Source organism: Microchirus variegatus, assembly GCF_963457635.1.
Source record: "Microchirus variegatus genome assembly, chromosome: 9".
NCBI classification, from domain to species: Eukaryota; Metazoa; Chordata; class Actinopteri; order Pleuronectiformes; family Soleidae; genus Microchirus; species Microchirus variegatus.
The window spans coordinates 14,564,707-14,700,651 of NC_139810.1; the positions used below are offsets into that span (position 1 = coordinate 14,564,707).

General features: G+C 40.8%; 2 protein-coding genes across 2 annotated transcripts in view; both read left to right on the forward strand.

Moving 5' to 3' along the window:
• Nucleotides 1-6,701, forward strand: part of gabrd (gamma-aminobutyric acid type A receptor subunit delta) — a 20,253-nt gene extending 13,552 nt beyond the window's left edge. Inside the window, exons 3-9 of the mRNA XM_083895099.1 lie at nucleotides 286-353; nucleotides 1,714-1,934; nucleotides 3,190-3,272; nucleotides 3,519-3,656; nucleotides 4,572-4,727; nucleotides 4,831-5,042; nucleotides 5,748-6,701. Coding sequence (XP_083751225.1) covers nucleotides 286-353; nucleotides 1,714-1,934; nucleotides 3,190-3,272; nucleotides 3,519-3,656; nucleotides 4,572-4,727; nucleotides 4,831-5,042; nucleotides 5,748-6,071 — 1,202 coding nt within the window. The 3' untranslated portion in view covers nucleotides 6,072-6,701. The remainder of the gene's footprint in view (nucleotides 1-285; nucleotides 354-1,713; nucleotides 1,935-3,189; nucleotides 3,273-3,518; nucleotides 3,657-4,571; nucleotides 4,728-4,830; nucleotides 5,043-5,747) is intronic.
• A 3,909-nt stretch (nucleotides 6,702-10,610) lies between these two features.
• On the forward strand, nucleotides 10,611-107,014 carry LOC310932131 (transmembrane protein 26; the record flags this gene model as incomplete). The annotated part of the gene is made up of 7 exons (XM_083895424.1): nucleotides 10,611-10,804; nucleotides 13,527-13,671; nucleotides 14,215-14,838; nucleotides 88,002-88,142; nucleotides 88,836-88,901; nucleotides 89,028-89,183; nucleotides 106,985-107,014. The coding sequence occupies 7 exons, from the start codon at nucleotides 10,611-10,613 to the stop codon at nucleotides 107,012-107,014; spliced, it is 1,356 nt and encodes a 451-aa protein (XP_083751550.1).
• Between the last annotated feature and the right edge of the window lie 28,931 nt (nucleotides 107,015-135,945).

Below are 135,945 nucleotides of genomic sequence, written 5' to 3' on the forward strand. Positions count from 1 at the left end.
AGCTCACTCTGTGCGAGTCCATGAAAGCCCAGTTCTGTTTGTGAAAGCCCTCAGTGTGATGCGCCACTTAGCATGGTTAAACTGGATAATGCTTAATCTCTATGAACTGTAGGAGTGTTTGAGAAGTGTGAGAGTGCTGGGTGGGAGGGAAACAGATGGGTGACGGAGTGAAGTGAGGATGGGAGGGACTGATGGATTCAGATCGAGTGTGTGTGTGTGTGTGAGAGAGAGAGAGAGACGGGGAAGGGGCTGTTTTGCCTTCGATTCTCACTTGTCGCCCTGCAGGTCCCCCAGTGAATGTGGCCATGGCGATCGAAGTGGCCAGCATTGACCACATCTCTGAAGCCAACATGGTAAAGTACCCGATCAAAGATTCCGACCCGAGGGTTTGAAAGTGCTCAGTGTGAACATGTGCGACACACTGGAGTTGTTAGATAATTTCATACGGTCATGGATTTTTATGCAGTAAGAACTGAATCCAGTGGGACATTTTATGATGTGGCTTTGATTCTATTTCACATACATTTAAAGGTGCCATATGTAAGAATGTGGCCAAAAACGGTTACTACATTCCAAATTCAAAATACGGTGGTCTTTTAGGTTTCGTTTTTTGACGTAACTGGCAACCCGTGGTTGCTCGGTAGCTGAGACTCTACTGGGGAGAGCAATGACTGGTAGATGGCGGTAGGTGGCGCCACATGCCAAAACATAATTTCAAAACATAAACATGATTTGGAGTCTGCAAAAGATTTTTTTTAATGCAAATATTTTGGCTGTACTGTTGTTGTTGTTGGTGGGTTCAGTTTGTTATATGAAAATTATTCCTGAGTCTCTGTGACATATTAGTAGGATTTTATGGCCAGTTGCTTTAGAATTATTACATAATGCACCTTTAAACAAATTCCAAAGATGAAAGCTCAACATCAGTCAATTCAATCAGCAATATGCTTAACAAAAATGCACAGAGGAAAATTAATGAAGTTTATTTTAGTATATTGAACTAAATAAATCAGGTGTACAAAACACATCAATGTCAGGAAGAGAAAATCTGCTTTGTATCAGCGCTAGCTCCTTGCTAATTTCCATCCTTCATTCTTTAGTTCCAGTTTACTGGAGAAACAATTATACTTATAGAGATACAAAATTTCATGAAAGAAATTGGTTTCCACCAAATCACAGCGCTTGTGTGTCTCGATAGTGACTTTAACAGACTTTATGACAAATAAACTACAACACCCCCCTGAAAATAAATAGTCATAAGAAGAAGAAAGAAAAAAAAAACTTCATTAGGGATGGGATGATACCACAGATATCACAAACTTGAGCATCTACCGATACCGATATTAGTCTGATCCGGTCATTTTAGACCATTTGTGAACGTATGAAGTATGAACGCATTTGTGCTGAGTCATCGCAAAGACGCAATTATCCAACTGTGTAAACAAATATTGTTCTCCCCAAAAGAAGACATAAACAGCCAAAGCATGACTCAGCAAAAATGCTTTTTCTGACTGATTTTTTATTTACATTTCAGCAGTCTATGCATAGTGAAGCAAGAATTTTGTCTGTAAAAATGTAATACAAGTTGTATCTGTATTAAAACACATTTTGAGTTGTTTTCTATAATTATACATGAGTGTTGATATAAAGTGTTTTCCCTGGTGTCCATGACTCAGCCTTTGTGTGTGTGTGTGTGTGTGTTGTTCCTGGCAGGAATACACCATGACTGTGTTCCTGCGGCAGAGCTGGCACGATGACCGGCTGTCCTACAATCACACCAACAAGACGCTGGGGTTGGACAGTCGCTTCGTGGACAAGCTGTGGCTTCCCGACACCTTCATCGTCAACGCCAAATCCGCTTGGTTCCACGACGTGACTGTGGAGAACAAGCTGATCCGTCTGCAGCCCAACGGAGTCATTCTATACAGCAGCCGGTAACAGAAGACAGATTACTGTGACAGCACCAGTCAGCGTTAATCTATCACATTCTGAGCGTGAACTGATTTCTCTCTAGTTCAAGTGAATCAGTGATTTTTTTTATTTTTTTTTTTAAAGGAAGGTAATTTGGTCATTTGGAAGTTACTAATGAAACAGTCACAATGTACCCTACTATTTGAAGAAAGTCCAGAATAGAATACCACCTCTGTGGTTTGTGGTTAATCTTTGGTATTTGGTCATGAAACATTTATGTTTTATTTCATTCCAACTGCTCTCATAAATGTTGTTTTTTTCCACGCATAGGACAAATAAGCTGCCTACAGCACCAAATACTGTGTACTACAATGATATTCCCACATTCCCATATTTTTTTTTTGACAAATTAAATGTTTTGAGTGTTTTATTTGATGATTTTTCTCTCCTTTCTTTTCCTTTGTCTTCTTCCAAACCTGTTAGATTGACTAGAATAAAGCCCCTTTTCTGATTTATCTGGGATTTTGAAAAACTTTTCCACCAAAATTACCTGGGGAAAAAAACTCTCCCTTGTCCCCAAAACTTTCACCAAAAGAAGTACCTCCTCGCAACAATTGGGACTTGTCTGAGTACCTGGGACTCTAGAGGGGTGTGGCTGTGCGACTGAAACCACTCCCCCATACGTCAGTAGCCCGATTTGAAAACATTTTCCAGAACTATAAGGTGGGGTGGAAATGCAAACCACACAGATTGCTGGGAATTATTTCCCCCAGGTAAATAAATCGTGGTTATAAAGGTTCCTGTTTGGAAATGGGAATGGAAAAGGGGCCTATAATATAAAAACAATGAGGGAGTGAGGGCGATAAATGGGGTCAGGTTCAAGCATAAGCTGCAGCCTGTTCTTAGGTTTTAGCACAAACCTGGTTCATTTTGGGAAAATATTATTTTCTTTATTAAAAACATAGAATGTCAATGTGAGATTAAAGTCGGCGTGTCGAGATTAAACTCGAAATGTCGAGAATAAAGTTGAAATATCATGTCGACTTTAATCTGGACCTTAATTTCAACTTTTTGAAATTAAAGTCGACACGATATTTCAACTTTATTCTCGTCATTTTGAGTTTAATGTCGACATGTTGAGATTAAAGTCGACATAATCTGGTCACCGCAAAATATTTTTTTTTTCTTCATGTGTGGCCCCAATACTCCGTCAAATGCAATAGGATGTTTTTGAAAATAATAATAATAGATTCTAATGATGGTTCTGTTTGTTTACAGAATCACTTCCACAGTGGCGTGTGACATGGACCTGACCAAGTATCCCATGGATGAACAGGAGTGTATGCTGGACCTGGAAAGTTGTAAGTCTGAGATTTGCCCCTAAATCTGACTCACACACACACCCTTTATGCAATTTTCTTGATTTACTGCAGAAATGTCTCAGTACAGTGATGTCCATATAAAAGTAACAGTTCTAAAAACAACCTCCCTCGACTCCTCAGCGCACAGATAAAAATGATATGTGCTCAGTGACCCTGACACCTCACAATGTATCTTTGTAGGTTGGATTGATGAAAAGTCTGTTGTCATGTGTTATTTCACTGCAGACGGCTACTCCTCAGAGGACATTGTGTATCACTGGTCGGAGAGTCAGAGACACATCCATGGCCTGGACAAACTGGAGCTCTCCCAGTTCACCATCACAGACTACCGCTTTGTCACCGAGATGATGAACTTCAAATCTGGTCAGCATTTATCTTGTTTTTTTTTTTCTCCCCTGTTTTTTTGAAAGCCTCCTCACATGTGGTCCGGCCTGATTCCAGAGCAGATGTCTGATATTAGTGCAGGACATCCAAAAAAAGAATCGACATCCATTGCCACATTTATACACATACACAGCTGCCTTTACGTCACAACATTTCTTGTTAACATAAGAATTGTGTGTGTGACACAAGTAATCGTAATAAAATGAACAGATGAAGAGTTTATGTTGGAACAAACTGGGGAAAAGTTGTGAACAGGGCGACATCGGCTGGATTCTTCTTCAGGTCGTTTGGTGGTTGAATACTTTGTAACGAGGCACTAAGAGCAGCTCCACTGACCAACATAATGCAATTTCAATAAACATTTCACTGAGTGCATACCATTATGCAATGCACTCTCCTAACAGAACATGATTAAATAACAACACGTTTATCATTCACATTTCAAGGCTGCAGTGAAAGCTTCTGCACCCTCATAGAAACGAGCCTGCATTGTTTCTTCAGTGTTTTATACAATATGCACTACGTTTGAGGGTTTGGACTCGGCCTGGCTGTTGTATTAAAAACATTGAGGATTCCTTTTGAGGTGTTTGTTTTTCTATTCTTTTTTTTTTTTTTTTTTTTTTTTTAAGTTCAGGCACTTCTGTGGGTTTATGTGAGGCATAGAGGGAATTTATCCACGAAGCTCGCTGCTGAGCCATGCAGGAGGTTTATGAGATGCTGGAGCGATTGTCAGTCTGCAATACTGCTTTAATCTCTTATGTCATGAGGTTTTGACCACTAGGGGCACAAGTGAGCAGAGAGACACTCTGCCAGAGTCTGGGAAGACCAGTTTAGGATTTTTCCACACTCTTTGCTTCAGTAATTAAATTCGGGTTATGTTTTTCCTTCTTCCAGCGGGACGATTTCCAAGACTCAGTCTTCGCTTCGAGCTGAGACGTAATCGAGGCGTCTACATCATTCAGTCATATATGCCTTCGATATTACTGGTTGCCATGTCTTGGGTGTCCTTTTGGATCAGCCAATCCGCAGTACCTGCTCGTGTATCCTTAGGTGGGTATTTGTCTGATGGCAACTACTTTGCCACAGGTGAAGTTTTGTAACTGGGTAACTCTCACTTTAATCAATATTTTGTCACTTTGACTTTTCCCCACAGGGATCACCACTGTCCTCACCATGACCACGCTGATGGTGAGCGCCCGCTCATCCCTGCCGCGAGCGTCAGCCATCAAGGCCTTAGACGTCTACTTCTGGATCTGCTACGTGTTTGTGTTTGCGGCTCTCATCGAGTATGCCTTCGCACACTACAATGCCGACTACAGACTCAAAGAGAAGGCCAAGGTGAAAGCCAACAAGTTCAGCTCAGAGGTGAGGAAATCACTCCCATCACGCACCTCCATCAGCGGATAACAAGGCTTGGCTGCAGGGGTTGGGGGTGAGCGTGTGAGTGATGAGCATGGCTTTCAAACAGTGACCTGATCTACACTTAAAGCCCAGGCTTTGACGAGCATCCATCCCACTGACCTTGAACAGGACAAGGAATTTCTATAGAAAATAATGGGAAAATAGATTTTCTTACTGCGAATTATTGTGATTGTCATTTGTCTGTTTCCTTGATGACAAAGCAAGAATCAGGATGATTGAAAGCAGTCTTGTATAAAGTACTTGGAAGCGATACTTGAGCAAAAATACCTTTTTAAGTAATAAGTATCTTGGCAGAAAATGACTTTGGTAGAAGTTAAAGTCACCTTTTAGAATGGAAAAGTACCTGATATTTACTGTACTTAAGTATCAAAAGTAATTTTCTGATATAAAATGTACTAACACAGGCATTGCATCACCAACTCAGCTTTTATTTTGTAGTAACGAAGATGGTTAAGGGAAATGTAGAGTAAAAGTTGTCAGAAATATGAATAACAAAGTAAAGTACAGATAATTCTACTTAAGTACAGTAACGAAGCATTTGTACTTCATTACATTACAACACTGATTGAAAGTGAATATAACTGTATAAGTACATTAAATGCAGATGACTTCTCTACACTAACACGGCCTCCTGTCTCTTCCTTACAGTCCATCGTAAAGAACGGCAAACAGGCTATGGTCCTCTTCTCTCTGTCGGTCACTGGCATGAACCAAGGCGTGGTGATTGCCAGCCGCCAGGGACGCACTCAGCGCTCCAGCAGTGAAATCCCCGGGGAGGGCGGCACAGAGGAGGTGGAGCCGAGGAGGAGAAGGTCCAAACAGCCGGAGGAGAGGGAGGAGGGGAAAAAGTGCTGTTCCAAGTGTGTCTGCAAGCCCATCGACGCCGACACCATCGACATCTATGCCAGGGCCGTGTTCCCTTTCACTTTCGCCGTGGTGAACGTGATCTACTGGGTGGCATACACTATGTGAGGAGCAGGCAGCAGATCCATGCCAGTGGCTGCCGTCCAGGACTGTATATAAGAGACTGCTGGATGCTGGAGCTGTTCGATGCTGGCAGACTGGTGCAGCTGAAATTTACTGCAGGGCTTGGTGAAAAAAAAAAAAAAAAAAAGATCCAGAGGAAATAAAGTGTTGCGATCTGTGAATGTGGAAGTATGATAATTAATGGAAAGAGTTATGAGTTTAACGGGATTTTAAATCTTTTAAACACAGTTAGAGAAAAGTGATTCACAAGCGCAAAGGACCGCGGTTGAAGTTTCATGTCCGCTCGCTACATGAACCCAGTCAACTCGCAGGACACAATGACAGATCATCTCGCTTCATCAGCTGCAGTACTGACCAACAACAAGCTCACATCTTTAAAAACACAAACATAAGTTAACTTAGATAAGTCAAAGTCACAAGCTGGAGTGAACCGCCTGTTATCTCCGAAGGCGAAAGCGCCGCCCAAACAAGAGGATAACATGGTGAGGTGCACTACTATTCTGCATGGCTGATAACTCACTCACTCACTCACTCACCCTCTCTCCCTCATTCATCACCACCCTCCCCTTTGCCTTGTTCTCCTCTCGTCCTCCACCCATTTAGTTTTTTTTTAAAGTCATCTTTTGTTTAAGACACCGTCTGGAGCGTCTTATCTCCTTCTGCCAGTTCTGCCTGTTTCCTCACCATTAAAGGACTTCCTCCACTACCTGTGTGTGTGCGTGTGTCTCTGCAAGTTTAAAATGTTCACTGACAGTTTTGGGATGCAAATCTGCATAATCAGTAAAACAAAAAATATTACCCACAGTGAAAAATGATTTCAATAGGAAAGGCTCAAGGAAGGATCCAATTTTGGGGATTATGATTAACTGACTTGCAGGCTCAGCGAACAGGGGCCAAGGAGTGTGGCCTATTAATAATTTCAGACTCTTGTCTGTCATGTGAACTGGGAAATTGAATTTGGGTGATTAAAGGAGGAGAAAGCACTATGGCCTCATAGTAAAACAACATCATTTTTCTCTTCATTGAGTGCTTAGGGTCTCTTTCTCACAACATTATAAATTAATCTTATAAATGCAACCAAAATATTAGAAGAGCAGTGTGATGTCCTGAGCTGGTAGAACTAAACACAAGGGATTAATCCTCTGAGGACCATGGAGGTAAATTTCATAGCAACCTGTCACCAATATCATGATGAATCAGTGATATACACAATACCTCTATCCATTACTATGTTTTCACTGTATTTCTAACAGAACATCACATGCAGCAGTCCTAGAAAATGCAAAGCTTCCAACATGTTCTCTCTCATAAAGCAGCGCCGTCTCCGCTGGCTCGGATGGATGAAGGAAGAATTCTGAAGGATGTAATCTATATTCAGAGCTGGCATTTGGCAAAAAACCTGCTGGATCTGTAAGATCTCAAGTCCTTCAACATCAACTCTACCACCCGTGAAGATGCCACCCAGCACTGAACCTAGCAGCAACAAGCGCTCCACGGTGGACTGATCTAACATCAAGCCTTGCTAGCCCAACACCACGAAAGCAAGAGTTCTGCTCTTGTGAAAACTGTTAAATGCTGTGCTAAATTCTAATTTGAGTTTATTTCTCAAAAATCTATCATTGGTGTAGTGGTCAGCGCTCTCACTTTTGCAGTAAGAAGACCCAGGTTCCCGGGTTCCAGCCCCGGTTAGAACAAGGGCCTTTCTGCAAGGAGTTTGCATTTTCTCCCCGTGTGTGCGTGAGTTTTCTCCGGGTTCTCCGGCTTCCTCCCACAGTCCAAAAAACATTCAATATGGGGATTAGGTGAATTGGTCATTCTCATTTGACCGTAGGCGCAAGTGTGAGTGAATGGTTGTTTGTCTCTATATGTGGCCTCGCGATGGACTGACGAACTGTCCAGGGTGTAACCCGCCTATCGCCCTATGTCATCTGAGATTGGCACAACACCCCCCACGATCCTCCGGTGGCGGATAAAGCGGTAGATAATGGTTGGGTTGGTCTATCATTCATTGGGCTGTTATCATAACTGACAATGTTTTGACTGGGCATTTATGCAAATACGTAAATTAAGTTGAACTGAGACCTAATATTATTATTATTTTTGTACAATAACAATTAATTAAGTGATAGGCACATGGATCAATAAAGACTTTTTCACAATGTGTTACATCACTACTGTACAAGTTTCATGCAGCTTTATAGAATCAGCTCATTGGTCGTAGTTTTCTGGGCCACAACTTTAATGTCTTTGTCCTCCTCAACCTCGTCTCAGGCTGTTTCAGACAGATGAAAGGCACAAATATTGGAATGTTCTTGTAAAAGTTAAGGCCTCATTGAGGATATAGGAGTAACACGACCTTGACTAACTTCCTGACCAGTGTTTAGGATTTGCATGCAAACTTCATCATAAAAAAAAAACCTCTTATCAGTCATCTCCCGTTGATTCACTCTGGCACTTTAGTGGACTGACAGGCTCAGCATTCCTGAAGAGTATTTACCCACATGGCTGCTCATTCAGATGCAGCAGCAGCAGTAACACTCAAACACACTGTAGTGATCGCTCAGGGGGCATCGGCATCTCCTTTTCTCCTCCTGTGTTTTTATGTGTGAGGATGCCAGGGAGCAGCAGCAGCGGCGTTATCAGAGCCCAGCCGTGCAGAGACAGAGCAGACATGGGTGGGAGCAGGGCAGGGCTGGGCGCTCTTTGAACAGGGAGCACAGCAGGCCGACTTCTCCCAGGGAGATAACTTTGTTCTGGGGCCAGGAGAGGTGACATCATGACGGATGGCGACGGAGATGTGTGCGCGCACGGGGCAGGAAACGTTATCTCCAGCCATGGCACCAAATGGGACGGAGACACACTGCCGTTTACTGATACACAAACTCCAGTGGACTTGAACAACACTCACTCACCCACTGAATACGCACACACTCGTATATGTCTGACATGCCTGGCTTATCCACTGGAGTCTAGGAGGTGGCTTTCATTTAAAAAGGCAGAAAGAGAGTGACACAGAGGCAGGTCACATCGTGTGAGACTGCTGTAGTCAGCGCGAGAACTTGTTGGAAACACACTGAAGGGACTGATCTCAACCAAGGAGCCCGGGCTTATGCTGTAGGTCTGTACTGCATGCAACCATACATATTGCATGAATTCTGTTCAAGGCAAATTGGTATTCATGATAGCAGCAGCCAACAAGCTACCTGTTTTTGCCACACAGGCGATAACAGTTACAGAGAGAGCTGAGGTGAATTGGTGTCATGGAGAAGTTAAAGGTGTCAGGAGAATAAAGACAGAGGCATGGAATGTACATATTACTCTTGTAAATAAGTGCTTCAGTATTACGGTAATACAATTGTTTATTAATGATTTGAAGGCTTTAAATATAACATTTCTGGGATTAGGTTGTAAACAACGAAATGGGAATTTGAAAGAACGTACTAATATTTAGTTGTAGGATGTTGATTAAGAGAAATCACATGTGTTAGATCACTAACTTCACATAAAGTCACAATGCACATTATGTTGAGTGTATAAAGAGAAGACACAAGGTGAAAGGGTGTGTGTCTGTGTGTGGGTGGGGGGGGGGGGGGGATTTGTGACAAAACTGATGGAAAACTAGGTTTTATATATAATGCATCTTCATTTTTAGAACACTTTAAGCACTGCTATGAAAAAAGAATCCACAGAGATCTCACAATCTCTCAAATTTAAGCAAATACTATGTAAAGCCTCCTGGAGTCTCGTCTATTAGTCTAACTCTCGCAAACAAATCACTGTTTGCCTTGAATTCCCCAAAGCTGAGAGGCTTTTATCTCAAACATTTGACAGTGAGGACTGTTTTCACACTGGCACCGCGCTGTAGTTATTGATATAATAAGAGCTGAGCTGGGGTTTTTAATATGTAATGATGCAGGCGGTTTACATACAGTAAGTGTTTGCTAATCTGTCACGGTTGGTTTGGTTTTTGGCAGCTTCACCCCAAGTTTATTCCTTTGATCGAGTGCAAAACGCAATCAAATTGAAGAGTCTTCTGGTATTCGCACTGTTGGACACTAAGTTTATTACCATAATACAAGAGAACAACTGTAACGAGTTCAAAACATCATAAACTATTTTACCGTTTGTGGCCTTTGAGACTTTGTTAACAAAGTTGGAAAAGAAGTGCTCGCTTGTGTTCTTTCGCTCTCTCTTGCCAAAACAATTTTTATAATCAGTTTCATCTTTAAGAGCTTTGAGCTCTTCTTCACCTATTACTTTATATACTGTACAAGCTTTGGGAAATGCTAAATCCCCCTCAACTTTCACAAACAACGATTTGATTTTAAGAATAAATGTCAGCTCAATAGGATTTTTCTTTGTTTTTCTTCTATTATTCTTCTATTAAGTGGAAATCACTATCAAACAAGACCAAACAATCTATGTTGACAGTAACATAAAGAAATGAGACTTATTAAGTGTGCTTATTAAAAAGTGTAAAACAATTCAAGCTATATCTGCTGTGCAGGTTTTCTTTGACACACAATGTGTCGCCTATTGAACATCCTGTTGGCCTTGCTGAGTCGCTTCCTGTTTGCTGTCCACGGCGTGGTGACAGTGTGGCGTGTGGTGGCTGTTAAAGGGGAGCCTCTCTATTGGCTGCTGCTGATGGGCGTGGCTTTGCTGGGAGTGGAAATGGCTGTCACGCTGAAGTGCACCCGAAACGCAGAGTGGAAATGGTAACACACACACACGCTCCGTACATGTTTGCATTATGAGGGCTGAACGATTTTGAATAAATATATACTTGCGATTATTTTGACAGGACTTGCAATTGCGATATGATTCATTTTCATAAAAAAAAAATAAAAAAAACAGATTTTAAAACAAGGCAATCGGAGATAGCAGACTTCACCCCAATGCAACAAGCATGTTTCCTTCAGACTGTAGAATAAAATGTGTATAGGTCAAGACAATAATTCATCGAAAATTATATTTTGACACACTTTTTGGCTTTAATAACAAATATTGTGCCTCCTGTGATTTGAAAATTGCAGTGGGCTGTATTGCAATTTTGATAAAAAACATTTTTCGATTCATTGTTCAGCCTTATCCATTATTCAACACAGTACACAGTGTTAACACAGGGATTAGGCTGACAGTGGACTTTTGGTGCTAATCCCATTATTACAACAGCACACAAGGGGGTATCTTTAGAATTAAGTTGGTCTAATTATCACTTTATACAACATATTAGATAATATTTAGTGCAATAATACTAATTGTGTCGAGGAGGATTTCTTTGAGTTTTCCCGTCATCCTCGTTTATTAACTGATTTTTATTTCCCAACAGTACATCCCGAATAACACTGACATGTTGACTGATGACATGATTAAAATGTTTCTTTTCATGCAAGATTTTATTTTTTCAGTCATCATATACCACTTATCCATTCAGGAGGTATACAATGTGTGATCTTATTTAGAAATAATACTGTTGTGGGTAACACTTTAGATTAGGGAACACATATTCACCATTAAAGGTGCCATATGTAAGAATGTGGCCAATAACAGTTACTACATTCAAATTCAAAATACCAAGGGCTTTTAGGTTTCGTTTTCTGACGTAACTGGCAACCCATGATTGCTCCGCAGTTGAGAATCTACTGACTGCAATGATTGGTAGATGGCGGTAGTTGGCGCCACATGCCAAAACATGAATTCAAAACATAAACATGATTTGCAGTCTGCAAAATATTTTTTTTAATGCAAACACTCTGGCTGTACTGTTGTTGTTGGTGAGTTCAGTTTGTTATATGAACATTATTCCTGAGTCTCTGTGACATATTAGGAGGATTTTATGACCAGTTGCTTTAGATTTATTACATAATGCACCTTTAACTAGGTGCTTACTAGCATGCAAAAAAGTAGCATACTAGCCCTTTATTAGTAAATAATAAGCACATTAATACCTTATGTAGGAAAATGAATTCATGTTGTAATAGAGGTAGAATAAGTTTATGTAGAATAAGGTGTTAATATGTGCTTAATATTTACTTATAGAGGGCTAGTATGCTACTTAAAGATATTAATATTAATATCTTTAATATTAATATTAATCTAAACAAGTTTGATATTCTAGTTTTAATTGAACTGAAGGTCTACAGCCATTCTCAGTGTGTGTGAGAAAACAATTCAGAAATTAATATTCCCGCTCAAAATAAAATATTGTTCACCAGTTTGATGGTATAAAAGCATCTTGTCCTTGTCTGTCCCTGCACTGCTGCTGTATACATGTAAATGCTCCCTCTCAGTCAGGTCTGGTAGTATTGTTTGACGGAGGGTGTTTTTAGATGAAGGACGCACAATACAAATAATGTCACATCATTTCTGTTCATGAAAAATCAGGCAACACAACAACAGCGAAAGTAAAGTGCTGTAGGATTAAAATGTTATAAATAAAATAAAATAAAATAATGCAATCTCCATGGAAAACAACACAGAAAATCGAATTATTTGTTTTTCCACAGTTGAGACATTTTACTCTTTCAGACACAAGTGTGATTATCAACAAATCTGTGTGCTTTACCAACTGACACCGTGAGTGACGTGTGACAGTGCCTCCACTCTGTCTCACCAAAGACACTGATAAAACACAGCATTTTAACATGTGAAAGGGTGGTCTCCCTCTGCTGCTTTAGCAATAGGGTTAAAATGAGCTCAATTAGCATGTACAGTAAGCCAGATGTATGAAGCCTTTTTTGCACTTGCAGAAACTCATGCATGCACCATTGGCAGCGAGAGGCGGCTCACATTAGGCCTGTGATATTTACAGCCTCTAAACTCTCTGTCATCCTCTGCAGCTCTTCTCGCTTTCGCTGTCAATCAAAAATAAATCTACCCCTCTGCTGTGTTATTGCTCCGTCTTTCACTGAGCGGATGCTCTGAGCCTGCGATCACAGCCTCTCTTATCCAATCACGTCGCTGGGAAAATGTCTCCTGCTGGCTCGAGTCAGCTTTCCAAAAAAACGTCCGACTGCAGACTAAACATAAACTGACGTCAACCTTTATAATGTGAGCCTCAAAAAGGACAGAAGCATTTAGTGTCACACCTCGTTCAACACCGAGCGGCATCTCATTCAAAAGCTACAGCTCTCCAGTGCATACTCACTGTGAACATCCATAGATACCAGCTTTCTTCAGGCCTCTCTCTCTCTTCCTACTTTGAAGTTTCCTCCTCATGAAGGCTTTGCACTGTCAAGTGGGATTTGCATATATGATGAGAATAATTGTCCGTCTGAAAGTCAATGTTTCTTTTGTGGGAATAAAGCAGAGCTACCTTTATTTTTGAAAATAAACTCTGCAAAACAACTAAATAAAAAAACATACATAGACAAAAAACTGAAACTAAAAATAATCTAACCCCATCTTCATCCCTCTCCTTTCGTGATCCTCTTTCAGGTTCTCCCCCATGGTGTTCCTCTACCTCAGCACTGTCATTCCCTCCATTTGGTTTCTGGAGCTGAGCCTGCTGCAGTCCAAGCTTCCCGTCAACAGCTCCTCAGGCCCCGAGCTTCATTTGCTGGCTCAGATCCCGATCACAGCGGTAGGCACAAAAAAAAAAAAAGGCTCTGCCCCGCCTCACCTTCCACACAGCCACGTTAGGGAAAACCTGATATCTGATCAGATTCAAATCTGGTGAGCGGGAGGATAAACTATTACTTGCAGGAAATTCATAATGGACACATTGAGATGACGTCCAGATACCGACTCCTGCCTGAAAAACTCTCAGATCTCTCCTCCTCTGGGATGGTTTTAGTGCAGTTTCTTTCATGTAGGATTTTGGGAGCTTTTGCCCCTTGGCTGTGCTTGAGGCTGGGTGGCAGCGTTTGAAGATGCAGTGTTTTTCGGGAACGTTGTGAAATGTTAAGGGGTGCTGTCAAGATAAACCCAATGAACCCTGGTGCCATGAAAAACAGGCTCACAAGCCATTAGAATCAGACGATAACTGGTGTATTTCACCTCGAGTGTCCTGAAAAGCGATGTTTTATTATTATTAAAAATATATTCACTGTACAAATTATTGATCAAATCATCTCATCTCAAACTTGTTTTTTAGTAACCAGCTGTTACTATTTCCTTGAATCAGGCCATTGTGGAGCTGGAGCCCGAGAACTGGGTGGTTGGCCTGGAGCAAACCATGCTCATAGTGTTGGTCCTTGGTCGCTGGCTGATGCCCAAGGGGGACATGTCCCGTGACCAGCTGTCCCAGCTCCTCATGGTCTATGTTGGACTGGGTGCAGACATCCTGGACATCTTTGATACCTTTAAGGAACCTGAAGTCAAAACCAACCGGGCGGTTGTTATTACTGGCTTGGCCCTTTTCTCGTGGGCGCTCATGCAGTTTCCTCTAGTGCTCACTCAGAAACGATACCCAAAGGGTGAGTCTCCTCACGGGAGCTTGACAGGTCTTTTCTGCTGCCTTGGAACTCCACCCTCGTCTGCCTCCTGCTGCTCCAGCGAAGCGTGGAGCCTGCTGCTCACAGTGGGGCTGCAAGACGGCCCGTTCCTGGTTTACCGACTCTACCTCATGGTCCAAGAGAAAGTGCTCAACCAGCTCATGATCTTCTTCACCTGCAAGAATATCCTCATTGTCCTGCTGGAGCTTTACCGAATCTTTGTGGTTCAATGTGAACAGCACATAGCAGGGAAATTGGATTTGGAGAAGTGTGATGCCCTGGTGCTCCGCTGTCAAACTCAGACGGGTGGGGAGGTGAGTGAGGAGGAGGAGGAAGAGGGAGACACAGGGAGAGAGGAGAGGTGTATGGATGAGAGCTGTCACACACACACAGAGGGGGGGACTAAGAGGGAGGAAGATCAGAAAGTTGCGCAGGTATAGAAATGCTCAAAATGCCGTAAGGCATGGCTTTAGCCCTCAGTGGGATTGCGGTGGTGGTAGCAGAGGGATTGTAGCTTTTACACAGCAAGAAAAAAGTCAAACCCATCTGGCATCTTTTGCATCTAAGCCTCAGACAGCCTCAGCTCTCTGGAGGGGCAGTGACTAGAAACAGACTCCAGGAGAAGAGAATAAGTTCCCACTGAAATGATCAGAGATTCATTTATGCAATTCCCCTTTGATCAAACCTGCAGCGAGGAGGTTCACTTCAACACGTTTCACATTACTTGTCAGTCCATTTCAGTCCTTTTTGGCAGCTAAAACCAAAACACCAGATTTTTACTGTAGTTTTTTTTTTTTTTTAATTCATGAACATCGTGGTTTATTGTGATTCCAATTTGAGCATTTATGTATTTCTCATAAAATGGTGGTGGTGATGATGACAGCTTTCACAGTTACAGTTCTATTATATGAATAATATGACAGTTTCAAATGATAATAATGTCTTAGTAAACTTTTTTTTTTTTTTTTTAATAAATATACTTCAGAAAATCATTATATTCAAATTGTTTTTTTCCCCTCTTAGATCACCATGAGATGGCAGTGTTGCCAAGTCAACCAAAACACTGCGCACACAAACATTCAGTGTTGACTTGACTGGAACATGCATGTCAGTTACACAGACTGCAACACAGTGGCAGAGTGGAAGATCATTTTTCTTGCTGCTTTTTTGGTATGAACATCTACTCTTGGGGCCTTTTCTGTTAGACATGATGATGCAATGAGGATATAGGAAGTCATGTGATACATTAATTTAAAAGATTCAGTCACTTTCGGGCTGGCGCTGAATAATTAAATCTGGTGATGATCTAACAAGTTGGAGGAGGGTGAAAAGAATGGCTGCATTTATCAAGGTTCATTTTCCTCTTGAGCACAATCAGCCTATGGAAGCATGTTTGAGAGCTCAGTGCATTTTTATTACGTCTGAAAAAGCACACTCGTGATTATGTGGGAGTTTTTCAAGTTCGACATGATTTGCTCTCACATTCTCTCCTGTGAGGGATGGAAGGTGCTTTTGAGATATTCCTCCACATCTCATAAACACAAGAGGCTCTTAGCGAGCCTATAAAGACAGAGAAATGTTTGAGCAGGAGCTCAGGGTCTCAAGGTTTCGAGCCACTTCACAGTGTGCACAAACATTCGCTGGTCAGTCCCTTCCGCGCCTTGCTCTACACAATACCTCTCCTGTTGAACAGGGGCCAGGAAGAAGCCCTCCTGCATTTATGGATGACCCTCTCATTCCGCGTCTCTAACACTCTGCTGGGCAGGCTGTGAATGAAGAGCGGCAACAGCAGAGAGTGGCTATTCAATCAAAATCTTTTAAAGCACCGCCTTGTATCTGTGTGCACTTCACCTGCGTGGCCTGCAAGATGGTGGGGATGGGACCTGAGGCCCAGAACAATTTAGGAGCCTTATGTTTTCAAAAGAAAGAGATAGAGACATAATGTGAGACAGAAGAGGGTAAAAAAAAAGACCCTCATCCTTTTTTCTTTTCTTTTGTTGCATGTGCTTGAATATGCATTGCATAGAACATGAGCAGGATTTCCTGAACTGATGAATGTAGGCTATACTTTCCGAGCATTTGTTTGAGAGTTTTATTGTATTCCCTGTGCTTCATCTTTGTGGGAGAACTTTAGTCTGAATTATGTACGTATAGTGAAACTTTTTAGTAGACAGAAGGAACAAATGTATAACAAAGAGCCCATACTGAGATTAAATTAATTGTTACAGCAACGGTTATGCTCGTTCATGCCCAGTTGTCACTCCCAGGGAAATGACATCACACAGAGCCAGCGTGAGAGCGCAGCTTCGTCTTCATACCTGACTTCTTGGAGAATCCGATATTCCAGTGACAATGTGATGTGGGCAACACAATGGGGTGATGAAAGCGCCGCTTGCTTGCGAAGAGAGTCCTTTTCCTCTTCAGATTAACTGCATGCTTTAACAAGATTGTGTGGGCATGTGGGAGGATGGGGATGTCAGCTGATCCATGGGCTGCCCTACATAGATAGAGAGGGGGAGAGAAAGCGAGTGTGGAGACTCAAAGCCTGCAGTTCCACTGCACATGGATATACAGTATTTATATTCTGAATATTCTGTACAGTATATACAGGATGAATATGCATTATATAAAAATGTATAGGAACCCTCATGAGCCTTCATCTTTAAAATATCCATTTGCACAGAAAAATAGTGTCGCTGCCTTTCGGTGCTCTTTGAAACTCCTACATGAACATCTCAGATTTGGTTGATGTATCACAGAGGAAAAGCCATTGCATGTGAAATCATTTCCCACTAAATCTTTTAAACAGGCCCATGTTTCCGAGGACAAAGCGGAAGTGACTGATCACTGACATTTAATTTGGTAGGAGTGATGAGAGTGTTCGTCATACTGAGGGTCGTCATCCAGCAGCTCCTACATTTGTCAGGTACAGTCAGGGCCTTGGCCACATAAAGGTTAGATTTGTGTGTGTCTCACCATGTCACACATGTGGAATCAAAGATGCATCATGTTGCACAGTGAAAAAAACGTTATTTATAATTGCAATTTAATTGGTTAAACCACTGTGTAAAAAAATCAAACGTGTGCAGACATTTTATATTTAGTTACTCCACCCACCCACCCATCCAGTCATCATCCACCCATCAATCATGCTTAAGACCTTTTTCGCACTAAAATTAGCAAGTATAGCTATGAAGTCTAAACTTGAGGATGTGAAACAAAGTGATTAACACTCTCTTCATTGTCAGTTCCACTCTGTTCTTTCACCCCTACATGAACTGTGATGTCACAGGTATGTCAGAGACGAAAAGAGAGAGGTAAAATGACGTGTTTCCACTACCCAGTTCCAGCACAGCGTGACTCAACATGTTTTTTTTTGCTTTTCCATCAGTGATAGCACCTGGTGTTTTTTTTTTAGAGTCATGAGTCATGGATTCATGAGCGCGACGTCCAACACAAGAATCAAAACACACAATGCTGAGCTGTAGATCAATTAAAAAAATAAAATAAAAAATTGTGAAGACACATTGTAATCTTCAACATTTACCAAGGAAATGAAATGTCAAATAAAATGTCAATATTTAAAGGTGAAGTAAGTAGTTTATAGTGACATCTAGAGGAGAGGCTGAAATTTACAACAAAGAACTGCTCCTCTGCTCACCCCCTCCCTTCCCTGAGCGATACGGTATCCCCAGCCGGTCAAATGTCGTCCTCGTTGTCTTTCTCCGTGTCAGCAGATGAGGTTCGTGAGGCGAGGGAGAGGGCGAGCTACCGCGGCCGTAGCAGACGAAGCGGAGAGAGTGGAGGCGGGACTACAAGTGAAGCGACGCTTGATTTGTTCTCGCGCGTTTGTCCTTACAGGCTCCGGTAGAAACATGGCGTCTCGCTGCCAACAGTGGCAATGCAACCGCGACCATGTTATTTTACATGACTTTTTGAAACACTACGAAAATGAAACAAAAACTATTATACAGCGACTAGACAATGCAGGAGCACATAATATGTATAAAAAAGTGGATTTTGGGTCATATAAACCCATAAATACTACACAGTGTCCCTTTAACAGATGCTGGTGTATGTAGCGACAGTACTGACAAAAGTGAGCCGCATCACAAACCCTTCTGCCGTATTTCAGTTCAGTGACAGTCAAACGGAGTCTGTCCTCTGGTCATGCAGGAAGTACTGAACAATTCTGTGGACGAATGTTTTTAATTACCTGATTCTAATGATTCAGTTACAGCGAAAACAACTGCTTTTCAAGTCACAAGTTTGTGCGTTTGTGTCGCGTATAAAACACAGTTTCATGCATCCGTGCTATAATGACTCCGCCCATGGTGAGGAGGTACTATAGTAATGGAAAACTATATCAAACTGAGTAGAGGCAAGCTGTGCTGTGCCAAGGCGAGGCTTGCTGGGGCTGTATAATGGAGAAGCGCCAACAGTGTCCTTTCTTTGGTCTCTTAATTATTTAGTGCTGTTTTGAGTTTTAAACACAGCCAAATTTATAAAAACCTGTGTGCAGTGCAGTCATCTGTCACGAGAGTGAATGCTGTTTAAACACAGGATTAAATGTTTTTTTCTGACCAGTGGAAATGTGGTCTTTAAAGGTCACAGAGGGAGCTGGAGCTGATCCCTGTTGACCTAAGGTGACAGGCTGGACACGCCTAACCTATCAAATGGTGGAGATGAATATTCACACTTAATGGCAGTTTGCATGTGTTTGGACTGTGGGAAAAAAACACTTGCGTTTCCAAAGAAAAACCCATTCAAATATGGGCAGAACGTACAAAAGAGTGGGTGTTAAAGACACCTGGTCAAACAAGGATTTCCTTCGCTGGGAAGCAACACTGTTTGCCATTTGCAATGAGGCAAATTGCCTGGGCATGAATTTCGTCAGTGCACTGTAAAAAGACAAATCCACAACTGAGAACCACATTTTAAAATTTAGTTTTGATTCACATTTCATAATAAAATTCAAAGTTGGCACCTGTAAATCTAACAGCTGAATATTTTTGGCTAAAATCTCTCGAAAAACACTCACAACCATTTCAAAAGTCAAAAAATAAATGTTCATTCTGAATGAAACTAATTATTAATATGCCAAAACGAATAGTCACACACTGGGCTTCGTTACTTTGGGGTCCTCGCCAGTCTGATTTCTTTCTTATGACATCAATGTAACTATTTTTTTGCACTTCTCCCTTGCACAAGATAAAGTAATCAAACTTCTAACTAAATTCTGAGAAACGCTCCGACATGTTCTGTGAACAACTTTATCATGGTTTGTTCCAAGTGTGTAAAAAATAGTATTGATTTTCTTTTTCAACAGAACTCAAAGGCAGCATAAGCCGACTGAAACAAGAGAGCGATAGAGAGGGAGAGAGAGAGAGAGAGAGAGAGAGAGAGAAAGAAATTCATTCAACTTGAGCTGGTGCATTTCCCATGACAGTGTGAAGCATTTTCACCACATGCCACAATTTCCCTATTTTGTGTCAACTAATCAGGAAGTCCAAACACACCAAGGTGCGCCTCATCAGCCTCCAGACTCGCAGATAAACCCGTCAACACGCCGCTGAAATGTTACAGCAAGAGAGTAAGAGTGAACACACCGGCAAACTTCAAATGAACTCCACAACTTTCTGACAGGCAGTTGAGGATCTAGCTCACACCACCTCATGTAAGAACATGGACGGCAAAAATAATGAGCTCCACTTCGCGGGGTTTGGGAATCGGGGATGCTACAGTAAATAGTGGTCTTGTTTCACATACACTAGGATTTTGAGTGTGGTGCGGAGGTGACACTGAGGCATGATTTAATGCAAATCACATGAATATAATTTCAAATTGCTTGATTTTTACCATATATTTCCTCAGAGCAGTGGAGATCATTAAACTCCCAGGTCTGCTGCGTGGTCCTTTGTCTCACATGGGACATGTCCAAGAATCACCCTTGTCAGAATTGAACCCATGTTAGCTTGGTTCTCATAATGAGCAGCAGGAGTGCCTCGAAGGATTCTGCAGAGTCCTTTAGAGGGGAAGTTGGAGAATTGAACTGACGCATATAAGGTGGAAGGGAGCTATTTTGCAAATATGTGGCCATAACCGTCACCATCATTGACATCACTATGACTTCATCAAAAGTAGATCTTTGAGATTAACGGTAAACTTGGCATGTTAACAGCCTCATGGTGGCACTATACAGAACATAAGGCAATCATAAAAATCCTCAGAATTAATTTCAGAATACCATGCAGATCTGTGCCAGATTCCGCAGCAATGCATCAGCCATATTGGGTTGCCTGGGAACAGGTCAGGAAATCACTACAGTGAGTGAGACTCAGCCTCTGGGGACCAAGAATGTTTCAACATGGCCTGACGTTTCTAGGGTATCTCAGAGGGGACAAAACAGGTTTCGCGATCACCAGAAAGACCAACGACGCCATATTCTCAAAGCCAGCATGACTAAAATCCTGCAAGATGCTCATAATGTAACCACCGTAATATATTTTACTTATTAACACAAAAGAGTCTGCTTTGCAATATTTGTTAGATATTACAAAGATTAATTGTGGATTTTCAGTAAATCCCAGTTTTCCTCAGACAGTTGTGTTTGCTGAGTATTTTAAGCTTAGTTTGGGAGTCTGACAACTTTTCTTGTAAAATGACACTGACCTTGTGCTGATTTCAGTTTCTCTAAAGCCTGAGTATTAACTAAAATTCAGGGCATCACCTTTGTGCTCTGAATTTGTTTACACTTTTGCTAATTCCCGACCCAAAGACAAACCAAAGTTGTTAAAAAACCCTTCAGCTCCTCTCTCAGCCTTATTTATATTCTTTTCACTTTTCTCCGGCGTTAATTGCTTTAGAAACACATTTTGTGCAGAATGGAAGCGTGAGCAGTGAATGTGAAATCCCTTTCTAAACAGAGCATTCATAATTCCTGCCCACATGGCCGTTTTGGAGATGAATGCCATGGCAGCGAGCAGTTTTGTCAGTCAATCTCGGGTCGTAGAGGATGTATTGTTGAAATATTAATTGGCCGTCTCCTTTGCCATCCCCTGGTTCCTTCAACCCGGGAGAGCTGCCATTTTCCTTTTTCCAATCTACAACATGGCCTCTAGTCATAGAGGCTAAGCAGATCAGGACACCAGATCTGCTGAAGTAAAACACTTGTTTGTCTGACTTAATTAGGGCAGTTGAGAGCACCCAGTGAACAAACACAGTGTTGAATTTAGCTCAAATGTTGTTTGAGCCGTATTGCCTTGTGATATCCCCACATTGTGATGCTGATGTCCCAAATCTGTCCCAAATCTCTCTTGACCCATTTGCACTACACACACACCCACATATAATACATAAAATGTAGACTTTGTAGTTCTATTTGGCTGAAAGACTGGTAGCTTAATGGAAAATGTATGAAGGCATATTCATTGTGCAAGCCAAATGAAAAGTGCTCAGTATAAAATAATGGTTTTAAGAGGGACTAACTTTTACAGACATGGCCATGGAGCAAAAAAAGAATGAACTAGATCACCGTCACTACTATTCTTCATCTTCATTCAAACATAAGGTTTATCCAGCATTTTTTTTTTTTTCCATGTGGGACAAACTTTCAGACTCACAGACTGAAAAACATGGAGATTATACTGTTTAATGGTGTCTGATATGAAGCGTGCTGCAAATCTAAAATGTGCATGAAAGTTCAGCTGCATATCTGACTGTGGCAGGTTTAGAACCGTTTAGAACTGTTAACCAAACAACCACGCAAATACAGTATATTAAAGCTCACATAGAGTGGTCCTGTTGCACATATATGTGAGTTATGGAGGTCTACTAACATACATTAACTTGTTTTTATGGTCAAAAACCTCCTAGTTGCTGAAAACGAGCCGATAGAGATCTCTCTTTTCTGACGCTGTTCCCCAGCCGCAATATTTCAGACTGAACTCTCACACCCAGAAGACAGAGTGTGTTGTGATTGGCCAGCCAGCGTAGAGCCTTCCCAACTGTCTTGTGATTGGCCAATACCCGGAAGTGACATAATCAGCACACCAGCTCTCAGAAGCACAGCTCCCCCCTCTGGAACGGTGGATGCACTGCTACTCACTATCAAAACATTGTTTTAACAATGTTTAAAAATAGCTTCTTCACGACTTGGTCCCGCCGCAGTCCCTTTTATGACTTTGACCCGGAGTCAGACCCAGAGTCAGAAGACACTGTCGCTCGTGAAACACCTCCACAACGGACGTTATTCTTCTTCTGCGGTTCAATGTACGCAACCGGATGTGCCCGGAGCAGGAGGATCTGCTGTTCAGGAGAACTGCTATTTACGTAACCAGAAGGGTTTTTTTCAGAGATCTCGCTGAGCCCGAGATTACAATACATCAAAGCGTTCTCAGCAGTGGCTGAACTGTTTGTTTTGAACCTTCGGGGCTTCATAAACGAGGTAATGATGCAGATACACACCAAAAAAAAAGTGTGAATTGGAACTTCAGGTCTAGTTCTGCTTTAAATAACAGTGCAAACAGCAGGTCATCAAGATAATCTGCATATTTACTGCTTTAATGCTTACATCTTTACGGCATCCTTAATAGCAACGATTCTCAAATCTGGTCAGAATGTGGGTTGGTTCAGTGAGAGGCACCAAGGTTCTATGAAGTGTGAACGGTTATTTGTTGGAAAAGGAAGAAAGTATGAGTTCAGGCAAAATGATGCTGCGTGCTCAGTAATTGAGGTATGCAGCTCCAAAGTAATTAATGTTAGTGACCGTGGTGAAAAGGTTGTTCCACCAAAACAGGTGCAGCAAAGCTGACACGAGAGTCTGGGAAATGTCAACCAAATGGCCTTTACACAGACAACAGACCTGTGGGTGTCTTTCATCGCTTATTATGTATAATTCTTTAATTACTGTCACGAGAAACGCGTGAAATGGATCCTCTTGATTGGTTTTGCACTGAGACTATGGACTGAATCTTGACACTGAAACGTAGAATCACATCATGGAATTCTGACAGCATCACTCTACAGTAACCTGCTGATCAGATGGAATTGCTATTTTGTTCCCTGCTGGTGCTGGCTGATTCTTGTGGAATGTCCTTTCTAGTCAGGAGTGAGTATCTGTCCAGCCAATGTCATTTTCTGCAGAGACCAATGCTAAGATTGATTTAGGAGTTGTTATTTCTGTAAATCGACTTACAACATCCTGTACAATTGCTTTGGGCCCATCCTCACATAGAGTTGTCACTATGTTTTAGGTTTGTTTGGCTGGGTGGTTTTCTAGCTGAGAAGAGCCAACAGTTCCTTTGTGAAAACGCAGTAGGCAGGATTTCTTTGGCTCTATTGATCAACAATTCCATAATCTGTCCGCATAATAGAAATAAAGTTTATCTGAGAGAGGACAACGACGCTGCACATCCTCTGGACTCTGCAGGACAATCACAGGACACTTCAGTAAAGAGAGGATGCAGCAATTGGCTGTTGTAATAGATCTATGCTACATTAAGGCATCTTCAGAGGAACGACATGCCTACTGTATATTACAAAAAGGAGAAAAAAATAGGACAGACCCCTCAATATCACTTCAATACCAGTTTCAGAAATATAGAAAAAAAGAAATGTAATAAACCATTGCAATAAAGTTTTATTTGGCAGCCAACAGGCAGGAATTTGACTCAATGATGTCTGGGATGGTAACAGCATGGCTACAAAAAAAATATTGTAGATAAGCTAACTTCTTTTGCTGTCATTAACCTAATAGCTAAAGTTGGCTACGCTAACAGTCAACCAGAGTCGAGTGGTTTAGTTTTCTGCACAGTTTGCTGCTTTGTGCAGAAACAATAAGAACGAAAAAAAAGGTACTGTTGTTGAGTCATGGCCATGCTTTAAATTTGCAAGAGCCTAATGCTGACCAAACAACATTTCTGAAATCGTCTAACAGTTGTTTGGGAGCAGATGAACAATTCTCCATTCCCCTTGTACACTGTTAGCAATGCCAGAAAAAGTTGAACTGTGAGGGCGAGGGTGTGTTCACACCAGCCTTGTTTAACTCAGTTGAACCAAACACTGGAGCAATTTAGCCTCTTGTGCAGTTGTTTCTTTTGTCATGAACTCAGTCTGAGACCTCAGAAATGAACCAACCAAACAATTCATCACTGGGATAACTTTATACACACCTTTCACAGCCCCAGTGTCCCATCCACATCATACATTTTAGAGGGATACGTCCACCTTCTGTGTCTGGGATGTTCCAACGTATCCTCCCCCACAGGTAAACTAGCACAATTAAATTTTTTTTAAATTTAACCTTTATTTAACCAGATAAAAGACCTGTTGAGATCAAGATCTCTTTCGCAAGGGTGACCTGGCCAAGAAAGGCAGCAGCACACATCAAAAGTTAATTGAGAAGCAGGAAATGCAACATTTACAAAACAAACATTGAAATATTAAAGAGCAACTAGATAAACATAAAGTGCAGGAGTTGCGATCGCAATAACAATTTAAGAACATAGACACTGTTCAATGGATTTCTGTTGTCTGTCTATTAAGATGGAGCTGAAAGCTCCCAGTGAAATAAAAGCTGGCATTTTAAGTTCAGTTTGGAGGGTATTCCAAGCAGCGGGGGCAGAGAAACTGAAAGCTTTTTTTCCCATTTCGGTCCGAAAACGTGGAGCAGACAAGTGCAATAAGCCTGGCATCGTCAACCCAGAGTGGTCAGAAGCCTGGTGCAGAAGAACACATGGCCTGGTAGATGAGGGCAACAGTCACCTACTCAGACCATCTTGCCCATGGTCAAGAAATAGTGGCAAGGTGGGGTGATGGTTCACTTACTTACTTCTAGCTATTGTTTGTACCCAGATGTTGAAATGCACTTATTGTAAGTCACTTTGGATAAACACATCTGTGAAATGACATGTAATGCTGCGAGCTGAGCTAAATGTGCTAGTTTACCTGGGGATGAGGAACAGTTGGGACCTTTCAGACCCAGAGGACGGACACCGATCTTGGTATAAGTCCTCAGTCGGATCAGTGCTTCTCCACCACATTCTCCCAGCTTCTCACTGGTGAAGGTGGATGAGAACAACAAGGCTGTAGCTACTCTGCTATACCTGCCCGCTGGTCATCTGCTGGCAGGTATAGCAGATGAACATCAAACTGCCAAAGCTCCATTATGTAGGAATTGTGAGTGATTTGTCTCTTTGTTCTTGGTGCTATGAGGTATGAACACACCATAAAACGAGTTGGGCCGACTCAAAACCTGACAAAACGGGGTGAAATCATCAGTGTCTGCCCAGCTTTATTCACTCAAAGCATCAACGTCATTTGTACCAAAGAGGAGCAAATCTCTTATTGAAGTGAGGCTGATCTGTTGTAACGCTTTCGAAAAGAGGGCTCAATACTGAGAAAATGACTTCTTCACTTTGTGTGCATCTACATCGACCTGACAGGCTTGAGCAGAGGAAAATGCCTCTGGCTTTAGTGGCCACAGCCTATTGTTGCAATTCTCAATGTGCTTGAGTGTGTGTGTTTGTGTAACCTATGACATTTCTTAAAAGACAATAAGGCAAATCTGTGCTGCATGCACTTGCAGATTGAACCACTCTGTAATGGCAGAAAATATTCCCCAAGTGAGTCAATATAACCAATGGAGGCATCACAGATGTGAAGAGAATGAGGAAAGACTGTTTCTTCTAATGGGGGAACCAATGAGCTGTGATACAGACATGCTGCAATATAGATGCCACATGCAAAGCTTTCCTCCCACCCTTAAACACTATTATGTCTTTGCCTCTCAGACATATAAAGACAATTTTTTTTTCTTCCCTCTTTTGTCATCTCTCCTCATTTAGATCTTCCCTCTCTTCTATCAAACATATGCAGTGTGTGACAACTGTCAGGCTTGTCCTGCGACATACAGAACATCAGCGTGATACACGTGCAGCCTTGGAGTGTGTGTATGAGTGAAGAGTGTTATGGCACCAGTCCATTGCCTGCCCACACAATGATAAACAAGGCTTTCAAGGCGCATTTCATCAAACCCGAAGCACCAAAGGTTTTTTTTTTTTTTTTTTTTAAACAGACAGCAGTTGTCAGTTTGATCACAAGAAAGAAATCTCCAGTCAGAAGTCACTGAAGAGGAGTTCTTACATGGCTACTTCATAAAAACACATTTTAAACAATTATGACACTGACTCAGATACATGTGTATCCCGAGGATAAGAACTGAGAAGAGCACCATCACATTCATCAATAACTGCAGTGCACTTGAATACATTTGTGCACATTTATAGCCCTCTCAGTGATTATCTGCTATTGATTGTGGGGATCACTGCGTGGTGCGCGGGTTTCTTTCTTTTGGTTTGGTTTACATAATTACATTATGTAGGACACGGGCAGCCAGAAGCTCTTTTTCTCTTTGAGAGAGTGAATGGAGCAGATTTATTTCAGGATGTGGGTTAGTGGTGAGGGGAAGAGGCTTGAATAAGAGAATAAACACATATTCTACACATTAGGATATTTGTTATTGCACCATACATGCAGCCCCTGGTGTCCCCAGACTCTGTAGATAGTGAGATAATGTATATCAGGCACATCTCACTGTGGATAAGAGCATTACAGTATGAACTGTGTGTTTACTGTTGTAATGTATATGTCGTACATTGTACGCAGACTTGTGGATGGTAGTTTAGCAGCATGCAAGGATGCAATTGTCTGGTAAACAACTAGTTTCCATGAATAGTAACTACATATTAATGTGGTAATGAGTCACACTAAGGCAGCTTAGCTTAAAACAACAATATGTAGGACTTGACGCTCAAATAATGTCTCCAAGATCATTTTGATGTCACGTCAACAAACAACCGGCTGAATCTGCGTCGCCTGGATTGGCACTATAGAACTTTGAATTTCGAGTTGGCACCGTCTATCTATAAAGCAAGTTGCGTCTGTGTGTCTGTCTGTCTGTGACGGGCATATCTCACTGACCATTGGTCAGATTGCCCTAAGACTTTGGATATGGGTTGAGCATGGCCCAATAATGTGCATCCTTGACCTTCACATTCTTTTGAGTCATTTTAATTTTTGTTGATTTATCATGCTACACTTTCGCTGATTTATCACATTACACCAGACAGGCAGCGGCTCATCAGCAGCAGCTGTGCTGTCTGGAGCGAGGAGGTGGAAGTGAAGAGGCTGTCCTCATGGAGGGTGATACATTTTTACATGGCTCACCGCAGAACATTTACACTGAAAAGTCGGTGTCCATTCACCAATATGCGAGCTCATATTTATTGCATTAGCATTCTACTACTTTGCACTACTTTGCAGCTGACTTGGCAAACCTGTTTCCAACGGTAAGCTAGCAAGGCTATGATTAGCATTAGCGTAGGGCTAACATAATACAAACACTGTGCAACCTCATTAGGCACAACGCACATTTTTTAATTTCCCATTAGCATTAGCATAGCTAGCTGTTGTGACCAGGCAGGCAACTGCTCATCAGCAGTTACAGGTGGGAGTGAAGAGGCTGGGTTAACTTGGTGAACCTGTTTCCAAAGGTAAGCTAGAGAGAATATGATTAGCATTAGCGTAGGGCTAACATAATACAAACTCTGTGTAACCTCATTAGGCACAACACAAAATTTTCATTCATTACCATAACTGAAAAATCTTCTTCAGCTCCCACTATAGGAATACATACTTCCTACAGGCACTGCACTAGTGACACAAAAAACGCCTCAAGATTCTGACCTCAAATATATGATACATATTATGAAACAAACTCGCAAAATGTACACATGCACAAAACCAGAATTAACTATATGTAAAACTTCTGGGGCAGTCTAACATATTGCAAATGAAGTCCCTTTGAGGAAAAAAAACGAATAATCTGGATGCAGTAATTCAGCCATAGCATTCTTAATGTGCCACTGTAGTATTATTGGACTTGTCCTTGAAACCCAGTTCCCGTGAATTGATAAAGTGCATTCTTTTTTATGCTTCACTCAAACTGCCTCCCAAGACCTGATTTCCATTTCCATCACATGATAACAGTGCCGCTTCACTCTTAGCGAGCGACACAATGATAAAAGTGAAATCAAAGCCTGTCAAAAACAATTTGACAAGCTGACACAGTTGAAGCGCCTGTGTCCCACACCCAGGTGCTTTATTACATGACACCATGCGCAGTTGTACACAGACACCACCATTAACCATTAAGGTGATGGTGGTGTAGTGCTCCGTACTAGTTAAAGCTTATTAAAACGTGTTGCTTAAATTAGAACTGATAGACTCACTTTGATGTACCACTGTGCAGGTAAAGGGGAAAAAAAACCCCTTTGAAGGCAGATTTTCCAACATTTCCCCAGTGTGCTTGCCAGCAACGGAGGACCGGCACACAGAGAAAAGGAGCGGTTATAGCTCCAGTACAGACGCAATATTGTGGCTCACCTACCAGCTATCCCTGCTATAGCTCCTCATGAAAAAACACCCAAGCCTCATATGTCACTGTCAATAGTGGCAAGAATCCAATAAGTACAGCAATGAGAGACTTTGTTCAAACAGATTATTTGGCACAGGATAACAAGAAAAGAGGCTCAGAGTGCGCATGTGTGTGTGTGTGTGTGTGTGTGTGTGTGACACAGCTCCTCCACACAGGGAATAAACCCACATTCAGAATAATGTGCAACCTGCATGAGCTGGAGGCCGGGAAATGGCATTCAAGCTTTACTTACAAATGAATTGACAGATAAATTGTTTCCTCACAGGACATGCTGTTGTGTATTATGCCCCGCAGCGAAGTAAAAGACAGAGCAGAATTGTTTTGGCTGATCATTTGCTTGTGAACAAATAATTGCACTCGCCTCCCTAATGCCTATATACGCGGAAGCGATGGAGAGAAATGAAGGTGGAGAAGAACGAGAACCACATCTATATAAGTGGAGCTATAAGAGGATAAAACTAAATGGTCAGCATTGCCAGCTATGTGTCAATCAGACTTTCATTCAGCTGCAGCAATGTACTGACAGACAGACAAAAGCAAAGAACAGGGATTAGCATTAACATTTTCATTAATTGAATCTTGCTGTAACATAATCAGGAACCCCAACTGAACTGCAAGAAATATGAAATTCAACTCTCGAGCCAAATCCAATATCTATAGTGCAGTCTGGGAGTATATGCACAGCGATACAGTAAGCTTTTCACTACTGTGGTTGAGGAGATTGTATTTTAAATTATGCAATGTCTATGAAGTTAAAGGACTGCCCTTCAACTTTGAGTGAGCTACACGAAGACTTTAGGATAAAAATGGCTTCTTCACACCACACAGAAAAAAAACACTGAGGCCTGTGAAAATGCAAATTATTGAGCATTTAAGTGCAGACGTTTTTTTTGGATGTGTTATATTTTGTTTATCGGATTTCACAGCCTGAAACCTTCAATCTTTGCTCATTTCTGCTCAAGTATATAGACACATTTCTTTAATTAGACAAGTGTATAGACTATATTTCAGATATTTATGACAAGTTGAAGTCATGAGTCTTGCGGCCACTCTTTGTGCTGTCACAGCTGGAAATCTGAGGTCATACATAATATGTATGATATATATTATACGACGTGTGGACGTGTTTGACCAGCTGAAGGAAACCGTAGCATGCGACTGTCTTTTACTTTGACCTGGTGCTCTTCACACATCACAGTGAGCAGAGAGTGTGGTGCACTAAATGCTTCGAAGACATTTTCTTTGGCTCCTGACGGTTTCTCGCTTGCTCTTGATTGAAACCTGTGCACCTGCTGCTAATTGCATGACGACGTGCAACAGCTCCCTGTTGTTTTTGTCTTCATTGTTTGCCAACTGCTGTTAGATTAAAACAGGAAAAGGAGCAATAAACAGTTTCTCTATTGTTCCTTTTTTAAAAGGGTTGTAAGGAATAATTACTTTCAATTCTAAATGATTTGTCAATTATTTTCTTGATGAGTTAATCTATTAGACCTTGTTTAGACTGCAGCGCAAATTGGATTTTTAACGCATATCCGGATTGGATCTAGCTTGATTTTCTGGACAGCTTAAAAGACAACACGAGATCCAATTTTTCCCAAAGCTGATTCAAACCGCATACGGGGGTGGTTTAGAATGCAATTCTGATTTTTACAGATCTGTTTCAGTCTGGACAGACAGGATTTCAAAGTGTCTTCTGCATCACTTGCAGCGCAACTTGAACAACAATTAATTGGAGGTGCATTTCACGATCGACACGGTGGAAGACAGTTGTTTAAAAATGGAATATAAGAATGGAAGACAACAGCAGGCATCGCTGCACCACGCGTTTCCGCTCCACTGCAATTCCAGCAGTGATGGCAGCACTAAAGGCTGCACAACTCAGCACTCTCATCCGTTTCTGTTGCTTCCTTATAATCAGATGAGAGTCTGTGCCGCGGCTCCACATAACTACTATATTTGGGGCAGAAAAAGGCAGATTTCTGTCATCCTCTTTGTTTAGACTATTTCTTTTTCCGGGGCTTGGCCTGTAACTATAGATATCCATGTGAAATACTATATACTCAATACGTCAATATGGATACAAGCAGATCCGATCTGATCACTTGCAATGTATAATGTGAACAGTTGGTCAGTTGATGCTTACAAATCTGACTTGGGCTGCAGTATAAACAAGGCCTTGGTTAAAAGCCAGAAAATAGTGAAAATGTTGATCATCATTTAATCATTTATTTAATCAGGAAGTCCCTTGACATAAAAATGTCCTTTACAAGATAGGCCAAGATAGCTCACCATTTTCAATATGGATAACTTATACACAACATATAGGAAAGGATAATTATTGTCCTATAACTGAAATTGCGAGCTCAGTTGGAAGGCCGATCAGAGCCGCTGTGGTTAACATTCATACGTGTTTTGATGGTGGGAGGAAACTGGAAAGCTGGCGGAAACCCACTCAGACAGAGAGAGAACATACAAACTCCACACAGAAAGTTCTCAGACTTAGAATGAAACCCAGCAGCTTCTTGCTGTGAGGCAACAGTTTTGACCATGACACCACTGTGCCGCATAACGTATAAACAATACAGTACAAAACACAGAGTATACAATATTAGCCAAACAAAAGATATGATATAAACATAAAAACAACTCAAACATCAATTGATAGCATGGGCAAGGTCTTCCACTTTTGTCTTGAAAATCTGTCTATCGTCTTTCCCTTTGGCTGCATCCAATAAGGATCATCATAGAATATCAATTCATGCATTAATTTGGTATATTTTTGGTTTATTTTATTTGTTTCCTCTGGCAGAGGCCCTTTCTTACACAACCTGGGTTTAGAGGAGCCAGGAAAGAAGATATCTATCCCAGGAATAACAGCCAACCTGTTCTGCCATCTGAGCCACAGCCCCCAGTTACTGTTTCATCAAAATCGGCTGCTGAATTTTACTGCTACATTGCCTGACTCCAAACAGATTATATTCTAAGTCAACCATAATGAACACAAGTAAATAGACGCAACAATTCAGGCGAGAGAAAAATAAAATAAAAAGCTTGTACAGCATAATCAGTCAGTCCAGGTGACCCGAGCCTCCCCGCCTCACTGCTCAGGCAGCGGGCTGATAGAGGCCAAAGAGTCACTGTCATGCTTTCAAGACTTAAAAGCAACAATGTAAGCAGTCCATTAGTCTGTGAGATGAGATGATGATTAACAGCCCGCAAGAAGTGAACGCTGTATAAACTGTTTGGATTTAGTGCAGCCATAGAAGAAAGGGGCCTGACCTCAGAGTTCCATCAAGCTTCTTCTTCTTTTATGGCTGATGAATTAGCTCTGTTTAATTGGTTGTGTATTTGGCCTCGATATTGTTGAGGATACAGTTTTTGATGAGTTATGTGAGGATTGCTGGAAACCGCATGCATATGAAATGTAGTCGAGCTATTTTATGGGACAGTCAAATGTGTACTGGTTGCCCCTTTAAAATTAAAAAAAATATATTATAATATAAGTATAAATAAGTTTAATTTTAGGACACGATCAACCCCAAATATCTCCTCGGCAGCGTGACACTTTAGAGGCAGTAAGGATTTTCAGTGGCAGGTCAGATGACAGGGAGTACATCAAAGTGTGAGACACACTTCGACTCGCTCCCGGTCTCGTGTTGCTCCAATGAACATGGTGGAGCTCCCTTAGTGGATGATCTAGTGTAACACTTAAAAGTTAGCCAACTGGTTTTATAACCACATTAATCATTGTTTCGTTCATACACTCTGCATGCAGCCTCTGCCCCTTTGTGGAAGGAAGAGCTCAGTCGGGCTTTTCATGAATTAAGACTCAAGCAGATGAGAAGCCAGTCAATGGTACGTCCCACTATCTCACATGATCTGCCACAGTCTCTTGCTATTTGTTTTTTTTCTTTTGTTCTTTGTGATTTATGCAATACTAATAAATGAAGACACTGCCTCTTTAGTGTAGGACTTTCTTTATGGTTGTCTATTTATGTTTGTCATGTCATTCTGAGGACAAGGGCCTTTCTGCATGGAGTTTGCATGTTCTCCCAGTGTATGCATGGGTTTTTTTCTGGGTTCTCCGGCTTCCTCCCACATTCCAAACACATGCAATATGGGGATTAGGTAAATTGGACACTGCATAGGTGTTAAGATTGACCATAGGTGTGATTGTGAGAGTGAATGGTTGATTGTCTCTATATGTTGCCCTGCTATGGACTAGCGAATTGTCCAGGGTGTGGTAAAGTGGTAGAAAATGAAAAATGAATGGATGTCATTCTGAGGAGGTCATGGCATAAGACTGAAGTGTTAGCACTGGAAATGTAAGGTGTATTGGCAATAGGTGTGGGTATCACGACATGTGATACATGGTCAACAATACCAATAATATCCCGATACAATGATTAGCTGTTAATTAATCTACTGAAAGACAAGCACAAGTGCCTAAAGTCTATGTATTGAGGAGACATCAAGAAGTGACACGTGTAAACGAGAAACTGGCAAGGACGGTTTATTTGTTAGTTAAAATATTAATATTTGACCTGAAATATCAAATTATCGTACTGCACGAGGAAGGACAAACACATACCTCACTGAAATGATTAATTAAAGGTCACATAGAGTGGTCCTGTTGCACATAAATGTTAGTTATGGAGGTCTACTTACATATATTAACTTGTTTTTATGGTCAAAAACCTCCTAGTTTCTGTAAACTAGCCGATAGAAATCCTCTTTTCTGACAGTGTTTTTCAGCCGCGATGTTTCAGAGTGAACTTTCACCCCCAGAAGACAGAGTCTTGTGATTGGCCAGTACTATCCAGCACATCCGTTCTCAGAAGAGAGCTCCCCCCTCTGGAACGGTGGATGCACTGCTCCTCATTATCAAAACATTGTTTTAACAGTGTTTAAAAATAGCTTCGTCACGACTCCCCGCCGCAGTCCCTTTTATGACTTTAAGGGTCAGACCCAGAGTCAGAAGACACTGTTGCTTGTGAAACACCTCCACAACGGACGTTATTCTTCTTCTGCGGTTCAATGTATGTAACCGGATGTGCCCGGACTACCGCCCGGAGGAGGACGATCGGTTGTTCAGGAGAACCGCTGCTTACGTAACTATTACGGGATTTTCAGTGATCTCGTTGAGCCCCGAGATTACAATAAAACACAACGTTCTCAGCAATGGCTGAACTGTTTGTTTCGAACTGTCAGGCTTCATAAACAAGGTAATGACGCAGATACACACCAAAAAAAACAGTGATAATAGGAACTTCCGGTCTAGTTCCGCTTTAAGTAGTTAATTATTAACTAATTGGCAATCATTTTGGTGATACCATTAGCAAGGTGATTAAAAAGCAGTCAAAGTCTTAAATACAAAACAAACCCACTACCAACTAATAAAAACGGTATCACGCCACAAAATATTGCAATATTATAGAACTGATAATTATGTTCCTTCACCCCTAATAGGTATAGCATAGCCCCATAGCCTAGAGCGTAGCACACCTTGCTAGAAATGTACAACTACATATTGTGGCAATACAGACAGCAAGGATTGTGACTGGTCAGCTTGAGAACTAATCTCATCCATGTGGCCTGAACAAGCACATAATTCACCTTCCTTCTGCCTCAGTCAGTTTATGGTCATATACATCATCTCCTCTGTGTCTTTGAGGTATTTGACACACACACACACACACACACACACACACACACACACACACACACACACACACACACACACACACACACACACACACACACACACACACACACACACACACACACACACACACAACAAAAACACTCCGCATTTTTGCACTGCTCTGAGAAACACGATCACAAGTATAACATACAGTGCACATACTCATACTCTATTTCTATGTGTTTTCCTCTTGTTTTCCATTGTTTGATGTTTGAGTGGTCGCTTCATTTGGTTGCACCCTTCACTGTTGCAGTGGATTAATGACACCAAACTGAAGGGTTAAGTGCATGAAACATTTACTGCAAAAAATAAAATGCACCACACTCATTGTTCCCTCTGAAAAGCAGCAGTTTGATCACATTCACTCTGCAGGACAACATGTCCCAGCTACTGTCCTTTGAATATTTTTTTGTTGGTATTAATTTGGTTGCAAAGTGATGCTTATTAAAATGACATAAAGCCATGTGACATAACTGGTACATGTTGTGCTGTCGACCACTCATCATCCACACCGTGCCCGACTACACTGATTGGGTTTGATATTTCACGTATTGAATGAAACCATTTTACAACAGTATACACTTGTAAGCCCGGAGTGGCACTGCATCCTTTGTGTTTTACACAAGGTATAGTAGTTATAGATATGGCTTGCCTTTTAAAACAATTAATTTTCCCCACTTCCTTTTTTATCTATACCACTCAGTTTTGCAAGCCTCTCGCCCTTAAAGTAACCAGGAGACAACTGAAAACCCTGCCTGTAACAACCGTGAGTGCTTTGATTTGTTCTTCTCACTCTGAGTTCATTGCAAAGTGAATCCCCCTGCCTGCTTCCAACAAGATTTCATCTTAAGCAGAAAGCAGGTATTTCTTGTGCTGTGCTATGTGGAGTCAAAACCTCAAGTGCATGATTGGCACCTCATTTATTCAGCCTAAAGGAGGGAGGAGGGCCGCTGTGTGAAGGAAGCCATGCAGTCATAGACTGAGTGACAAGCCTGTTATATTGTTCGAGAGTGTCCCCTGACCTTGACTCTGTTATACAGCAAACACCTGCTTGAATGAGGAGTTTAAAAATGTATCAGAACTCAGGAGGTGGCTGGAGCAACTTTGTGAGGAGTCGTGTTGGCCTTACTTTGTTGTCTGTGCTAAGCTCTTTGAAAGTGGGTTAAAGAGTAGGTTAAATGAAAGGAATCTTCTGGGAGTTGTTAAAGATGTGAACTAAAATATTCAAAAGTATGTAGCATCCAAGCCTCATAATCATATGTGGCTTCAGCATGAGTCAGCTGCATGTGACTAACCACAATTGCAAGATTTTTGTCGCACCATAATTGCAGCAGTAACATTTACATTGTAACTATAAGTGACAACTTTAATTTCCCAAAGCATTGGCAAACCACTTGAAAGATAATTCCAGTTTATTGTCTTATTTTAGTGGCAATAACACTGTACTCGCCACGTCTATTGCTGACACCTGGGGACTTGGTGACATCACTAAAAAGGTGTTGTGTTGGTGAAATTCAACTGCAAGTTTTTAACCCGCTGGTGTGAAGAGTGATCCCACTCTATTAAAGGAGAAGTAAGTAGTTTATAGTGCCATCTAGAGGAGAGGCTGAAATTTACAACAAAGAGCTGCTCCTCTGCTCACCCCCTCCCTTCCCTGAGCGTTACGGTATCCGCAGCAGGTCAAATGTCGTCCTCGTCGTCTTTCTCCGTGTCAGCAGATGAGGTTCGTGAGGCGAGGGAGAGGGCGGAGCTACCGCTGCCGTAGCAGACGAAGCGGAGAGAGTGGAGGCGGGTAGTAAATCGACGCTTGATTTGTTCTCTCGCGTTTGTCCTTACAGGCTCCGGTAGAAACATGGCGTCTCGCTGCTAACAGTGGCAATGCAACCGCGGCCCGCGACCATGTTATTTTACATGACTTTTTGAAACACTACGAAATTGAAACAAAAACTATTATACAGCGACTAGACAATGCAGGAGCACATAATATGTATAAAAAAGTGGATTTTGGGTTATATAAACCCATAAATACTACAGTGTCCCTTTAAGGGGACTTGTGGTTTTCGTTATTTACTCTCAGGATGTCCATATACAATGTTTTGAATCACATTTGACCCATAAAACTTTTAAAGTTTACATTTTTTGGGTACATTTTTAATAGACCTACAGCTCAATGCTTATACTATACTATATGACATATACTTTAACCATCTGACTATTAATTAAGATAAAAAGAATCCATGCATAATGCATGCCACACAATAAGCAGGTCATTGGCAACATATTTAGAGAAGCTCCGCAGTAATCTCTATTGCCATGTACATTTATACTGTCCAGTCGCGTATATTCTGCATTGAAATTCAGATTTGACATTGTACAGTGGATTTCAGAGGTTGCCAGTTATATCAGTCATATTTGTTCAGAACATCCACACTGAGCCGAGGTTCAGGTTGCTGTTTTACAAGTTATGGATACAGTGTCAAAGGCTTCTGGATGTTCAGATGGCAGTGGTCTTTAAAGAGACCTCTTGACGTCGCTTGAGCAAAAATTGCCTGCTTCAGCCAACAGCTTAACATAAGGTGCAAAACAAGCAGTTCAAGATAAGACTTCTTCTTTAACTGTGAACAAAGCAAAGCTATTCTAGTGGGGCCTCAGAATAAAAATTAACATAATATTGTGTTTCCTTTAATGTATTATCTTAATTCAACTTTATTTAATTCAAGAGCAAGTCAGATTTAAAACCATGGCAGCTGGAAACATCCCAGTAGCATTAGGTCAAACGTTGCAGTGAATGTTCCACACTGCAATCATAAATCAGAAGAGGAAAGTGATCACCAAACAAATGAAAAAAACATGTTGACAACTATGAATTTATTTGTTCAATAAAGCTAAATTTAAATTGCATAGACCATTGGAATCTAATTATAACCAAATATGAGACCAAGAGGTCAGGTTATTATGTTTGTGGTAATTATCAACATTGTTTGAATGTGATCCGGTGTTGAACAGTATACGGGGAAATAATGCTAATTCTACAGGACACAGAGGCCAAGTATCTGCTCAGTAAAAGCTCCTCTCATCATCTTAGTAAAACTATAGTTGTCTCACACTCTATCTGCACGTGAAGACACAACAGTGAAATCACCATGAGTTAAGAATTTATCAGTTTTCAGATACTACATAATCATGTATTATCATGCATAACAATGTTTGCCTGATTTAGCTTCCCCACAAAAAAGCTAAGTCACATAAAAAAAATAAAAAATACAAATCCACAAACCATGAGTCAGTGGCAACCATCGAGACTCTTCATTTACCATCATTTAACACAGTGTTTCATAAACAGAACCCATGCACTTTTTAAAGATGACAAGCCACCTGACCCATTTAAAAAATATAAACAGCAGCACATTTCGGACTATTTTTAGTGCCATTTTTGCAAGTTACACACTGTATAGAACACATGGAGACAAACTAACTGTCCGAGTGATGTCTTATGCTTTTATTCTGATGCAATTTTGAATATACTTATGAACATGTAATGATAATAATAATAATTTGGATCACCTTGCATTGTTTACGTATGGAAACTCAAAGGGAAAGTTTGTTCTTCCTTTGTTCCCGTTTCTCAAAGAAAAAAAAAAATCACTTGAAAGTCTGTTTTTCCAGAGGAAACCTTTGACCTGTAGACAGAGAGAACAGACTTTCCTCTGCAACAAAGCTGAACTGTGACCAATTAGAGAGAGAAAGTTGCCATAAAGCAGTAAACACAGAGCTGCTGTTGAGCTAAATGACTGTTACAAAACGCATCAATGCCCACACACTGACAGACGTGGCCGCACATTTAGACACACATACACAAAGCTGTCTAACAGCAGCTCTCGTTTGCTCTGATCTCCGTCAGTCTTGGCATTTGTGAGCAGAAGTATTATTGACTTCAACGTCTTTAAGGTGGGTAAAGATGCTTAGCCTCTTAAATTAAAACTGCAGTTGTGTCTTAATACAGGGAAACTGAACAGTGATAGATTCAAATGCCAGACACTACTGATATTCAAAGCTGTACTGTGTAACGTTTAAATATAAATTAATATCCATTACCATCAAACTATTATTAAATAAATTCATTGATTAAGCCTCTCAGTGCCGCACAATCCTCTCTGTATTTCTCAGTATAATGTATACAGGTCAGTGTTTGAGCCAATTCCAATTCCTATCTTAACCCTCAAGCTCAACCCTTAATCTTAACTGGCCCTCAAAACCAAGTGTTGAGGGTTATTTTGTCACTTAGAAATGGGACACCCCTTAAATGCAGATATGTCTTCAGACTGTGGGGGGCAGAATAACGCGAAAGTCTGTCAACTCCAAAAAAGAAGAAGAAGAACACATTTACGTCACGTTATTTATTATGATCCGTTTGTCAGTCAAGTTATTAGGTTGTGGGGTTAGTGGGGAAAATACTTAATTTGTAGCGTACAGCTCACAGCAGTGAAAACTGTGACACTATTATGAGTCGTCCCATAGAGATCAGTTGAAGCTGAGCTTCAGGTGGTTTTAATGCGGAGGCTACTACGGGAATACGAGAAGACGATCCGTCATCTGTGATAAACAGCTTATTCTGAAGAAACTAGTGACACGTTTTAATCACGTTCGAGCACACGTTTAGTATTGAAATGTAAAGACAACACAGTACTTACCACATTTTAGAAGAAGAGGAGCCGCACTATCCAATTACTAATCCGATTACAGAAAATACATTTTAATGCCATGTGTAAAGGCAGCTTCAAGAAAAATATAAAATAGATTTGTCCACCTTGCCTTTATATAAAGTCAAACTTTTTGGTGCAAAATATATTTATTATTTAGAGCCAAAGATAATAAAGTACATTGAAATGCTGCTTTAGAAGCATATAATCACCGAGTACTGTTAATATTTGTGTTAACATGCTATCAAATAAAAATGCATCAAGTTGTCAAAGCAAATCAACAAATTCAAGAGTTTGTGTTGTTGGATCTGTCAATTCACAAATGCTCTGCCTGAACAGGCTGCACCATTGAAGAGTGGGAAAAGCTTTTCTGACAGTTCATGCTTTATGTTAAAATTACCTCTCGCTTTTATCCTCTTGTATAATTTCAGAGCTATGGCTTTCTTGCCACATACACACACACACGCACGCACGCACGCACGCACGCACGCACGCACGCACACACACACACACACACACAGAGAGAGAGAGAGACACACAATTTATGTATTTATTCATTTCCTCAGCAGCTTGTTCAAAGCCATGTACACATCACCCTCTCTTGGCGTGTGAAGCTTTGGGTTTTTAATTATTCATTCAGCTATAGCTAAAGCAGATATATTCCTGCAATTTTCTGCTGACAATCTGAGCTTAAAACAGAGTGAAATGGAAGACAATTTGAGTAAGCAAACAACATCTGCAGAGTCGTGGTATCATTTCAGCAGCCTGCTCTCTTTACTCATCTTGATTTTCAACTCTCTTTAACATGACGGAATGAATCACTTTGTCCCAAAGATAAACTCACTTTGACTTCCCAAAAAAAACCCCTAAATGCAGGAATATTTTAAGATGGGGGAGCTTTTAAAAGCAGCTCGTCTGACACAAGACATGGAGAATATATGCCTCCACAGTCTTCTGTGCATTTTGATACCCATTTAAATTGTTTAAAGTGACAGGATGTGTGGCATAACGCAGATTGACTGAAAGAAGTGAGAGTTGCCCCAGGATGAGTTACATACAGGCTCCTGTGTGGTTCCACTTTAATGCCTCTTTAGTCACAGAGCCATATAGTTCACAGCAATAGCTTCATTTTCACCTCCAGTTCTTGGGCACATACTGAAAATATGAGACACACTTTTAGCCATAACAATGCTCCAAGCTAAAGAAGAGGAAGTGACGCTTCGGCAAATGTGAGCGACACACAGGCAGGCGGTGTATAATTACTTTATCAGAGTAACTTTAATTTGAAAAGAGGTTGTGCTTCAACAGTGAAATTTCCTTTTGCAGTGCTAAACCAAAAAAATGCACAAAAGAAAGGAGGTAGCACATGCCGAATAAAAAGTGTGGCGAAGGACAAAATACTCACATTTCCGGGGTTTATTTTGGCTCGCATCACAAACAAGCCTTCACCAGAGCGTTTGTAATGCAAGGACACAGAAAGTCCACAGATAGAAAGGGACCAATCACCCAGCAACCCCTTTGAGAGCATGGCTGGCCTTTCCCGACAGCAGCAGAACTTAAGGGCCAGGATCAGAGCATCTTCAAGGGGAGTCTGGGTACCACAGTTTAGGAAGTCGACTTTTGGTCAATCAGCCTTGTCGAAAAAAAAAGGGGTGGTGGGGAAGTGGAATTCCCAACCACCAGTCAGAAAGCTTCTGTGTGTTTATAAAAACATCCAGAATCCACACAAACTCATAAATTGTTGACACACTTTTGCTACGATGTAGGTTAGCCGGCTATTTATATCCACTTTTTTTTTAACATGTCAGGTTATTTATAACGCGACAGGCCATCTTATGTATTGTGATGTAATTGTTCTTTGTCTACATGTCGACTACTTTTATGTAATCTTATATATACAGTTTATATCATATTTTGTTCTAATTGTTGTTTGTGATTTGCCTGTCCAGGGACTCTCCGCACAACTTTTTAATCATTTAAATACTTATATTTGGGACTCTGGAGGTCCTATCATTTGGCAAAGTGTGAATAAAGATGACTCACTCATGTTTTTGTGGTCCTCCTCAGTCTGAGTACAGGAGATGAAACACACAATGTAAACTTCCGCACTCATTGGGACGTCACAATGCACTACATTCCTGGAATTGTTGTCTCACGGAGCTCTTTGTCCGTAAAACATGGAAGAGTGCTAGCAAGGGCAACAGTTTCCGAAAACCGGAAGTCCACAAAGTCCGCAAAAAGTTCTATTCTTTTCTATTCTCGCCTGCTAGAGCCTGCAAATGATCACTTTTCCAAATGCTAACTACTGCTCTCAGTAGCCTCTGTGGCTGATGTCATTTCCCACTAAACTGTACTACTAAACAGAGCGTTCTAAACAGGGCTGTTTTGGCAGGGTGATTGAACTGCTGTGGTGCTTCATCCTTATGGTATTTTGACCAAAGCATGTCACAGACATGTCCATTAGGACACCAGGGAACTAGGTTAACTTGGAGAAATAAGGTATAATTCAGCCCCTTTAAAATATCTCCTCTTTTGGGCACCACCATCTTTCACAATCCCACAGAATTTCAGTGAATTTTCAGTGCTTCGGATAGTTCTCGCACTTGCATAATCCATGTTATCTGTACAGTTTGCGGTTTTGAGATTCGTTGTTTAAGAGGCCGTTTGGTCCGACCGACATATACTAGTTCACATTTATTTAATAAATCCCTGAATATGAATTGTTTTTCCAGTGTGGGGATGGTTAAATCATTTTTGCATTCATTTAATTATTGCAGCACAATTACCTCACCTGTTCATGCTGGTTGTTGTTAGCCATGTGTCCTTGTTATAAGTCATATTTTATCTATATACATAATAGTGTGAGTGATTGCATTTTTAATCAGAACGTACTGTTCAATTCAATTAAATTGTATTTGTATAGCACCAAATCATAACACACATTATCTGAAGGCAGTGTACATAGACCACAGAGAAAACCAACAATTGACAATGAGCAAACAGAAAAAACTCAACTCAAAGATGTGCGGCCATCTGCCTTGACCGGTTGGGGTGAAAGGAACAATGGGGGACAGAGGAGAGGTGAGGGACAGAAAGGACAAGAGGGAGATGAGGTAGAGACAGAAGAAGGAGACGAGAGACTGTTGCTGTATAGTGTATAGTACAGGGCTATTCAACTAAAATTTCCGGAGGGCCAGCTTTTCAGAAGGCTGTCCAGCCAGTGGGCCGGTCAACCTCTGTACTACTATTTTGTGTTACATGTACAGTAAGCGCATACAAAATGTTTATAAATTCAGCACTTTTTTATTAAAATGGCTGCTAGTTTTGAGCAAAAAAGGTAAGTAACAAAACCACCAACATTCAGGTACAATACAATTTGCGTATAGTGCAAAAAGGTTACAGTTACAGTACCACCAACATTTGGGTATAACAGTCACAATTGGCTCTTACAAAATTAGAGGTAACAGTATAAACAACATTAATGTTCAATGGCCACAAAAGGCTATTTTTGCAGAAATATAAGTAACAGTACCAATAACATTCAGGTACAATTGCTACAGTTGGCTCTTCGTGCAAAAAATAAAAGTTACAGTACTAACAAGACACAGGTGCCGCTACAGTTGGCTCATAGTGCAAAATATTCTGGTACATACATAGACTGCCTACAATTACAGCAGTACTGGTATTTGCCAAAAAGTGCCGCAACGTGTCACAAAGTTTCGCAAAGTGCCAGAAATAGGCGTAGCTATGGTTTTATTGGCTTCTTATTAATACTTTCATTATTTATGGGTTAATGGGCCGCAGGCCGGTACAAATAGCAAATTGAAGTGCCGGTTCTGGCCCCCAGGCCTTAAGTTGAGTCTTGGTAAAGTATAACAAATCCTAATGCAATTTAGCACAAACTGTAGCCTTCATTAGTGTTTGTTTGTGATGTGAGCCAAAACGAACCAGAGAAATGCAAGTATTTTGCCCTTCTTTGCGCGTACTTTATCAGAGTATTTGCTGAAATCATTTGCATGCTGCTGCAGTTAAAAAAAAACAAACAGTAAAAAAAAAGTGATGTCCAGGAAGTTTTATTTCTGCTGTGTGCTGCTTGTTTTCTTTGGGGATAAACATTGTTGAATTATACTAGTTATCAATATGGTGATAGTTAAGAGTAATGTAAGATAGGTACGGGGGCAATTATAGGCTTAGTCTCCCAGGATTCTATTCACTGCCCTGTTTTTTTTTGTTTTTTTTTTACATCAATGCAGCTTTGTGTACGATGATATCTGCCTGGGAACAGTTTGTTAGACAGTCCAAAGAACAGAGCCACAAAAGACCAAGAGATTGCAAGGCCATTTTCTTTCTTTATCTCCACAGTGCTGCCATACAAAATGTTGGTGCTGTAACACAGTTTGTTTATAGTGCAGTAAGACTAGTGTTGTTGATGATGATGGTGATGATAATGATGACAGTAACTCCTCTTTTCCGAGTGATGATTGTGGTGATTATAAAATGCACTTACTCCAGTCTGGTCAGTGTTTTAAAGTTCAGGATGCTAAAAGTAAACGAGACGAACACTTACATTATGTGATCTTAATGGAGATTTACTTTCCTTTTGCAGATTAAATACACGATAGACTCGGAGGCTGAACGACTGCAGCAAAAAAATGTGAGGGGTGACAATAGAGGGTAAGGAGCACCTCGTGTGCACACAGTTTGCTCCTGGCTGTGCAGCAGCTTGCATGTCCCTGCTTTGGGCACCTTGAAATCTTTAGAAGTGTGCCTTGAGCATCCTGAGCTGAAACCAATTGCTGTTTTTTTTTTTTCTTTTTGTTTTTCTCTTCTCTGTTCACCAGTTGTATTAATGCGGAGATAGGCCTTCTGGGGGGATAATACAGCAGTTTACAAGAAAATAAGAGCTGTTTTTGTAACCACTCTGCTGTTTTATATAATACTTGTAGTGCCACATCACAACAACCCTGTGCAATAAACAACAGCTGGCCATGTGACTGACAGCAGACTGTTAGGTGTTTCCGTTGGCAACGGTGGCACAAAAAACACAGCACAGCCTGGGTTTGATATGAATCGGCTCCTTACATGGATCAAAAAAAAAGGAATCTGTTCTTTTTAATGTACTTTTAACAAAAAAAGTCAACTGCTCAGGTTGATTCTGGGTCTCTAAGCAACCACTGTGAGAGACGGCGCCCTATTTACACCCAAATGCCACAGATACATCACAGACAATTAATTACAATGGAATTCATTCGACCCTCAGAGATTACTTTTAATGCTAATGAGGTTTAACCACTCTTATACCACCTTCATTAAATTAGGATGAGACTCATTATTAGCTAAACATGAATACATTATATTTTAATATTTCGTCTCATCTGCTGTGCTGTGCTCCATTGTTAATTGTTAAATTCATTAATGCGTTTTTAAGACGGCTTCAGGGCCATATCCTTTTGTCTGGTGATTGCATTCATTGTGTAATTTGAGTGGTCAATTCACTGTTATTCATAATCTTAACAGTAGATTATATGAAGGGTACATTTACTATACAAACTAATACTGCACTGGTAACCAGGTGTCTGAGTGCTGTACTAGAGACACCGTTTTCAGTGGATTATCGTTGGCTTGTGCATGAGACTGATTTGATTTGAACATCACTGTGATGGAGAGTAATTATTTTCCCTTCAAAGCACTAACGCAGATAATTGTCCCCACTTCTTCATCGCTTCTTCTTCATTGCAATAGTTTGAATTTTGTGTCAAAATTGAGTAAATCTAAAACCAGTGTGACAATGAAGCTCATTAGCTTATCAAGTGTGCTTTTTGAAATCACTGAAGTTGTTATGGGTATTGCCATTTGAGCCTTGTGTATGAATCACATATTGATTTGCAGTTTGCCAGTGATTTGATCTTGAAAACTGATTGATAGATAGATCTCTGTAGTATATTTTTTCTAGGTTTGAAGAGTATGAGATGACTGAGAAATGCTAAAGTAAAGTACAAGTTCCCAAAAACTTCTGTTATGTTAATCCCATCCGTGATGGTGCATTAAACTGTTCTTTTGTGTAATCAGTTATTTAGGGATTTCTATAATAGCGTTGTATTGTCCACATGAAACATATAGGACCACATTTGAGATTTGGCTGATCACGTCTAACACCTTCGTATTACTTGATCAGGTCTTACAGAATTGTCAATTTTAAGACTGGCGGGGACTATACAGTACATTCAACAGCTTAAGAGCCAAATATTTATCTGGAATTGGAGGAGATCAATCTGACTTTTAATCACGTAACTGTGCAACGACAGGCTTCAAACTTGGGAGGTGACTTTCTATGGGCATGAGCGAAATTATATTGGTAGAAATTGCAGCTTTCGCCTTGTGTCACACACACATGCACCAATGCATAACTGTTGAATGGTTCACTTAACTGGCTTCAAACTCGGCAGGTGAGTTACCATGTTCCAGTGTGTGCAAGAGGGACACAGTGAAAGGGTTCTGTAAATCAATTATATTCTGTTTCTGCAGGGTGGTAAGGTAGTAGAGATCAGTCCCATAATGGGATACATTGTGCCAAAAGACATTTTGAAAAATGTATCGATGCCCCGCTGCGTTTAAAATGTGTCCATTATTTGAGAGCAAATACATTTATTATTGTTGAAACCTGTGTAAGTTGGGCAATTTGACTCCATTCTCGCCCCATGACCGTTTGTTCTTACATTCCTGTGTCACGATGACCCTCTTAGAGTTTCCATCTTTTTCAAAACGCCTCACAGTAATCCCCCCTGTCGAGCGCTTTCATATAGTTCAGCAGCTTAAGGAACAGATGTGGAGAAATTACGGAACTGCTGTGATTGCTCTGAGGATGAACAAAACAAAATGGTGCAGGGAAGAAGTCAGCAGTTCTCTGGCATATTGTGCCCCAGAGCAAGAGAAACCGAGCGCCGCGCAAGACATTGTATCAATTATTTTTTATGACGCAAACACATTTAGAAGTACAGTATGTACTGAGTCATTCAACGCTGAAGAGTATTATGTCGTCCCTTGCTGGCTTGTAACTGTGAGCCCTGCAGCAGTTCAGGATGCTTTAACATCAGGCTTCTCAAAACGTAAGATCTGCTGGACGACGGGTGTCACACAGTGTACACACATCAGAGCGGGCATCGTGGCGCTCCTTCAAGCACGCACATTGGGTATGTCATACCAGCCACGCACTTAACTGTGTGACCCCCAGCTTTGTCCAGTGTCTGAAGTTAGAAAAGAACATCATTAATTGGTCATTTGCTCAAATATCTGCAACAACCACTGTGTGCATGTCCTCTTGTGACAGTGGGAATAACACGACTGTCCATTAAAGACAAGGACATCGACAGTAATCTACACTGCTACTTGATCTCACGTTCCATTCCAGCTGTGGTGATTCTCACCATGAAATCAACCTCATTTATATTCCATTGCGTTCTTTGAGAACTGAATCGTACATGTTGGGTACTGGTTTCCATGGTTATCATCTTCTTCACTCTGTCTTTTGACCAAAACAAGAGTGCACCACCAAATGGACTGGAAAGTGATGTAACTACAGGGAGCATGAAGGCCACATGCAGAAATGGGTCTTTTGTGGGTCACGGCGAAGCTGGAACCAATCTCAGCTGACAACAACAACAACAACATACAGAGAAACAATTCATACTCACTCTGGATTTACACTCTCTCTCATTTACCTACTGTACCACATGCTCTAATCTGCATGTTTTTGGACTATGAAAGGAAGCTGAAGAACATGCAAACTCCACCAGGTCAAATCAGGATTCTTCAGAGATGTATAAAGTACTAGAGACCAAGACTTGAGTAAAAGTACCAAAGTTAAGTTAAGACTTAAGTAGAAGATGAAGTGTTCTCTAAGCACCACATTTAAATGGAAGTACTAAAGTATTCTACACTTTTTCTACTCAAGTATTGCAAGTAGTTTATTTTAAAATGTATTACCCAAGTACTGAAAGTAAAAGTAGAAGTATTGTTTTATGCAGTTATTAAAGGCAGAGTAGGCATTTCATTCAATATGAATGGTCTTTTACGGCCACAAATGAAAGCATAGACTAAGTGGTGGTCTCCTTCCTCAACACCACAATCACTAGAAGACATTGAAGGCATTGAAGGTTGCATTTCTGGTTCTTCCATCTTAAAACAAACTAACAGGCAACTGTGTAGGTGTGAAAGTGTTCTCCATGCAGGCAGGCAGCAGAGTGAAAGGCGCTGTCTTCTTATATAGACAGCTTGATCACTTGATTCGCTCAATGATGAGCCAGCTTCATCAAACCTGGTGACAGAGCCATCTACAGCTCCGGCAGTGAGAATGTGGGTTTGGAATGATCCATAACAATTTTATAAAATTGTAATGAGTAACAATGCAGGAAATTAAAAACGTATTGGAGTAAAAGTATCAAACTAGTAGTAGAAGTAGGAGAAAAAATACTCCCGTAAAGTACAGATACAGCATTTTAGTACTTAAGTACAGTAGTGAAGTAGTTCTACTTCGTTACTATACATATCTGGGATTCTTACAGAGAACCTTCCTGTTGTGATGAATCTGTGCTTTGCACAACACAGAGCAACAGGTCGTAATATTTAAATGTCTCTTACAATAAAACAAGTGGTTTGACTGGACCACTTGCTGAATCAGCACTTACTGCGAGTCTTTGCGAATATAGCATACCTCCCCAACTTTTGTGTCCAGGACTGTACATTGTTTAATTCAGTCGAGGTTTACTGAAGAGGGACACAAGCTATATCTGCAATTACGAATTTACTAAATGTTTAATAATTGTCATTAAGGGAGTTTGACAGTTTGACAGTCGATAAGACAATCAGTTCAACCTGATATATTTATCCAACATCTTTGTTTTTCATTTTCCTGTTTGTTACAGTTTCATAACCGTTTCCTGTGTCTACACATAATTTTTTTGTGGAACAGTTTAGGGCAAGGGAGGCTGAATAAAACTGTCTGCAATGCAGTTAATAGGCTCCAACGGCATCTCTCATTTTGGTCTCTCTGGCTTGCTGTTCCTACAAAGGTTGACACTGTCAGGATAGCTTGCAATCAGTGCAATGAGGCAAATGACATTTCCATTGGAATCAATTCATTTTGGCAAAGAATTTGCCTTTTTAGATAATTGCATGAGCAAGACTTTCTGCAGTTATTGTACAAATACATTCAACTTTGAATGGACATGTTTTTCTGTCTCTCAACACTCAATGTAGGTTTCTTTTGACCATGCAGACAAACATTAATTATAAATGTGACACATTTTGGGAGTCACGGTTCCATTAGTCCTGAATAGGTTTATTGGAGGAGATTTAACTGAACACTCCTACACTGTTACAAAAGGTAACTTTGTGCTACGCTGATCATACGTAAGAAAGATAAAGATTTAACCCTTTAACACTGAGTGTATCACAGAAGACGCGTTTGCTCACATGCACATTGTTTTACCGAACACAAGGGTTTGTGCAATAGGAAAAATTATTTTCTTGAAAGCTGAGAAGTTGCACGTCACAATGTAAACAAGTGGTTATTACGGTAATTCTTGAGAGGAGAGAGTTGGAAAACGCCTCTACAGGCAATTTTTTTGGGCCTGTTTTTGCACATCAAACAAATGTTATTATAAACATGTTTTATACTGTTCAAATTTCAAACTTTCAAATTGTTAATACATTATTTTAACATTCAGTAAATTGTTAATAACTCCCAGATGAAGTTAATATTCTGGGAAAAATGGGCAAAATCACTTCCTCACAGGACAAGCAAAACGGTTCAGATTAACATTTTGTGGCTCAGGTGTTAAAGGGTTAATTACTGTTCATATTTATAGATTTGGTTAAAGTTAAGAAAAATTATTGATTTAGTCTTTTTCAAACATGGCTTTTACCTACATTAATATTGATCAATATTCATAGAATAATAATTATACGCACACGACATTCAAGCCCTGCTTGTGAGTTGGCAATGTGAATAAGAACTTGATACAAGACACAATTATAGGCAAGGTTTGTTTGACTAAAAGAATAAACGTGTTGTATTACCATGTTCTCAAACATAAAAAACAACAGCTCAATTGCTGCCAGGATGGAGAGCAGCATGAGTCGCTTTTACAGGCCGTCATGAGTCAACTTTATTTCTCTCTGTGACAGAAATTTCAAAACTAATAGTCTCCGATTGCAGGTGACGTCTGTGAAAGTCTGGTTGCAGGATTCAAAATGGGAGTTTGTTGGAAGAAAATGAGTTGGACTCAAAAATGAAGGAAAAAAAATACAGGTGTCAATATGAGTAGAGCATTTCAGATCATCTTTTGTGTGTGAAGTGTGAAGTGTCTGCTTGTTCTCGGGATGGAGAGCTTCCATTTACCAGCCCAGGGGTGAGACTCAACTATTTTATTGAGATGCTTTAAAAGGAAATCATTTGCAGATAAATTTAAAAAGTCATTAAAAAAAAAAAGAATAAAAATAAATAAATAAATAAAAAATCCCACTTGTGGCTCCTTCCTTTTCTTACTTAGGGTCATACTTTGCCAAATGCTCGACTAAATGCAGAGGCTTAATTTTCCAGTATGAGCAGAGTTTGGTAATGTGCCTAATGTGGTTTATGCATGCAGTAAGTAATTGTCTACCAGGGGACTAATATCTGCACGCAAGTAAAAATTCTGCAAAGTAACAGTATTATAAGTGGAGGAGGACCTCTTAGTCATTGTTGTATTTTTTTCTTTTTTCTTTTTTTAACAAGGTTGCGTTTAATGAGCCACACACACTGGCTGACTTTCATCAGCCGCTCCAAGTGTCTTTAGCCCAATCAATCTTGATCAATTGAGGACTGTAACGGACAAATTCATCTCAGGTAATGAAGACACTTAATGTTTTTGTGACGTCGCAGCCTCTCCACCCCCCCAGAAGCCCTGGGAAAAATACTGCTTGTCTGGTAACTTATCTAATTGCCACAGGGCATCACCTCTGCGTTAGATTTCCTTTATTAGTTTTCCAAGCCCAAACGAGGCTCATTAGCCAGCTCGCTCTAATTAGAGGACATATATCAGAACACTCTAGGGTTTTCGTTCACTGCATGCTGGGAAAAATGAAATGCCATTAATCAATCTGGCGTCCTGTTTAATGTTCTGGACAGTGGAAACAAATGAAATGCTGATTGAGTCAGTGATGCAGAAATGGAGTTTGTGCAATGCAGGGAAAAAGAAAAGAAGTTTGGAAAAGCATTCGTCCACTGCAGACATGCATTTGTGGAAAAGTTCTCTGTGGTGAAATGAGGCATATTTTTAATTTGTTGCATCAACACTGGTATAAATAAAAGGATTTTTTTATATACTCAAGATAATTGGCAAAAATAGAGTCTAAATGTTTCTATATTAGCTTCAGACAATTAAAGGGCTGTCTTTTATGCCGCACTGTGTTTTAATTGCTTGACAAGAGTCGGGGAAAAGTGTCAGCTCATCATAAAGGAGGAGAAGGAGTAATGCAGATGGCTTAGGGAGATTTCCCTTTAATGAAGAGAAGAGAAAGACCTCAGCAGTCTGAGACCATTGTGTGCTTTCAAGTTTATTATGACACGTTTACGTCTGGCACAGCGCCGTTCACTGAGCTTCACGTGCCATTTCTTTTGCCTTGGTCTATAGTTTCACCGAACGTTTGAGACATAATTGAATTGTAATAGCTTTCAATGTCCAGAGGGCCATTTTGTGATTTGTGGTCATGAAATTAAACTTATTTTCGATCCAGCTAAATATAACAGATCCTCCTATTTTAATTAAAAGCCCATTTTCTTTGTCGATTTGTCGAGAAACATTTCTCACATTTAAATTATTCCTTCAGATTTTTTACATCATGTTTGTTCCATTTTACCACAAGGGAACTAATGTCTGGCATTCATGGTCAGATAGATGGCATTTTTCAAAGGGAAATTACTTTTTCATCAACAAGAAATTTCAACTTGTGAAAAAAAGTACGAGTTCTATCAGGATGTACTGAGAAACAATAATAAATCAGGAGAAGAAAAGTTAAATCAAAGCTTTAGCTGAATTCAATTTCCCAATTATCTTTATTAACAGAATTGTTCAGAGCTGATTCCTGAAGTGCAGTATGAAATTTACATATTCAAGAAATGGCATGTGTAACCAACATTGGACTATAACGTCTGTTACTGTGTTATCATGTCGAGTCTAAAATTGTGCTTTTCCACTGGACTGTGGATTAAGAATGATTAAATCAGGATTCATTATTCAATTTAGATTAGAAAAATCAAGGATTAAAGACGAGGAAACCTTTGTGTGGGTGTGTGTGTGTGTTATTGTAACGTTGTGTTGCTGGTTTTAATGTTAACATGACTTTTATGTCATTTAAAAGGGACACTGTGTAGTATTTATGGGTTTATATAACCCAAAATCCACTTTTTTATACATATTATGTGCTCCTGCATTGTCTAGTCGCTGTATAATATTCTTTGTTTCATTTACGTACTGTTTCAAAAAGTCATGTAAAATAACATGGTCGCGGGCCGCTACTGCATTTCCACGACGTCATGTTTCTACGGGAGCCTGTATAGACAAACACGAGAGAACAAAACAAGTGTCTCTTTACTTGTAGCAGAAGTCCCGCCTCCTCTCACTCCGCTTCGTCTGCTACGGCCGCAGTAGCTCGCCCTCTCCCTCACCTCACGAACCTCATCTGCTGACACGGAGAAAGACGACGAGGACGACATTTGACCGGCTGCGGATACCGTAGCGCTCAGGGAAGGGAGGGGGTGAGCAGAGGAGCAGTTCTTTGTTGTAAATTTCAGCCTCTCCTCTAGATGGCACTATAAACTACTTACTTCACCTTTAAATGATTGCATCAGTGTTGGGTGAACACTATTCCCTTGATTATATTGGTTACAGAATATCTCACAGTTCCTTTGTGCTAAAAATCTAATTGGATTTCTTGCTGTGAACCTTGTCCAGGTTTCAGAGAGTGTGACAACCAGGCTTATAAGAAACCAATACATGTGGTGGTGTTCTTCCATCACTATTACATGGTGTGATCAGTTTTAACATCATCAAGCCAAGTTGTCCAGCTACGCCCTGGTTGACACTATTAAAAAAAAAAAATGATACAGTGTTTTTAATGATATATTAGCCTAAATATAGACATCATATACCTATACACATGTAGACTGCTATATGTGCAATCTGTTTGTGGATCAGGTGGTATTGATTCCACACACAGCAGTACAGTCTGTTAACATTTCTAATTAATCAATCCTAATTAATCAGCAGGCTTAAACTTAAAGTGACCCGGGGGCCACTTTAAGGTCTGTTTTGTATTTCTCTGTGCAAAGATTTACTAACATGTTTGAAACATCAAGATGTCTTTTTTTGTGCCAAATGTGTAATTCACAGGAGAGAAACTGTGTTGAAAGTTTAAAGATATTAATTTAAATATACTTTTTGTGTCGATCTATACATTCATTCCATGATTTTATATTAATAAATATCTGTTATGAGGTTTATTTTTGCGTTTAATCACGATTAATTACAGAACATTGCGCAATTAATTAGCTATTTTTTTTCCAAGTCGATTAACAGACTTACTTCTTTATACAGTACATAAAGCATCTTTACGTCTTATGTCCTCAGTTCACATATCACCCTCAAACAGTGCTCGGCGTCAGCAGGCTGTGGAATGGACGTGAGGGGGCAAAGGTCGTCTCTGAGGTCGTCATGTGTTAAAGGACTGAAGTGCAGTCGAGGTTAAAAGTAACTATAGTATTGAGCTTGAGTTTGAACGGAACAAAGATTTCCTCAGAAATTATGCATGTTATGTTTTTACCACAAAGCCTTTTTGATCCTTGAATCATTATTGCACATTTCCTACAATGAATAATGATAGACTAACACAAAGTAAACAATGGCTTCAGTTCCAGCACCTAAAATGGAAAAATAACATACAAACTGAGGGGGTGTTTTTAGCTTTGAGTTAGAACTAAAAACACAACAAAATGAACAACAATTTTGGTTAAAGATCGCAGATGGAAAAATATCAAGAGAAATAGTGGCATTTTATTCTCACAGTTAACATAATAATAATAGACAGTGATGACTAGAATACATAACTCGCTTCTAAATATACTTCTCTATTTGATACAATAGGGGTGTCAAAATCAAATGACCTGGGGGCCAGCGAGCGTCTAGACAGGTTAAGAAGGGGCCGGTCTAAAGAAGAAAAAAAAAACTGGGAAGAAACAACATGAGTTTAAAATTATAGCAATATTCCATCATGCTATCACAAGTAACATATTCAGAGTAAAAGTGCTTCTTTTAATTTGGAATGATACAGGGTTGGTGTGAAGTATACATTGCCTTTGCAGAAAGAAGACCCAGGTTCCTGGGTTCAAGCCCCAGTTGGAACAAGGGCCTTTCTGCAAGGAGTTTGCATGTTCTCCCCGTGTGTGCGTGGGTTTTCTTCGGGTTCTCCGGCTTCCTCCCACAGTCCAAAAACATGCAATATGGGGATTAGGTGAATTGGTCACTGTTAATTGACTGTAGGTGTGAGAGTGTGAGTGAATGGTTGTTTGTCTGACTGGCAAACTGTCCAGGGTGTGACCCCGCATATCGCCCTATGTCATCTGAGACCGACAGAGGATAAAGCGGTACATGATGGATGGATGGATGGTATACTTCACAATAAAATCATATTCATGATGGGAACTGAATCGACCAATCGCAAAAACAGAGAAATAAGTCTAAAATTAAGAAAAATGTGGACAATTGTATTCAAAAACATCAAACAAGCCGCTTTCTTCCTCAATTTAATTTAATGTTGAACACATTTAATTTAATAATGCAATAATTATAAACAGAATGTCTTATTACTATTATAAAAACATTGCTCCCAAATATATTTAGTCTTGTTTGAATACATATCACCTCACTGGCAGCTGTGCCTCAGTCACATGCACTGTGTTTCAAGAGGAGGTTGTTGGCCATGTTTGATTATTACATGACATTAAGTGGTGGGCCGTGTGTAATCGATTGGGGGCCGCATGTGGCCCGCGGGCCGCCTGTTTGACACCTCTGCCCAGAAAAGCCTTCCTGGAGAACACAAATCGGCTTTATATTATATTATTTCACAAGTGGGAGTCTTTGATTCACTGTTTGGATAATGCAAGTCCTATATATGACATAAACACTGTCTGCCAACCGTACACCTCTTCAGTTTATATAAAAACAGGAGCTCTCCTCGCAGCGTTTCCTTTCACACTGCGATGGGAGTTAGTAGAGGGGGAGAAAGCCCTCTAAGCCTTCTTGCAACCTTAAAGCACTACAGCTATTGAAGAGACGAGAGGGGCTGTATTGACTTTGATCTGAATTGAACGACTTTCATGGTCAATTTTACACGGGCCACGAGCTCTGCACATCAATTCACCCCCCGAGCACACGGGCCAAAAGGAAATGAGAGTCTTTCTTCACTTGATCTACTCCAATGTACAGAAATGATCCACGAGCTCTCACTCTCACGTCATGATATTGTCTGCGCAAGACACAAACGCAGGTTTGCACAGCTATTATTAGGACATGGCATTGACTTGCATTCGTTTGGACAGCACAAACAAAGCAAGTTTAACCATTAATAGTTGTCTAACCCTACACTAAACCAAACTACAATTCCAATCGTAGCCGTAAACTTCCTTACGACCAAGTTCTGGTCCACATGAGAACTACTGGTCATTGACCATTGACTCAACCTGCTTTCCAACCCTAATTCTACCATGATGTCTTGCAACATTTTATGGAATACCTTGTCCTCAAAATTAGTGGGTAAATATGGAATTTTTCCAATATGCCCAAATCCTCAAAAAAGGGTGATTGTTTAGGTCTTTCCTCAGGTTGTTCATACTTAATACACCAACATGGTGGAAGGAAAAAAAAAAAAAAGGAGAATGGAGAACATAAGAGATCTGTTGCAGGGTTTACACTTTAATAGCTTTCACTTCACTCCCTCTTTTAAACCCAAACCACAAATTTGGCATCGTTTCATCATGATTCTGTGCTGGAAAAGGTGAAGAGTCAAAATAAATTAGTAGAAGAATTTAGAATGTTATCCGGTTGTTGTGTTTCCATCAGAGCGATCTGAACCACAGATGGAAAAAAAGCAGATATTGTCCCCCATCATTCTGGGAAACACACAGTTGTAAATAATCAAATGTATGACAGCATGAGTCCCATTCAGCTTTCTCAATTTCAGGGTTTGTCCTGACTTATGTGAATTAAAAAGTGCCATTCTCAATGTCTTCAGTAGCACCTGTGCTTCTCCTGCTAAAACAGGACAATATTGTGGAAAAGGTCTTTTGTAGACAAGAGTAAACCGAGACGGTGAAGTGAACAGCAGCTTACCTGTGGTGCAGCTGGTTGACAGGTGGGAGACAAACGGGCAAACCAAAGTCCAAACTGAAAAAAATCCCTAAGAACAAGAACAAAAAGGAGCAAAATGGATCTAAGTGAATGGAGTGAGCAGAAAACAGCATCAGGAAAGACAAACCATTCGAACAGGAAGCACAGAGACTAATACACAAGGGAGGTGGAGATAATTGAACACAGGTGGAACACATCAGGGCGGAGCAGGCAATCACAGAGGAGGGAAACCCAACAAGAAGAGAGGGGAAAAAAACAAGACAAGTTCAACTGGGCAAATAACTGCGCCATTTACAACCAATTTTGAGCAGATTTTTAATTTGTGTGACTATTTTTGTGATGCGGCAATGAGCACCGATTTACAACCAGCTCCCGTTCAGCATCGGACCGAACTGGTGCCGACATAAATCACGAGCTTTGGCTATTCTTCGCATACGATTTAGTCCCAAAAATTTCCCCTAAACCCTTAAACCCTGAACCTTCACGGACTTTGATGATGTCACCTGCTGCGTGTCTGAGTGAGAGAGGATGCAAAAGCTCGAAAGGAATGGGACAACACTTAAAACTCTATTGTATGTTAAGTGTAGTGGGTGGATGAGGAATTATTTAAAATTAAGTTAAGTTAAATAATGTCAATTTTATGTAAAAGTTATTTAACAAACGATTACCTTCATCTGATTACATGACGTTTTTAAAGTGTTGTCATCAACATGGTTGGTCCCTCCTGCTATGTCTGTTTCTAATTATTTCCATCCATTTTCAACCGCTCTATCGTCCACTTGAGGGTCATGGGGGTAAACTGGTGCCAATTCCGACTGACACAGTGTGAAAGGTGGTGTGCAATGTACACCCTGGACAGCCAGTCCATCACAGGCCAACATACAGAGCCATACAAACATGTATTCTCACAGTCACACCTACACTCAAGTTAGAGTGTTTGTTTAATTACTTAATTTATTTATATTTTATGTTGCTGTCAGGTTGTCAAGTGGTTTGTTTGGATTAAGTGTTGTCAGACGCTGGACAGGATTCTCCTACATTCACAGGTATGAAAGTCTCCAAACAACATACCAAAACTCTAAGATAATATTATAGTGATATAAAGGTATAAAATATGTTTATCTCAGTGTAACGATAAAAGACCAAGCAGGACAACATTAAAGTATATTATACCTTATTTCTCCAAGTTAACCTAGTTACCTGGTGTCCTAATGAACATGTCTGTGACATGCTTTGGTCAAAATACCATAAGGATGAAGCACCACAGCAGTTCAATCACCCTTACCAAGACAGGAAATGACATCAGCCAGAGAGGCTACTAGGAGCTAACAGCCTTTAGCATTTGGAAGTGATCATTTGCAGGCTCTAGCAGGCACATTGCTATCATATATAACATGTATCCACTGGACAGACAAATCCTCTGAGGCTGGAAGTTTGTGTAGAACTCTGTGCTGCACTGTGGAACCAAGAATAGAACTATTTGCGGACTTCCTGTTTTCAGATACCGTTACCCTCGCCAGCACTCTCGCATGTTTTATGGACAAAGCGGAGCTCCACGAGACAACAATTCCAGGAATTTAGCGCATTGTGATGTCCCAATGAGTGCGGAAGTTAACATTGCATGTTTTATCTCCTGTACTTAGACTGAGGAGGACCACAAAAACATGAGTCAGTCATCTTTTTTCACATTTTGCCACCTGATAGGGCCTCCAGGGTCACACATATCAGGATTTAAATGATTAAAAAGCTGATTTTGCATAATATGTCCCTTTTAACACAGCCAAAGTGACCACAGGCTGGGGAAAGGATGCATTGTAAAACACATACATCAGTGAAAACTCAGCAAAAACTTTGACTATATTCGATGTAAACATGTGGTTCTACCCAGGTACATATTTTATCATTCCAGCAGAACAGCATTGACATGCTTTTCAAGATGAGACTCCCACTTCTGGACAAACAATAACCTCTTGATTTATTTCCCCTCAAGGTTGTAGGTGAACACAGTGCTGTCAAATTACAGCATGTGTAGCATGTGATGTCCTGACATTTTCACATGGGACAAACTGGAAGTTAGGATATTTGAAAATGCCCACTTTGATTTGGAAAATGATCCAGAAAGTCTTTGCTGAAACACCAGGAGACAAAAATAGACCATGTGAAGAAGAAAAGAGAGACGAGAATTGCTCTGTGCAAAAACAGCTTCATTCTCTGACTGGGAAATAAATAGCTTCAGTTTTTTTTGGTGGTAGTGCATTGGAAAACTGACAGCAGTAATATCAAATTCACATTTTCTACCTAACTGACTAAAACACAATGACCACCCAAGGAAACTTCCACCTCAATAATATGGTTTGATGGACATGTTTTTGATTGAAGAAACTTTGATGACAGTATTTTACATCCCTTGAAATTGTGAGTATATAGTAGCATCATAACACAACCTTTGAAAAGGGGGTGTTACTCATTTTGACACAAAAGTGCTAGAACACCCACCCACACACAAACACACCCACGGGCAAACACTGCGCCCCACACATCACTGACTATGGTTCCACTCAAAAGGGGCTTTGTCATTTGCAGCTTTTTCAGGAGCCTCACGATACAGAGCGTCTCTCCTGGCAATTCTCCTGCTAAAGAGCACTGGCAACTGGGAGATGCAGTGGGGGAGAAGTGTAAGGATTACATTAATTAAAAATGCAGGAGAACATCAGCAGACTCATTTCTCAAAGCGGGCACCCTCACGCTCTCTTCTGGTATATGTGTCATGTAAAGTGCATTTTCAGATACATCGACACTGTTCTCTTCTGCTGTTCCAAGCGGAGCACATGCACCTCCAGCCGTTCTGTCTGAAGGTGAAACGAGGAGATGAAGAAGAGGAGCATCTCTGTGTAGATTCTCATTCAGGTCAGGTCACAGTTATCCAAAGTGGAGAGGAGCTCCCTCAAATTTGATTACAATTTAGCTTCTTTTTACACGAGTGTGAGCTCTTATCTATTTTCTTCTTAAACCTTGTAAATTAACCTTCAGAGAAATATATACATCTCTTGACTTTCCTGACTCATGATCCAAACATTTTTATAAATACATTTTTTTTTTGGTCACTTCAAGGAATATCAGCGACATCCAAAAATAAATTAATTCACTAACAAAATAATCTGCACAGTACCTGAACACTGAATCAGTAATTGAATATATAATACAAACAGGTTTGTATCTCCACAGAATTGACTATATTATCTGAATGTACATGAGACATGTATCAAAAATCAAGTGAGGCCATGGGTGAGAAATAAATTATCATGGATGCTGAGAAGAAAATTGTTCTCAGGCTTATTGGAGCCACGGATTAATAGAGAGAGAAGGAAATTGATTTTATTTTCATTAATGCACATTGAGATTTTTTTTTTCCTCGTGATGCAGATCAAGACTGTTTTCTTCATGCACACTGAGCAGCGCCTCAGTACGCAAATTGCCATGGATAGATAGATATCTTTAGCAACAAAGATAAAGTAGTTGTCAGCATTGGGACATTGAAGACACGGGGGCCAAAAACAAGGTCTATTCAGAGGGGAAACACAAACAAGCGTGGCTTGCTTGGGTCAAGTGGACCTATTGTACATCTGAGATACATGGTCAAGGTAGCGCACGCTATAAAACATGTGCTCTCATACGACTTTGTAAAAACACATTTAGTTAATTAAAATAAATAAATAAATAATGAATGAACAGACACTTATAGTCAGAATATTCTGTTTGCTCCTGCACCGTGCTTGTTGGCTGTTCAGTAATAACACTGAAGCTAAAATCTTGCAACTGCTAATGTATAGTTTTCATGGCTATGCATGTTTTCATCATTTTGCATATTTATATACACAACAAGAATCCATAAGCTGCTTTGGAGTGAATTCAACGTTTGAGCTTCATTCTCTTGCTGCTGCTTTGAACAAGATTATGAGGGCAGTGAGTCCGAACCACAACAAACTGGCGAACCAAGACAATCAGTGAGACGCAGCAGCATTGGCCGATTATTTGCCTGCGGGTGACCCCCAGTCACACTGCACACACATCTGAGTCATAGTGGCACTAAACGTATTAGCAGCATCGCTCAACTCTTCAAATTGACTTGCTGAAGACAAAATAGCCCAGTCCATATAATGCTCTTTTATGTTTTACTGGTATTGATGTTTGCATAAAGCTGAAACCACTAGCACTGTTGCCTTACAGCAAAAACGCCCAGGTTCGTGACCTGACCGTGGATCTTTCAGTGTGGACTTTGCATGTTCTCCCTGTGTGTGCGATGGTTTTCTCCGGGTACTTTGGTTTCCTTCCACAATCCAAAAACATGAGGAGGTTAATTGGACACCCTAAAATTGACCGGAGGTTTGCCTCGGCACGGTTAAGTTGTGTTTCCACTAGCATAGTACCTGGTACTAATTAATTGATTTGAATGATTCAGTTGAATCATTACTGAGAACAACTGCTTTAAAAGTCACCAGTCATTTGTTTGTCATTCATTTGCGTGTAAAACAAAGTTAATGCAGTTTTCATGCAGCCGTGACTCTTCCCAAGTTGGTACTATTTTGTAGTGGAAAACCAACCTAAACCGTGCCGTGGCGAGTTGAGTAAAGGCGAGCTGGGACCATATAGTAGAAAAGGGCCATAAGATTGGATGAATGAATTAATGAATGAATGAATGAAGATGAGAATTGAAAGAACTGGAAACCAGGAAAGATATGATATCCAGTTGTAGTTAGTTTCAGGCTTTAAAAATGTTGTTTAGATTGGCAGACAAATGCAAAGACGGATAGGTTGATACATTTGAATGACCACTGCTGTTGTTTTCTGACGAGGAGTGCTTTGCAGAGTCTAATGGTGATATTTCTTTTTGAAGTGCAGTCTCAGCACATTTGCAGCGGCACTTAAATCAACCATCTAATCTAAATGAATCACACAAAGCCCTTATATTGTCACCAACGAGCACTGTGAAAACTTTAACATCCTTTAGGGTGGTTTGGGAAATTAAATTGTGCTATTGAAATAATAGAGCAGTACCTTCATTTTCTTCTTACTGAACCTTTAAATTAAATCAATTCGATTAACAACAGACCCCGTGTTGCCCTCGGAGATAAAGATTTCTTTAATATTTCAACAACTCTGTTAAAAGACAAGCTCAGAGCAGTATCACCCATGCAGCTGGATCAATGGATGCTGTTGCCTTCACTGAGGATTATTCTTCTCGTGCATTCACGGGGTAATATTCACTGTGCTGTTTTTGTTGTCAATATCCAAAGACCTGAGGCCTGACGTTGTCCACATAAGCATGCAAAAACAAAGTAAGAGTCTGGCTGTTACAGTCCTCTAAATCTAATCCCTTTTTCATTTTCTTGGGTATGTAAGCCTCACAGACCATAAAAATCAGAGACTTCATTGCTAGGCAACTAGTCTCCACACAGAGAGAGAGAGGGAGGGTGTTCTGTGTTTACTGTCAGATCTGCTGCTGGTGGGAGTGCAGACTCTCCAAAAGAGAATTGATAAAAAATAGATTAAACAGATACCAATCGTTAGCACAGACTTAAAAGGAGTCCAAGTAATTGCAGAACCCCAAAGTATGACTTGTTCATATTAAAAGGTCTGTCCGGGTTTGTATCATTCAGCGCCCCATTCCTAACATGGCATATTAAAGTCTCAGGACTGGAGGCACTCTCTGGATTACCGTGCTGTAAATTTACTGAGCAGAGAAGGAGCGGGGGCTCTCTGGAGAATGGGAATGATGAGGTAATCATTCACCCTGATCTGAATTAATAAGGCCTCATTAGGCAGCCAGAGACACACTGCAGTGCTGAAAAGAACCACAGTGTGGATCATCTCCTCCAGTCGAGTTTGGCTGCTGCGGCACACACTGTGTTTGTTAGTGAACTCCGCGTCTCGTGACTCGTGCACCACTCTGATGTGAGATGCATGGGACTCGTATAAGTACATCGACTGTGAGGAAGACCGTGTGCCACACACTCACTCTTTGTCACAACATGACATTTGAGAGAACGTGTCGGCTTTATACGGAGGTGAGGATGTGAGATCGTTAGACAGAATTTACAACTGTTCTTTTTGTTTGTTTTTATTGACAATTTCGTCACTGACAGTTGACAAAGAGCGTGCAAAAATGATAGCCCCGATATAATCAAAACCAATCAGTAAATAAAGTATTAAAGAAAATAGGGCAAATAACCATAAAGTAAGGAAAGGGGTACAAAACTCGAAATAAAATCACATAGGAAAGAGAGAGTAATAAATGTTTACAGTTTAACAGAATAGAAATAAATCACGGGAGTGATTTGGAACATTTTTGCTGGTGATTAAGAATTTGCCATAAAGGATAATTAACAGTTGCATTAGTCAGGTATTAAAAGTTATTATGTAATGGGTTCACATGATAAAAATAACATATCTGAGGTAAAACCTGTAGAATTTGAAGATATAAAAAAAGTGAGTATCCAAATCCAAATCCAAGTTTTTGCTATTGCACATTAAAAAAACATGGTTTCTTCTGTGAAATCAATTAGGATGTAAGAAAATATTGAATAGCCTCCAGGGAGCGATTCCTGAGTGGAATGGAAGACTATATGGGAAAATGAGCCAAGCTCTCGTTTGAGTTGTTTGTCAGTAAATATTTTCCTGAGGAGTTAATGGTCTCAATCTCTAGTTTTGGGCGTTCTTCAAGAGCACATTTTGTCAATTTTGTAAATTATTTTCCCATTTACAGGACAATAGAAGACACATGAATTTACCCCAGTGTGATTGACAGAAAGGAGCCTGTTGTAGGTGACTTCTCTGAATGGGTGATGTTACAAAATGACAGGAGACAACATTATTGGTGAACTAACATCTAACTAACAACAACATTGTTAATGCATTATTCTCTGTGTTTCAACGCACTACCTCGTGAATAACTCTCCATGTTAAGTCTGCAAATTCATTGATGAGTTTTGGGTCAGGGTGAGCAGGCCTAAAGCCTCCAAATCCCCCTTACACTGTGACTACACTCATTCAACTCAACTGTCAGCCTTTCTGAGATTGAACCACGGTGAAGTGGGCCTTAATGTGTAGACAGAGCCATAGAAAATCCGTCTGGGGTTTGATTAAATGGCCAAAGACCTCACCACAATCTAGATTTCATTACTTTGAATAACACGTTGCATCAGCTTTTGTCTCGGTGCCACTCTGTTTTGAAATCCAATAGATTCTAGTGGCAGATCTCCGAGGAGAGGCAGAAAAAAATTGTTTCATGAAGTGGAAGCCTGTGGTTTTGGTTCTATTCCCAGGGAGCATTTGCCTGAGTAGAGTGAAGGGCACTCTGGTTCAGAAAGCACCCAACCTCTGCCTCAGTCTAAGTGGATGTGACAGGTAGCTATGAGAAAAAAAAGCAACAAAGACATAACAGCAAAATTAGTGACATGAAAACCTCTGCTTGTTCTAGCGTCTCCTCCCTCTGCAGCTGTACATGCACTGAATTTGGAGTGCGACTAAAGGGAAACTCTGTCTCAACCTTTACAATGATACTGAAGTTAGGTTACAACAATTCATGGAGAGTTGAAATCAATTATACAATAAAATTAACCTGTGTTACATCAAAGTACCATTTGATTTTTTTCAAAAGGTGTTTTGAGCAAGCATCTTCTGTTAAGATATAATTAAATTCAGCTGAGTATAAAGCAGGACACTCTTGCATTTGCTGCAAGAAGACCCAAGTTTGTGACCCGGTCTTAAGGGTCTTTCTTACATGATCTCCCCATGTGTGCGTGGGTTTTCTTCAGGTTCTCCGGTTTCCTCCCACAGTCCAAAAACATGCAGATTTGGGGATTAGGTGTATTGGACGCTCTAAATTGATCATGAGAGTGGATGGTTGTTAGTCTCTGTGTGTCCCTGTGATGGACTGTGGCAACCCCCAATCCATCCATGGATGGATGGATGGATAGCAGAGGCAGACACTTGGAAACGTGACTCAACCAAAACACATTGTGTCCATATTCAAATGTTTCTAGCTCTGTTACATAACGACAGGTGGAGAAAAACAGTGGGAGTGAATATCGTCAGTACCTGGTCTGGTTATGATCTGAGTTGCTGATACATTGCCACATCACAGGCTGCTTTTTACAGCATAAATCATGCGTCTGGATCTGTAGGTCCATACTGGGCCAGATGTACTGCAGTGAAAAGAAGACAGATTTCCCAGAGGACAGGTCATTTATAGGACAGAGCCACACTGTCTGTCAGAGCAAGGTTTGCATTGCCCCACAGAGACCGAGCCACGATAAGGGCAAAAGCGAATCCCTTTAAGACAGACCGATGACTAATGACAAAACACAGATTAAAGTGTCAGAGGACAGCCTGCAGAAGGAGAGAAGGACTAAGCGGGTGACCACTTTGAATCGGTACAAGATGAATTAATAATTTTTCCGGTGCAAGTAATCACATGTTGACCCACATATGGTAGAAACATGTTTTTAGCTCTCTCATTTGGCGCCAAATTGATTGAGTGGTATTTAATTGTGTTATCGAGCCTTCAGGTCAGGAGCAGTTCACATGCATGCATGCACACATGCATGTATTTATAAAAGACTGAAGGGAACTGAGAGTAATTTACCAAGGTTTATGCTCTTAAGTGTGTCCATTTAATACATACATACAACATATGTGCATTATTTTTTAATAAAATCTGCCTCGCAGCTAAGTAATAAACACAAATTTATACCCTGAAAATAATACCCTGTTGTGTGCAATTTGGACAACAATCAAGTCAACAAAAAGTCACTGTGACCAGTTACGATGCAAATCATTAAAGGCAAATAGATGTTTTTTTTGGGTGGAACAGGTCCTCCTGGGTGAGATCCCCTGCTCCTCTAATCTAATCTACATGCCGATGTGTCCCTGGGCAAGAAGACACTTAATCCCAAAGTGCTCCTGGTGGCTGTGCCAGCAGCGTGTGAATGATGTGATAGAGAAACACTGCATGTAGATGATGCATTGGGTGAATGGAAAAACTAGTTTTGACTATTAAAGTGCTATACAGACAATTTACCATTTCAGGTTTTTCTGTTTGTCATTCTACTTGTGTGTGATCTGTGTTGGTCCAGTTTAATGTGGACAGTTATGGTTGATCTCCTGTCATCATGGCAGAATATTGTCTCAATTAACTGATACAATCTCTCATATTTTGCTTTAATTTCCTCCCTTGTCATGTTTTTTTTGTGTGGTGAGTGTTGCACAGTTGAAGAAAGCAGGGCAGAGTGTAACTCTGGTCCGGCGGAGGTTTGTAAAGGAGAGGCTGGTCACGGTCAGTTTAGAGAGTGTGATGAAACAGTTACAGTCTGCATCGGTGTGTCAGTCTGGAGCCGAGGAACAGGAACAAACTGTAAAATGAGCAGTATCTGTTTATGGTGAAGATTTCTCTCAAACCCACTGCATTGCTCCTTAAGTATCCATAGTTAAGTATGCATGAGGTTCCAGCTGCCATAGATTTTAGCATTAATGAGCGAAGGTCACGGAGAGACAAGGCATGTGGATGTGCATTGATACAGAGCCATTAGTCAGACCTCTCTGGAGAATGCTTACCTAAATATAAAGCTGCCATATGTGACAAGCGACCTCAACGGCATCAGCACCCTCTTCAAAGCTGATGTGTCTTTTTTTTTTTGATGCGCAACGCCCACAGCTTCTCAGCAGAACATGGGGAGGCAGCAAGCCCTATTGGCTCCTGCAATTTGCCCTAATGGTTTTACATACAGCATTCAGTGAAACAGTCACTTTGATTTACCTGAGCAGAGCAGGCAGCTCGGAGGACATTGAGATTCCAGCTGATGGGTGCCATGTACAACAGCGATAAATAATCCAGAGGGTATGTTTAACAGATAAATGGCTTTTTGCTTGAGTGCCGTCCCCCTCCTGCGTAGACTGCGTGGGACTGGAGAGGCTGCCGTGTTATACCTCCTACTCCCAACGCTGTTTGTTGTCACTATCTGCAGCTCCAATGCTCAGCTGCTTTGCCTTCTTATTTCACTCCAGAGACCATTCAAGTACATACTTAGAAAAGTGTGACCTATCAACAGTCAATAAAAGTTTCTTGCTGAAACGCTTGGTGTCTAATAGCTTTTTTCACAGTGTTTTGACAAAAATTGTTTTGCCTAAAAATGTTTCCCCCTTAGGTGGTCTTTTCAGCTTCCCACCAGGCAAGAGATTGCATCAATTAATGTTTTTTTCCCCTTATTTGCTTATTGATGGCTTCTGAAACTGCATTTCATTAATACAAAAAATAGCAAGTTACCTCATGGTGATTAGAAATTCTTTTTGGAGGTGACTGTATGTATTATTACCCTGCATGCTGGATGCAGGGTATTGTTTTCATTCCATTTGAATGTGTGTGTGTGTCTAACTCCAACAGGGCTGGTGTTAAGCTGAGGTGTTCTTGCCTGCTGAGAACTGTACACTTGTCGCGTTAATGAGCACACTGAAAGCAGTAGCCACCAAATTCTACCATTACATTTACATCACATGAAACGGTGTTATTATTATGATAAAAAAAAACAAAAAAAAACTTTCTTTCCACAAGTAAGAATCTGATTTTGTGGCCGATAGAGACAAGGGTGATGTTATTTGTGATACATTCCAAAGTTGCAGCCCCCAGCTATTACGCATGCACTGTAAAAGTCACATAACACTGGAATAGAGCTAACGGCAGCACACAAACGTGCTCTTATAATCAATACTTGGATCATCACAGATCATACATGGATAAAGTACTGATGATGTTTGCCTGTATTCACCAGTACGGCATACACATTTGATTTTTGTTCACGTCATACCTCTGCTTTCCTTTGTACAGCCAATGATTAAAGAGTGTTATAGAATGAACATATTTATTTTAAGTAGAGCTTTGATCCACAGATTTATTTTTTAAGTGTAGAGAGAAGGTGATGGGTGTACGTGCAGTATGATTTTCAGTTCTACTGCACTGCTGCTGAAGATAAGATGAAATAATAAAAGATAATCCTTTATTAGTCCCACAATGGAGAAAAGGTAAGTGTTAATCAGTTAGTAGTAGCCTTGTTTGCATGCATATTTTTTAGTTGTGGAACACTTTTAATTAGACTACTACCCTTGTCCCAGTTTAAGAACTAGTGGGAAATGGTTTCATTGATTGAAGTGTGTCTACCTCTGCTACACGAAGTGGCAATACACCACCCATTCAGCTTGTTGGTATTCTGTGATTTCTAGCTTAACATGTGGCTATTTGCTAGCATGTTGACCATCCATCCATTTTTCTACCGCTAATCTGACTGGGTAACGGGGGCAGCAGCGTGAGCAGAGAAGCCCAGACTTCCCTCTCCCTGGCCACTTTCGCCCATATCCCAGATTTCCCAGTCCAGGCAGGAGACAATGTCTCTCCAGGGGGGGTATGACGTGGGGCATGACTGGAACACCTCACCAGAGAGGCTTCCAGGAGCCACATCAACTGGTTCCCCTCGAAGCAGTGGAGCAGCTGCTCTACTCTGAGCCCCTCCCGGATGATCGAACTTCTAACTCTGTCTCTATATCTACGGGAGAGCCCTGACACCCTGCGGAGAAAACTCATTTCAGCCGCTAGTACCAGTGATCACATTCTGTCTGTCACTACCCACAGCTTGTGAACATAGCTGAGGGTAGGAACGTAGCACGACCGGTCAATCTTCTTCACCATGACAGACCGATGCAGAGCCCACATTACTGTGGATACCACACTGATCCGCTGATCATTCTCCCCCCAAGACACTTGGATCTCACCCCCTTGGAGGTGTAGATTTTCATCCCAGCTGCTTCACACCCAGCTGAAAAGCTCTCCAGTGAGAGTTCAAGATCACGGCCCTATGATGCAAACAGGACCACATCATCTGCAAAGAGCAGAGACCCAATCCTGAGTCCACCAAACCGGACCCCCTCAACGACCCGGCTGTGCCTAGAAACTCTGTCCATAAAAGTTATGAACCATCCATGAACTCTAAATTTTTTTTTAATTCTTTATGCTGACAAGGTGACAGAGCTAAAATCCTCATCTCCTTGTCAGTCCAGCAAATGTACCAGCCTGAATTTTTCCATGTTTGTGCCGCCGTTTGTTCTATTATTCATTGTAGCAGCTTCTTCTATTTCTGTCGAAAAGCTGTGCATGCATGGGAATTGTGTTGCATGTGCAGAGCACCCGGGTCAGCTTGAGTTCAACTCTGGTCTGACTGAAGCAATACATGTAGTAGTTGTTTGACTCCCACTCCCACACACAATGATTTTTACTAGTAAGCGTTCCCCCAACAGTTTCATGGTGACTAAGGCTACTTTCACACTAAAACTGTGTCGTACACCAAAGGTGTCATGTCCATCCATACCAACAAACCTGGAATTATTATTATCATATGACGATTCCACATATACAGATATATGCATGCCAGTGAAAACAGGAAGCAGATATTTGCAGAAAAGACTGTGATTGAAGAAAAAATCATGGTGAGAATTCAAACAAGGGGTTTTATTTTTTGCATAGATCAATGATAAGGTGAAACTGTAACAGACAGTAAATATCAGCAGTGCTTTGCATATACAGTCCCACTGGTCCTGGACAATACGACACAATCAGAAAGTTTAAGCTTCCGATTCTACCTACCTGCAGCCTACATATTTGTGTGTGTTTCTGGAGATGTATCGCTCAAGTCCAGCGACAAAGACAGTGCATCACAAAACTGCAACCAGAGGCAGATGGTGTGCATTTCTAAAACAGGTCATTAACACAAAACAATCTAAACAAACTATGAAACGGCTGGATTAATCACTTGACATAATTCCATCAGTCGGATACTTTTTCAGTCTTAATTTGACTATTATACATTATTATCACATGTAAATAGAGGGAAAGGAGCATGAGAGGAAGTATATGAGGTTGGGTAAATTAGTGTCTCTTGTGTAAATCGGTATCAAGCTGGAGCCACTGTGTGATTAGTGTGTGGCAGCCTGGTTTATTTTGCATGCATTTTAAATAGTGAAATTAGTAGAAAGCTGAGTACGATGATCTGTGATGCGGCACTTAAAAAAAAAAAAGGACTGCAATTCATCAAAAGTGTTGCCAGTGTTTGTATCTAGTAAACAGAAGCTGTGGAGACATAGTAGAACGAACACACGCACACACATATCCCCCCCCCCCCCAGTAATTTAAACATTTTAGCAAAAAAGAATGGGCCAACAATGTTTTATCCTCTGTTTAACTATTTTCATGTTAGACTCTTGTAATAATAGGCAATACTATAACATAGGGCAAGTGTTGCACCGGCACCACCTGCAAAATCTGGGTTCACTGGCAATAAACACCAAAAACCAACAACAAAGAAGCAAGATGGCACAGATCTGATGATAGGTGACACTGACTGCCACTATTTAGTAAATTCAGGTTTGCTTAATATGCCGTTTTGCAGTATTATATTTGGTAACTTGCATGACAGATGTCAGTGTTTTTCATAAAGAGCAAAGCAAGTTTGGTCACCATCTGCCTTAGAAGAAAAACACAACACTAAATTTTAATGATCATAAACCATGATAAAAAAAAAAAATTGCATTATATTGAAGTAAAAAAAAAGAAAGAACGAGTAGTGATCCTTTCTGCTTCACAGTTCATTTTAATGGATCTTCTCCCTCATTTTACCTGCCTTCAAGTTTCTCTGTCAAGGTTCTGTTAATGATGAATTAATGTACGGTGAAGCTGTAAATGAAATCTGCCCATTTTTAATTGATATTCAGTTGGGCTCAAATCAAACTATTGTCACAGTTTGATGAGTGAGTGTTGAATGGCCTTGTCAAACAAATGCATTTTGGAAGAGCCTCAACAGCCACCTATTGATGAGTCTTCTGTTTTTCATACAAGAGAAACCTGACCTTGTTTAGTGCTCAGCTGCAAGGACGAGGGAGGATAAGAGATTTGCACTCACTGATAACTCCTGCATTCATCCAAACATTCAACACAAATCCACCCACCTGTTCCCATCAAAGTTATGTTGTGTTACAGCAGCAGAGAATGAATTTTAAGAGCTGGAGGATCATGGATACACCGAATGTTGCCAGATTGATTATACCAGGCTATGAAATCACAGTGTCATATCACAACAGCCGTCTTCTGCCTTCTGTTAACTGAATATTAAATGTCAAGAGTCTAGAGGAGAAGACAGGTCCATAAAATACATCCACTGCCTGTAATTACTGATATTTGGCCTGAGACCTTTCTATTTATTTTTGGTGAGAATGCGCTGCCTTCCTGTTCAGTCAGTAATGAGAAAAGAAGAATTCCAGCCAGTATGAATCAAAAAAAAAAGCAGAATAGGTGACTGTAAGAGAATAATATCTGTTTTCTCAGTAAGACTTATCACTCAAGAACAAACCTTATTTGGTGAGAAAACAACAAGACGATTCCCCCACAGCAAATCAGCACAGCTCAGTCACATCTTGTCAGTAACGTAGCTCCAGGTCGCATATTTATCTTGAGATGAAACTTTTGTGTGGTACGTAGCAGGGATTTCACGTGTTTAATTGCTAAATCTATTTCATTTTGCACTTCGTTATCAGGTGACACGATGAACACAATTTCCCTCTAATCTTTCTGAGCAGCAAGGACATTAGGTTTGAAGTGTCTTATATGGAAAACAATCACTTGTTAAAGTCTTAGTGTGACCTAATGCATTGATGGAGAAGGCATTTTTGTCCTTTAGCAGCTTTATTAATATGTAAAGCTCATCTGTCATATGCATGCGGCGGAGCATCTCCTGGAGCTCGCCCAGTTCAGTTAGACCTTTTTTTGATTGCCGGTAATTTGATAGCATCCCTAGCCACCTTCTCCATGCAAAGCTCAATTATTATGTTTTAGTATTCTATAGAGTATATGAAAAATATACAAAAAGACATAGTCTCTGAATCTGGAAAGTGGATCAGAAATCTGTATTCTCTTGAGTGTGAATCAGAGGCAGCTACACTGGTTGCAAATGCTTGCTGTTTATCCAAAGTGGACATAGTCTTCTGGATGAACTCCTGTTTTGAAGCCATAAGATTTGCAAATAAACTGTCACCATGTCAGTCTTTGACAATGGACATTCAAAGACATCACCTGCAACTCAGCACCAATTTAGTGATACGAACTATTTAACACATAGTGCCCAACTTACACACGACGCAAAATGGTCCAAACCGCACTGCAGGTGGCACTTCTAGTTTCCAACTGGCACAGTTGTCATTTGTAGGCACTTGCACTCATCTGTGCACCTGTGTTGGTCTTAAAATGAGTTGTGGTCAGGCACAATGTTGGGGGATTGTTATCTTGAGGCAACGCCACTGCACCTTTGACCATCGTGAACCTGGTCTGAAGTGAGTGGTGCAGTATTTTCATCCTCATTTAAGTGTTGCATTAATAGGCAGGTTCGCAATCCGCATCCATCCACACTGTGCTTGTGTCACACACAGGGACATACTTCAACTCCTCCTCCTCCTCATCAGTTAAAAGCATTCTGAATGTTGGTGCATGTATTTATCCTGTGCAGTCTAATGGACTAGTCGATGACACAGAGGGTCAGTAGACTGTGGAGGCAGAGGGTCCCCAAGCCAAGGACCGTGTACTCATGAGTGCAGGGGGCTGCTGAGACTGCAGCCTCCTCCTGTGCGCAGAAGAAAAACAGGCACATCCTTCATCTTCAACAGCGAGTTCACAACTCATAACTGCTACTGCACTTCTGTCTCTTCCCTCTCTCCATGAGTAAACTGTTCTACTGCTAATAGCCCTGTAGTGGCTATTCAGTACATTCTTACTCCCTGTTTAGATTCACCCAGAAAACCACCAAAATGCTTTTGTCCACTTTTTATATACAGTCTATAGATGTATGTAAGTCTGAAGCAAAATAACCTCTTCTCACTTGGTTTAATGTGATTATCAATGATAATATTTGATGATCTAACATTTCATTAATGTAGTTCCAAAAGTTTTATTCCAGATTCTGACTAGTCCTGACTGATATTGTCAGTAGCTGAATAGTTTGAAGTAAACATACAGCAATCTTGAATTGAGGTGATTTACAGATAATCTAAATTTAAATATTGACTAGTCGTAATTATTATATATGTGATATACTATTATAAATTTACTTGCATGCAATGATATAATATGCTTGAAAGTGATAAATGTCATTTTCATCAATAACTTTAGAAAAGCTGCAGAACTCCATGAACTCCATTAATGCACGTTTAATGGAATCATGAGCAAGAAGCTGTCGTAACAGGTGTGTGTATGTGTGCAAGAATATACTTTTCAACATTTGCGGATGTTTGTGACACATGTTTTGGCCCTGGCTTTGCATGCATGACATCATTTGGCCCTTGAGGGAAACTGAATGAAGACCGCTGTTTTTCAAAAGCCCACCCGCATGTTTGCATTTTTGTCATGAGTAAAATAAGAAATGACTGTGTATACAAAGCCAATAAAAGTGGTGAATTCTCAAGCCAATCATCAGGGAACCAAACACCCAAAATGGGATTTTATGTCAATTTCACAGTCGTTACAATCTGAGCACAAAAACAAACTCCTGGAAAGGTTTGGTGTAAATAGAGACGCAAACTGAGACAAGTGCTGTTTGCTGTGCAGCTTACAAGGAGCTGCTGTGAAGGATGGACACACAGAGAGACACATCTGTGCCTGCAGCTCTCTGCATACAAACAGTCAACATCTCCAGGCCATATCTGAGTCGTCATCTTCTAATTTTCATTGAAGTGATCTAAAACATCAATATATAATTTAGTCAAGTGAGCACACTTTATTTCTTTATATATACTCTTTTTGAATTTTATAATCCCTGGATCTGTTGCCTCTTAATGTTATATTAGTATCACCATTTTATTTTTATCTGAATGAAACTGGAACAGTTACACCTCCAAAGTATCAACATATGAAAAACTTCTAATTTTAATGGTTATTATACAATGGATCTACAATCTGGTTTCACTTTACCACCTCACCATCTGTGTCACCAGCTGCCCCTGTCTTCAAAAATGTCTGTATTCTGTTATAATTCTATTATTTGTGTAGGAAGTGGCATCCCGTCACCTAGAAACTTGACTTTCTGGTCTCTCATTGGCAAAAATGCCATAAATTAACAATTAACAACCTCCTCCATCCTTTCTTTTCCTTCTGGATATTTTCTATATTATTGCAGGTCAAACTGACCAAAATGGCCCCTGGGCCACTCAGACATGTATCAGCACTGTTCCCGACACGCCTCATCAGATGATGCAACAGATGAACATATGCACAGCCTCAAGCCACCAGCAGCAGATTAGGGTTTAGCAAAGCACTGTTTGTGAAAACCGAAAACACCCCCACTGTGGGGAACTGTGACAAATGAATTGTTTTCCAGCTTTGTTACCTAAACAGCACCAGGTATTACATAATCCAAAGCAAGGGAACCATTACAGAGTCTCTTGGTATGAGGTTACTTGTTCTCATTATGAGTGCAGTGCTGGGATGATAATGGACCAGCACTTTGAACCCAATGGACTCTTGTGTGTTTGAGTGGTGGAGAAACTAATCTCATCTGGCCGTTCCTGCAACAGCTAATCTGGCAAAACACGAGCCTGTTTATAAGCGTTTATTGCTTGTCCAATAGGGACTCCTTATAAAACTACTGTGTACTACATTATACTACAGCAATTTCATTGGTGAAAAAAAATTAGAACAAACCAACATAACTAATGTCTTGAGCCTTAAAGTCCAGGTTATAAGAAACCATCAATTGTGTGGAGAAAAGTAATTGTAGTTTCACAACAAATCAGATTATAGGTTATTTCCCTGACTGTACAGTGAGTTTGTAAGTATAGGCCGAGAAGTTGCTTGAAACATTTACAGACTACTTCAGTGAGTGACTGAAAGCAATTAAGTCAACAACAGACCAAATACGACAAGGTTAAGACTGCTGGATTTCCAGGGGCTGGTGTTAATTAAAACAAGCACTTTTGATGAGGTAGACTGATTTACAGTGTGTTTGGTTTTCCAACACCACGGACAAGCCAAAAAGCTGTTTGCTTCTTTTCACACACAGTGAGTTGCAAATGGCATAATTCTGTATCTCTGAATGTCAGCTCAAGAGTTTCTTTCAATTTGAATACACCCACAGTCTTCCATGTAATTGAAGTTTTGTGTTTATTTAGTTTTACTGACAGAGCAAAATACTAATTAGTGGGCTTAGTATCATTCCCATCGACAACTTGGACTCCTGGGTAAGCTAATGGAGCGCAACCTCGCTTGAAACTGTGCCAGTAAAGTAAATTTAGAAAGATATTGACAGATTTGAATTTCAATTATCAAGAACATTTAAACGAAAAAGTGTTGAAACTAATGCGAGACATATCTTGAGTCATAGTGATGTAGACGATTCGCTACGACCTCATTGTGTATATAAAGAGCTGGAGAAACTAGACTTTTTGATCCTTTGTGCAGTCTTCAGTGAGACCAGAGGGACAGGGACAGTCTACAGTGTACTGCCATTAAACTCACCTCACATGTTTCCTTTGGATTATACGACACCACTCAGTGGCAGGCGTTTGACTATCTTTGTAACGCAGTCCAAACCTAAAATTAAACTCAATCACACTATGTCTGTCCATCGTGCAACTTCAGCCCTCTTGTACCCCATTTTGCTTGCACAGCTCTCAAAGTAATTCATGGGAATTCTATTAATGTTATTAATCAATATTTTTTCGTACATTATACTATTTCTTGGTCACGAATTAGAGTTTGTTTTTTCCCCCATGCCATGTCTGGGTCTTTGAACATTCAGAATGAAATGGCCATTAGGAATATTTAGGGTTGGACTTGAAACTTGAAAATGTTTTTTTCTCGTGAAGGTGTTTGCAGAGTCATTTTCTCATCTTAAGCCATTATGGTCACAGTGTGAGAGAGAAACGGATGGTTAAATACAGATCACAGGTCAGTGATCAGATAAATACTGTCTCACAAATCAGCTTTGGAGCATCACCTCTGCACCGACACAGGGAACATTGATTTGTAAAACAAAACAGGATTGCAGTTTTTCTGTTCCAAAACTGAAAATAAATTTAGAGTGAAAGTGCCTTTGAGTCTCGGGACAGCCAGTGCATCTATTTCTCCAATAATTGTTATCACAACTTTTGTTATCACAGGCTTTTATAAAAATATTGTATGGATATTTATTGACCCTTCATTGCAAGAATGTAAGATTAAACTGTTGGAGCCTTAGTTAAACAAATAAAGTGGATAATTTTAGGGAACAGCAATGGTCCATAAAACTCACAAACATTAACCCGTAGTCCTCACATACTGGTGCACCTTTGATAAATTGCAGTGTAAATAATACACACGTCTATACATTGATGGGACATTCTGGGATGTGTGTTTATGTTTATAGGTCACATCTTCAGGCTTTACAAAAATGTGTTTTTCCGTGTTCTTATGTGTTGTTGAGTCAAAGTTATGAAGCATTGTTTATCACATTTTTAACCGAGAGTAGTTGCACAGAAGTGACCAAATAGGCAGTTTTTATTTTATTTATGTACATAAAAATTAGCCAAGCGAACTTTGAAATGCCATGTATTTCCAAATTTCACAAATGCAATCAGATTTTAAAAGATTTTTGTACTTTTTTGCTCAGGTGTGTTTATTATAGTTGGTGAACATCACATCATCAGATTGCCTATATGGTTGTGCTGAAAAAGAGGAAGGTAAGGGTAAGACACTCTGTTTTGCACATTCTATATATTCTTATTCATATCTTTGTATGTCTTTAAAAAGCAGCCAAATTGCACTGTGTTCTAAGGGTTATATTCAACTCAGTCTACAAAGATTTAACGATATAACGTGAACTGTAACATGTTTGCGTTAAATATCCAAAATCAATCAGAGTGTTCCTGCTCATCCCATTTCCTTTTTTACTATACATTATTCTCCAGTGCACTCACTCTGATATTTTCGCATTGCAAGCTGTCTTTCAAAAGGAAATGGCTTCTCATCATTGTATTGTTGTTCATTATGATCCTGCATGTTTTTGTTTTCTATGCAATGTTCTAACTCAGCACTGGGAAGCACTCACGTGTTGCATGGTTGCGTGTATGGTGCTATAAAAAGTAAAGGTTGAGCAGTGTCACATCCCAGCTCCAGAATTGAAAACTACTTCTCTGTGCACACTCAAGATGCTAATTTTTCTATGATCTCAAAGAGTTACAATGGTTAAGAAAAAAAAAAAAAAAGCCTCATCAACTAAGAATGAAGCGATGTTTTGTAGATTAGCTTTACGCTTCTCTCTCTGAGTTCTTCTACGTGTCGGCCAATGTTGTGGATAAAGTGTGTTTGGATTTCTCTCAGTTTTAATTCATGGCGTACTTGAAACATAGTAAAATCCCCCTCCAGCTACCATATCTAATACCATCATAATCATCATGAGGAGAAATCTACATCTAAATTGGAAGAATGGGATCACCTCAGTTTAATTTCACTTCTGCTCCAGCCTAAGGGGCCTCTTTGATCAAATTGGCATTGATGAAGAAAATTCAACAAAATGAAAAATAAAGAATGTGAAAGTGTTTCAATTTGTTTTAATATTCCGAGTGAACATATGAAACGTTAAAAAAGAGCAACTTGGATATTTGTGCTTCAAATCGAAACAGACATCAGTGTGAACTGACCACATACTGAAACGTCAACATCTCTTTGACTAAATGCCAGAAAAGTAAAAGGCTATTTTTTTTTTTTTTTACAGAAAAGTAATTTCAATCTTTTAATACAGCTACACCACCCATAATCCTGTTTTATTTGTGAGTGTTTTTGTATTTGATGCATTCTCCTATTTGGGGATGTTCTCCCAGACTGTTTGCATGTTTTACTCTTGTGAGTGCTCCGTCTTTATTCTATTTTACCGAGTCTTAAATAATGCAATTAAAATGCAGCCCACTCCTGTGCCAGTGAACAAAACACTCCACTGTGGATAAAATGATTTGTTTAATTCTTTATGAGCGACGGGAGGGGAAGTGGAGATTACCGGCGACTATGGGCTTATGATAAATGAAATACCATGAATGCATTTCCATTTAAAGTAGACAGAGATTCAAACAGACAATTCAATAAAAGTGACCCTGGGAGACCGGCCTCAGTGAAACTGGAGTCACAATTAATAGGAGAGGTTAACATTCTTCAAGCAATTACAAGGCAACACAATTGGAAGTGGCCATACCTAAGCATCATTATGTGATAAGGAGATATGGAATATGCTGATATGAGGAATCTCCAAGGTTACGTGAAAATATCACGCCCGAGGAGAGAATGAAAGGCAAATGTACCAAGTGGACATCAAAGGGATCAAAGTTTATTAAAGCTAGGTCCCTGTGCAGGGAGTGCTGTGTAATTGCTTGTCATTAAAATTCACATTACAGCCAAGAAAATAAGCAACCTCAGTTGATAGCAGAACTTCATCTGTGTTTAATGGATCTGGAGGCATTGATAAAAACATGTGTGGCGTTCATGAAGAATTAATTACCACCTACAGCCAGGAAGGCAATGTTGGGAGGGGGAAAAAAGCAACTGTGTCTTTCAAAGACACAAGGAGAGTATTTATAAAGCTTTAAAAGAGTCTTTTAACAGTCGTGTCCATATGTGACTTCATTACCAGCCACACAGTACTTAGAAAAAGAGAGATTCCTCTAGGATACTTTACGTAGGCCATTTTCACACACTAAGCTGCAATTTTGTTCAAAGTACTTTTGAAGACTTCCTGAAACTGATATAGTATAAAGTAGCTGCAGCTCGTGAGAACAGTGACATAAGTGTGTTAAAATGTCTTTAGTAGCTTCTCACGTTATTCATTCAGTATAATCCATGCACTCTGTTAATCCATGACTTATGCCGCGTCACCACTACATGGTCCCAGCTCGCCTACGCGGTGTGGTTATGTTTCCATTACAATATATAGTAGTTCTCCCTCAACGTGGGCAGAGTCATCACAGCACGGCTGAATCATTAGAATCAGTTCATTAAAAAGATTTGTTCACTACTTTGGTATTGTTCGCTTTGATTCTTATGTTGCATGTCTTGCTCATGCCTCTTCCAGTGACGGTACTCTTGACCAATCAGTGGCCGGCAGTCTGACGACGTCACGCATCGCATCAGCTCATCAGCTAATGGAAGCGCAAAAATAAAACCGCTGCCGCACTAGTGGAAAAAGGAATTTAGAGAAGAGTCAGGAAAGCACATGCATTAAAAAAAAACTGTCTGTTAGGAGCAAAGGAGGAAGTAATGGAGGGAAGTGTATGATTTTCTTTACACTACAAATAAATATAACAAAGAACTTTAAACACATAGCCATGACTGTAACCATGCCAACAACGAGATCCTAATCGCCGAGTAGTTGTCATTAAAACCAAACCATGCTTTTTCTTCAGCCCTAATTGGCAATTGAAGCATGTTTTATGGTTAATGTTCCAGTAAGGAGGGTAAGGTTTTCCACTTCTCCAACATTCAAGTTCTCCAACAGTAAACTTGGAAAACAAGGACACATGAACCGTGATGTTACGGGTTGGTACAGGCTGTCAATTTCTCTGTCTCAGAACTACATTTGCCCAACACCGATATCCACCTAGTACAGAATACCAGGGGCCTCATGTACGAAGGTTGCGTACGCACAAAAACGTGGCGTACGTCCTTTTCCACGCTCACATTCAGATGTATGAAACGTGAAATGACCTTTACGTGAAGTGTGCGGTGCCCACGCCAACTTCATGGCTGCCGTACGCCCGTTTCTACAGCTATTGTTCCTTTGGCGACACTTAGTGGTGATGCTGGGAAACTGTTAATAATGTGAAAACAAGTAGTCATCAGAGTGATGTGCACATCAGAGACACACTTATGAACAATCTGACGTGAGCGAGTATTTAGTGAACGCGAGGATTTACTTGCAAACAATGATAATTGGCTCATAAGCCGATTGCGGTCAGGAGTGAGCCAGTCAACCCTGAGCCGAGCCACGTCAGCTGTGTGGGACGGAATCCTCCGAATGTCATCCAGGTTCATCAAATTCCCATACAATGCTGTTGAACAGGCCAACATTAAAGCATCATATGTGATGCGCAAATGCGGCTAACATCGTGTACAGTGGTCTGGTTCAACACATGATTCATTCATTATGACTAACAGCAGGGTGGGAACAGGCTGGAGTCTGGAGCAGTGCGCGATGGGTGGCTTCTGGGTGAGTAAATAGTTTATAATAGTTTATTTTAATTGTCCCATATGTAAACCAGCGCAATGCACATTTGGGCATGTGCGCATTCAAATATCATGTTTTTGGATTTCTTTATTTTCTGCTGGTGAAATTAGACCTACAGAGCTTTCTAACAAGCCCCTGATCGTCTCCCTGTGTTCAGTATTCATGTCAGTGAAAGCGGGCGTAAAGTTGGAAATGTCAGCGGCGGCGCACTTCTGCATTCATTAATAAAAAAAAATTAAATAAAAAAAAATTAAACATGAGTCAAAGTGTTTAATATCCTGCCATCTTTACGCATGAGCGATGTGTGAGCAGCTGATTGTATGATCTGTTGCGGTCACTTTGCTTCGGCGGTGAGCAGAAACCCTCCGCTTCACCTCCACCTTGAGATCTGACCATTTCTTTATAATCTGTGTGTGTGTGTGTGTGTGTGTGTGTGTGTGTGTGTGTGTGTGCGCTGCTCGGATCCCACGGCATTTACAGACTCACACACACGCTCCCACTCACGTCTTTTTTGTCATATTTATACCTGTGTGTATAGGGTGTCAAACAAAATCTTCCTGCGCGTTTTCATTCATTCACCAGAATCTCTTACTCAGACTGTGTGAAATTCCTTTACTTTCCTTTGTTCAGTGCGTTATTTGATCAAAGAGGTAAATGCAGGTTTTATTTAAATTGATTTGCATATGTAAATGGGGCGTGGACAGGGAGGGGTTTGGCACCTCTGCATGTGCGATCAATTCCACGTTGATTTGGGATGTACAAAGGGAACGTGCTTGGATCCATGCGTACGCACACTTTGATACATCTGAATTTATTTGTGCGTACGACAGTTCCTTGGTTTGGGCGTACGCCAAGATTTAGTAGGAAATCCACGCAAGTCTTTGTACATGAGGCCCCAGGTCCTTTGTGTATAGTGTATTGTATATTGTGTATTGTGTCTAGCCTACACCTTCCTGCAGCACCAGCAGGGAGCCAGCTCCCCAATACCTACAGTAGAAAGCACCGTCTGAAGGTAGAGTCTTTGTCTATTGGAGGAATGCGAAAGGGAGCTGCTCAGGCATAAATGTGGAGTGTTCACTTTGCTCTGGGTCTTTCTCCAGCAAGGATCACTCTTGTGAAGATTGACCTTTTCCTTGCAATGAAAATAAAACCTTGTCGGCCGGCAGAAGTTCTCTATTTCATTCTTCACCAGCAGCAGAGAAATTTCCACAACAGTGCCAAAATATGGACTGTATTTACCAAGATTTGTGTAGGAGAAACCTCTGAGGTTAAATTACCGAACAATGAGATAATGCTTACAGATTTATTTTTCCACTGGCTTAAAACTGTGTGGAAAATAAAAATGATTTCACAGAGGTGAGGGGGCCCAGTAAAATAATCAAGCGTTTGTTGGGGTAGTATCTTTCCAGAGTGGTTTATTTTTGCTCCAATTTCCATGCAGCTCAACTGGACCATGATGTATATAGTACATTATGCTCACTGCTATCGAGGGAAGCAGGACGGTGGATGTCAGAGCAGCTGAAAAAGGGATGTTGCAGCACAGAGGGCACATTTCTCCACAGTTTTGCTGTTCCATGGCTCAGGGCTCAGGCAAACATCTGCTGACTGTATTAAGATCTAAAACATGAGCCAATTATGAGGGGGAAAAAACACCGCCTCTGGTCAGTCTGTCCTCGGTCCATTGCTGGTCAGCTGTTGATCGCTGTGGCTCGCTTCTCTCTCTCTCCCTCCTGCAGGCGCGATTGGCTGACACTGGTCCAAGGACGGATATGTGGAGAGCTACAGCAGCAATAAAATGACAACCTGACTGACTCATGTTGTTTATAAAGGAATCCATGGAAGAGTGGGTGTGAGGAGGTGGATCGCTTTGTTTATGTATGTGTGTGTGCACGTTGTTTTTTTAATCTCTGGCAGCTATTTAGCATCCATATAGTCATGTATCATTTTTAAAAAAATATAGATATTCATATTTTGACATGTGCTTCCAAACACCGGGGTGTTTTGAGGCTGCTCTCTGTATAGGTGGTTTGATCAGGAAGGAGGAGGCAATTATTTATGATTGGGCACAGATAAAAGGCGTCGCGAAATGGATATGTGCCACGTCTGTACCACACTGTAGCTGTTGGTTCAGTGGCAGCACGACTTGTTTAAAATGTAAGCAGGGCTTCAGATAACACACTTGTTATATAAGTGACACATGCGCTAATATTATGAATATGTGCGACACGGTTCAATCAAGTGAATCCCACCACGGCTTTGACGCAGACTTATTAATGGGCGTAACTTGCTGACATCAAAACAACCACTGCGTTAGAGGTGATACCTGTCCGTGTGTGTATGCATGTAAACAATATTTATGTCCCTATTTTCAAACAAAGTGAATCTGGTAGAAAACTTTCAAGAAAAAATATTATTTGAGCTTTACATTTTAATCATAAACATTTATAATAACAAACAATAAGAAATCATTTTGATTTCCCACTGCATAATTAATACATCAACACTTTGGCAAAAACTATGGCTCAGAGCGAGCCAATTTTTATTTCATGAAATATCGACTATTTGTGGTCCCTGCAGAAACAATCCTATAACCTCTTGTTATTTCCTCACCTTCCCATTTTGTACTAGGCCAAAGAAATATATTCAGACTCTTATTGGCAGGATTAACTCTTACAGCCTTGGACACAGTGAACTGTAATAGGAATGGAGTGGTCCCTTAGGACATTTTGAAAAAACAATGGCAAATATGTGCTGTCCCTTCTTAGAGGCACATGATGGGAATAAGGACCACACAGTGGCGTGGATTAGCTCCAGCCCCCCGCGACCCTGTGACGTTGTAGACAATGAATGAATGGTGGAAATAGCTTTCCAAAACAATACTCTATCCCCATGAGCAGTCATCAATAATTCAAATCAATCCTGCCAGTTAATATTTCAGTCTGTGCGGCACTGTTGTTATAATGATAGGGTGATGAACATAATACAAATAAGCTGAAAAAAAGTTGACTCTATTATGCTGTGTTCACACTGAACGTGTGAATTTGTCGCATCGCTCCGCGGCAATCGCTTCTATAGGGCAGCTGTGGCCTAGTGGTTAGGGCTTCGAGCTTGAGACCGGAAGGTAGCGGGTTCAATCCCCGACCAGTCCGCAGCTGAAGTGCTGTTGAGCAAGGCACCTAACCCCCTCACTGCTCCCCGAGCGCCGCTCACTGGCATGGCAGCTCACTGCGCTGGGTTACATGTTCTACACCTCACTGTGTGCTGTGTGTGTTCACTAACTCACTGCAGAATTGAATTTCCCCTTGCGGGACTTAAAGGGTTCTTAATCTTAATCTATAGCGCCGCGGGATCATTTTGTGTCATGTTGTGACGCGATGGGAACGCTGGCCGCAAGTTGGCGTATTTTAAACAGAATTAACGGGCATTTCTTTTCACCATCAACCAAAGCAGTGTTGCACTCTCTGTTGAGGAAAGGTCTGCAGAGAATAAAACGAAAACAACGTTTCCCCGAGCAGAGATGAACACTGGCAAGTACATGACGTCATATGGAGAATCTCAACGCTGAATGAATGGAATTAACATAGCCTTGCAACCAATAACAATCATTGACGCAGACATTTTTACATCTATACTTTAAAAAAAAAAAAGTATGCTTTGCAATTATTTTATCTCTTTTCATTACTGTTACATGAATAATGTTTCCACTAAACCTTCAAACACACCAGAAAGAAGTGGTTGTGGGCTTGTTAATAGCTCAGTATGTGTGCAGTAAAGGTGAATAGGTGACCTTCCTCTCTTGTATCCATTGTGAACAGGTCATTGCCGTCTTTAGACATCTGAATGATTTTTTGTGCTCTTCTGTTTGACATGCTATTATGTAACAACTATTAGTCCTCTCACACTTTACCGCTAACCCCTAATCGAAGTAACAATGACTATAGGCCGTAGCCAGATTTGACCTATATGACCTGTGCGCACAAATGGACACACCAGGCTGGTATTGTTGGGTATTTGTATTCACTTGAATACATTTTAGACTTGCTCTGAGATAACGTTCTTTATGATCCAACACATGTGTATATATGTGTATTTACAGTATGTATAAAACTTGACTTTCACCCCTACTTGTGTTCTTCAAACTGTGCACAATATTCATGGCGTTATCTGTCAACCATCTCAAGCTCAATTATACCTGGAGAAGTCACATACTTGTGCCTCCTCCCAAAAAGCAATTTCACACCAATTAAAAGCAACAACAAGAATCTGCAACCCAGTGTTACAAACCCCTTCAATCCCGACAGCATATCATATGATACAATGAGGTCAGGTGCTTCATGATCATAATGAATGTGTTTACTTTCTTCTTCTTCGTCTTTACAGTAGAAAATAAAATTAATTGACACACATGTGGAAACAGGATGAACAAAAGAGATGTGTGTGTGCAGGAGAAAAGGAGCAACGCTTTAGAGAAATAAACATGCAACAGCTGTTAAAGGGCTATCATTGAGATAATTAAAAACTGCACAATACCTGTCTTTGCCCTATTGCTTTTTATAGTACGCCTTAAACTGCCAGATTATATTTAATGGAAATTGGATTGCCAGAGGTGAGGAAAAAAATACCAAGTGTTTCCAAATCACCTCATTGGTTCTGTGGCTGTGTATCATGAATGTGCACAGAAAGAAAGATTAGCTCTTCTGCTTCCATCATGGAGAGGAGCATCGCTGACACTGAACACAACAATCGGGTTCCAAAAATCCTCTTATTATATTGTGCCAGTGGGACACGGCCTCTTATCAAACCTCCCATCCTTTTAGAAACTGTTACGGGTTTGGGGGGGGGGGGTTCTCTATGGGAATCCCGTTATTGATGGTTTTCTCATTTGAATAGTTTTGCAATAACGGGAAAATGAATTTCCTGTGTCCGTTGCCTGGTAGCATTCGTGCAGCTAAAAAGTGAATCAGTGTTTTAATGGCTTGCCTGTGGTCGTAGTTGCATCACTCTGAACGCTGCAGCCAGGGAAATGTTGTCTGCCTGAAGATAATCTTAAGCTAATAAGGGTGTTTGTATTCCTGTGTCTCAATGGTTTAGTTTGCACATTATTAAAAGCATTTAGGTTTGAAACATATGACCCCCCCTTTACTATAAACCTTGATCTTTTTTCGTTGATGAGATTTGATGCTCTTACACATTGTATGCATCAGCTGGCACACAAGAAAACATCACAAACCTCTGGATTTAAACTAAATCCAGTAAAAATGCCAGAATAGCAGGAGAGTATGAGGTGGCGTTTGTAAATTGGCTCAAGCGGAAAATGTCAACATTTTGCCACATTTTCAAACAATGTTTTTAAAAAGTGTTGTAGATTTTTTAACCTAACCATTTACCACATTTACAGAAACATGTATTAACTTAGAAATATATAGTTAAATAGTTACATCTAAGTATTAAATGTTAAATCTATTCTAAATCTAAATAGTTCACATTTAGATTTAACCATTTAATACATTTCAAAGACAACAAATATTACTGTAAATGCGGTAAAAGATTACCTTAAAAAATCTTTTTTAAAACATTGTTTGAAGCTGAACAATTATTTGGTAAAATGTTGTCGTTATTTTCGGTTTGAGCCAATTTACAAGTGAGTTTTTTTTGTTTTTTTTATAAAAATATAAGAAGTAAAAATGAATGAAAATACTGTGAAAGTCAATGTAAGAATAAATATCATACAGACATTCGGGTGGCATCAGGCCTTGTCAAAACCATTACTAGCTAAATAGTTAATGTAGGAGTTGCTCTTGGGGTCCCCCTACAGACTGGAAATGGCATTGTCATAAAATATATGATTTTTTTGAGGAACAGGCCAACAATACCAGTCCAACATGCTAAACAACCATGTCCTGAGATCAGCTACAGAAGCCTATGTTATAGCATCCAACCACAAGCAGTTGATACAAACTGAACATGGCACAGGTGGCAAAACTAAGGCCTTGTTTAGACTGCAGCCCAAATGTGATTTTTAAGCATATCCACACTGTATAAATTAATTTTTTTTTGGCAGTCTGGACAGCTAAAACACACATGAGATCTGATTTTTCCAAAGACGATTCAAACCACTCACGGGGGTGTTTATGAAGGCAATTCTAATCAGATTTTTAGCTTCAATATGAACGCCTCGATTGCTCAGATAAGATTTCAACGTGTCTTCTGCATCTCCCGCAGCATGACTCAAACAACAACCGGAGAGACTGAAGTTAATTGGAAGATCAACACAGTGGAAGACAATCATTTAAAAAACGGGATAAAAGCATGAAAGACAACAACAGACCTTGGGCGGACGAGGAGATTGCTCACAGCACCGGTGGCGGCACAACACAGCAGTTTCCTCCGTCTCTGTCGCTTCCTAAGCATCACATAATCATTTGTTAATTTTGTTGAAACTTCTTGTTTTTTTCCAGGGCATGGTCTGTCACTATAGAAATCCAAGTGGAAAACTAGACTAGACAATGTCAATATTGACATGGATTTGGGCTGCAGTTTGAACAAGGCCAAAGAGAAACAAAGCATAGGAAAGAATGATGAGGAGAAGTGGGAATCTGTGGCAGGTGATTGGTGAGTGACAATCAGGAAGGTAGGCAGCAGGTGTGGGAAGGTTGGCAAAAGCAGTTCAAGGCAGTCAGAAGCAGTTAGCCACGCCCTGAGTGGATATGAGGGAGACACACAAGGTACAACCAAATGACGTGAAAACACCAGATGAACATCGTTTTTGTTTAAAGCTCCCAAAGACCAGACTTTTCGATTAACGCTGTTTTTTTTTAGTGTGTATCTGCACCATTACCTCGTTTATGAAGCCCTAAAGTTTTGAAACAGACAGTTCAGCCACTGCTGATGCTGAAGAAGAAGAACGTCCGTTGTGGAGGTGTTTCACGAGCGACAGTCTCTTCTGACTCTGGGTCTGACTCTGGGTCCGACTCTGGGTCAAAGGCTAAAAGGGACTGCGGCGGGGAGTCGTGACGAAGCCATTTTTAAACATTGTTAAAACAATGTTTTGATAATGAGTAGCAGTGCATCCACCGTTCCAGAGGGGGAGCTGTGCTTCTGAGAAATGGTGTGCTAATTACGTCACTTCCATGTACCTGGCCAATCACAAGACAGTTGGGAAAGCTCTCATTGGCAGGCCAATCACAACATAGTCCGTCTTCTGGGGTGAGATTTCGGTCTGAAACGGTGCGACCCCGGTCGTGCTGGGCCTGCCCTGGTTGGCGCTCCACAATCCCCGGTTCGACTGGTCGTCTGGGCAACTCTCCAGCTGGAGCGTTCCCTGTCACTCACGCTGCCTCCGCTCAGCACTGCCCGCTCCTTCGACCACTCCGGTTCCGGTTCCCAAGCCACCAGATCTTTCCACGATTCTGGCGGTGTACCACGACCTCGGGGAGGTGTTCTCGAAGGACTTGGCTCTCTCTCTTCCCCCCCATCGACCATACGACTGCGGCATTGACCTGCTTCCGGGGTCCGGGGTTACCTTCCCGACGGCTGTATAATCTCTCCCAGACCGAACGCTCATGCATGGAAGAATACGTCAACCAGTCTCTGGCCGCTGGTCTCATTCGTCCCTCTTCATCCCTGTCGGCGCCGGTTTTTTCTTTGTCCAGAAGAAGGATGGTACCCTGCGCCCTTGTATTGACTATCGTGGTCTCAATGAGATCACGGTCCACAACAAGTACGCTCTGCCGCTTATGGACGCTGCCTTCAGCCCTCTGTGCAAGGCTAAAGTTTTTTCCAAACTCGACCTTCGCAACGCTTACCATCTGGTTCGCATAAGGGAGGGAGACGAATGGAAGACCGCCTTCAACACGCCAATAGGACACTTTGAATACCTGGTCATGCCCTTTGGATTAACGAACGCTCCAGCAGTCTTTCAGCACCTAGTCAACGACATTCTGCGTGACATGCTGGACAAATTCCTGTTCGTGTATTTGGATGACATCCTCATCTTCTCGGAGTCCGAGCAGGAACACGTCCAGCATGTCCGCATGGTGCTGCAAAGACTGCTGGAGAACAAACTGTATGCCAAGGCAGAGAAGTGCGTCTTCCACGCATCATCAGTTCCCTTCCTTGGATTTATTATCGACCAGGGTAAGCTGTCTCCAGACCCGGCCAAGATCAGCGTGGTGAGGGACTGGCCGACCCCCTCCAACCGGAAGCAGCTGCAGCGATTCCTGGGTTTCGCGAACTTCTACCGGCGATTCATCCGGGACTACAGCAAGGTGGCTGGACCCCTCACTCGACTCACATCTCCGCTGCAACCATTCTGCTGGTCCGATGACGCCGAAGATTCCTTCCAGAGACTCAAGGTACTGTTCACGTCTGCCCCAATCCTCTCCCACCCTGACTCTTCCCTACAGTTTATCGTCGAGGTCGACGCCTCCGACACTGGAGTTGGAGCCGTTCTCTCGCAACGCTCGACTGCCGACCAAAAACTGCACCCATGCGCTTTCTTCAGCCGACGCCTTTCCCCTGCCGAGGCAAACTATGACGTGGGGAACAGGGAGCTGTTGGCAGTCGTACTGGCACTTCAAGAATGGCGCCATTGGTTGGAAGGTGCGTCTTTTCCGTTTATCGTTTGGACTGACCATAAAAATTTATCATATTTACAAGACGCTAAACGTCTCAACTCCAGACAGGCACGTTGGGCCCTGTTCCTGGGGCGATTTGTGTTTACCCTCACCTTCCGACCTGGGTCAAGGAACGTTAAACCGGACGCATTATCTCGATTATTCTCACCTGATCCACCTTCTCTGTCTCCCGAGCCGATCATTCCCCCAGCCTGCATCGTGGGAGCTGCTTCCTGGCCGGTGGAGGAGAGGGTTCGTCTGGCCCAACGAGAGGAACCAGACCCAGGAAACGGTCCTCCCAATCGGCTCTTCGTCCCCGGCGCGGCGCGATCTGAGGTGTTACAGTGGGCACATGGCTCTAAGCTTACCTGTCATCCCGGCCACAATCGCACTCTCCGGTTCCTTCGCCAGCGGTTTTAGTGGTCCTCCATGCCTCAGGACACTGCTGAGTTCATCCGAGCCTGTCCCGTCTGTGCCCGAGGGAAAACCTCGAACCGCCCTCCAGCTGGTCTCCTGCAGCCGCTCTCCATTCCACGTCGTCCCTGGTCCCACATTGCGGTGGACTTCGTTACCGGTCTACCACCGTCTCGCCTAAACACCACGGTCCTGACGGTGGTGGACCGGTTTTCGAAGTCCGTCCACTATGTACCGCTCACCAAGCTCCCAACTGCCATCGAGACGGGGGACCTCCTAGTCGAACACGTCTTCCGACTCCACGGGTTCCCGCAGGACATCGTCTCAGACAGAGGGCCTCAGTTCGCTTCCCAGGTCTGGAAGGCGTTCTGCTCGGCGTTGGGGGCGTCCACCAGCCTCACGTCCGGCTATCACCCTCAGTCTAACGGCCAAACAGAACGGGCCAACCAAAGTATGGAGAGTGCCCTCCGTTGTGTCGCCGCCCGCCACCCCGCCTCCTGGAGTTCCATGCTTCCATGGGTGGAATACGCGCACAATTCCCTGGTCTCCGCATCTACCGGCATCTCCCCATTCATGGCGACCCTGGGCTACCAACCACCCCTCTTCGACTTCCAGGAGGAAGAGGTCGCCGTCCCTTCCGTCCAGATCTACCTTCGCCAGTGCCATGCGGTGTGGAGACAGGTCCGGTCATCCCTTCAACGATCTTCCATCCAGAGCCAGAGGCAGGCCAATCGCCACCGCGTCCCGGCTCCCGACTATCGACCGGGACAAAAGGTATGGCTGTCATCTAAAGACCTTCCCCTACAGGTCGAGTCCCGCAAGTTGGCGCCTCGCTTCATTGGGCCGTACGTCATCGAGCGGATGGTCAACAAGTCCGCCGCCCGCCTGAAGCTTCCTAGAGCCCTACGAATCCACCCGACCTTCCACGTCTCGCTCCTGAAACCAGTGGAGGAGTCGGACCTGGTCCCACCCTCCAACCCTCCTCCTCCACCCAGGTTTATCGACGGGGGGGAGGCCTACACAGCCAGGCGTATCCTAGACAGCCGACGCAGGGGCCGGGGTCACCAGTACCTCGTCGACTGGGAGGGGTACGGCCCGGAGGAGAGATCCTGGGTTCCACGCCATTTCATCCTGGACAAAGACTTGCTGAGGGACTTCCATCGGTCCCATCCGGATAAGCCTGGCCTAGCGCCAGGAGGCGCTCTTTGAGGGGGAGGTACTGTCACGATTCCACCTGCACCTTCTCCTCAATTTTATTATTAGTGTTGTTTTTGTGGCTGCTGCTCTTTCCCCTCTCCTCTGACTCTGCAGGGGGCGTGGCTGACCCAGTTCCCAGACACCGGTGATCACTTGCACCTGCGCGGCTCCTCCTCACCTTCACCAGATGAATAATCAGCGGGGCTTAAAGGCGGAGCCGTTCCTCCTCACCGGTGTCAGATCGTTCTCTAACTTCCATGGGTAAAGACATGCTGCTTGCTCTCTCGCTATATTTACCTCTGAAGTTACTTACACGCACGTCTCCGCTCCAGGTCGTCACGTCTCCTGTCTGGTCTCAACTCCTTGGCTGTTCCGGTCTGCCTACACTCCTGGGATCTCCTTCGCCACGTTTGTGAGTTGCTTTCCACACTGGATCACCATCAACCTGCCGAGCTCCCCCGCAGTTGCTGCAAAGACAATTTTCCAATCTATCTCTCCATCTATCCACTATCACTTCTCCCTTTTGAGAAGTCGATTTATGTTCACGTTTTTGTAAATAAATATTTTTGTTTTGAAATAGTCACTACCGTCTCCGTCTGCTTTCGGGTCCACGCCACAATCATTACACGACTGACAAGAGCTTCAGTGAGTAGAGAGTTCGATCAGCTCGTTTGCAGCAACTTTGGGAGGTTTTTGACCATAAAAGCAAGTTAATTTATGTAAGTAAACCTCCATAACTCACATATTATGTGCGATAGGACCACTCTATGGGAGCTTTAATAAATAAACAACTTCATGCATGAATAACATAGAATAAACAATTTATGTTCCACCAGAATCTTTGTCTCTCTCCGTGAATAGTGTCAACTGATAATTGTAGGCAACATCTCTCTGATCAGAGAAATGTGGGCTGTGCATTGTGTTTGTTTGCTCACACCTGTTCTCCTGTAAATAAGGCATATATTATTACTAAAGCCAGTTCACTTACTCTGGATTTGTTTTCCTGCTAATTAGATTGTTTTCCTCCCCCAAACACGGGGACATCATTAGGTGTGTGTCCTCTCGCTCCTGTGAAATTCTCTAACAGACAGTCTATCCCATTTTTGGTGGTGACAAAAGAGAAATCATCTTCAGAAGCAGAAAGTAGCCACAAACCTGTCCACAAACTAACTTTATAAGTGTTTCAAGTCAGAGAACGAGGGATGAGAATTGAGTGGTATTACCATGACATTGTTTTTGGTCTGTTTTCAGTACTCGGTCGGTTGTGTACACAGAGATTTGCTGTGTTTACATAGACTATTGACAATGTCGTGGATGAGGAAGGTTTCCATTAAAACAGCTCAGGCCTTCCTTGCACCGTTGGTAAAAGTCAAACATGTGTCTGATGTGAAAAGAAGACATGATCAATGTGGACAGTCTGGCTGACATCGATAAGAAGAGACAATTGCTATTGCACAAGCTATATGATATGCTGCGAGGACAGAATAGCAATGTGGCTTCAACAGAGTGAAGTTGGCTACGTGTTGCATGCACACAGTTTTGACCAAACTTGTCAGTCCAATTTTGTTTTTTCCTAGTCCGACTAATATACCTGGATAATGTGATTCATAGTCCGATTACTCCTGCATGTATACACATAGTCAGACTGGAGTCTGTGTTCTGAGCATGCACTTACAACAACCAGTCAATGTATGTGTGTGTATGTGTGTTCTTGGATATATATCTTTGTAAGGACCAAAAAAAAAACATTTTAGGAAAGTGAGATTTAACATTTAATTGTGATGCTAAGGATATAGGGTAAGGTGTTTGTGGTTAGGGAATGCATTACTATGAGTGTGTGTGTGTGTGTGTGTGTGTGTGTGTGTGTGTGTGTGTGTGTGTGTGTGTGTATGTGTGTGTGTGCGTGCGTACATGCTTAATTACATAGAGGTGATCTTCAGAGGATTGCAGTTGGTCATTTGTCACAACAGTCCAAAAACTCATTTTTCAAGATATCTACACATCAATTAGGGCTAGAGAGAGAGATAATCCGAAGCTTGTACTGATCAGAAAATGATTTAATATTCTTCATAAATCATACGATCATCTGATAAATGACATTGCAAGGAAGGTATCTCTGCATCCTATAGGTCTTACAGACACAGCCTGGAATTTATAGGTTGAAAAATAAACGTGATCAATATTTATTGATCTATAGATCACACAGAGCTTCTATAATCATCTTTTTTTAATTATTTAAACAGTTGATCAGTGTGTGACAGGGGTTGCTGGTATAGTGCTAAACCCACATAAAGTGATTGCTGCTATTCCCCTGAGCTCTGTGGGTTACTCTAAGATCTCTCAGCTTTTCAGCCCAAAACTCGCCTGTGTTACTCCTACTCCTCTTGGCATCATCAATTCATCAAAAGCTCCATCAAAAGCGGTTTCCAAAGGGTACTTAAACGTAACTGGCAGACCAACAACCAAAACACGACACATAGGTCTGATAGTAACACAAGTAAGGAATGGGATTTCACTCACAACTTCCCTGACGTCTTGTCAAACTGAGTGTTGCATATTAACATGTTAGCAACCACAGAACATTGTCACGTAGCCGCTATGAAGCCAATCATTTCCCTCAACAGTTTGTTATGAGAAAACTTCAACTAGAGAGTTAACAATGGATTTAACAAAACATGACATGCACGGTGGTAAACATGTAATTAGATGGTGTTCCTTGTATGTTATTATAGTAAATCACACAGAGCTTCTCTTTTCCTAACTTCTGCTCACCTTCGATAATGACTTTAAATTTGACAATCAAGTGAAGTCTGTGATTAGCCAAAGTTTGAGAGAGCATTAGCAAAGGTCAAAGGCTACCTCCCCCATAGAGATCTGGAGTAATCCACGTTTTTATCACCTCGCAGTTGGATTACTGCAACTCCCTCTAGCTTGGCATTGACAAATCATCGATGTCTCGTCTGCAACTTGTGCAGAGCGCTGCAGCACGCCTTCTTCTAACTGGGAAGCGCAAAAGTGAGCACATCGCACCAATTTTGGCCTCACTCCACTGGCAACCAGTTCATTATAGGATTGATTCTAAAATTCTCTTATTTGTTTTTAAATCATTAAATGGGTTGGGCACTTCAGTATCTGGCTGAACTGCTGCACCTATACACAGTCCAGTCAGAGCGCGTAGGTCGGCTAACCAACTGCTTTTAGAAATCCCAAAGACAAAGTTAAAGACCAAAGGTGAACGAGCCTTTGCAGTGGCAGCTCCTCGGCTCTGGAATGCCCTGCCCTGGCACATTAGATGCGTCCAGACTGTTTAGCATTTTAAAAACCTACTATTACTCCATGGCGTTTAACACAGGTTGAGTTTTTAAATGTGCTCTACAAATACATTTGAGAGTTGAGTTGAGTAAATAACCACATGGCCACCACTGTGCTTGTGTTGTATTATGCAGACATTCATTATGCAGAGGCAATAAATGTATTTAAATCCAAATGTAACAGGTATTCACAGTGATGTACATTACAAGTTGTGATCAAACTGCAGCAGTGAGTGTGAAACCAGGCTACAAACAGGCACTCCTCTCAATTCTCTGACATTATTACATGAACAATTATGGTGGTCACATTCTTTTATTGTACATGGCAGCAATTATATAAAAGAGCTGACGTCTGCATTTCATTTTAGGTCAACTTCTTTATTTTTCTTTATTTTTTCTACTTTTTTTATAACACCATTCAGGTTTTTAATGGTTTCAGTTATATGATTGACAGTTACTTTGGTCACATAAAAGCTGTGTAGGCTTGAAAAGGTGAAAGCCTTTGTGTCCGACTCTGGAGTGTGGGCATGTGACTTTTTTTTTTGACTAGACAAGTGTATAATCATCTTTTATTAAACATGAGGGAAAAAAGTATTTTATTTTAATCCAACAGCACAACTTTTTATTTGAGATGCCATTATTGAATGAACTCATTTTGTGGCTTTCAGCAATTATTATGTTGAGGATACCACATGTGGTTTCAGTGTCTGTGTTTCGGGATTTGTAAAAGTGTTTGCAAATTTGTTTTTAAAAATCAAAATTTGTCTCATGCGTTGTTCCACATTTTGTTAATTTGTCTTGTCAAAAATGTAAAATTGTCTCCTCCAGGCCACCGTAGTAGTGCAACCACTTGGTCCAACAGATTCAGTTACAATGTAAATTTGAATTAACTTGATTTAGGACTGGGTGACTCCAAAATGAAAAAGCTGTGAGTAAAATTGTTGCAAACATTATTCCTGATTGAGATCAACATTTTAATATCAACAATATGCTGAAAGAACCAATACAACCAAGTACACTGGCATGGCTGTAAGCAATAAATCAACTGATGGCTTCATTCACATAAATCAAACAGAGTTGTCCAAAGATCCAACTACCTTCAGTGAATCCATGTCCGACTTCATGTAGCAACACTATGAGATTGATTGTTTGGTCCCTGTCAGTCCAGAGTTAGACGACAATCTCTTATGACTGACTGTTGAATGATTGACAGGTGTTCCACCTCATCGTCACCAACATCACTACATTATCAACTGTGGTTTTCTTATGTGACCAAAGGTGATCCTATATACATACATATTTCATAACTTTGTTCTTTTGGAGTCAATGTTAGACCTCAAAGTTTGAATACGCAGACCTTGAAAAGAACAGTTTACATCATACAAATACAATTAAAACTTTTGTAAAAATCTTTTGTGGCTTGAAGAGGTCGATGGAGCAAATCACTCGGAATATAAACTTTAAAAATAATGAAGTAAGGATGTGGAGGTTGAAAGAAAACAAGTTTACTAGACTTCAGATCTAATCCATTACTCATCTTCTCTTAAACTCCAGAAGCTACTTTATCGTACATGATATAATATGAGTGCAGAGCTAAATCAGTGAAATACTCTGTCTGGCACATTAAAATTCGAAGGAGACCTTTTACAGTTAGCACCTTTCTCTGGATTGTCCAAAGCTTAGAGGCCATGATCTTCACAAGCTGACCTCTATTAATATTTAGCTTATGCAGATGTAGATCTTCAGTTAATTAAGTGGTGCAGAAACAAAATGAAATCACCTCATGGACCGCTATGACACAGAAGAAGGGTAGAACAAAAAACGACAACCTCAGCAAGTTTCACGAGTTGATAAGGGAAAACAAAACTCAGCTCAAAGGTGTGAATGAAAAACTGTGACATCCAGTAAAGTTTTATGAGATGACTTTGCAGTGAAGTGGTGTTTAGTTGGGGCCCAAAGTGCACAAAGGTATAAAAGCTTTGAGAAGTATTACTAACAAAAAACATTTCATAGATTTAGAAGAGAAAAAAAGGGGATTGTTACTGTTTATGACTCTGTGGGGAGAAGAGAAAATGGCACTCCCGAAAAAAACAAAACAAAACAACAGTTTCCTAACATGTGTGAGTATACAGCTGCTCTGATGAGCAGCCTGTTATTCCGGTGAGACTTTCTTGCAAGTTGCTGAGCTCTGCTTCACGCTTGTTTGTACAGCGAGCTTTCCGAAAGCACATGCCAACTAATTCCACCCAGGACAAATGCAACTCTTGCTCTGATAAAACTCTGCAGATTGGTTATTGAACCATACCTCAGTGTGCAGTAGGTCATACATTTCCAGCTGATAGAGAAAATTATAATGGAAGAATGAGGTGAATGATGCTGTACAGTATATGGATGAGATGAGTGCTGCCTGTGACTATAGTGAAAGTGGGGGGTTCTGCTCTTACAGCCGGACCCGGGTTGAATCGCATGCCACGCGATAAATCTCGCAACCTCTTGTCGCAATGAAATATGCGGCGTCGCCCACCGCAAACTCTGCACCCTCCACATCCATGATTTGCGGCACCACAAGGTCGCCGTGGTGATATATCTGCCAGCCACCTTTACTCGTTTACTGCCAACAGGTTCTTGTTCACGGCGTCGTTCAGGGGTTGTACTGCAAAGCAGCAGAGAGACAGACAGAGTGATAGATCGAGCCGCCCCGTTGTAGTCAAAATGAAGGTGATCTCCGCTCGGATACAACTGACATTTGAACAGGGACAGATGTGCACTGAAGTGTCAAAAAATATGCAGCCCTTCCTGTGAAATGGCAAAATCTTAAATAAAAGTTAATTATTATTGGTGAACGTCGCTACTTACTCTGTGTTTGTTGCAGGAGGAGGTTTATTCATTTATATTTTGTGCAAACAATGATGAATCAGCTGCTTTTTGGGCCAATTCCTATCTTAACCCTCAATCTTAACCCTCAAGCTCAACCTTTAATCTTAACTGGTTATTTTGTCACTTACAAATGGGACACCCATTAAATGCAGATATGTCTTCAGACTGTGGGGGGCAGAATAACACAAAAGCTGCGTCCAGTCTGTCAACTCCAAAAAAGAAGAAGAAGAACACATTTACGTCACGATTATTTATTACGATCCGTTTGTCAGTCAAGTTATTAGGTTGTCAGTTAGTTATAAGATGATACTCATACAAATACCACAACCACGGACATATTCAGCTGACAGTTACCACACACCACGGCTTATTGAAAAGTAAACAATAGCAAACGATCAATTGTCCGCACCGGCCGGCTATTGACAAAAGATCGTAAAATAAATGTTACGGAACAATGACGTAAGTAATCCATAATATGGGCCTAAACTAAGATTTTTATATCTCTATTAACAAAGAAAATACTTAATTTGTGGCATACTCGTTTCGCTGCTTTCGGCACCATCTTTGTTATGGCAAAACACGCAATGCATTCTGGGTAGCCCTTGCTCCCAAGGGTGGTCTCGGAAAATCTCAATATTGAGGGCGATACAGCCCTTAAACTTGGCCCTCATCTTAATTTTTCTGAGAATCGGGACAGCACTTGCACTAGCGAGAGCGCGCATTTTTGAGATTGAGGGTTAAGATTGAGGGTTAAGCAAGGAATTAGAATTCACCCTTGGTCCCCACTAAAGCCTGTTTGTGTGCTCATCCAGTGTCACACAGAAAACTGTGTGACCCTAATTAGATTTCATGGTTAGCTACAATTAGTTTTATTTGTCGTGATTCCTAAAAATATATATACAGTGCTTAACAAATGTATTAGACCACCACCCAAAGCCACAGCTGCCCTAAATTAGCCGCATTGCTGATTAATTTATAATTTTATGCTTCTGTAATGGTTAATACACCAGTATGTGAAAGCTCTTTAACTGAAATTATATTTTTAATGCTAATATCATTATTATTGTTATCCATGATTTGTCAAATGTGCTCTTTTGCAAAAACAAAAACAGAATAAATTGTTATGCACATTATTATTATTGCTTGATTAAGACGTCAAATTATAGTTATTTACTTGCATTCCTGAACAGAAAAATGAATTTCAAATGTTACGCTTGATTCATTCCTGACTTCTCAGAGAAGCTCAGTGAGCTCATATTTGGATATAAAAAGGTGAATTCAGTTATTTTCGTCTTTGTATTCCAATGTGTGTTCACGTCAACAGATCATGGCTTCTCTGGTTTGTGTTATTATCACGTGTCATGCCTGACATAAACATGACATATTCCCACTTCTGATATTGCTGTAGAGGATAGAAACATGGCAGGAGCAGGAGCAGACGTTCTGGCCCGGTGCCAACACAGTTTTCATATTAGACGTCGAGCACACTCTGTATTGCAGGGCAGTAAATTAAATGTGCTTGAATTGATGCAAATGTCCTCCTGCCCTCTGTCACTGTTCATCAAATGCTGAAAGTGCTGAGCCTATTGCTTTATTATGGGAAACGGAAGCAGCAAAAGTATTGTCTGACTAACATGATGTCGGTCCATTTTCAAGAAAAAAAAGACTAATTAACAGAAATGAAATTCACTGACGTGAAAGAGGAAGGAAATGAGATCGACGGTGCAGAGCGAGAGGAGAAATATCTGAGCCTTTGCTTACAATACAGGCAGAAGTCAAGCTTCTTCATCTACTTCTAGACAACGGGAGAAATCCATGTATGTTGTCATTTCTCAGTGGAGCGATTTTAGGAAGAAGAAAATGTGCACCGTTCAAAGTCTTAGCCCTTATGTTATTTGCTCAATCTGAGTGTGTTGTCTCTGTGCCCACGCCTCAGCAAGTACTTCAGAGAGTACAGTGTTATTATAACTGATAAAAACCTGAAAAATATCAGCCCAGGTGCAACAAATCACATTCTGAGCCTCAAAGGGGCCAACAATTTCTGCAACAATGCATTGTTTATTAAGCTGCCAGCATGGTGTTTGTTGAATGGATGAGCAGCTTCAGAAACCTGACCGTGGATCTTCTCCACATCTAATGTCCACAATCTTCAATCTGACATTTACACTCACTTTGTGCAGTGTTTGGCTCGAGCAGCTGGGTTTTAAACATCCTTCACTTCACTGTACAAACAACTTCTTTTCAATCATATTCCAAATGACACTGCATTAGTAAGAAAGCTTAATATAATATGTTAAATATACACTGGAATATGGCACATCATTTTTTTCCTCATCTCCCATTGTCAAACTTACAGCAGGTTGCAGCCATAGATAAAATGACTCGCACACCAAAAAGCTGACAAGGTGGAAAACAAATATGCGTATCCTATGTTCCTGGAGGAAAGCATATCCTATTAAAGGAAAATATATAGACGACAAGTACATCAGTGTGCCCCAGTGAGAGTAAATCAATTAACATCCATAAAAAGCAGCTGCTCGGTCTTACTGCAGTCCTGTGTTATACTTGTTGAGCCCAGAGGCTGCCTTCTTTAATTTTGGCCATTACTTAAAGGGCTGGCACTGGCATAGCATTATTTTAATATGCTTTTGATAATGCACCCTTCAAAAAATAATTTACATTTTTTAAAGTGGGCCTATGGGGAGGTCTGCCCCTTGTATTATTTTTACATTGTGATATTTTTTCATTGCAACATCTCTTTGATTCTGTAACCCCTACAGGAAAATGTATGACAAACCACCATGCCAAATATGAAGGATTAAAAAAAAATAAAAAAAATAATAATAATAAAACTGTGTGACGCTAATTAGGTTTCATGTAAAACTTGGCAATATTCTTTGCTCCGAAGCACTGGGAGGGAAAATCCACCGGATGAGCACACAAACAAGACTTTAGTGGGGACCAAAGCAGCTGATTCATCTGCGTTTGTGCAAAATAGGAATGAAAACATGACGCAATAAAACCACCAGTTTGGTTCCCCTCAACACACACATGGAGCCAGCTCTAGAGTGTGTGCCTAGAGTGTGTGTGTGTGTATTACTTTACTACTTTAATAGAGTAATAGACAGTAAAAGAATGTATGGAAGTCCAGAGGTGTCAGATTTAAATGATCTGCTTTTGTTTCTTTAACCGTTTATTATTTTTATTACCATTGACTATTAGATTATTATATATATTATTTGTTTGCAAAGTTTTCCTTGCAGTGTCCATACTTGTTGATGAACGTACTAGTGCTTAAGGACCTGTTTATTAATGTGTTAGTCTCACTGTCGTCTGAAATCCTCATACATACATCTGTTTTTTGAGGAGTGACTTAAACCTAAACCTATAGGGAGCCAAAATGCATAGGACCGGCCCTGCACACACGTCGAAAAGTGACACTGTCAGCATTTTGTCACAGTTGAACAACGTACAAAAACACAGTGCTGGTTTAGCTACAGTCCTGCTCTCTCTCTCCTTCTCTATCAGTGGCACCTGCAGCCTCACAGCAGGACGATTCACGCTCTTCTTCTTTTCTACATCATTTCCTCAATCTTTAGGAATTCTAAACAAAGTGTCAGAGCTTTTCTCTGTGTTTTGCATGAAGGTTAGGACACATTTTATCAGCTTAGTTATTAAATCAAGGACAGTGGAGTGGGAGCAAGTGGAGTTACTCGTGACTGAACAGTTAAAACTGCTGATTAAGCACAGTGAAGGCTTTTAAAGCATTACAGCATTTGCAGTTATGATCACTATGGCTCTGGTGCGTCATTCAGTCATATTGTTTTTTTTTAGAAACGCCTAAAAAAATGAACATAAGCCTGAAGAGAAACTGTGTTCAGTCTCAACACCATGTTCAGCCACTATTTTCTGACACGTGTAATATGTGAAGAGGATAAACTCTGCATTTGCTTTACGTGCACTTGAATGAGCGCACTGCTGACAGTATTCTCTTATGAATGTTTCTCTCAGGCAGCCTAAACTGCAAAAATAATGCGGTGGTACTCAGTCATACAGTTTCGGTAATGAGCAAATTTAATCATAGCCTTCAGCTTTTCACGTGATGTAATATATATATATTTTTTAAATGAGCCACTGCCACAGCCTTGGAGGACAGAGGGTGATTTTAAGTGGAATTCCACCAAGCTGAAACCAACGTCATATTCTGATGGCTGCCGGATGCCCACTCACTACTGTAAACAAGGCTTCAGCAACTTGATCAAAGCCAGAAAATAGCTAAATGCGTGGTGCTGTTTAGTAAACAATGAATACAGGTTTACACATTAAACATTTAAGGTTAACAGTTGTCAGGTTTCGCATAATTATGAAACTCCTCATTCTGGAAGGTTGACATGTTCTCGTTCGTGTGAGCTGCGGAGAATAAGAAAGAGACACATTCTCTCTGGGTTTGGAACAACAGGAATAAAGAAGTGGTGGGAGGAGGCAACCACCTTCCCTTTGGCACTTTAGGAACTGCTTCCATAAAAATGTCCAGTGGGCTGAGCAGTTTAGAGCCGAGGTCACCTGCAGCTCGTCGATCAGGTTCTCGCTGTACTCCTGTGCCAAGTTCATTATTTTGGGATGCAACATGGAGGGAAATCATCAGGGGACTTTGTCAGTTTTCTGGCTTCGAATTTACTCGCCTCTCTTTTCCCCGTGCTGTTATTCGCCTCTCACACCAGCCTGATAAGATTCTTGACTTCATCATTACATTCCTCCATTTGAAACTCCCAGAGCTGTACTCTCATTTGATCCATTCTTCTCTCCGTCACCAGACCTGTCTCGTCTTCAACGGTCTCATCAGATTCGGCGAAGCCTTCATTTTCAGCCACCATTGCCGCGCGTGTACATGCCAGCAAATCACGCCAGCTGTTTCAAACAGCTCCCCCGAAAGGACTGTGGGCCGCCCTTCAGTGATTTTCCGTACTTGTGAGCTCAAGAGTAGAGAGGAGTCGACAACACAGCTGATCCTTCAGGCACAATTTATCAGTGTGAGTTCTGGCTGAAGACAGTGTGAAGAGTGCAGAGTGTTTGTGATTGCTGGGATCATTGTGGATATTTTTTGTCTCCATGACTCACGTCTTTCTTTTCTTTCCTGTTTCTTTTTTTATCTACACTGCTCTATGTGCACATCATCAGTCATTTTTGAAAAGAATCAGGGTCATATCACAAATACCCTGAGGTCATTGGCCTTGATTCTAAATTGCAAATTTACATAATAATGTCGCTGTTTCAAAATGATCACAAAACAGCACACAAAACACACAAGAATACAGAACATTTTATTGTCATGATAAGTTACACGACCCAAGTTTGTCCAAACGGAGCCTGTTTTCTATTCTCAACAGAATAATATCAATTTCCTCATTAAAAATACATAGATTGTGTTGTTGTACAGCGAATACGTTAAAGGAGGAGCCGTGATTTGTCGAGCAGACGACATCTCTATGTTTCATGTTGCAATAAAAGCTGCCTCCCAACTTTATATCAACCTGAATAACCAACATCCTCATAAAATATGCATGCACGTTGTGGGCATCTCTGGCGACACATGTTTATGTTCACTTAAAGTGTGGCGAGGGAAATAATAAGAAGATTCCGAGGGAGAAAGGAAGGACTTTTTGCTGCAAGAACAAACCGAGATAACATTGTTTTGAAGAGTAATTTTGTACTGATGAACTGTCGTAGAGTAGATATACTGATATGACACAAAGTCATTTTTGTCATTTGCTACATAACATCCAGCCATCCATTTTAGACCGTTTTATTCTCCACATGAAAATGAGAGATGGGTGGGGGGGGGGGGGGGCGCTCATGCCAATCTCAGCTGACGAAAGGGAGAAAGGCAGGGTCATGCCCTGGACAGATCGCCAGTCCATCGAAGGGACACATATAGAGACGAATAACCATCCAGTTGACGGTCAATTTAGAGTGTCCAATTTGTCTAATCCCCAAATCTGCATGTTTTTGGACTGTGGGAGGAAACTGGAGAACCCTGAGAAAACCCACGCACATATGGGGAGATCATGTGAACTCCATTCAGAAAGGTGGTAAAGGCAACTTTTGAGGTGAAAAGTAGACATTATAAATCAAATCTTACACAGTTAATTGTCCCATATTATGCAAAATCAACGTTTTAATAATTTTAATCCTTAGACTCTGAGGCCCTATCAGTCGACTCACTCATGTTTTTGTCATACTCCTCAGTCTAAGTACAGGAGATAAAACATGTGATGTTGACTTCTGCTCTCATTGGGACGTCACAATATGCTAAATTCCTGGAATTGTTGTCTCGCGGAGCTCCGCTTTGTCCATAAAACATGGGAGAGTGCTGACAGGGGCAGCGGTATGTAAAAACCGGAAGTCCACGAAGTCTGCAAAAAGTTATATTCTTGATCTGCACAATGCAGCACAGAGTTCTACACAAACTTTCATCCTCAGGATTTATCTGTCCAGTGGATACATGTTACATATGACAGCAATGTGCCTGCTAGAGCCTGCAAATGATCACTTTTACAAAATGCTGCTGTTAGCTCCCAGTAGTAGTTTTTTTGTTTTTTTCTTAAAGAGATACGACTAAACCGAGCGTTCTGAACAGGGCTGTTCATGCATGTCACAGACATGTTCATTAGGACACCAGGGAACTAGGTTAACGTGGAGAAAAAGGATATAATATGACTCCTTTAAAACAACAACAAAAAAAAAAACAGGTTTTTTACCCCCATCTTCTCGCTGAGAAAGGGTTCCTCACCCCAGCTTTAGTTCAATCACTAACATAACAACACAGTGTAGTGACTTATCTATCTATCTATCTATAGAGTCACATGATCATGAGTCTTTATTATGATGATCCTCTAAAATTGTTTCCTATGGATGGAAGTTGATCTGTTAATGTGACTGTTCATGAGTATGTTCTAAAGATACATTATGAAGAGACTGATGAGTCCATCTCTTTATCCTCCTGCTCATGTGTTGTAGCTTTGCTTCAGGACTCACTTCTAGGAGGTTTTCCTCAAGCAGGTCAAAGCGACATTTGCATGTCCCCACAACAGCTGTGTTTCCAGGTGATGAGTTGCAGCATGTTGATAAAACTCTGACATTTCAGCGTGGTTTTCCATGTCATGGTCTTTAGTCCATCTTTAGTTTTGGGGAACATTTAACACACCGTTTCACCTCATCCACTCTGTGTGTGTGTGTGTGTGTGTGTGTGTGTGTGTGTGTGTGTGTGTGTGTGTGTGTGTGTGTGTGTGTGTGTGTGTGTGTGTGTGTGTGTGTGTGTGTGTGTGTGTGAGCACGCCCTCACATGCAGCGGAGCACAAAGAGAGAAGAGGAGAGAAAGGACAGAGTTACAAACCCACACCAACCTGAGCCCATTTATATAAACGTGACATTTTAGCAGTGTTGCTCACTGTTGTAGCAGGAGGAATGTGCAGCGCTCTCAGCGGGAGCGTGATATTATCAATTTGTGTGTGTATTTTTCTGGCCTAAACACTGACCTGTCCTTGTCAGGATCTGCGGTCCTCATGGAAACCAAATAACTGGTCCCAATGCGGCAGAACCTCATTTCTGAGGAACTGGTTACGTTTATGGCTAAGATTTGAATTGTGGTTAGGTTAGAATGAGGTTTAGGTATGAACTGGTTATGGTTGAGGGTAATCATAAGATACTCCACAGCAACTGGTGACGAGCAGTTTAGCTTGAAATGCCCATCCCTTGTTCATATTCTCCTTTTCAAATTATTGATCCAAGTTGAAGCCATTATTAGGTTTGCTTAGTTTGAGGTTAAAGTCAAAATTAAGGAATATTAAGGGGTTAGGGTTAGGGTTGACATTTCTAGTGAAAAGTCATTCAGTGTTCATGTAAATTAAATATTAGAAAGCATAGACCACATGTGTCAAACTCAAGGCCCGGGGGCCGCCACGTCATTTTATGTGGCCCGTGAGTGATTCGTTGGTCTTAAAAATCTGTGTTAGAATAGTTCTATGCTGCTTTAAGGCATGCATTGACCATAAACTATATTTCCCACAATGCATGGTGATTGCGTTACCTGCAAAGTGATGGCACTGCCACTAGATTGCAGTGTATCATTGTATATGCATCATGCAATGAGTGAAATTGTAATAAATACAGAAAGTTATTTAGCAATATGTTACGGAGTAGTTACCTTCATTTTATATTATATTTGGTTACATTTAGTTACATTTATTCTGTATGACAGTTACATCTGGCCCTTTGAGGGTAACCATTTTGCCGATGTGGCCTTCAGTGAAAATGAGATTGACACCCCTGGCATAGACTATCCGTGGATTTGATAAATTGGATACTCTAAATTGACCGTAGATGTGAGTATGAGAGTGGGTGCTTCTGTGTCTGTCCATGGTGTAGCTCGTCTTTCGCCCTATGTCAGCTGGGATTGTGCAGGATATAGCGGCAGAACATGAGAGAGATGAGATAAATTATCCCCATACGTGCTTTTACGATTACCAGACACAGAAGTTGAACTCACAAATTAAGGTAAGGATCAGTTTGTGACACCATATACACTAGGTCTTATTCTATAAGTACTATGTCTTCCACTTTATGCACCCTGTGTTATGAGGAAATACTAAAAATCCACTGGAGTCAAAGTGTATGCAACAATGATGCAGAGTTATAGACAGGCAACGTTGGTGCTTTTCTTTTAATTGGACCTTAAATCAAATGGCATAGAGTGACTAAAGCCACATATAGAGTGGATAAGTACAATGATTCAACAGCCAACAATAAATAGGCACAATAAAAGTGGCAGAAAAGCACACGGCTCTGGCCATCATGAATGATGGGAGTAACATGGGACGGGAGCTGTGACAGCTCACACTTACTTTGCTTCAAAGCGTTGTATTTCAAGATCATTTCCACCTCTTTCTCTCTCACACACACACACACACTTCAGCTCATCACCACATTTGCATATCCTGTTGCCAAAGTTTGGCAGCCAGTGACAGTCTTCTAATTCTGTTGTGAAACATCACTGTCTGAATCAAATGTGTGTTTTCTCCACGCTGAGCCCTGGCAAAACACACAGTGAGGGGGAGACTGGCTCTTATATCACCAAATAACACTGCAACTGACTCATGCGGAATTATCCCAGCACCATAACAGTCAAGGAGAAAATTTAAAACAGGCCGAGAGTATCAATACAGTGTCTTGTAGAAGTAGCAGTAGAAGTCAATAAATGAGCTTGTCCTCGTTAAGAGAGCAGATTAAAATTAAGAGGCTGCACTTCCTGTTGTGACACACGCAGAAGACAAACCAAGAACATTCTGCACAAGAACCAAAAGTGTAATTGAAAAAAAACTGTATTGCCGCTGTTAAAAAATAAGTTCATGTTCATGGGGGACGATTTCATGAGTGCCACTAATGATGTGTTGATGATTACCTCAATTTCTGCAAAGATTAATAACTTAAACAAGCAGTGCAAACCTGGCCCTGTTAGGAAATGGCCTGCATTGAACAATTTATTGTGTATTATTCTTGTTCTTTTACTTTCTAAAATGCTACAGTCAGCATTATTGCAGTCTTTATGGAGCATCTGTATTCATTAGGTTCTGCTACTGGATGCTTGTCCCTGGACCGAGATAGGATTGTACCATGCAGCAGCAGACATACTGTACGTTCAATGTCATGGTTCATATGAACTAAATCGGACAAGACTCCCGAGTTTGTATCTGTAGAAATCCTATGCAAATAAGAGAAACTTCATCACTGGAAGTACATGATCGAAACAAGACTGCAAACTTTTATGGAGGAACACTAAACATAGACTAAATGTACACCATTTTAAGTTATTCCATGCCCTCAGAGTATTTATTACTAAATGAAGTAATCAATATGTTGTAGTGAGACACTTACTTATTACTGACAAGTGTAAATGTGCCTTGTTGCCTTAAGAAGAAAATAAATAAGATAAAAAAAAAATATCACCGTAACTGATTTAGTGAACTCTGTGAATGTGCATGTGTGCTGTGTTGATTACTAATTTAAATATATAAATATTCACTCTGATATTCAGTTCAGAGAAAGCTGGCGGTTGGATGAGACAATTTGAGGAATCATTCACGGTCTCAAACATGGCAATTTCACTTTGCCCGTCACCGAGATGAATCATTATATATTCAAGACGCTTGCTGTCAAATCTCACATCCGTTCACCTTCTCATTTTGTTTGACAGTTTTCTACGGCAAACACATTATCAGCAGATTATGATGCATTATGCCACTGTGTATTCAAACCCATGGTGGTCACATGAATCTGTTTACTCTCACACGGCTTTCTCTGTGTGATATGTTCTATTTTCTTTTTTTGAAGGTTTGCAAATAAATCTGTACATTTTGCAAAGGTGTTGAACATCAACACTTATACCTCCATAACTGGCGCCACTGCAAAGACACACACACACGATATAGTGGATACAGACTATTATAATATTGGGAGATATTGATTTTTGACCATAAATGTGATTGATTGTCCCTAAGAGCTGCGGTGTCATCTGCAGTGGTTGACATGTTTATTGTTGCTCTGTTTTAGACTGAAACTGGAGAGTCACAATTCATTCATAAAGTACATGTCTGTGTTAAGGCCGTTGACTCTAAATTTGAGTTCAGTGCAGCTGGGTAATTTAAACAAATGGCACAGGGCACGGTGAATTGAGCATCATGGGGGCTTGAAAAGTCATATGTTTGCTCTAATATCTCAGTTTTCTGCTGCACTCAATCAGCCCACACTTGCTGCACTGGGAAGAAGAGTAAGTGAGGAAATTGAAGGCAAAGGCTGTTATATGTAAGAATCCCCAAACCACTTCCTGATTTATTTTGTTTGCTTTCCCTAGACTCTTCTCCCTCGCCTACCTCTCTCTCCCTGCTCACTCTGTATCCCTTTCTCAATGTCTTTCTCACTCTCCCTTCACAATTATCTCTTATAGCCTGTGAGGTGATTAATGGCTTTCATTTGACATCCTCTCCTACCCTTCGCCAAGCACCAACAAATAAAACCATGGCCCAACACACAAATTGTCCCTCAGAAGAGCTGTAAAACTCGGGGAAATACGGGGGCTGCAAAGACAATGAAGCAGAGAGAGCAGGCCTTTTGAAAGAGAAACATTTGCAGAGGAACAGCCTGGAACGATTTCCTCTGTACCCTTACTCCCTGGAGAAATCCCCCTACTGCTAATCTACAGTTATTGCTACTGCCAGCGGCAGTCTCCAAATTAAAGAAGGGAGGGGGACAAAAAAACACTTAGACCTTATCGTCGCTCTACTACTTGTGTTATAAACACTTTTTGTTTCCTGTGTTTCCTTGCAGGTGGGGTTATTTGGTAAGCCAATGGACTGAAATGTTTGAATTAGAAAAGGCATTGACTCTGAAAGTTGGGTACATCACTCACGACCAGTGCTACCATTACTGAATCCACACGAATCCAGATATGGGCAAAGGAAACACATTCATTTAAAATCTGTCCCATTTCCAGTGCATCGCGATTTTTTCAATCCCCTTTGCTAAAAGGAAATAACAATTCCCAAGCAAGTGCAAGATTTAACAAAATTCAACCCCTGTCTTTCTGTTAAGTGGCTTCTTCTTAATAGCAGCACTGCCGCGGCTCACGGCTGTAGAACTTGTTCACGACGACTGACAAAACATTCCGTCTTACTGATGACCTTTCATTAAGAATTAAAAATACTGCAAGCCCTAACATGAACCTATATATGATTATTTCTGTGTTAAATAACCCAAAGGACTTCTTCATTTTAAGGTGAAACCAGTTGAAACTAAAAATGTCTGACTGTATGTCTCTCTGTTAATCTCATTAATGTCCAATGGGTCACTTGGCAGGCTTCAAACTTGGCAAGTGACTTACTAAGGACACCAGTATGTGAACAAAACAAACAGGCCCACATTGAACGGGTACTGCACGCCATCATTATTGGTACCTCCTCCTGCTGTCTATTCTCAATATTCAAAAACAGCTCTATTTCCATCAATGCTGAATTTGATTAATATACATTTCCAGCACGTTTATATATGAACTCAAACATTTCTTTCCTTGTACATTTTTAGACCGAGGTGAGCATTTCCTTCTCGCTCCAGGCCATTTCCAGCATGGTGGGAAATGCCAGCCAATGACATTCAGCCCAGTAAAGGGTACATCAGTCCATCTGCTTTGCGGTTCGTAGCTGTCGGACCACTTACCAAACACTGTCTGGGCATCATTTCATTATGTTTAGACAAGTGGACCTTATGTGAGACAAATGCAAAGGGACCCTTTGGGTCATTCAGTGGTGGAAGTAACAGCAAGGAAAAGGTCCAATGTCACTGAGCTACGTTCACTGCCACCTCACTACTGTGGTGATCAAAGTGTCCTTTGCCAAATCAGCACAAGTACATGCATCATGACATATAGGTTGACTTTTACTGTTACTGTGTTTTTTTTGTTTTTTTTTCTTTTCAAATGTCATTATTATGCAAGCAGGACGCCAGCAGCCATCACACAGCCCACTTAAAGTTTACAGATAGTCAGTTTCCAATTGGCAAATGGTAAAATGTAGCCCACACGCCCAGTCACAGCTAAGGTATTCAACAGAAGTGGATCTCCAATCAGCAAAGTGCTAGGGCACACCACAGTGTTTTACATTAACAAAGAAACTACAGCAATGTATAAGTAAAGGGAGATATAAATCATTCAAATCACCTGTCTTGGAACCTTGAGGGGATTTATCGCCAAGTGTGGAGTGGGAAGGTGGTGGCAGCGAGGGTGTGTGAGTGAGCTTTCAATAAACATATGAATAATTTTGAGAGAGTTGTTTGGAGCAGCCCATGCTCTTGATCTTAAAGCGATGCGTTGAGGATAAATGGAATGCTACAGAGAGGAAAATGAGTGAGAGAGAACTGGAAGGAGCTGGAATGAGACGATATTACGAGGCGATTAAAACAGTGTCTCTGTGATTTTCCAGATTGGGAGGCTGTGGCATAATGATGAACATAGACGTGAAAAGAAAAAGGAGGGAGGCTACCGTTTAGTCCTGGTTCGTTGAGCAAGCAGGTTCTCTTTGATTGTAGATTTCTGGTAATAAGTGTGATAATACTCTTAATACTAGATGTTTGCCTTAACAACTGAGTACACAGATTCAATTTAATAATATATGAATAATAACTCTTTTTTTCTGGCCTTTCTGGCCGGGTCTTTTATGCCACTTCCTGTTTTGAGGCAAAACGGCGGCTACATTCAAAATGGCTGAATTCCTGTTGGGTCAAGTTCATGTTCATAGTAAAAAAAAACTCTAATTTAAAAAAGTTTTACCCTCCAATGCATTTTTAATGAGGATTTAAGTGCATGCACCAACATGCTTGCGTCATATGTAAATTTAGCAAAGAGAGGAGGGGATATCTTCTCTTCACGTCACGTCAAGTCTTTCGATAAGTTGTTCGTCTCTCTGCTGGTGGCGCTCTAAGCGAAGCTCACCGTTTTAAAAGTACACGTAGTTTGACCAGTGCCACAGAGTTCGCGCTTTCTTACGTGTTAGCTGTTTACGGCTCGTAGCAGCGAACAGCAGTCATTTGAAGCTACGCTCGTTAGCTTGTTTGCTGTTGATGTTTGTATCGCTCAGGGTTTAACTGCAGGTAAACTTTACGCAAAAGAGTCAGACTGTTTTGTGCAAGAGAGTATTGTAAGATGCATTTAGCAACACATCTAAAGATCCATTTCTGAACTTTCCTTTACACTTAATGAATAATTTGACTGCACTATCTTGTCATATGTTTGTTGTATGTATCTGGTAAAAGTTGTGAAAGCTCTTGATCCTTGGTCAGTTAATAAATACTTGACTTAATATGCTGCCTGTGTCTTTATGTGGTTGCTGGACACATCTTGTGTCCTGTTTAGCTATTTTACATCATAGGACATTAGATTCATGTAAATAATATTTGTTTATCAAGTTGTTTATGCACCTATTAAATGGGTCCTGGGTGTGACCTGTAACTTCACCAATGGTGACTTCACCAAAGTTACAGGTGAAGTTACAGGCCACTTCCTGTTTTGTGGCAAATGGTCGAAATTCGGTAGTATTCCATGGCCACAGTGTTTTGAATCTGCAAGTCCTATTTATAACTTTTCATCTTTGATCGTCGAGTACAAACTGACACGTTTTATGTCGTTACAATTACAACGTGTTCAGACGAGTTTGTTCATTTGAGGCCGTGGTGACAATTGACTTTTTTGTTCGCCTTGGGTTGTGACATTCTCCGGGGGGGGGGGGGGGGGGATGGCGCTACTGAGCCATTTTTCACAACTTTTATGTATTTCCCTCATTTGATACAATTTGTCACCTGTTCTGATATGCGTGCCAATTTTTGACCGTTTTCGCCAACATGTAGTAACGCAAACACTGGGTTGAAAATAATAAAAGCACAAAAGGTGTGCTTTTGGATGTGATTTAAAAGCTCCTGATGAAGTGCATCGGTGTAAGTTGTTTGCAAACTGTAAATATACTGTCAGTATACAGGCTTCATCAGAACAAGCAGTTGTGAAGTGTGGTCAGTGTGGATTCTGATGCTTTACATTGAATTAAGCTAATCTGATTTCAGCCTCTGATCAATTGGATTGGATTTCTGAACGTCATTATACGGCATAGCCCGCAGAGACAAAGGAGTCTTACGGAGGAAAAAAAGCTGTGAAGATGAGGGTGAGATGAAAAAAAAAAGACAAACAAAAAAAAACTTAAATGTCTGCCTCTAAGTCAACAATGACTAAAATATGTGCTAGATTTGCATTTACCCACAAGATGTAATAAAGGGCACAGGACAAAGAATGGTAATTATAGTGTTTGTACAGCAAAAACCTTTGAATTGCAGATGAAAGCAAGTAAAAACTATTAAGTGTCTCACAATATGCTGGTGGCACACACTATTATGAAACACTCACTATAATCCAGCCCCGGGCAGACAACAAGAGCGCTATGGTATGGCCGGATATGTTACAAGAATGATTGAATTCTTTGCTTTAAGGCTTCCATTCTCTTTTCGAAAATGTCACATTTGCATAGCTTGAGAAGAGACAAGAAAAGTTCATTGCGCGAGTTGTCTTTACTCCACAGATTGACATTGTTGTTATTGCTCAGCAGAAAAAGTGATTTACACAGTACCAGCAGCACAGCCTGAGGAGTTATACCATCAATTTGCCCTAACTCAGTTTCAGTGACAATCCTCTGACACTGGGTAAAGCCCATTCCCTCTGATCACCCTGCTGCTTATGTGGCCAGGAGTGCAGAGTGGGGGTAATTTTTTATAAGCGGGATTAGAGTCAAAACCTGAAATACAAGAAGTTTGGCTTTGTGTACAGGGCTGAAAAATGTCATAATTTGCAGTCACACACACAAAAAAATTGTCTTGAAGGATCCACCACATTTAAACATTAAAGGGAGCTTACACCTCATGGGCACCCCGGTATATGTGTGTGTGTGTGGGGGGAATGTATAATGTCAATGTGATTTCAGTTCAATTCAATCTGTATTACAGACTCTCAGGAAGTCCATAGAATAACATTAATTAAAATACAGCAATTGATTGAGACACAATTAATTGTGCCAGTGCTTTCTGGGCCTGGACGAGTACAGAAAGCAGCTCTTCGTCGGGCTGGTTAAAGCCTCCATGATGCTGTTTCCTGATTCATCAAGGCGACACAAAGTTGTACATCAGACGTCTTTGGTTTGATTTGAGAGGAAGCAGCGCAATGTTTGCTTGATTGTGTGAGTTGACGATAAAATGAAAATGATAAAATGAAAATGAAAATGTAAAATAAACAGCCCGAGGAGAAACTTCCAGGACTCAGCAGATCAGTCGCACTGCACTGGGCTGACCGTGACTCCCGGACATTTGCATTTATAGGGCTGACCTTGTTGCACCAAGCCAAAAACATCACCACAAGGTCCATTTAATAGCTGTTCAGGAGCTTATAATATATCACAGCAGAGAATCGTACCTCACGATGTTCCCTCTTCGGGAACAAGTGCTTGTTAATGCGACTGACCAGTGGCGTGCACAGACATGGAAGGGCAGGGGCCAAAACTGAAAGGGCACCAACATCATTTCCCCACATTCTCACACACCTGTGTATGTACAGAGACATCCTTGACAGCACGGCTTCGTTTTCTATCACCAAAACAGGCATTTTTTTTACACAGCACTGAATATAATTTCCTCTAAGGACACCCTTTGGGACACTGTCATGAAGGGACAGTGGGGAACCTCATACTGTAACAGCACTCTTTTTGATTGGAAGGACACACATAGGAAACAAAGATGCAAGGGCATCTTATAGGGCACTGTACCACTTCCTTTTTCCTCCTTTTTTAAAAATGTATATTTCACTTTAGAGGCCACTTGAATGGCACTTCCTTATGTTTTTTACCACTCCAGAAGGCACTTCTGCAGCATGTATCTTGTGACCCAAGATGGCACTTTAGTGTGCCGTTTTTGTCCATGAGGGCACCTGGGGCCCCTGTGAACGCCACTGCTACTGACCAATCCATTTTCAAAGAAAATGCCTCTGATCTTCATGATTGTATGATTGTGGAAACTCCATGTGCTGGTGAAGATCATCTGATACGATCAACAATGTACGTTTGTTCAAAAACGGCCAAGCTTTACATGGAGACAGAGACTGTAAGGTCAACAATGACCTTATATGCAACAACAGAAGTTAGGCCATACAATTCATAGAGAATAACAACACAGACTGTGAGAAGCAGGCACAGCATAAATCCAGTGTCTCAGACTGCTGGACCACTGGGATTTGGAACAAATAAATCTTGACACTACTTGCATTGTACTTAATGTTGGTAATATCTCTCTCTACAGTCTGGAACATTTTGGGGAAGTTAAATCCAGTCTTTTATCACCTTTCCTTCCGCAATACTCATACTGTGTTTCTTTTATCCCCTCTCTCTCTCTCTCTCTCTCCAAAGATATCTCATCCTTCTTAATACCAAAGTCAACCATGTGTGATATTGGCTGTACTGGCTTGCCAATGGCTACGATTCACCCACTGCACTCCAGTAGTATTTTTGCTTTAACAATTACCTGGCAACTGTAGATATTCTGGCTCTAATTTCCTTACAGAAGGGCGACATTTTTCCATGTGACAAATTCAAAGAAGTAACCTGAAGTAAATCAGATTATCTGTGTGTCATGCTGTTCATCTTACTCTGTTTCTCAAGACAGAGATGAGAGGCTCGACTCTCTGACTCGTGATCAACCTAAACATCTGGAATACAAGTCTGTGGACGTCGCTATACTTAACAATAGGAATGAACTCCAGTCTTTAAATATTTAGATTAGTCTTGCTTTCTTAACAAGGTGCAGTACGTTTCCGTGAGCAGGAGTTGTGTTGCAAAATGATGTGCAAAGCAGGCAACTGTCAGCGGAAGAGCGAAATATAGAGATATGAGAAATATGAGAACTTTCCTCATCTTTCTCCAGTGTTTCAGTGTTTCTGGTCTAATGTGACTTATTTTTGACTAGGAACCCTGAGGGTGTTGATTTGAAAGTGGTAATCATGACATCTTTTCACAACATGATGAAAAACACAACATTTATGCTTTATGAAAATGGAAAATTAGTCTAGACTAGGCCAAACACTGACATCATGGTTTGAGACCCCAATGGCCACAAGTTAACTCCCTTTGGCCTAAAGCCTAAAATCTCTTGAAAGTCATATTCATGTTCCTCTTAGTAATACATGAGTGTTTAAACACGAACAAAAAATAATAAAACAACTTCCCTCTGTACAGTATTTGCTTTAATATCCAGACCTCACTTTGAAGCTACTGTGCAAAATTGTGCTATCCCCTCCGGGCTCTTGTCTGTTGCCTCTGTGCAGCAATGTTACATTTGTTACAGCATGTTTTTTTTCTGCCGATGTGGGAAAAAAAAATGTGCCACACGCGTGACCTGGGAAAATAGAACAAGCTGTTTGTCTGCAATTCCAATCAGCGCTATCGACCAATCAATTAGAGCATTCTTTTGCTCCGTGGTACAGTCTCTGTTTTAAGTTTTTCCCTACAGTATATGGATGCCTCTTTTTTTCCGCTCTGTGTTTTTGCTTGTTTCTATAGCACCGACTCCCATGCTCCCACACTCTCACCTCTCAGGTAGGCACTGCTGGGGTGACAATGCCGTACGGAAAAATCTATCATCATTACAGACCCTCTGCGAGGCTAAGTCCGTTTGTCCTTGAGTGAGCTCCAATAAATTCCCATTGATATCTTGTTGAAAGGCTGAACAGCTGAGAGTGCCTTATTGTATGTTTGTGTTAAACTGAATAAAAAGGATCAATATCAACCAAAACTGTTCATATCACAAATATCAAGGGGAAATTACCAAAACCTGATAAAGGAGAACTTTCTGCTTATTGATATTGTTCATGACTACGCTTCATCGGAGGATATTTCTGAATGTGCCGCTCAAACGGAATCAAATCCCCACTGCTGACACAAATTGCACTTTTCGTCAAGGTCAGCTCCCAGCGTTTCACATCACAGCACCACCTTCGCTCCGACTCCACTGACGTTGCTCCAAATTCTGACGGATCTATTTGGCTGCCTTTGTATGATTCAACAAAATGATAAAATATCACAGGCTGCGGTGAGGAAAGTGAGACATATACTGCCGCCACGCACATCCTTCACGACCGTCCAATAAAGCAGAAAGCTATGATGGTTTTTTTTTGTTGTGCAGTCATTTTCATTTATGCACGCAGAGTTTTTGCAAACAGCATGCACAGAGATACGGGTCTTGCAGTGACTCAATGTTCCCTCCACCATCTAATCATGTAAAATCCATGGGCAGTGTGGTGATTTATCACACACAGATCTTTTCCACTTCGAGCAAACACTGCAAAGTATATAAAAGGTTTCTCTTCTTTTTATTTATTACAATAATATACTTCAATTGTGGACATATGGAGGCAAAAGGCAATTTGAACTCTCATCTCAACTTTTCCCATTATCCGATTTCTCGTCAAATTATTGTTCAATTCCATCGTTGTGTCAGGTTTGTTGTTCGTGTTAAATCACTTCTGAGGTGTGAAGATTGAAATAATAGAATATCCAGGAGATTATTATTACAGTCACACAGAGCAGGTGAATTGGTCCATGTCGTACCTTTTTGTGTAATTCCTCTCCTCCTTCATAATTTATCTTCAAGCTATCTGTCAGGACATAAAGAGTTTGTTTTTTCCTCTGGCAGACATCTCCTGCAGCGCTCCCGTCTCCCAGCACAACACAAACAAGTTTTGTTTACACTACATGTAAAATAGGGTGAATGCGAGTTGAAACATGAATAAAAAATATACAAACAAATATTTGAAATTTGAAAGAAGACACAACATCAAGAGTTCTGAGTGGCTTTGCCCAAAGGCTCAGTGAGTGAGTGAATGACAGCATAAACTCAACCTGTGGATGTGCAGCTTGACTTCAGAGTGTTACGAGCGACCGTCAAGTGTCACAGACACATGATGGCAGGAAATCAATGGAGGTGGCTCATCTACCGCATCTGACAGTTCCCGCTGCTCACACTCGCTCGTATTTTTAGCTCGTCACTCACGCACTTTTGTCAGCGCAGCGGTGAACGAACAATTCCACACAAAGACGTGAATCACAAGGAAATTTTGTTTATAATTTAAATTATTAAGTAAAGGACAATGCACAAGGGCCATACAGTGCCAAAATGATAATAATTCATGGCTGCACTGGCTTCCCAATGGCTACGATACACCCATTGCACTTTCTGGCTCTAATTTCCTTACAGGAGGGCAACATTTTTCCAGGTGACAAAGAAGTAACCTGAAGTAAATCAAATGATCGATGTGTCATGCTGGTCATCTTCTGTTTATCAAGATAGAGGTGAGAGGCTTGACTCTCTGACCTGTGATCTACCTAAATATCTTGAATAAAGGACGTCACTATACTTTACAATAGGAATGACATAAGTCTTGAAATATTTAGATTAGTCTCTCTTTCTTAATAAGGTGCAGTACGTTTCCGTTAGCAGGAGTGCTGCAAAAGGATGTGCAAAGCAGGCAATTATTTTACAGTCAGTCCACAGCAATAACTTTCCTCATCTTCCTCTGGTGTTTCAGTGTTTCTGGTCTAATGTGACTTATTTTTGACTGTGAGCATCAAGTTGATGTTGATCTCAAAGTGGAAATCATGAGCTCTTGTCACAACATGACGAAAAACACAATATTTATGGTTTAGGAAAATGTAACATTTTCAAACTAGACCAAACTTTTGCCTACGTACAGGAGACTGTGCTGACATCGTGGTTTGAAACCACATAGGGCACAAGTTTCCTTAGAAAATCAGTCATTTTGAGGGACTATGAGACAGAAGTTTGACTTTAGAACATCTATAATACATATATATATATATATATATATATACATATATATATACATATATATATATGTTCATACGTATATGGGCTTGCCTTTTCAGCAAGAAGACCTGGGTTCCTGGGTTCCAGCCCCGTTTGGGACAACTTTCGGAACAAGTGCCTTTCTGCAAAGAGTTTGCATGTTCTCCCCGTGTGTGCGTGGGTTTTCTCCGGCTTCTCCGGCTTCCTCCCACACTCTAAAAACATGTGATATGGGGATTAGGTGAATTGGTCACTCTAAATTGACCGTAGGTGTGAGAATGTGAACTGTCCAGGGTGTACCCCACCTATCGCCCAATGTCAGCTGAGATAGGCACAGCACCCCCCCGCGACCCTCTGGTGGAGGATAAAGCGGTAGATAATGGATGGATGGATGGATATAGTTATATATATCATGCTATATAGCCCTAAAATACCCATCAAATGATCTCAGGGCAGGTGGGTTAATACTGGACCAGTGTTTGACCAGTTCCTTAGAAGGAGTAGAGAACAAGTGACAGACACAGAAAGCCAGTGCAAACCTTAGTTAATGCATTCAGGAAACTATTAAGTTTCTCTGCACACCAGTGATTCAACAGCTACAACTCAGACTCACAGGGAACAGTTAATTTGACCCAGTACATTCTGGCACTGGCTGATTAAACATGCCAAAACTCCTCTTGTGAGGGGGGTAAAGCCTGCTTTATACGCCGCTGCTTTCACACCTTTTTGATAACTGTTGCTCAATAAAACTTAATGAGTCGTGCGACATTTTCAATTTGTGCTCTGACAAAAGGTTTCTTTCGTCAAAACCCCACAGTTGGCTCTTCCGACTGTATCACCCGGATCGGCATATCCCTCTGTCAGCTTGTTCATTTGTATCCATGTCTGTGTTACTTTTGATAATGAAAGAAGAAATAGAGTTGTTCGGTGAAACAGGGAGAATATGTTTCTGGTCCAATATTTGAAGATGAAATAAAAATCACTCAATTACCAGGGAAATGTCTAAAATCTCAATATTTATCAGAGGAGTCTGGTGTATTTAGTGACAGCATAGCTGATTGCAGCCGGTGAGAGGCATCACAATCCCTGCTGCTGTATTTGTCAGATGTGTCAGATTGAGTCTGTGCTCCGAGTTACTAAACAAATATTTTTAATGAACTGATTCTAATGATTCAGTTACACTGAAAACAACTGCTTTACAAGACACTCGTCACTGGCTTGTGTGTCATCGCAGTTTCATGCAGCCGTGCAGTGATGACTCCGCCCACTATTTTGTAGTGGAAACACAACCTAAAATGTGCCGAGGCGAGGCAAGCCGGGACCATAGTGGAAAAAGGCCAGTACACAAACAGTCAAAAGGGTGGCTTACTCACATTCTGCCAATAAACTCTCCTAAATGTCACACTGGCTCCTTCAGAAGAGAGTTTGACAAAGAGTTCTTAGAACTATCAATATTTTATCCAGCTGATCATGGTTGGGAGGTTATTTAAGTGTGCATAACGTTATTTGAGATGCACATGAGCCAAAGAACAACTTGGAATTCATCCAAAATAAGTTGAAGAGACCGGAAAGGGACACAATAAGTTTAGAAAGTCGTTTAAAAACGGCATGAACTCCAAGCGGGAAATTGATGGACTGTTCAGGAAGCGGCACTAGAAACCAGTGCAGCAGTACAAATGTTTTAATTGATGAGACCGCAGATGATAAAGTTGGGAGGAGTTCTTAAGCAACCTGGGACTATACAACAAAGCATAAATAAAGATGTTGAGTATGCTTGAGTAAGAATTGGCTAACAAGAGGAGGAGGAAACCCCCCCAAAAAAACAAATGTTGTTGGAAACTGTTTACACATTTAAACGTTTAAATCCAGACAGAGTATCCTTTCTTCTGCCAAGAAATTAAAGGGCACAAAAATCTATATAAATGAACACTTTCAGGAGCTGGGGCAGCTGAGGAGGAAAGAGCTGCTGCTCAAGTATAAACCTGCCACTGAGGAAGGCGATTAAGCAGCCGAGGTTTGATCAGTAGGTTGGTCACGCCCAGAGGTGAACAAACCCAACCATCAGCTTAAAGCACCTCATGATTATATTTATCTTCGTATTATAAATGAAATATTTATGATATTATCGATGTGTACTTTCTTGTAACACAAGTGCACTTAATGTTCATGTTCCAATCGTACTTTAGAAAGATAATGATAATGAAGACCTTGACAGTGAGTGATTTACTTTCACAGTTGGAGTTTACAGGACCATGAAATGAAAAGGTTCTGTCGAACAACAATATTTACTTTCCTAGTAACCTGAATACTGACTCTTTTTCTAAAAGGTGTCCAGACAAGATGTTTTCCAGTGGCCTGAGGTTAATTTTGACCTGCTACAGCCATGTCAACCCTGTGACTATTACAGGAAGCAGTAATGAGCTGACGAAACTCACAGATGCAGCCACATCACTCACTTGTCACATTCCTCAGTGATGCACATTACACATTGTCTGACTGCTTCACTGATAATATTTATTTTTCGAGCAGTCCAGCGAAACAGAGGAGAAGAAAAGGTAGCTAGTTAAAGGAAGGTAGTAACGAGGGATAGAATAAAAGAGAGAAGGCTGTTGCCACAGATGCATAATAGTAAGTGCACCATTAAGGAAATAAAACTGTCAAGACACTAAATTTAAACTTACATTGTTGTATATCATGTTCAGTTTTAGTGTCTTTGTGTGTCTGTGTGTGTGTGTGAGTCCTTCTAGAGTGTTTCTGGAAAAAACCTCCAGACCTTGTCCTCATCGAGGCAGAAAAACCAGTTCCTCATTTCTGAGGAACTGGTTTATCTTAGGCCTAAGATTTGTGGTTACGGTTAAGGTCAGGTATAAACTGGTTATGATTAAGGTAAGTCCAAAGACACTGCAGTATGTAGTAACATGTGTAGGATTTGCTCTCAGGGTCCCCCTATAGTTGATAAATGGTATAGTGTGTTACAATTGTCGTGTAATGTGCATTTGTTGACAAGTCTATACCAGTGAACTCTGAAGCAGGACTTAAAGTGGACACATTATACCCTATTTCTCCAAGTTAACCTAGTTCTCTGGTATCCTAATGAACATGTCTGTGACATACTTTGGTCAAAATACCTTTAGGATGAAGCACCACAGCAGTTCAATCACCCTGCCAAAACAGCCCTGTTCAGAATGGTCAGTTTTGAGTGTCTGTCTCTTTAAAGGGACACTGTGTAGTATTTATGGGTTTATATAACCCAAAATCCACTTTTTTATACATATTATGTGCTCCTGCATTGTCTAGTCGCTGTATAATAGTTTTTGTTTCATTTTCGTAATGTTTCAAAAAGTCATGTAAAATAACAATGGTCGCGGGCCGCGGTTGCATAGCCACTGTTAGCAGCCAGACGCCATGTTTCTACCGGAGCCTGTAAGGACAAACGCGAGAGAACAAATCAAGCGTCGCTTTACTTGTAGCGGAAGTCCCGCCTCCTCTTTCTCCGCTTCGTCTGCTACGGCCGCGGTAGCTCGCCCTCTCCCTCGCCTCACGAACCTCATCTGCTGACACGGAGAAAGACGACGAGGACGACATTTGACCAGCTGCGGATACCGTAGCGCTCAGGGAAGGGAGGGGGTGAGCAGAGGAGCAGTTCTTTGTTGTAAATTTCAGCCTCTCCTCTAGATGGCACTATAAACTACTTACTTCACCTTTAAATGCAAATGAGACACAGGAAACTACATCAGCTCCGGCAGCTAATAGCAGTCAGCATTTGGAAAGGCCATCATATGCCGACGCTAGCCGGCACATTGCCGTCATATATAAAATGTATCCACTGGACAGATAAATCCTCTGAGGCTGGAAGTTTGTGTAGAACTCTGTGCTGCACTGTGGAGCCAAGAATACAACACTTTGCGGGCTTCCATTCTTCCGGATACTATTGCCCTCGTCTGCACTCTCACGTTTTTTAGGGACAAAGCGGAGCTCCGAGAGACAACAATTCCAGGAATGTCTCATTGTGAGTGCGGAAGTCAACATTGTGTGTTTTATCTCCTGGACTGAGGCGGACCACATAAAACACGAGTGAGTCATCTTTTTTCACACTTTGACTACTCATAGGGCCTTTAGTGTCCCAAATACAAGAAATAAAATTATTAAAAAGTTGATTTAACATAATGTGTCTCCTTTAATAATTGGTGGCCTTGTATATTGTGTCCTACGATTGGTGCAAACCATTGTGAAAACTCCATATAATGTGAGCAAATCCGAAAGGCTACATTCAGATCAGCAGCCACATTGTTCATAACCGTCTTGCATCTGAATGCGACTGTGTTCTCAAAAGACAGACGTGGGCACGAATACCTTTTTGCACAAGTCCTGGAAGAAGACAGAGTATGAGATATGAAACGGAAGCTGTCAAATTCGATTTTCCTGCAGTTCCGCTGACGATGTCGATGCTCCGTGCACAGTGTACAACAAAAAGCTGCATGGATTCTGATATGACTGTTCCCATTCATGTCACATGGCTCCATATTAGATATATACCTTTTCTAGGACCAGGATCCGATTTGAAAGTCAATATTCTCAATCAGATTTCTGAAATCTGAATTTTTTGAGTCACTTCAGCATGGTAATCTGGAATAATCTGGTAATGCAGATAATTTGGACAAATATAGAGGCCAATTTCAGGGCCACACGGTTGGTGTAGTGGTTAGCACTCTTGCCTTTGCAGCAAGAAGACCCGGGTTTGTGACCCGGTCAGAACAAGCATGGAGTTTGCATGTTCTCCCCGTGTGTGCATGGACACTTTAATTTGACCATAGGTGTGAGAGTGAGAGTGAATGGTTGTTTGTCTCTATGTTTGTCCCTGCGATGTACTGGCGATCTGTCCAGAGTGTGACCCCCTCTATCGGCCTGTGTTCACCGAGATCGGCACAGCTCCCCCTGCATCCCTCATGTGTGGGGTAAAGCAGTAGAAGATGGATGGATGGATGGAGGCCAATTTCATTACGAGTCTGACAAACTTTACTCTCACAAATAGGGTTAGCTTTCAAAAGTAGACATCTGGTGGTTAGTCTGGGCCAGGCTGCCCTAAGATGGAGTTTCCAAGTTGAAATACTGCTTCACCGACTCAGTTTGTAACAGGCTTTCATTTAAAAAAAAAAAAAAAAAGAAAAGAAAAGAAAGAAAATGCCCCAATTGCTTCAGAACTGCCAGAGCAGCTCCAGAGCCACTGACAACATTTTACAAGTGCTTTTAAAGGCTCAGTAATACTGCTCATGACTCGTGAATGGATATGCACTTGTGATCATCAACTATTCATGGTGAAGCCCGTGTCGTCTCCCCGTGCCTCTTCTCCGTCTACATCTCCTCCTCTTCTGTCTGTTTGCTGTACTGCACCTGTCCACTACAGATTCACCTGACTGCACTCAGCTGCCAACTCCCTGCACAGCTGTTCCTCGTTAGCTTCTTCAGCAGATCCATGGTGCTGTATCCCACGTGCACATGTCTGACTGGATTGTGCAGCTGGAGAAGTTACCGGAGCTGTTTTTGTCTCTCCTTTCAGACTTACTGCCTGACTTCTCTCCAAATTGAAAGAAAAAGTTTAAAACCAGCAAGTAAAGAGGCCTTTACTTAACTTGACCTGCTCTGTGAACAGTATTTCAAGCCAGCTTTACTTCCACTACTTTAATTCCAATTCCTTGCTTAACCCTCAATCTCAAAAGTGCGCGCTCCCGCTAGTGCAAGTGCTGTCCCGATTCTCAGAAAAATTAAGTTGAGGGGCAAGTTTAAGGGCTGTATCGCCCTCAATATTGAGATTTTCCGAGACCACCCTTGGGAGCAAGGGCTACCCAGAATGCATTGCGTGTTTTGCCATAACAAAGATGGCGCCGAAAGCAGCGAAACGAGTAAGCTACAAATTAAGTATTTTCTTTGTTAATAGAGATATAAAAAATATGAAAACCATTGTATTATCTTAGTTTAGGCCCATATTATGGATAACTTACGTCATTGTTGCGTAACATTTATTTTTATTTTAAGGTCAATAGCCGGCCGGTGTGGACAAGCGATCGTTTGCTATGGTTTACTTTTCAATAAGCCGTGGTGTGTGGTAACTGTCAGCTGAATATGTCCGTGGTTGTGGTATTTGTATGAGTATCATCTTATAACTAACTGACAACCTAATAACTTGACTGAAATAAAATAATAAATAAATAATCGTGACGTAAATGTGTTCTTCCTCTTCTTTTTTGGAGTTGACAGCTTTCGCGTTATTCTGCCCCCCGCAGTCTGAAGACGTATCTGCATTTAAGGGATGTCCCATTTCTAAGTGACAAAATAACCCTCAACACTTGGTTTTGAGGACCAGTTAAGATTAAGGGTTGAGCTTGAGGGTTAATATAGGAATTGGAATTGGCCCCATGTCTGATTTCCTCAACAAGCTGCCATATTAAACACTTCGTTCACCCAGAAAAGACACAAATATTCATTTAAATATCTTAATAAAACTTCTGATGTAAGACTTATGTAAAACAACATCATTTTATACACCTTCCGGTGAAATGCAATCAAGTTAACAGCACTCCGACACAGTGGTGCTGCTGAAATTTATGTTTTTATAATTGCATTGTTTTTATTGTTGCGTGATTTTAAGGTACACATATTGCCCCCCTCCATATATATATTTTACGCAGTGTTTTATTCAAACGTGTAGTTCACAAGGAAGTCACATTGAGATTAAAATCTCTTTTACAAGTAAGGTTGGCTGTTTATGGAGTGTTACATCATAAAAAGGGAACCTCATCACAGCAAGTGCACAAGTCTTTCCAGCGCCTACCATCAGGCTGCAGCTATAAAGTCCCAGAACCATAAACATCTGACACAAACAATAAGCAATTAAAGGCATTCACATGCACAGTTCCACTTGAGACACAGTATCATATATTCTTCTCTGCTAACTAATGCTTTAATGCTGCGTGTTTTAGGTGTTTTACATGTTTATTCTGTGTACGGCGATTTTCTTTCACGATAAACAATAACACTTTCCTGATTCTGGCTTAGATATTGATGGACCTCATTGACACAGCACCCATACCACGTTGCACATGTGCAGTTACAGTAATTGGGTTCACACACAGTGCATGGAAGATTTAAATGACCCCAACTAATATATCACATGTTGTTATCTGTATTTAACGCTTATACCTGCACAATTTCAGCAAGAAGAAATGTTAACTCAATTTATTTAATGAAGAATGATTAACCTTAAAACTTTCAATATAATCCTAAAGGTCTTTTATAGGCATTACGATGCATATGAAGACTTAAGAGTTTCCCAACAATTTCTACAGGTGCTTCAACTTTTTTTCATTACTTACAAAACCCTCTAAGTGTTGGAACAAACTCTGATGCATTATCACAATAATGGTGTCGTGCGGGGAGTAGTTCTATATATTGCTATCAGAATGGCAAAAAAAAAAGTAGAAGGAGCAAGTAAACGCAATAAGAAAGACAACTTTTATATGTTTCTGTTTTCAAAAGAAAAGTTTAACAAAAGAAAAAAAAGATTAAGGGAAGTAAGTAAAGTCAACATTATTACAGAGCAGAGATGTTGAGTTAAATACTCAAGCACTCTTAAAAAAAAGAAGGCCAAGGTGTGCTAAATCCAGCCTAAATCCAAGGACACGGAATCCTCAATACCCTCGAGATGACAGTCAAAACTAGCACCTGACGAGGACACGTTAACAGTACATGTATGTGCTCTAATAATCTTATGTAACATTACACAAGATTCACGGTTTCATAAATAAAGACGAGGCTCTCGAATTGAATTGTATATTTAATTAAACGCCTGCGTAGTCACATCGACACTTGGGCGATTAACTGAAGAAGAGGAAACAGGTAAAAGGATTTCAGCTTCGTAGATCAAAGGGAATTGCAGTTTAACTCCCACAAGGTTAATATACGACATATTTTGGTGACGTCACAGACAGGGTAAGTTGTGGGTCATGCAGCAATAAATCATTGAACTTCCTAATTGGAACACTACACTGTGTAATGGAAAATAAGATGGGTGCAAGGGCCGACCCGACCCCTTAGACACCCCACAATACAATGGGTGCTATACTGTGGTGCTAGACAATGGGTATATAAACACTTGCTTTGATGCCGATCACAAGAGCGTGATCAAAACTGTCAATGGCCGCAGATGAACCTAAATGAACTATGTGATTATGATCTAACTACAGGAGAATGTCATCGTGGCTCTGAAGAGTCGTCTCAGTGCTGTGTTTCTGCTGAAAGCCTGATTGGTATGTATCATATGTCATGTTCTTCATCCGGTTATAGGACTTCTTAAATTAGATATAAAAGGTATAAGAGAAATGTAGTTCATTAGGACCCAGATTTTTTTTTTAAAGAGGGGGTTAAACTGAGGCCACGTTCAACTGTTCAGGAAAGTGACAAGAGGGAACTGCTGGATAATAGCAAGCAGAGATGGTCTAATAATGGTAATGGCTTCTTTAATTAATTTGGGAGGCACAATGTCAAGGGGACACATGAAAGATAAGAGTGTGGGAAACAGTATGAATCAGAACCACTGTGGGAGTGAGGAAAAGTCTACTTGGAAAAACACAAGGATCGTTCTGAATGGGGGTGTTGGAGATGTTAGAAGCTCTTATTATAATGATTTTATATTCAAAAAACTATTTAATTATATCACAACTATCTCAAGATAACAGAGACATGCTCAAAGATGAATTATTTAAGAGACGGTCCGTACAATTAAAAAGAATGCTGGATTGTGGTTGCAGTATATGTGAGCAGATGTTTGATTTACCCTCACTGCTGCGCTATATTATCTCTCCACAATGACATCGTTTACCGTGGAAGATGAGGTTGATTTTGAAAACAATTGAGGCACAAGAGGGACAGCAGCTTCTGGCTCAGACCCAAACATATCATTTGAACAATTAGCCACGTCATTAATATGCAAAGACGATAACCCCGCTTTGATTAAATACAGAGAAAAGAGAAGGAAATAGATGCTTGCTGGTGCGTTTGTTTTCATCCTCACTGTGGATATTTTTTATTTATGATGAACAATAATCACTTCATAGTTAAGATCAAAAGTTTGTTTCAGGTGAAGGGTAAACGATAGAGCAGCATGCAAAAGTCTGAGCTGTAAGAATGAAATTGGAAAAAAAAACATAGGCAGGTGAACTCTGTCATGGAATCAGGAAGAAAACAATAGAATATGGGGCAAGGCTCAGAATAAGTACATCTTCCTCCTTTTAGCCAGAATTCAGAAATAAAGTAAAAAAAACAAAAACCTAAATGCTTGGACAAAAGTTGTTTAAGAATAAAATCCTCTTAGATAGGGACCTAACATGGAACAAATCAAATCTGACAAAGAGCACTTTACATCAGGGGTATTTAAAATGAATGAAGTTATTAATGTTGACCTTACCTGAACAGAATAGGTTTTGCATATAGTGAGCTATAATGTGATGGAGAGACTCTCCGTGCCTGGAATTATTTAAGCTGTAGGGGGAGCTGGTGGTAAAAACAGGAGACGAGAGAGGGGCCACTGGGGATGAAGGAGAGCAATCAGTGACCACTGTGTAATCCAGAGCTGTTGTCAAGTAGGTATTATAAGACGAGCAGGAGTGGCCTGTGGGAGAAGCTCTCATGGGAAATGCTGAAGATGATATGTAGAAAAAGAGAATCCAAGACCTGTATGTGTGTGTGTGTGTGTGTGTGTGTGTGTGTGTGTGTGTGTGTGTGTGTGTGTTATATAAAACTGTTACAAGGGAAGGACTGTACCACATGTTGTCAGTTTGATGATATTGCTTTGCTGCCCAGATTATGGATTTCTAAAAAAAAAAAACATATAATATCAAAAAGAAATTCAAACTGTAAATTAAGTTAATGTTATGACGCTGATGGACTGGAGCCACTGTGAAGCTGAGGGCTGATATAAAAAAAAAAAGAAAACTGTTATTTAAATTGATAAAAGGCGGTTAAAATGACGGAGCACGACTCCCAAAGTGAGTGTCATTTGTCTCTACGTGAGCTATTATTTTCTCAGTAGTGGGCCAGGACTAAAAGCCTGGAGCTACTGTAGCTAAGATGTTAGGGACTGCTGCTCTTGAATAAAAATGTTGTCGGTTCACAGTAGATGTGGGAGTGAAGAGATGGCGATGCTTTCAGGATAACGTGACCCACCGGCAGCCTTATTTCATAATGGAAGATGGGAAGGAGACAACGGCAGCAGCTGTAGCCAGACCAGATAGAGTCCAAATCAGATAGTTGGACCACTGTGTTACACGATAAGGGCATCACAGCGCCATTCATAAACGTAGGACCTTCAGCTGTGATGTAAGGACAGAATCAAGAAGCAGATGGGGTTGGTGTGGCAGGCCTGACCAGTCAAGGATCACCACTTCAGCCCTGGTCAATCATCTTCTCTGATGGTTCTCATCAAACTGATGCCTCCTGTAATGATGCTTGAGATTGCCCTTTTTTTTTTCTCTCCATCACTGCGAGTGCATCCCTGGAAAATAGGAACTCATCTTTTTAAGTCAGCAAAACAACAAAAATCTATTTATCTTTCTAATTGTATCTGTAGTGAATTCCCTGTTGCCATGGAGGTGCTTATAATGGAAAAGTCTGTGTCAGAGGATTGAGACAAATGACTGACGTAGTTCTTCTTCTTCTTCCAAATCCAATTTCAATGGGCTGTACACTAAGATGTGCAATGCTGCGCTCCACAGTTTGAGGTTCCCGGGTTTCTTAATCACAGTTAAAAGTTCTTCGTTCTCCTTTCATTCTCATCTCTTCAGTCCCACCTTCTCCCAACTGATGCCGTTATTTGGGTCGAAGAATTGCTAAAATGATGTGAATTGTATTTCATCTTGTTTCTCTTGGTTCAGTCTGTTATAGTTTAGGCAAATCTGATCCGATGATTTCATGATGTGAAGAAAGAAATGAATCTAAGTGACAGAATGGAGTCAGGAGATAATATGCTCGGGTGGAATATTAAACAGAAATATTGAACACAATGTATTTTCAGTCAGTCAGCTCCATTTATTCTTCTTTCAAAGACCATTTAATGGAAACTCAGCGATGTACTAATAACTCGTGTCATTTGAAATAATTGTAGAAGACTTTATTTACCAATTACCAGTTGCAGCAGTTATGTGTGATGTGCACGGAGAGAAGACTCGCTGGATGAAAAAGCGGAGTGCACAGATCTCTCAGTTCCCTGAGTCATTAGCAGGGAGTCAACCCTGACCCCAAATGAGCTCATGCTCTCCACTCTGCAGCGCTCAGCCTACCCATTAATACTCAGGATCTGAAGAACTAAAGGATAATATGATTGCTTCTGTAAATCCTCTGGACCATTTACCTGTCCATTCAAAGCTCAATGTTAAGGATGGAATGCACATGGGTGACCTGAGTGGACAGAAAGGACAGGCAGTTTCTCATGGCCCTTTTACCTCAGAACTAATACTGAAGCAAAAACTTTTCTCTTCACATTTCCTTTTTTTACAGACATAAAGCAATAAACATAACCCCCCCCCCCCCACTCCCACCGCAGAAAGTTAGACTGTTCATCACGGCTGCCACTGAATCACTAATTCAGATGACGTTGCCATAGAAACACATCTGGGAGTTTTTCAGTCCCATTCTCCATATTCATTTTGACACACAAGATGTTGTGAAAAATGCCAGATTACGATGACATGCTTTATGGTTACCATGGTAAATGTATGATCAACGACTGTAAGATCTCCAGTGTTACAGTTTAGCACTCTTTCGTCCAAAATGACCCTCATGTAAACCACCATTATAACTGTGTCACGCTGAAGATGTGTGCCAGTCAACAGAAAAGTGAGCGTTATTCAGCGCGACACCTTCGATGGAATAATATAGTTACAAATAACATTTAATGGAAACTTCAAAAGGTCGTCTGAAACACAAAGCACCCAAATCTTTTCTTGACGTATTTGTTTTCATCAGCACCTTGGAGAAGTCGAGTAGTCAGCACAAAATGCTAAGAAGTGATGCAAGTTAACCGCCACAAGAAACAATATAACATACAACAGACTTTTCTTTTCACCAGACTTTTGTTTTCTTTTAACCTTTCACAGAATTCACAAATCCAATCACCTCAACAGGATTGTGGTCATTTGAACTTCCACCTAAAACAGAGCAGTGTGTGCATGTGTAGTGAATTAGTATAGAATTACTTTTTAAAGGACAAATTACAGCTAACATTTTAAGATAAAATATAACATTACTGAGTCTAGTTTATTCTCAGAATAGCTATACATGTCATTACTCCATCTCTGACCACCAAGTGCCTGGTGACCTACAAACCTAAATAAAACTACTACTGGAGATTCATGTTTTTTATGATCTAAACCTGAATGCATAGACAATTTTACCCACATTATTTTTGAGCTTGAGGGAAACACACCTGCCAGCTTACTCTGGTGTGATTGGCACCGCATTACACAGCAGCAGCATGAAGGGAAATCTAACAACTTTCCAAGTTCCTGCCATGGCAATATATTTCATCTGTTGCTTGTGCATTTCAGTTTGAAACTTCCACTTGCAATCACTTTAAAGTTGGAAACCTGCGAATAAATTCTCGAAGTCAGTGCTTCACAACTTTTGCAAAGGAACCATCACAGACTGTCTCTTTTTTTGTCTCATCTTGTGAACTATAAGCGCTACTTTTTCAACCTGCTGGTGGTCAATCAAATAAAAGACACTCATTTGTTTCTTTTACTGAGCTGCTTCCATTAGTGAGTATAGCTTTATAACTAATGTCTTATCTCAATCAACAAGAATTTAATGCAGTGAAATTCTTATTTTTTATTATTATTTTTATTTATTTTTAAATATAATTTGTCTAAAATGTGGCACAATTAACGTGGTCATAAAAGTATATAGATTTCCCCTCTACAGTATGAACACTGCTGAGTGGTATTATGATGATTTTCCTTTATAAATCATTGGTTGTTTGAATGAGAAATTTCAGTTAAATATATCATATAGGAGACAAACACAGTGATATGTGAGAAGTGAAATAAAGTTTATATGATTTACAGAAAGTGTGCAAGAATTATTTAAACACCATTAGGCATGTGCATAAGTTTAGGCACCACAAAAGAAAAAATGCATCCTCTTTTTGAAGAAATAACAGCCTCTAAACACTTCCTATAGCTTCCAATTAGAGTCTGGATTCTGGTGGAAGGTATTTTGGACCATTATCTTTACAAAACATCTCCAGTTCAGTCAGGTTTGATGGACAGCTTTAAATCACACCACAAATTTTCAATAATATTCAGGTCTGGAGACTGAGATGGCTATTCCGGAACGTTGTATGTGTTCCTCTGCATGAATGCCTTAGTAGATTTTGAGCAGTGAAAATTTACAGGGGTGCCCAAACTTTTGAATACCACTATGTATATATATATATATACATGACTCTGTTTTTTCTTCCTTTTCTGTCATCTGTCTCAGACTCAGCTTTATTAGATTTAAGGAGAAGTACTTACAACGTCAATAGTAATGACATTAAGCAGTGAAATTACATTTGTATTTATTAAAGTTACTGTTGACTAAATAAATAAAATTTAGCTGAATGATATGTATTGTATTTCTGTCAGCTCTAATACCGTCTGTGTTGTTGCACTCGTTTAATTACTTGGCAATCACAAACCTCGCCAGTTATGTATGTGGACAGTGTCCTTTGAGTTTTCCCCTTGTATGTTTGTTTCCTGTTCACTAGTCATAGTGATATATATTCTATGTTAAGTGATTGCATGAAGACGATTATGGTGTCAGTTCTAGTATTTAAAGCAACACCATGCAACTTTTCTTAAAGCTATACTTACCTTTCTTGCATTTTTTACACTTTTCTTTTGTAATCTTAAATTGCCCCTAATAAGCGTATGGCACTCTATATGTAAGATTTAGAGTTTTGAAACTCATTATTTAGTTCTCATATGTTTGTGATAAAAGTATGACCAATTAAAATATTTGGACTGAATAAAACCACTTCGTTCCGCCCTGGAGGGTGGGACTTTGAGGGAGGCGGAGGTGTTCATGTTCAAATTTTTACTAAGTGCTGTGAGACATCCAAGAAAGGGAAGTATAGCTTTAAAACATCAGCTTCAAAATCATTTTTGACTGATCACTGACTTGATGGTTCATCTTTTCATTCCCTGTCTGCATCTGTACACGGTGTGTGGTGTTTGTGTGTGTGTGTATGTGTACACGTATTACTAATGTTGTGGGGACCTAAATCTGATTACACAGTCACATTATGGAGACTCCCCATAGTCAACAAGTCCCCATAACGTAAATTGCTACATTTTAAGGTGAAGTTTTAAGGTTAGTTGAGGTTGGGGTTCGAGTTAGGATTAGACCAGTAGTAATTATAGTTAAGGTTAGATTAAAGCTCCAGGAATTTGGGTATATATAACTTTAGATCTCGTGTGTGCACGGAGTTCGAGTGTAATCTATCTATCTATCTATCTATCTATCTATCTATCTATCTATCTATCTATCTATCTATCTATCTATCTATCTATCTATCTATCTATCTATCTATCTATCTATCTCACTGAGACCAGCAGTGTAAAACTGTTTGACCAAACCCCTTTCTGTCTCCCTCGGAATAAAATAAAAGGGTTTTTAAAAGACTAATAAACAACACTAGAGCCCAGTCTTAGACTCACTGTGCAGCACCGAGTTCAACCCCACACATGTGAAGTGTATAAACACAACTTCTGCTCAGGGTGACTCAGTCCAGCTTAGCAGACACACAGCAATGCACAAATCCCTCTTGCTTTTAATTCGCACTCTCGCGGCAGGGTGTTAATGGCTTACACAACAGATGTTTAGTGTGCTGCGTTTAGGTCCATGAAAGCTAAAGCCACCCGCAGTCTCAGACATGCATGACAACCTGTGACTGTCTCTGAGGCAGAATGGGTCCGTTCACACAGTACCGCTCTCGCGTCGCTCGCCTGAAGCGACAGGAATAAAACACGCGAGGACGAGTACGTACGGCTAGAGACGCGCAACACGGGAAAGACAACATGCAAAACTGTGAGTGTGGGAGAGGAAGTGTGAATGAGAAGGAAGGTAATGTGAAGCAAAAGTGTGCAATGACAGCTTCCATCTTCTGTGGAGCCAGTGACAGTCTCCTCAGACAGCAGTAACCATTTAGATCAGCATGTATACATACACCCTAATGCAGTAATGATGGTATTTGACAGAAGTGTGCTTAGTGGCAACAATTGGTGTGGGTGGAAAGTTGTCTCTTCATGTATGGAGCAATCTAATCTACAAACAGCTATGATTCGTCTGACTGGGAGAAGAGCGTGTTTCCAGCTCTACACCCATCAAGGCAGAGTGTGAGCCAAAGCCTGACAGCTACTCCAGCACACCTGAGGCGAAGAGAAGGCTCAATTTTGAAGACTCTTAAGCCTCGTCTTTACCGTGCGGGACTTTGAATTAATTGCGTTTCAATTGCCAAAAGTTGTGAGAGTTTACCAAAATAAAAGATCTGTACTATCCCACTTTTTGGCACCAGTGTGTAGCGAGACACTCTGGAGTCTCTTAATTAGTTGACAGAGAATCTTTACCTCCATGCAAGAAACAGAAATGAAATGGGAAAAGCACAAACAATACCATTCTTATAATATTCCACACATTACAACAGAGATAAGCTGTTTGTGTTTCTTTTTAACAAACAATTTTGTTTTCTGTGTTGACGTAATTGGCAGAGTACAATATGTTGCACTGGCATGATATCATGCTATTTGAACACACAACATGTAAGACACAACACAAAGCCCTAGTTTGATGATGTCGGCTAGCAGCATGGGATCATGGGAATTGTTGTCTTGTTTGGTTCCCCTGTGTGTTTGCGCTTTGTGAGGAACATGGTAACAATCATCATGAAACGTTTTTACTCACACCGAATACTCTCCTTGAACAGAGACATGGATCTCTATGGATTTAAAGTGTGTTGGAAAATATTTGTTGGCCACACGGTTGTCGTGGTGGTTCACACTATTGCCTTTGCAACAGGTTTTTGCGACCCGGTCGGAACGAAGGTCTTTCTGCAGGCGAGTCCCACGGGAGTTACTTTCCGTGTGTGCGTGGGTCCAAAAAGATGAAGATTTGGGGATTAGGCAAATTGAACACTCTAAATTGACCATTACAGTGAATGGTTGTTTACCTCTATAATATGGGTTAGGGTTAGGGTTATTATGTGTACCTGCAATGTACTGCCGACCTGTCCAAGCCTATCGCCCTATGTCAGGTTGGCACAGGACCCCCCAGTGACCCTCGTGTGGAGGATAAAGCGGTAAAAGTTGGCTATATCTAGAATATTAAATATTCTAGATACAGCCATCTTCATCATCTGTTTGTTGTTTATGTGACGATGAAGTCTGCTAACACGTTAGCATAAAGATCGCTAGCTTAAAATGCTACAGCCACAGTTCACTTATTGTCCGGTTTTCTTTGCCTTACTTTGGTCAACAAAGCTTTGATGACGACTGCTTTGATGACAATCACGTTTAATCTCTCACTGCACACGCTCAATAACTGCTGGAAAGTTCCACACACTCTCTCTCCCCCCCTCCCTCTCCCTCTCTCTCTGTGCGTGCATATTAAGTAGCCATGTGTATTCTCCGTGACCGTCAGCTGATTGGCCGAAAAAACAACAAAAGCTCTGGAATGTGAGATCGCCACACCCAAACTAGGAATGATTCACAGCGATCAAACAACCTCAATTCAAATAGAAAGTTGATGGTTTTAAGACCCACAATACTGTGATTTGAAGCATGTAGTGGCTTCTTACAAACTTCAAGTTGAACAATTTTGAAAAAAAACGAAAATCCCACATTTTGAAAATAAAACTTTTTTCATGTTTTACTCGTTTTGCACTGGGCCGACTTGGGCTCCCTCTGTCCGTGGCGGGTCACATTCTAATCAACAACATACATAATGTTAGTTTAAAAATATCCCATTCAGACCACAGGTGACCATTGTACACCATACTGTGGTGAGCTGGACAGCACTGGACCACTTTGCAGAAACACAGTAATAGTATGAATCCTAGCAACTTGTGCACAAACAAGTCTGACCCGGTCACATTTTTCCCCCAGAAAAGGCTACAGCAGTCACACAGAGTAAAGCAGGTGTGATACAGTCCTTGTTTTGACACTCTGAACCTGAGGAGTAAAACAATCTCCCTTTCTCTCACGCAACATTTGCTGTTGTCATAGGTAATACGTCCGCCCATCTCCCTTTTGCAAACACATCAGCACATTGATTTTAATGTAATGGGATTATGCCCACGACTGACGCCTTGTACAAGTGTGAGAAAAGCCTCCAGGATGACAGTTTAATGTCACATTCATGTCATATGGGGAAAGACGGTGCATTTAAGCCCCCCCTCCATCCTCTTTACGGAGCCTTCACTTCAGCGTTCCGCAGGTAAACACCACAAGGAAACACAGTCAAGCTCTTCTTAGGGAGTTTATCACTGCTCTGAAGCTCAGGGTGATTCAATAGATCCTGGTGTCTACCCTTTTTTCCTGAATTCTGATATCACTACAAATCCATCTATTAATATACTGTAAACTAGGTTACACATTCTCCTAAAAATGGGTCGGGTGCACTTTATAGAAGATGACAATGACTACAATGCACAATAAACTCCTTTATTGTGCCAAATCAAATCAACCCAAGTTGTCTGGATACATTTTGAAATAATTTAATTACTTCACTAATTAAATGAAATATGTATTTTGAAATACTTTGTTCCTTTCGTTAATTTTAATTAACTCTTGTTGTGCACTTTTTGCCAAAGACCCAACCAATTTTAAGTGCTTTTATATTTCCTCTTTCTTTGTTCGCTCAGCCATTTCTAATGCCGCATCGCTATTATCTGCCAGTATCAGCCGTATAATAGCGATAATTAAAATACTAATTGCTCTAAGCTGTTTTCACTTAAATGTTTACGGGGTGGGTGGAATATTATTCTGCAAATTTGTGTTCGTCATATGGCTGAATTATTCTAAATCTGACATAATGAGAAAAAGTCAGGGCTTTTAAAGAGGATTCATCAGGTAGTGTTGACAACATGGACAAAAACACTCACTCAGCCATGTTTTTCTGTTCACCTCTTATCAGCGAGTCAGGAAAGAAATGCATTTAGACATAACTGACATGGGCAGCAATTTGTTATATATATATATATATATATATATATAGAGGTGTAAAGAGTAATGAAATATTACTCCTAGTAATTATTATTAAATTTTTTTGTAAAAGTACCACTATTTTTGATAACATTTTACTTAAGTACAAGTAAAAGTACTGGTCTAAAACTGTACTGAAGTTACAGTAAAAAAGTAGCTTGTTTAAAATGTATTCACAGTAACTTTTTTTTTAACAAGGTCTTGTGTCTTGCAAAAGGACACAACTCTCACATGAATTGTTTTTAATTAAAGGCAAAACTTTGCAAATTAAAGAGCTGACAAATTCAAATAACACCAATTCACCTGTCCGCTTCATTCACCTGTCCTCGTCATTCATTCACCTGTCTGTCCTCATCATTCATTCACCTTTCCTCGTCATTCCCCTGTCCTATTTATTCATTCACCTGTCTGTCCTCATCATTCATTCGCCTGTCCTGCATTCCCCTGTCCTCATCATTCATTCACCTGTCCTGGTCATTACCCTGTCCTCATTATTCATTCACCTGTCTGTCCTTATCATTCACCTGTCCTCATCATTCATTCACCTGTCTGTCCTCATCATTCCCCTGTTCTCGTCATTCACCCGTCCTCATCATTGATTCACCTGTCTGTTCTCATCATTCACCTGTCCTCATCATTGATTCACCTGTCTGTTCTCATCATTCACCTGTCCTCATCATTGATTCACCTGTCTGTCCTCATCATTGATTCACCTGTCTGTCCTCATCATTAACCTGTCCTCATCATTCATTGACCTGTCGTCGTCATTCACCTGGTTTTCAATGTTTTTATTTTATTTTATTTTTAATTCACATTTACATTAAAAATTGTTTTACTCAGTAACAGATGTGATTTAAAACGTAGTGAAGTACAGTATACTTCCAAAAAAAACATAAAACATACTATAAAATTACACATTTAATTTTTTTAAATGTACACTAAAAACCTACTCAATTACAGTAATGCGAGTAAATTATTCAATTACTTTCCACCATGGATTACAGTGATATGATTATTACTTTCCCCAGTAATGATTAGTGTAAGCGATTAAAGTTTAGAAATCATTTTACATTTATTAGCTAAATATGCTGAGTTACTGCATTACTATGTTGTCTTGCAGCTGTCGTGGCACAAACACAGTGGTGCAGTGGGTCGTCTTCCAGCCGAAAAGGTCAGGGATTGGATCCCAGGTTCTCCGTGCTGATATTTGTCCCTGGGCAAGACACTTAACCCCAAATTGCTCCCGATGGCTGTGCCATTAGTGTGTGAATGGGTATGATAGATGTGTGAGTGAACTGTAGTTATCAAGACCAGAAAAGACACAGATTGATGCAGTAATATGATGAGTCATGTAACCTATTACTTTTGATAGCAAGTAATAAGGAAATAAATCATATTACATGATTTAAATGCTGAGGTTCAAACTGAGCACCAGACTGAGGAGGAAAAGATTTGGGTGAATGTGGCGTGGTGTTTGTTTCGTGGCAGACGGGCTGAGTTTTTCATTAACTGATGATCTACTGGGATTGTCACACACAACCATGTCTAAGGTTTTCAGAGAATGGCCTA